At 42.2% G+C, this 120,163-nt stretch overlaps 4 protein-coding genes across 15 annotated transcripts in view; 3 read left to right on the forward strand and 1 right to left on the reverse strand.

Annotated features, from left to right (window-relative positions):
• The first annotated feature begins 781 nt into the window (after nt 1-781).
• samd11 (sterile alpha motif domain containing 11) lies at nt 782-54,687 on the forward strand. 5 transcript variants are annotated; one of them, XM_036008442.1, is made up of 13 exons: nt 782-1,978; nt 3,100-3,191; nt 13,038-13,213; nt 23,591-23,700; nt 31,430-31,519; nt 35,222-35,413; nt 40,984-41,137; nt 47,111-47,226; nt 48,659-48,737; nt 48,937-49,727; nt 50,523-50,656; nt 52,338-52,463; nt 52,697-54,687. In XM_036008442.1, the coding sequence occupies exons 1-13, from the start codon at nt 1,279-1,281 to the stop codon at nt 52,979-52,981; spliced, it is 3,045 nt and encodes a 1,014-aa protein (XP_035864335.1). In that variant the 5' UTR covers nt 782-1,278; the 3' UTR covers nt 52,982-54,687. The 5 variants fall into 5 exon arrangements, with proteins under 5 accessions (XP_035864335.1, XP_035864336.1, XP_031142721.2 ...); XM_036008443.1 differs by having other exon boundaries at nt 783-1,978; nt 35,222-35,386; XM_031286859.2 differs by having other exon boundaries at nt 784-1,978; nt 52,353-52,463.
• Nucleotides 54,688-55,404: 717 nt separating this feature from the next.
• Nucleotides 55,405-82,648, reverse strand: noc2l (NOC2-like nucleolar associated transcriptional repressor). The gene is made up of 18 exons (XM_031286864.2): nt 82,458-82,648; nt 81,393-81,539; nt 81,116-81,299; nt 80,783-81,032; nt 79,878-79,968; nt 79,686-79,764; nt 79,309-79,419; nt 79,085-79,198; nt 78,678-78,866; nt 76,746-76,885; nt 74,872-74,983; nt 70,161-70,274; nt 68,176-68,277; nt 67,679-67,822; nt 60,452-60,565; nt 60,073-60,208; nt 58,193-58,306; nt 55,405-55,756 (listed from the first exon to the last, which is right to left on the reverse strand). Exons 1-18 carry the CDS (start codon nt 82,475-82,477, stop codon nt 55,632-55,634), a joined length of 2,286 nt encoding a protein of 761 aa, XP_031142724.1. The 5' UTR covers nt 82,478-82,648; the 3' UTR covers nt 55,405-55,631.
• Nucleotides 82,649-82,752: 104 nt separating this feature from the next.
• klhl17 (kelch-like family member 17) lies at nt 82,753-96,105 on the forward strand. Of its 7 annotated transcripts, none has more exons than XM_031286867.2 (13): nt 82,775-82,981; nt 85,194-85,289; nt 85,368-85,632; nt 86,073-86,218; nt 86,340-86,561; nt 89,333-89,449; nt 90,327-90,558; nt 91,195-91,339; nt 91,672-91,839; nt 91,962-92,050; nt 92,216-92,289; nt 92,429-92,610; nt 94,108-96,087. In XM_031286867.2, exons 3-13 carry the CDS (start codon nt 85,419-85,421, stop codon nt 94,334-94,336), a joined length of 1,818 nt encoding a protein of 605 aa, XP_031142727.1. In that variant the 5' UTR covers nt 82,775-82,981; nt 85,194-85,289; nt 85,368-85,418; the 3' UTR covers nt 94,337-96,087. The 7 variants fall into 7 exon arrangements, with proteins under 7 accessions (XP_031142729.1, XP_031142727.1, XP_031142726.1 ...); XM_031286866.2 differs by lacking the exon at nt 82,775-82,981 and adding an exon at nt 83,013-83,747 and having other exon boundaries at nt 94,108-96,105; XM_031286869.2 differs by lacking the exon at nt 85,194-85,289 and having other exon boundaries at nt 82,753-82,981.
• A 9,503-nt stretch (nt 96,106-105,608) lies between these two features.
• plekhn1 (pleckstrin homology domain containing, family N member 1) overlaps nt 105,609-120,163 on the forward strand; it is a 14,793-nt gene continuing 238 nt past the window's right edge. Inside the window, exons 1-16 of one of the 2 annotated variants that reach the window (XM_036008350.1) lie at nt 105,609-105,805; nt 107,534-107,624; nt 107,828-107,989; nt 109,032-109,112; nt 109,638-109,728; nt 112,939-113,072; nt 113,602-113,751; nt 114,950-115,030; nt 115,144-115,219; nt 115,484-115,629; nt 115,879-116,031; nt 116,700-116,942; nt 117,529-117,684; nt 118,124-118,378; nt 118,605-118,665; nt 119,573-120,163. The exon at nt 119,573-120,163 is cut by the window's right edge and continues 238 nt beyond it. In XM_036008350.1, the coding sequence (XP_035864243.1) occupies nt 105,732-105,805; nt 107,534-107,624; nt 107,828-107,989; nt 109,032-109,112; nt 109,638-109,728; nt 112,939-113,072; nt 113,602-113,751; nt 114,950-115,030; nt 115,144-115,219; nt 115,484-115,629; nt 115,879-116,031; nt 116,700-116,942; nt 117,529-117,684; nt 118,124-118,378; nt 118,605-118,665; nt 119,573-119,757 (2,139 nt within the window). In that variant the 5' untranslated portion in view covers nt 105,609-105,731 and the 3' untranslated portion in view covers nt 119,758-120,163. The remainder of the gene's footprint in view (nt 105,806-107,533; nt 107,625-107,827; nt 107,990-109,031; nt 109,113-109,637; nt 109,729-112,938; nt 113,073-113,601; nt 113,752-114,949; nt 115,031-115,143; nt 115,220-115,483; nt 115,630-115,878; nt 116,032-116,699; nt 116,943-117,528; nt 117,685-118,123; nt 118,379-118,604; nt 118,666-119,572) is intronic. The other variant, XM_036008351.1, reaches the window with a different exon arrangement.

The following is a 120,163-nucleotide window of genomic DNA, read 5'->3' on the forward strand; positions in this document are numbered from 1 at the left end:
ATTAGAAACATGAAAAGTTTAACACCTATTGCACAGTTTCACAGTGCCTGTCATACTTCTAAAAATAGGTTTAAAAAAATCCCAAATATAACCCCTTTCTTTAAGTTTTGTGATGTTTAAGTACAGTATGTTTATGTAAAACATTTTAACACAGACAGCTCTGCACACACTGTTGGACAGTTTTAGGCTTGCTGAACTGGCCGCAGCAGGTTAGTGGGCAAGGTGGTGCCACTATAAGTGGAGTATAACAAAGAGGGGGTTGAATTTAGACACACAAGGAGAACATAAAACACTGTGTGTGGACCTGCGGCTGATGTCATGGGTAGATTTGGTGACCTCTGTGATCCTGACCACCTCTTTGTGTATGTTCAAAGGTGAAGGTCTGGTTTAAGGCTGCTATTGTTAGTGTTTGGCTTTTAAATTATTATAAAAGACCAAGTTATTGTTTTGGTGGAATTGTACACATGTTGAAACGTTTTGCCTGTAAGCTGGAAGCCTGGTTTAAGTCTGGTATTAGTGGGCTTTAAAATAATCATAAATGTGTTGTCATATTGGGGGGTAAAATGTATAGTCTTTATAAATTGTAGATATTAAGACACAGCTGTTAAACCGAGTTTTAAATTCAGTTGCATCGGTGGAAATGACAGTTTACTTCCTTATGCTCAATGATGGTTCCTCCATTTTACGCACTGAAGCGCCGTCCCTCGCAGTCCCCCCTTCTTCCTGTGGCTCTCGCCGAGCCTCCGCTGTTTAAATGGGCCAAGTTGAGAAGCGGCGGAGAGTGCAAATCTTGTTTGGTCTGGGTCTGTGAACTTCAGCGTGACTTCAACGACATACAAAGGGGCTAAAAACAACTCTTTCCAAACTTCCAAGTGTATAATGCTGCGCAAATACTTAGGAATAGCAAGCTTGATATGTTTGGCTTGTGGTTCTAAATAAATGCCATATGCCACATTGGTTTAAGTAACAGGAAAAATGTGCCATTATCAGTTTCTTTTTTATTGTCTTCATTCGCTGTGAAATTGTATCTTGGCCACAGTTGGTAAACTCCCCATAGCTGAATCGATGTGCGCTGTTTGTTTTTTAAAGCAGCGATTCGCTTTAAAATGTTTGCCTCTAGTCAGTGGATATAAAGCCTATAAAAAAACTAATTTCCCCAGAGGCAAAGAAATAAGAGACACGACGCGTAACTGCGACTGGTAATGATCACCGTAGGTAACATAATGTCCGGGGCTCAGGGCTAACCATGTCAGGTATTAACAGAGTGAGTGTGATTAAATGTGGGAGGTAGGAGCTGCGAGGCTGGCGGAGAGCGCTGCTGCCACTGCGAGCTGGAAACTATTGAATGGGAATCTATCCGGCAACTTCACCAGACGGCTGTCTCACGGCGACACGGGGGCTCTGCGTAAAACCAAGCGGCGCGTCTCCAAGTCTGGGTCAGCCCAACTCACAGACGGAGAGGACGCTGAAGTTGGATCGGGCGAGCAGATTTTTACTTGTTTCCGGCGCTCGGCTCCCACTAACATGCCTGCCATCAAAAAGGAGAGGCTGGATGGAGACGACATGGCATTGACTGCGTTCAACCAGTCCGAATACCTGGCCCCTTTAAATGCCACCGCTATCCCCGTGGTGACCCCGCATCCGCCGCCCTACGACCACATTTTCGCCCATCACCGCGCGTACTTGGGGCTCCACGACTCGGCGCTGCATCACCAGCACCTCCACCATCACACGGACGACTTAATGCTGGAGAGGTTCTCCTCCATCCCCGACTTTCAGCCCTTCTTCGACAACGGGGAGCCGTGCATCGAGGTGGAGTGCGGGGAAAACAAGGCTTTGCTTTATATCAATAAATTGTGTCAAGGTAGTAAGGGACCCTCAATTAAATACAGGGGCGAGTGGCTTACCCCCAACGAGTTCCAGTTCGTCAGTGGACGAGAGACTGCCAAAGATTGGAAACGGAGTATTAGACACAAAGGTAAGAACAACCTTCACTGTCCTCACGGTTCATTGGCAGAGAGGGACATCTCGCCGTCAATTAAACACTTTTTAGACGCCGCTTATTCTGGGTACAAACTTGGGTCTCGTGGTTCGGTGCTTAGTTTTGGAGTGAAAGGGTTACAGCAGCCAGAGCATAAGGAGACAGATGAGAAAAGGCGCATATCCTCCACATACCTTCCGAGGCTTTTGACACAGAGTTTGGGCTGCGAACCGGGGCATTTGGAGTTGGCTGCACGGGGACTGAGGTGAAAAGTTTGACATATATAATTCAATGTGTGACAGTTGAAATATATTTTTTCCCTTGTTATGGATGAGTCGTTCCGTTGACTGCAGCTGCACGTGTGCATGGGTGTTGACACTTTAACGCATCGCATGTTAGGTTTGAGATATATTTTTGAAAATTAGCGTTTTGTTTGTCCAGTTAACGTCACAGTTTGTGGTAAATGTGATGATTTTACAACCAATTGCAGTTTTCAACTAAATATTAATTGAAGCTGCCTTTATCCATATATGAATTTGGTAGGTGTTTGTTAGATTTTCCGGTACAATAACCTTGGCAGGATCACAGTGATACTGCTCCGGTATTTTATATATGGACATTTATAGCATAGTATTTAATCCAATAATTAGCATGGTGCGCGCACACACACACACACACACACACACACACACACACACACACACACACGGTTACTCAGGCAGAACTGACATGCGTTAAGATGTGTAGTGGCAGGGTGTCGCCCTCAGGTCAAAGATGGTAGCCTAATAGTTTAATATACCGATTCTTACAGACAGATGACAGTAGGCTGCTGTCTCTCTGGCTCACCACACTTGACCTATCGGTAGAATTAAACTTTGGTGCAAAAATGTAGAGAGATGACTCCTTCGATACATACTGTGTTGATTGGATGATTTTTGACTAGATTTGTCTTGAAAACTTTGAGTCCTGAGATGCTGATGCTGAAGAAAAGGGCCATTCTTAAGCAAGTTGATAATACCTTATCACATGCTGTGTCATGGAGGAGATGAGTTCACTGGTTGGGGAATATGGTTGGTAGTATTCACTAAAAGTGTTTCTCTTGGTTTTTTCTTTTCCAGGGAAAAGTCTCAAGACTCTTATGTCCAAAGGAATCTTACAGGTACACCCTCCGATCTGTGATTGTCCTGGTTGTCGAATTTCATCTCCAGTGGTAAGAATATTTCATTTTCTGTCAATGTTTTTGCTTTTTTTTTGCTCAGCTAAATTGTATTTGCTTGGCTGTTATATCAAGCCAAGTCAAATCTGTACCCTCGTCATGAATGTTTTTATTTATTTCCCAAATAGACCATGTATCCTGTTATTTAAATTTAGTTGAGCTTGTTTGAAAGCAGGACTAGGCATACTAATATTTCATTGCCATATTTGTGTTGTCACCCAGCTTTAAATATGTGAAACAATGGGTGAGAGCTTATTGAAGCATTGTCTTTCTCTGTAACCTTGATGGTGAAGACCCTACAGGCACACATGTCAACTTTGATGGTAATTTTTCTCAGCATGAATATCAAATCCACTTTCAGCCTTTCACTGATGCAGAGTATCAGTGCCTTTTATTCAGAGGCATTGAGCTGTCCAGTGTGGCTGTTTGACGTTAGGTGTCGTTGGTCGGGATCTTCTGTCCCATTGAATCAGTTTCCTCACCTGGCTGCTAAACTTTTGTTTGCCTAGTGCTTCCCTTAGGGCTAGGCCAGGGGCACGAGGCCAAACCTTGAGGCTTTGCAGGTGTGTCATGATTACAGCATCACTACTCTGTGTGTGTGTGTGTGTGTGTGTGTGTGTGTGTGTGTGTGTGTGTGTGTGTGTGTCAGCTTTGAGTAAGCACACTGCCGGCTCACCGTCGCCAAATCTGTTCACACAGGTGCGGTGGGTTGTGAGTGTGTATGTAGCTTTGCGTGTTTGTGTGTGTGTTTTTATCACCACGGCGCGCATCTGTCGTCGCTTCCAAGCACTAATCTTGAGGGAAGGGTGTAAGAGGCTTAGCGAGCTACTGAGCGTGGCTACTGCTGATTATTGTGTGCGAGGCACGCAAGGCAAAGGCGGTTTAGATAAGCCAGAGGTGTTTGAGTGATACAGGTGAACTGGTGACATTTTTCACAGCCAAGAATGAAGACCTGTACACTAACACTAGGGTTCAGCCTAACAAATTACCTGAGGGAGGTAGGGGGCAGGGAAAACAGATATGCTCGAAATGTTCATGTCTTATTTTTTATAGAAGGATTTGAGAATCTAACCGTGGTTGTGTATGTTTAGGCTCATCACAGATATCAGAGTGATTGGCTTTTGGCTTGCTACGGCTTGTACGGTTCCACTTAAATTACAGCTGTGACAGAGTAAAACTTTGTTTTTGACGTAAGCAGGGATATAAGAGCTTTAAGGTTGTTGTAGCCTTCGCTCCCTCTCTTCCTTTCCTTGTCTGTCTGGTGGTGAAGCCTGAAGTCTAACCCACCAAGTGAATACCACCGTGACACTTTCGCGCACGCACGCACGCACGCACGCACGCACACACAGAGGCTAAGTATGTTGGCGGTGAGGGTTAGGCAGTGGAGGGAGGGCACTGGGATGTATTGGCGTCTCCCTCTCTCCCCACTGACTCCCCCTCAGGGCATGGCAGCCAGCACTCCCTCACTGATGAGCTCTCTCTCTCTCTCACTCACACACACACACACACACACACACACACACACACACACACACACACACACACACACACACACACACACACACACACACACACTATATGCCTGCCTACTGACACAAATTACCTCATTCAGTCATTTATTTTGTAAGTTTGACAGCTGAACTTTGAGTGATCTTGTTTTGCTATAGGCATGAGGCAAGTGATCATAAAATAGTGCAGCAGCTGGTGGGAAGACTTTTCACCTGCCTGCTCAGAACTCGTGGAAGTTAACTTGCAGTGTCGGCCCTGGCACAAGCAGTAACGACACAACGCACAAACTGAACTGTTACACTCAACAGTATAACATTTAAATGTGCTGATAATGTTGTTTATCCACACTCTGATATGCTATTGATAACTAGCTGTCAAGGTGTGTTAGCTTTCTATTAATCCTGTTATTATGTGATTATCAGGTACTTAAATGAGTTCTCAGCTTTAAATTGTTTTTAAAGGCGCCCCTTGAAGTTGTTAGATGCTGCTTATTTTGTGTGTTTGGTACCGCATGTCATTCTTTTGCACGTATACAATATACTCAAGATTGTGAATGCATGTTGAAGATTATTCTTGGCCCTGTATCTTTGTGTTTTTGTCTGTATATTCTTATGCGTTACTTTGTAGCTGTGACTCTATTCGTGCATGCCTGTGATTATTTGTACGGCTGCGATGACTGGCGGACTTGCCTGCTTGCTGTGTGTGCATGTGTGTGTTTGTGCATGTGTGTGTCTCTTCCCGGGAGAGCTGGGCTTCCTCTGCTCTGTTATTTCAGCGGAACTGGCGGAGGCCGGGAGGAAATTACACTCCCCTCCTCCGGCTCGTAAAGACCTCCTCCAATCAAGGGCTCCTCTTGCAAAGAGAAATTAAACACACAAGCAGGCACACACACATCCACGCACGAACACAGACATAGACAATTTTGGCTATAACTTATAGTCTATCTTATTACATTTTCATAATGCCACTTCCAATAGTGGTGAAGAGGAGAAGATAATAAAAAAGGCACCATATTGAGTGGAATAATAGAAGTTGAGCTGTTATGTGATGTGGAGTTGTCTTAGATCAACTACCTACTGTACACTGCTTCTGTTTTGTGTTGTGTTTGTGCTTGTCTGTGTGTTGCCGAGGCTATGTTGCTATGGTAACACCGGAATCAGTCATTGGCCCCGAAGTGTGCACTGTGGTCGTGTCGAGTGTATTTGTGCACTTTTGTGTGCCTCTCTCTCTGAGTATCGGACAAATTAGAGATTAAGTGAGACTCTAATGATCTCTGTATTGTGGGTCTTAATCTCGCTTATAGAGATCAATACAAATTGGAATGTGTGTCACACACATAGACCGTATACAGTATACACACACACATTCAAAAACTCTTTCGTGCCTCTTGTTGTCTTTCCGTCTATAAATTATTCAGTTAAAATAAACTGTTTAATTGACCAAATTAGCTTTAGCTTCTACTAGTTGCATTTCAGCAAGATGCCAGAGATTGATAGAGAGCTTAATGTGTGTGTGTGTTTGCATGTACGTGTGTACATGCTGTGTGTAAGCTTCTTAAAATATTGCTCACTATATGACTGGATGCATGTGTGTATGGGTGCGGACCCTTTTAACAGGCAGCTAAAATAAGTTGGAACAACTGTCCATCAGCCAAATGCAGTTTATCACAACAAAGCCAACAGCCGCGATATTTCCCTCCTCCCAACATCTTTGTGTGCGTGCATGCGTGTGTGTGTGTGTTTGTGTGTGTGTGTGTGTGTGTGTGTGTGTGTGTGTGTGTGTGTGTGTGTGTGCACAAAAGTGTGTTTGTGTTTGTTATTCGCTATGTAACTTCCTCTGATAGTTGCAGGCTCGCTCTGTCACATCAGGCCTTTGCAGACAGTAATGTCCTGTCATAGTTTTACTTTCATACATCCATTCGTACACTCAAACAAGCACATGTATATAAACACAGGATTACTAGGTAGTAAGTAAAATGTATCAGTGTTATACAGTTAGAGTATATGTACAGTTTTTGATTAGTATTAGTTTGTCAGCGATGTAGGTATAAGAAAGTAGTTAAGTTCTGAATTAGTTAATTATCATAATCTGTATACCTTACAATTTACTAATAATGTGCAAAAAAGTCAGTATGACAAAGATTTAAGACAGGTAAAGCCTACATTTAGTTTTGCCAGCATAAATGAGGGTCATCTGAGTTTATCTTGGTTTTCCTCCACAACAAAACTGATATGTATCATTCAAATTACATATACCATTATTTCATAAATGAAGTGTAGCTGTGTGTTGTGTATTTAATGAAACTATTTAAAGTGTGTTGATTTTAATAGTTAAGATCCAATTTGACTTGTGTTGGGACCAACACAGGAGAAAACATTAGTTGAATTTATCAACCACAACTTCATGCTTGCCTCCGTTTCCTCTGTGTTTGTCTGGGGAGAGAAAGGCCCAGTCGTTACCTGTCCATAAAGCTCCCCTGCAGCGGCCTCGGTGGGCCTATCCAAACACACAGAGGGAGAGAAAAAGGGAGGAGGAAGGAGAGAAAGAAACAAGAGGGAAACGGTAGAGCGAGAGGCGCGCTGGCACGCTTGACTGCACCGTCACTGACCTCACAGCGCCGCCCCAGCAGCACCCCCCCCCCACCCCCCTTCGCCGCCTCTCACCCTCTGTGCACCCCTCCCCCCACTGCTCACCCATCCCTCCCCTCTTGCCCTGTGCCGCTTCACTGGGCTGCAACTGCCCGCTCGGCTCAGCGTGTGGGGGCCGAGGGCGCAGGAGAGCATGAGTGTGTGTGTGGGGGTGGAGATGGGGGACTTGGTCGCATGCCTGTCTGCCCTACAGTGCTTTCTCACTTTTTTCTCTTTCTCTCACATGGCCTTGAACAACCAAGTGTTGCCTGAAGTCTGTACATAAACCACACCCACACACACACACACACACACACACACACACACACACAATTTTATTTTACCAAGTACGAAGTACATTTGCACTTATAAGGAGTTTTACTTGATAAGTTTGGTGCTTGATCTCTTGGCAAATTTATAGTTGCATTTCTGATGTCATGCATGTTCTTTGTACAATATGTATTGAATAATGCACATAATGCAGCATGTGGAGCCGCTCAGGCAGTATTTTAACATCAAAACAGAATCTTAACTTTAAAAGAAACATCTACCATTAGCTCTAAATGACATCCTCTAACCAAAATATATCCAAAACTTCAAAAGAAAATGACGAAAATGAAAATAATATAAAGCCAAGATGTACCCATCTTCATGGTGGAGTGTGTGTTAACATGTACTGTGGTTGGAGATGCTCACTATGCAAAATGACAAATAAGATTTATCGAGTTTCAAAATTATAATTTGTGTGATATTTTTTAATTGCACACCAAGAACAACAAGACAAAACCCTGTCACATTTTTTTATGCTTGTGTACTCTGCCATCGCAGATATGACATTATTATTGATAGGATGTGCTATAAATAAGTTTTCCTATTACATACAATTTCACAATAATGGTAAAAGAAATGTGATATACTGCATTAATGACTGTACCACCAGTACTAGTGTGTTTGTGTGCTTTTGGCATGTGTTTTTGGTGGAATGTGTTATCATGTTATCATCATATAGTATATGGCTTGTCATTTTTCTGTGGCCTGCACAGCATAGTGTGCATGTATTACTTTAAGTGTTTTGATTCTGAACATGCATCAGAAAGGTCATAGAGTGCAGCAGATGCAAATGGGTGTTTCTAAAAACAAACATGGCTAGTGAAGAAAAAGAAAACACCAAAATTATTTTTGGGATGACAGCAAAACAGCTTTCATATCATAGCGAACACAAAGTCAAAGAGATTTCATTAAGGTGCGCTGTGAATTAATCAAAGCAAAAACAATGCACACCAACTCAGTCTCTTCGTTTTCTTATTGTTCTGTGCCACTAATAATAAGAGATTTTTCTACTGGAGACTACAAATCCTTATTCTTTATTAAACACATCATATTACCTTTATTATTGTGTTACTGGGAAATTTTGGTTACTGCGAATCATGTAAACACTTTAATCAACCTATACTTTAATATGATTATTCACAGTAATCAGGTTTGCATACTGAGCCATCTCAATTTGACAAAGCTGACAAAAGTTGTAGCTAATCACCTTTCATGGTTGCACCTGTAAAAATGTCAAGACAGGTGAGTCGGAGATAAGGAGGTGAGACGAAACAAAGTAAGAATTTTTATTTTGTGAAGAACTGGATCTCAGGCTCACACAAACATACAACAGACAAATTGTTTGTTTTGGCCTTGTTTCAGAGCTCTTATGTGAGCATGGTAATGACCGCTTCATCCCCTCCCCATCTCCCCTCCTCCTCACGCTCATTTCTTTCCTCTCCTTCTCTGTCGTCTCCTCATTCCCCCTCCCTCTTCCCCCTAGTGCTCGCGCCAAGTCGGCCCGCCATCCCGCCTACACACACACACACACACACACACACGCTGCGAGGTAACGGCAGACAGGCGCGTGACTCATTAGGCATTCGTCCCCCAGGGAGATCGCTGGGGGGGCGCGTGCGAGGGAGAGAGAGCGCCGCAGCTGCAGGAATGTCACGGGCGGCTACCGCTGTGTGTGCATGTGTGTGAGTGTGTTTGTGTGTGTGTGTGTGGGTGTGTGTGTGTGTGTGTGTGTGTGTGTGAGTGAGTGAGTGTGTTTATGTGTGGGTGTGTGCTCGCTAATGCTGGTTGGAGCCAGCGGCAGGGCACTGCACCTTTCAGGAAATAACGCATGGAGAAAGAAAGAAAACACACTTATTAGTCCTCTTTTTCCACCAAGAGCTCATTTAAAAATTGAAAATAAACTTGTTGTTGTTGAAACTAAAATAAATTTAGTGAGAAAACAGTAGATTGTGATATTAGCCTGCATTGTTTTTCAATACAAGAACATTTAGCTATTTTGTTGCATTTAAACCAAACCCTTGCTATAAATGTATGAAATCAGGACGCCATCAAAATGAGTTACTGCAACTTATATGGCTGTGCCAGTGCCATTTAGTGTGGTAGGCTGTTTTTTCAAGTGGTATTATACTGTAGTTGTTGTAGTGTTATTCTCAGAGCATAGGCCATCTATTGGAGAATTTGTGTATTATATGAATATATTTATGCATTTATGGGAAGTGTTTCTGAATGTTTGTCATGTACTTACATGACTATTTCATTTGTCTGTTTAGATTGTGTAATAAGTTGGTCAGTGTATCCCTATGCCTGTGATCTGTATGTATGTGTATCTTTTTTTTGCCTGTAAATGTGAAGCCCAGATATATTTCTTGGCTGCCTGACTGACAGAAAGCGTGGGAGGTGATATTCATAGAGGTGCCTTTAGTGGGACTTTTATGAGAGACTTTTTTCCATGGCTGAAAGGAGGTTGACCACACACAGTAAGGTTGCCTCAGCTATGTGCACACACGTGCATGTTTGTGCGTGCATGTACGTGCCTAGGCGTTCAGGCGCCCTTCCTTTGAGCGCTCCTACGTTGGCTGCCAGGGGTGTGCTTTGCTTCGTGTTTTGTTTCGGAGAGCCCTCCCCCGTGCTGCGGAAGTGTTGCCGGAAGCAGTGGGAGCTCACCCCCAGTTCTGCGTCAGTGCCACTAAAGAAAGAATTGGGGCTTTCCGGGAGTAGAGAAGAGGGAGGGAGGGGGGGCTGTCAGCCTGGGTATGTCACGGCCATGTGGGTGGTTGTCTACACGCTCACACACACTCACATAGCCTCAGTCACGACTGGTCTTAGACAAACTATTCTTGTATACACTATTTTGCTGGCATGCTCCAAGTGAAATCCCCTGCTTTGGAGGGGAATTCTAAGGAACAGGTGTGTGTGTGTGAGACTGTGCATGCGTTTGTGTGTGTACTGTAAGTGGTTAGGGAAGTGCGCATGTGCAATTTTTTGTGTTTTCCCTGACAGTGTGAAGACAGCAGTAAAGAGACTTGGAGGTGGAGAGCTTGTATTTAACAGATGTGTGTGTCTGACAGATGTAACTGTGGTTGCATCCATGGAAAAATGTTGTTCTGACGTGGTGTTGCGCTCCTGTTTCCCCCCGCTAACCTCTAATGCACCCTGTTGGAGCTCCAGCACTAACTTCCTACAGTGAGGCCTTGTGTGGAAGTAGCAGAAGTATCAGAAACTGATCCACTGTCCTCAAACGCTGGAGCAGAACTTGTAGAAAGCTCCAACAGGAAAGAAGAAAGGAAGAAAAACCTCTTTTCTGGCAAGGCACGATAAAAAAGAGAAAGGAGAGAAATGTGCAGAACTCTGGCCTGCTCATCCTGGGGGATGTTTTCATCTTTCTCTGTCTTCCACCCCCCCAACTCTTTTTAATGTCTGCCATTTGAGAGACTCCAGAGGGGCTGCACCTGTTTGCCTCTTGGCTAGGAGCCCCCAAATCCCTCCTCCTGCCCCCGCCTGCCACTCATGCTGCCGCACATCCTGGAATGGAAGGAGCGAGGGAAGGAGGGAGCGGGGAGGAGTGGTGGAGAGTGGGGTTGTGTGTAGTGGAAGGGATAGCTGGAGGGCTTAAAGGCGTCCGGGAGTAAGAGCAGAGATCTAGGCACAGACAGAAAAAGAGAGGGGAATATAGTTTCAAATCCAAGTCCACTCCATACCGGACAGACTTACTTCTGTGGAGCTTTCTCTCTCATGTTTTGACTCACCATATTCTCTTTCATTTCTGTATTATTTCTCTCACCTTTTTTCTTCTCTCTTCTGCACAAACCCACAACTGCTCTCCCTCTCTTCCCTGTTAACTTTCTCCTCAGCCTATCCTTCTCTTGCTTTTCTCCAATTTCTTCCCCTGGTTCAATCTCTCCATCTCCAATCTCTACTCTACGCCTCTCTCCCCTCTTTCTCCCCCTCCTCCCTTCTCTCTGTGATAGGACCATGTTAATCTGCAGTGACCTCCTCAGGTCACATTAAAGGTCGCCCAGCTTCACTTCCTAACGCCCCTAGGGCCATTCTCTCCTCTTTATCCCTTCTTTTCTCTGCTTACTCCTGGCAACTTTAGAGCAAAATAAACACTCAATTCATCAACCAACTTTTCTCCCAATCCTTTCGGTTTTAGAGTAGAAAAGTATGGCAAATGTGACTTCTGTGTTTGGTTTTGGTTAAAGAAGTTACTCTGTTTCGCTGATCTGAGTATTGGAGGATTTTTTCAGTTTTACTACATTATTTATTAACTCAGAGTACACATGGCTTTATGATGGCTAACTGGAGGCTTTATGTTACAGATCATGTTGTTTTGGTTTCAGTGTGTAGCTCATGGGTCCTAGCTCATGTACCCTGACCATTTTTTGCTGGAAGCTTGTAAATTTTAGGTTCTGATGAAGATATTCTAAAACAATATTTTGTGTTAAATGAATTAATGCTGTGGAACCAAAACTCTGATGTACTCACACGTGTGTCAGATGATCAATTACCTCTTTATTGAGACCGCCTGTCATGTTACAAATGTCTTTCCAATTTAAAATTGGATGTTATTTAACACTATTACCGGTAATTATTTGAAGTAGATGTTGTTAAAACAGGGGCACTTCCCCCTGGACACTGCCAAGGTGCCCTTGACCAAGCCCCCTCACTCTGACATTTCTCCATTTGTGCATGTATATGTCCTGAGCATGTGTGCATGTGTGTGTTTCAGGCCTGTGTGTAACTAACAACAGAGTGAAACAATTGTAATTTCCCTTGTGGGATTGATAAAGTATGTCAAATTCAAATAAATTCTAATTCAAAATAGTTTTTCCTCATACAATTGAACCGACCTAACTGTTTGCATCCTTATATTATCACTTGGAGTAGCAGACAATTTCAACTGTTTATCCATCACTTTGTAGCTCACTATTTAAACCTCTCTGCACGCTTTCTAACTAGTTTTCATGTATGTTTAACGTTAGGTGTTCAAATCGATCAAATCGCAATCTCTAGAGCTACTCCACAATCTTTCCACGCACCCCCTGGCAGCTGCAGAAGGTACCTCCTGGGGTACACATACTCCTGGTTGATAATTACTGATTTAATATTCATTTACGAGGTGTTTAATAAGCAGGATAATGGTACACAAAATAGCCGGTCAATACTACAAAATGAAACTAAGTTCCCTTTATGTTAGAGTCTTGATTCGTCCTGTATGTACTTTTGCAAAGAGAACTCAACGTGCTGCAACTTACAAAAATGACCAAAACAAGAAAAAAACGAAAATATGCTTCAGATAGATTAAACATAAGCAAAGCTATATATGAATCCTGTTACTAAAGTGTCTCCTTTTTCTTTGTGCCTTGTTGTGCAGAACCGAGGGCGCTTGGCTGAGAAACGCACCATCCCCCTCCCCCCTAACCGAGTGCCCAAGAAGGAGCTGGCCTCCATCTTCAGCAGTGACGACAGTGAAGGCAGCGAGCGGGCCAGTGGGGAACATGCCCACATCAAACAGGAGGACGAGTTGCATTACAGTATCATGAGAAAGAGGTAAGGCCCCTTTGACTTTTATGGCCATGGCTTCAATATAGTTTGAAGCACAAGCATGTTTTGATATTTGGGTCCCATGTCATTCTTATACCAGTTAACAGGTAATATGCCAGACTTTTTAAACCTTTTTAACTTCTTACATTTCTCTTTCCCGTTTAGTAGACACTGACACACATTGTCATTAATTGCATAGGCTTTTATCATGGCTAAAAATGCACAAGTTGTAGTAAAATCATAAAGAAATCAAAGAAAATATAATGCTGGCCTCTGAGGTGTCACGTTTGTTAGAAGTAATTCATAGTAAAAAGTCCTTCTGTTTTGTCAGATTCTGGCTAAAAGCAGAAGAAGGGAACATTTTTTCAAATGACACCTCAGACGTGTGTGTATTATTTCCATCAAAAGTGATTTTAGGATAATTTTAAGGTGTTAAAAGCTCATTTTGAGATGAACAGAACCATGTTTTAAAAATAAACGTACAGCTTTTGCCTTGGGATGTCTAATGGAAGGATGTGTGCTGAGCTTTGAAAGTGTTAATTGGTTTGTTGGTTTGCGTTTTGTTGCTTCTGCCAAGTCTCAGTGTATTTGTCTTAACTTGATTGAAAGAGTCACCTGAGTCATCACTGTATGCTTCATCCCGTGCTGTGCTTGGGAGCGGTTTGATCACAGTGTTTGAGACAAAACATTCATTCATCATTCACATTCAAGTCGTTGCATCTTCATGTCATGTCACTTTTGCAGCTTGAGTATAAAGAATGTTTTGAAATGTTTATGAAATAACTAGCTTTAGAATCCATAGTTCTTGTAATATGCATCTGTTTTTACAGCACAATTAACAATTTTAAAATGTTTTAGAGCTGAGGAAATAAAATGAGTGGAAAACACAAATAGAGACTGATACAGACTAAGATTAATAAGACGGTAATAAGTAGTACATACACAAAAACATTTAAAAAATACACAGTTCGGCATCTATCTATAAACAGTCAGTCTCTGGATCCTCATCCGTCACACTATTGTCTTGTTATTTTAATCAAATCAGGAGGAAAGCAAAATACTTGACAGGAATGTCTGTTTTGTTTCAGTATTGCCATTGTTACTGTAATTTTGAGAACTAGTTGGCATCAAACCATAATAAGAACTTGAAGGACACTCGGAGAGTACAGACCTCCGCCAAGGCCATGCCCTATCTTGCAATGTTAACAAAAGTAAAAAATGATTAGTTTATCCACCCCATGATTTGGATCTGCGCCAATATTTAATAGGTTCTTCCAACTTTCATGAAAATCAGACCAGTAGTTTTTCCGTAATCCTGTTGACAAACAAACATGTATGTATTAAGAATGCAGTTCAAATGTTTTTAGAAATGTCAGTGGTTTATTTGTGAAATCAATCTTCTCATTTTAGTGTGAATCAGTAAATGACTGTTTGACTGTCAAAATTACAAAACGATAATGGACAGAGGAGAGTGCTCAGGAGTTGTATGCACATTTGATTCGGTTTGTCATAAAAATGTGGACTGCATTTACTAAAAGTTATTCAAGTTAATAATCATGTTCACATCTTCGTATGCAGGGTTACAGTGAGGTCACCACATTAAGAAGAATCAAATAGGCTCGGAGGACTGCGCTCCCTCTCTCTGATGGCGTACAGGATCTGCTTTGTTAGGAACATGAACTAAAAAAAGATGGGACTATAATTTTTTTGAATTAGCTACTTTTACAATCAGTACTTTGATCTGTTTGAAGTGACAGAAATTAAGACATTTCCAATCTGGAATAAACATCACATGGATTTGTGATTACTTGGTATGTACATGACAGGCTATAGGCAGATATAATACAGAAGCTGTTCATTGATTAACCTCAGAAAGTCCCCAGCTGCATTATAAGCAGCTTGTACAACCTCATTACAGGAGGGGAGTTTTTCATGTCTTGAAACTTGGGTGTGACACAGCGGACAGCACAGCAACTGTGAAGCTTTAAATGGATCCACTAACCTCATTTAAGAGGGCTTCCCCTCCCCCTGACACTTGTGCCGCTGGCGTGTTAAGATGATAATGAATTTAAAGAACACTTATGACTAATATGTCAAGCTTTTACCCTTTGAAAGGCGACGGACTCGCTGGAGCCGCAGCTCCGGTCTGTCCTGGGCATCCGTCTCAGCCCTGCTTTATCCCCCAGTGCGGGTCTGGACGAATGGGATAATGGGATGTCCAATCACGGAAATGTGATTTCCATTGACCGCAGCTTCGTAAGTGAGTAGTAGAAGGGTCTTAACAAATTGAATTTGGCCAATGGATGTGAAAAATACAGGGCCTCTGTATACATGTGTGAGCATATCTGTGCTGTCTCATCCACACATTATCAAGGCTGGCGGCAGCAACGTGTCTCACCCACTTGGTGGCTGCAACCTACCAACTCTAACTGCACTTTAATCTACATGGGCAGATCGAAGTGGCATGTGTCAATTATTTATCAAAATTTGTTAATCCTAACATAATGCTAATGCAGCAAATTAACTTTAGGTGGCATTACATTTTCAGTGCATAGTTAAATATATATAATGTGACGTTGTGTAACATTAAAGAGAGGATTGGTTGGTTGGTTCAGGTAGCTGGTTTTGCATTAAGAGGATTTGTCTGTCAGTGTCAGCAAGTGCTGCTTTCATAGTTCATCACTCTCATCCAGATGTCCTCTCAAGTTCAGTATAAACAGGCCCACCTTCTTTTAACCAGATTAATGTTAAAGGAGACCTAATATATACCGTTTTCAGGTTCATATTTGTATTTTGTTTTTCTACTAGAACATGTTTACATGCTTTAATGTTCAAAAAACTTTTTTTTTCTCAAACTGCCCATGGCTGCTGCACCTGTATTTACCCCAGTCTGCTCTGATTGGTCAGTGTTTCCGTATCTCATGAGTCTCTGCATTTGTGCTCTGCCGTCGCTGCCTCTGTACAGTCTGTTGCAGCAGGAGACTGACCTCAACTGAGTATATAGCGACACTTTATATTGTGAAAAATCAACAATAAAGGCTTCTAAACCAAATACTACACAACTGACACAACACAATGTTCCAGCAGGAATGTGACCTGAAATTTGGGAGAAATTTACAACATCTGCAACTAAGATTACAGCTATCCCTGACTTAGCATGTAGCTACATGTGGCAGGGTATGCCACATAAACACTGCAGTAGCGTGCCTGCCTGGAGCAGATGACCATATATGGCAAACTGGCTCGGTATGACATCATTTGGAGCCAAGAGTAGAAAAAACTGTTGAAACCGGAGCGTTCAGAACAGTGGGAAATCTGAGGTTTTGCTCAAAGGGATTTCTTTTAAATACGTTAACCTCATTATTTGAAGCTTTGGCCACGTTTAACATGAACATCCGACATTGTAACATTATATATATGACAGAAAAGCATAAAAGGTCTTCTTTAATATTCGCCAGCTTTACAGACAATAAGTTTACTTGGTGCTCCACAGATCTGCGGTCGTCCGTATACGTACAGAAGCTCCTTGGGGTGTCAGAACGAAAGTCTAGTGTGGCTCCAGTGAAACACACAGGAACTCAAAGGTAGAAACAAATGTAGTTTTGTTATCACCTTAGTGTATTCCCTTGGTATCAGTGCTGCAGATTGTTTGTGTCTGACTTTTGTTAACACTGATTTATAGATTTCATCTCAGGGACTAAATATTTGATAGCGTTAACATCTGATTTTAATGTCTTACTCAAGGGCAAAACAAAGCCTAGCTTAGTGTTTGTTTCAGTTGGCCGTAGATAACAAGGCTTTGATTGAAAAGTGCTGACTGAGAGTCTGGGTAATTACCCGGCAACTACCGTGGATTTTATAAGTTACACCCGCTCACGTCTGCCGTTCAGCCTTCACCTTGTTGTAGAAGAAATAGAAAAATCCACCCTACCCATTATTAACGTTCACCATAACAAACAAAGGCAATTTCACTGTTTTTCAATCATGCATGAGGCCATTTGCTACTTGATCACTTACATATGCAAATGCTTCCTTCTACAAAAGCATAAAACATACCAAGCTGTTTGGTTCAACATAGTCTGACTGTCAGAGGCTACCACTGGGTCTCCTCATATAAGGGCCATCTTGTCTTGTGCTTATCCACTCAGCAGGGAGTAAAGCTGATTGAAACAAGCAACATACTGAATTCAACATAACCTACTAACATCCCATCTAATTGGTTTTGGACCGGCATCTTTGTCTTCAGCAGCAAGGTTAAAGTTGGAGTCATTGTGGGCGTAATTTTGATAGACCTGGTTATAGCCTTGAACTGTTGTCCGCTTGATTGTACAGATGCCAGTGAAATGTTGAGGCAGTGTTGGTACTCATTGAGAGAAAACTATGGTGTGATTGCTGCAGGTTCATGCTGATAGGAGGCTTATTAGTGAATTTAGAAGCAAGCAGAAGCTTAAGTTGATAAATATTTAGAAGAATCTCATATTACTTACTATCATTGTTTTTTTCATTTTCCAGCTAACCTCTCTATATGAAAACAGATCTTTTCATGGAGCAGCGTTGTCTCATATTTGTTATATGAGAGACAGAGCTGCTGTTGGATGGACAGTTTCATTTGTAAGTGCGTCTGGAGAGACGTTCGAGAAACAGCAGCTTAACTTCATTAGGATTATTTCAGAAGCTAAAGGTCTAGTTCTGTTTCCTCTGTCAAGTTTATAACTACAGTTAGTTTTGCTGCTTAAATGTCCGACGATATCAGCTGTAGTGACATTACTGCATCATTACAGTAAATCATTATAGAAAAAACGTATACATTAATACAATACATAATTTAAAGGCTCTGACACACCAACCCGACGACCGACTGTCGGCAGAAAAGGCAGTCGGACTGACTGCCTCCCCGAGTTCGTCAAAAAAGTGCCTCGGAACACCCCGAAGCGACGCCAACTTGAGCGTACTTTCTGTGCGTGCGCAAGACGTAATATGTCTCCTTAACAGCAGGCGGCGCTAATCTGTATTGTTGCCCAAAAACTGAAAACCGGCAGCTGATTGGATGAACGCGTCACGTGCGTCTGGCTTCTCCCGAATTTCAAAGCCAGACCATAATGGCGGCGAGAAATAGGCCATGCAGTTGCTGAATCTGTCTTCATTTCAGATTGACAAAGGTCAGTTTAAAAGATTTTCGTCAGATTTTGAGAGGCGTTCGTCACGCTCATCCTGCTCGTCATTTCCTGTAATTGGTCATTGAGTCCAACTGTTCACTGGCCGATTCAACAAGTCAAATCGGCCCAAATGAACACTGACGGCTCCTCCGACTGACGACAGCACGGAACACACTAAACAAACTCGACTCACCAACCTTGCCAGACTGTCCGACAGCCGATAATCGGGTTGGTGTGTCAGCGCCTTAAAAAGCAGTGTAGCCTGCAGGGACTGCCGAGGGGTAGTGAAATGTCCATGCGGGTCTCTAAATCAAAAATAATTAATTCAGGTGGGTGGAAGGTGGAAGATATAAAGCTTACAGGTGGATTCGGATGAAGAGCTGATCTACACTTTAATAATAGATGCGTTTGTGTGTAGGCTATATAATATATAGGCTATTATAAATATATGTGTATGTGTGTGTGTGTGTGTGTGTGTGTGTTAAATACAACAAATTAAAATGTACGACCCCTGTACATTCTTATCACATTTTGCCACTTTGTGAATTGAATTCAAAGTAACTACAGAAGTTGAGAAGAGGAATCAGGGATGCACAAACTGGGAATTGGGAAAGGGCTACTGATGCTGAGTTAGCTACTGTATGCCTATTGCATTTGACATTTTGTCCTCTGGCTTTATTGAACAATTGTGTCATTGCCTTATGCCAGTGAGAGGTCACGGACAGTGTGAAATTACTAGAAATGGCTCTCCCCTAAAGCACTAATTAGTGAGCTTGGAGGTTTTATAGCTTTCTAGAGGAGCTTTCCGCTTCAAGAATTGTTGGCCTTGTTTACACGCATTTACCATGGCAACAGAGTTACAGCAATTTAATAGTTGATTGGGTGTTGGCTAGCAGCGAGACTTTCGTTGTTTCCACATAGAGATGTGTTTTGTCTGTTTACTCCCTATCAAAACACAGGATCAACAAAAAGATGGTCAGCAGTGTTCCAGCAATTTAGTCTCAGATTTGGCTTGGGCTTGAAGCAGGAGGCTCATCATTTCTACATGTAAAGAACACAATGTTTACTATTCATGTTCTGTCATATAGTATGTTGTAATCAGCTGACGATATTAAGTGCTTTGGTCTTTCATACAGTATCTACAGTACAACAGTGTGCTCTTTGAAAGCTTAAAAGATCACACATCACATACTGTAAAGACAACAGATCATTTTCTTTTTTCATCCTAATGCTCCTTAAAAATGTAGATTTTTCTTTTCTAAATCAGAAAAAAGGAGAAAGATAATAGCTCATACTGTAAAGCCAGAGAAGAAATTAAAAGTAAAACCAGCAGCATGTGCATGGCTCAGAGCAGGGGAACTTAAATGCAACATGGTGAACTTACCATATTCTATTTCCATTGTACTTTTCCTCCCTTGGCTGCTTTATCGACCTCATGTCAGTCTGTACAGCAGAGGAACAACAAGGAGAAGTGAAGCCCAAGTGAAGCCAGGCTACTCTTACTTATTTATGTATCTATTTCTGTATTTATTCATTACCCCCTCTGCTTGCAGAGTTCCCAGTTGCGGGTTGCCTTTCGATCCAACTGTGAGCAGCATGACAATTGTATTTCCATTGCTCATAGAAATCAGACAAAACATAAAATGTATACGGAACAGATCCATATTCCTGCTTTAAGCTTAACATGCCTAAAGCAAGGGTATTTCCTAAATAAAAGACTTGCATTATATTGTTTTTCCTGCAGAACATCAGAGAAACTTTACTCATTCCTTTTTTTCTCAGCATGTTGCCCAAGTCCATATCTTACCATGCTGTGGTTGTTGAATATTACATTGCCTGTTAGTATTTGAATGTTGCTGTGGGCCACCTCCGCAGGTGGAGTGTGTGTTCTTTGGGCTTTTGTCTTGAGAGCAAAGGAGGTTACACAGTAAACCTGCAAGCACCAGATGTTACACAGCACTTGTGACCTGTCTCTTTCTCTTTCTCTTGCTCTCGGTCTCTCCTCCTCCACCTTCACATCCCTGCTGTCTGTCTGTCAGCACTTTCCCAGTGGTGGTGTGAGACATGGCGTCAGAGTGCCTGGGCTGCCAGCTTCTGCCAGCTCACGCTGTGACCTCCAGCCCTGCCACCTCAGCTCTGCGTGCCAATGCCACAGCAGGCCACTACTGGGCATTTATACTGAGTCGACAGCCTTTGCCAGGAGAAGAGTTTTTTCATGTTGTTTGGACCATTTTGAATAGTATGCCTATTGTAATGGTAGAAGGGACAATAACATTTTCTTAACAGAAGAAAGACTCCTAACAATTGATCTGGCAGACATAATTTTTTTACTGGAATACTGGCCATTTTTATGATTCAGCAATACATACTTTATTTGACATTACTGTAAAAATATTGAAAAATTATTCACAACATATTGTGAGACTAAGTAGCGGGGACTATGATAAGTGTATTTTAAATGCATAGACTAGAAGCACTGAAAGAAAACGGCAGTAGAAATTAGGGCTAAAATGTGTCTGAAATGCATTGAGTATCAAAAAGTTACAAGAATCAAATGCTTCATCAGATTATTGGGCGTTTCCCTTCCCTATTCTTTGAGCTGATATGTCCTTACCTAAAGGCAAACTTTATTTACCACAGATTAAAAAAAGGGGTTAAAACATGTTTATTTTCCCCAAACTCAGGTAATGAAAAAAGTATTGTTTTGGTATCAGCACCTCAGCTCTAGTACCAATATCTAAAATTCTAAATTGATAGCCAGCCCTAGTAGAAATTTGATTAGTTACACAGAGTTTGTGGCATCATCTCAGTAATGTTGGATACCAGTAGTATCCATGACAGACATTGAGTATTACCGCATATTAGTCATCCCAGTGTCTGGGTCAGTGTGTCTGTCCTGTGGCTGGAGATGAGAAGTGTGTATTGACTACTTTAGGGATGAGCTGAGGATGAGATGATTGTCTCCGCCGTGCACCTGGGTGATAAGAAGGCAGCTCATGTCCTTCTTTGCTATCAGGCCCAACAGCCACAATATAACTTCCCTCCATCGTCTTCAAGGCCCCCGTCCTTCCCAGCTAACCCTGGCCTTAGGAGCTCCTTAGGGAGCGCTGACTCAGGTGACTGGGTTTTAAACACCCATCCATCTCCCCCCCTTCATCTTCTACGGCTTGAGTATGACCTTGCCTCCACCCAGAGAAAGAATGGGGGAGGGGTTAAGGGAGGGCAGAGGTGGGTGGGGATAGGGCTAGGCCCTCATTAGCCCAAGCTGAGGCGGGACAGCTCAGGAAAAGTGCGCTAATTACCCCACTAACAATGTCCTTGCCTTAATGGCTTAAAGCGGCCACTTCGCCACGAGATAATAACCCCATCACCTCTCTGAGAAGTTCAGGATGGCATTATCATGATCACTTTAAATGATGGGCAGAGGGTGGTGTTATAACGCAGCTAGCTGGTTGATGGATTTGGCTGCAGTTTCTCACCGTGGGGCGTGTAACTGCAGTGTGTGTGATGTGTGTTTTGTTGGAGTCACTGGGTGACGCAGATACATTATTACAGTATATGACTTTAAGCACTATTTAAAAAAAAAAAAATGCATTTCTTTTCTTTTTGAAGAAAACCATTGGGCTCTCAGACACAAATAGCTACTCATTTTAGCAAGTTACACTCTAAAAAAAACAAGTCTATCATTAGTCTAAAAAGTTTGCAGTCACAGTCCAATCAAGCATCTCCTTGCTTAGCAACCAGTGGTGATTGTTTTGTCTGAGACTGTTTTCTGAGTCATTGGTTATCTGTGACTGAAAGGTGACTGGTGAAGCCAGCATGGCCAGTATTAGGCCCTCCACACTTTCCTTCATCTTTTCTGTTAGCGTGTGGAAAACAGCTTGGCGACCGACAGCCTGACATTACAGCAGGAGCCTGTAATCATGGGACTGTAAAAACCCAAATCCAGCAGCCGCAAACAGTGTGGCCTCGTCATAGTGGTGGCAGCTAAGAACCATTCACCGCTTCTGTCCCATAAACTGTGCTTGCTGTGTCATACCAGACCCCCTTCATAGAGGATTCTGCTTTCAATAAAGTTGCCAGTTAAGCTCAAAAAACGAGATTCCCGCTGACACGAGAGGATGCTGATGCCATCAAACTGACATGTTTAAATACTGCATGTTTTTAGGCTTATTTTGTGGACAAAATGATAGAGAACATGAAGTTTCCTATTATTTTGGGCTTTGGAACTCTCTTACATGTAGCACATATGTCACAGTCATTCAACAATAAATGATATTTAGAATGTAACCTAACAAATATTCAGCCCTTTACCTCTCCCACCCCACAAGCTGTTTGCCATTACACTGTGACTATATTGCACGGCAGCTATACTCCCCTCAAACTCCAAGCGCCAATTTCCCATCATTATGGCATTTAATGTGATCAGGATGGTAATCAGATTGTAAATGAAATAGTTGTTTGGGTCTACTGGTGTGGGGAGGTTAGAGAGGCGGCTGGTGGAGCCTTTAGAAGGCCAGAGTGGCTCCAACCAGATAGGCCTAATCTGTAAACCCTCCCCCTGCTTCTCCTTTGGGTGCTGAAGGGAAGGACAGTTTGAGAGACTCCTGTGGACAGTTGACTGTTGTGAAGGACCTCCTGTTGAAGTGTAGGCATGACAATAGAAAAGAAGACCTAAAGCCCAGTGTCATATAACAGATTCATTATGCTGTCTTTCAGCCTGTTAAGGTGTCTAAGACCTGTTTAAGGCTTGATGGATATTTTGTTTTTCATAATCTGTCTTCTCAAATGATTCAATTGCCATATTTCTCTAAAACAACAGTTAGTGGCCCTGTTTAAAAAGAGCCATAATCAGGTTTTGAGCTTCTAAACTACTTATGAGTTGTGAATATGTTCGTTAATACATCTTAGCGTGTGGAAGATGAGTAGGGATGAGACCCAAAAGTGCTGGATGCGGTAGTCTGTCAGAGTGTATTACACACCTCAGAGCTAAGAGCCGGTTGACAGCCACTTGTAGCTGCTGACTCTGTGTGGAGCTATGCATGTTAGAGAGATGTCTGGATGGCGGACTTCTGTGGTAAGTAGTGTGTGAAATAGTAAGAATTTATCAGCTGCTCTATCACGCACCTGTTTGGATTGCGTTGTGGAATTAAGCTTGTTTGGGGCTGCTTTTTAAATGTGTTCATCCTTTCTTTCCTCTGTGTGTGTGTTTGTGTGTGTGTTACAGTCGTGACAGTGACCTCTCTACAATCATCTCCAACCTGCACCACACCAGACAGCACGGCATGCCCGAGGGTCAGTCAGCCTCTGACCACAACACCAGTACTGGACACACAGGTAGGAGATGCTGTGTCTGTTTTTGTGTGTGTGTGTGTGTGTGTGTGTGTGTGTGTGTGTGTGTTTAAAGTTTTGTCAGGATGTCTTCTTTCTTTTTCGTTCCTTTTTTATTCTTTCCCCCTTTCTTACTTTGCATCCAGGCTAATGAAATATCCCCCTTTACATCTCCTGCAACATATGTACACATTCCATTACTCATTTAATTTACCCTAATTTATGTGATTTGGGGGAATTTAACATAAGCTTATTACTAATTCCTGAAGGTCGCTCTCAAGTTGATTACTTAATGTTCTTCCCACATTCTCTGCCGCACTCCAGGATTTTTTGTTAAACCCCCTGTTTTAAATTACTTCTGAATAAATAGCTTTGTTTGCTTTTAATCCAGTTTCATGTGAGCAGAGGAACCATGGTGTGCATGGGCTAAGAGCTTTTCTTACAGCTTACAGACAGAACACAGACAGCATTTAATCACAGCTATTTGTCAAGTAGGTTGTTTGAGGATATTGTGCCGGCATCAAAGACATATGTTTGTAAAACAGCCTCTGTGGATATCACTATTCAGCGATCAACCTGTACTGGATGTTTCTGCCACAATGGGTTAGTTGTACCTATTTTCATGACATACTGTATGTTTGTGCCGTGTGCTGTATCCCAACATGGTATGATTGAAGTCGAAAATGATTTATAAGCAACCCAAACATATTCATATTATTGCATATTTAAAATTTTATATTTTCTTTTGTTTTGAAGTGGTATATAAGTCACATTTAGGTCCTGAGTTTTGTGGAGGAGTATGAAATTTGTCTCAACTCTGATGTTGGCACGGATTTTACAATATATTCCAATGTTGTTGTAGGCTCTTGTATTATTTTTTCCACATTAAAATGTCTGCCAGGAGGTCTTTTCTCAATGCTCTCCTATATGTAAGTCAATTTCATATGAATTATAGTAATTTTTATCAACGTAAACAATAATAGTTAGAATTTGTTATAATATCAGCTGACTTTTGACTTTTTATGAAAAGAGAATCAGCTTAATTGAATACATTCCATCAGAATGTACAAAACATATATATTCTCCCCCTAATTAAATAATGAGTTGTCTTTTTATCAGTGAGGACCATACCTTTGCTCCCTTTTTGCCCTGGGTTTGACCCTGTCTATTTTTATACTATTCGCCAGAAGCACAGCTAGTGCCATTATCAGTCCAGACCCAACACCTCCATACCCTCTCTCTGTGTGCTCATTTCCTCTGTCTGCCAGATTAATTGTCCATACGGTGCCTGTGATATCAGGCAGTGTGGATGGAAGGTGGAGGGTATTAGACTGCTCAACAGCCCGCCCCCAGCCAGTGTCTTAAATCCCAGTTTGGGACAGATTTCCACCCAAATACCGGCCTAATCAGCCGCTAAACTTAATGGAGAAATCAGAGCCCTGAGTATTTATCTTAATGGAGGAAGACACAAGGGGAAAGAAGTGGGTGGGTGGGGGTTGAAGGAGGAAAGGGTGAGCACAGAGTGGCCTACACCAAGGGGGGTCCAAGACCCTAAAATCTGTCGGTTTGAGCATTTAAGGGAGATTTAACAGGCTGTCTAAGCCGCTCGCTCCGTGTCTGTAAACAAGTCCAATCCGATCAGCCACTGGCTCTAATTCTGTCTGCCAGTGAAATTAGACGCACAGACGTTCACAAACACACAATTACACACAAATAACACATAGTTATACAGATGCATGCCAACGCAAAATCAACACAGGTTCAAATTTGCTTCCAAATACATAGGTTGGTGTAATGTGTACGAAGTTTTAGAGCAGTGGATTATGTGACTGAGCCTGTAAACGCAGCTCTCTGTCTATGATATTGAGTTTACTCTGTTCTGTCAGTCAACTATCCTATTTGACTTATCCTTGAAAAGTGTTTAATGTAATTCAATGATCTGTGGAGAAAGAGAATCTGAGAGACAGAGATGCAGTGATGGAAGAAACATTTTGGCAATAGAGAGACAGAGGAAAGAGAGATGAATGAGTGCTGTGGTGGTATCAGGGGAGGACAGGCGGCAGCTATGGCGGCGGACAGCTCTCTCTCCTGTGTGTGTGTGTGTGTGTGTGTGTGTGTGTGTGTGTGTGTGTGTGTGTGTGTGTGTGGGTCAGGAGGAAAGGGAAGCACGTTTGCCGGGTCGTCTCTGTGCCGGAGTGGGCCCTAATTAAATCTGAGGGACAGACAGGAGGGCTGCCTCCCTCCTTCTCTTCTCCTCTTCATCCCTCCCTCCCCCATTCGCTCTCTCACTCCCCAGCCGCTGGCTATGGAAGGGAGGGAGGAGGGAGAGCAGGGGCGCCAACACTGAGAGTCTGGCTGCCTGTGGAGACTGTAAACCGTTGCTCTGCGGTCAGACCAGAGACTCAAACAGGCAGATAAGGTGTTTTTGGACCGCCACTCTCTCTCTCTCCTCTTCTCCCTGCACTCAGACTTCCAGAGGCAGTTATAGCCTGTCGGTGTGTGTGTGTGGTTGGGGGTTGTAGCAGTGGTTTTGGGCTTGAGCACATTTTTGTGTGTGTGCACCTTTCCGTGTGTGGCTTTAAATGCCTGGTTTTTGATGTTTGCTTGCGTGTGAGTCTGCAGCCCAGCGTGTTTGTGCAAGACCTTTTTTTTCAAACTGATTGTGAGTGAGCATTGTTTTCAAAGTATTACCAGCTAGTTTACACAATTAGCAAAGAAACAAAAGTAAACACTTCAGGATTTCTGATAGCTGATTAGCTTTGTCATACAGATGCAAAAAAGGGAAATGTGGGTCGTAAATATTTTAAAACATCCCACTGCTTAACAGGAATGTAATTGTACTGCCATAACAAAATAGCTTTCCATGGTTATTGTTCATGAAGCAATGCTAATGCTTCTGTCAAGGTGCCAAAACAAGTTTCTAAGTAAATAGTGAAAATACATACTTTTTTCTACCAGAAAGTCCTGTTTCTTTCGTTTATCATGTCACCACCATCCTCAGTGCTCAACATTCAGTGGTGTTTTTGCATTTCATTTTACATATTTTTATTTTGGTCAAACTACTTTTTTCTGCTCATCCTGACTTTTAGAGTAATGCATTGCTAAGTAACACTTAACATGGCATTGTTACATTTTCAGTACTGACATCAGTTAGTGAACTTGTGAAACGTGTTACTTTGGTTTTAGATAGAAATTCAACAGATGAGAGACAAATGAACACTGGGATAACATACACAGAACGATTAGACAAAGAAAGCAGTCATTTAAAAATGGCAGAAAACACCAAGTGATTAAAAACGTATATTACCTTAACTTTTTTTATAATGCGAGAGGTTGATTTTTTTGGTCCATCAATGTTTTTTCCATTTAGATTGACTTGACTAACTAAAAAGTGACTTGTACTGTCTAGTTCTAGCTTTTATCAGATAATAATTTAATCACATTATGATTAAGACAAAGTAATTAGTAATTTACAACTTCATAACTATGGTTGCAATAACTAATAATATAAGTTTATTCAATATAGAGCCTTTTATAAAACAAAGTGCTTCACAAGAGTAAAATTGTTCAAATTAATTAATAATTGTCTCAGCCCAGGACTTATTGTAAACAAACCACTGTTACTGCTGCTGGAACCATCTTGTGCATCACAACCTGTACATACCTGACAGAGGGCCTTTAGAGCGACAAAAATAAAAGCTTGCATAAATAGCCTGTAGGTTTAGTTTTTTTTTTTTTGTATTACATATATACTGCGTTGTAAAGGGGGCATTTTTTTATGTGACAGTGTGACAGATTTTTACTTAAAGGTCAGCCATATTTTAGTCAGTAGACTACCTGTACCAATCTTCTCTTCCCATGATTTTCTCTTCTTCTTCTTTAGTTGCGTTCTTCGTTCTCCACCTCTCTTAGGCCCTGTTTACTCGATGACGCTCGCGGGTGAAAATGAAAAAATATTTTATCGGATGTGCCTTTCGTTCATACGGTGACGGCGTTTTTGGGGCTTAAAAACGCGAAAAAGTGAAACCGCCCTCCAGAGTGGAAATCTTAAAAACGCTCTACCGTCGCGTTACCGTAGGGTAAAAATGCAAAAGTCTGAAGACAGCGGTGTGGAGAGAGACGAGAAAAAGGCATCCAGGTAGTCTGTTGTTATGGAGTAGGCTACAGAAATTATAGGCTCCTGTTATCTAAAAGATTTTCAATGTAATGGCTCAATATTTAAATGATTTCGACAATGTGGATAAGGTTGTTATAGTTCGATGACCATATGTAGGCTATTCATTTGAGCCAGAGTAGGCTACAACGTTGCAGATGAAGAGAGAGAGCGAGTGGCAGCGGCCAGCGGGCAGAGGAGGGTCTGCTTCAGCCTCCTCTGCCCGCTGCCTCTCGCGCTCAAGCAGCGGCTGAAGGGCTGCGAGGCTCAGGATATTGGTAGTGCTCCCATGGGTGCTGTGCTGTGGCTTATCACGGTCGACTGCCCCTCCTCGTCTTTCCAGACAAGCTTTTGTTGTTTGCTTCGAAATGTTTTGGTTTCGCGAAGGTTCTACGTAGGCGCGCGGCCTTGGTGGTGTTGTGTGGCAGTGCCACCTAGCCGCCTGGCATGCATACTACATCGAATTTCACACACTTTTGCGTCACCATATGCATGCAGATTTCCCCCCCACAACTCTTGTCTAAACGCAGAATAAAAAGTGAGAATGCAACGCCACTTTTGCGTTTTCTCTTCAGATCGTTTCCGTCTAAACATAGCCTTAGTTTCTCTCTTCCTGCTAAAAAAGACAGAAAATGACAAACAGTGGAACAATGTTACTGTGTGTGCAGTCACACACGTTAGAGGTGGCGCATCCTCTCCTCGGCGTGAATAGAAGTGCCTCTCTCCCCATCTCCATCACCCACCCCCATTCCTCCTCCATCCTCCCCTCCCTCTTTCAGCTGCATCGGCCTGTAAGCCAATCAATGGCAGGGCTTTCAGGGCCGGCGGAGGCCCCGGCGCACGGAGGGGGGATCAATAAGTTATTAGCACCATTCTGTCAGCTGTAATGTGGAGATTGATCGGGGGGCTGCGGCTGGCGGCCCACCCCACGTCCCCGCCTGTCACTCCCCCCCTTCTCTCCACACAGCCCCCCCTCCCCGGCCTGATAAAGATGACAGATTAACGGAGTAAGAGAGGAATTAAGGAGTCTGGCTGTCTGAGCTGTCACCACGCTCCATGGGCTGGAGAGTGGAAAGGAAGAGGACTAAAGTTTGAGGGAGGAGAGGAAATCAGAGAGTAAGAAAGAAAGAGGAACGCCTGACGGTTGGTTTGCCCTGGTGGTGTCACATGAAGAGAAGTGGTTTACGTCCTGCTGTTTCCTCTTTTTCTATCTGTCCCTCTGTTTTCATCCCTCTTTTCTCTCAGTGGGAGGAACAGCAGACAAGGAGGAGGTTTACTAGCAAGGAGGAGCTGAGGCAGAGGCTACAATATTGGGTGGTCGGAAAAAAAAGTTTGTTGACCAGGAATGGAATAAACAGAGCTATAGCAGAGCAACTAATGCTATTTGCACCTTATTATTGCACTCTTTTGACAGGTAAATCACAGTCAACTCCTGACTCCATAACCACTGAACCACTGAAGTTAACCACTTCAGGAATATTAAGGTGGTAGGGAAATGCTCGGGGTAGCAACCTTGACTGTAAGCAGTGTTAGTGGGAGTAAAAGGGTTAGCATAGACGCTAGCAGAGCTCAGGGTTTGGCATTAAAAGGGAGCGCCGGTGCTCTAAGAAGCCCCATTTAATTGGCTTTAAAAGCTTTCCGCCCTCAAATCTCTGGCCCTCGGGCACTCGCTCAGTAGACGCAGTGTCTTGAGTGAGGTTGGCTCAAGACACGACTCGTGTGTGTTTGATCATGAGAGGCTCTTGGTGTGTGTGTGTGTGTGTGTGTTTTGATAGAAGAGGGGGTTTAACTAATGGGGGTGCTCTCTGTCTTTGTTAATATTCCACTAATAGGATAGATGGAAACCTTTTTGTGTGTTTCTTCTTTTTTTTAAAGAACCAGTGAAAGAAATATACTGAACATGCTATGAAAATGAAAAGAATAACAGAATGACATATCACAAAGGAAATGACAAAAAAAGTAGAAATTGTGAAAGAGATTGCGTGTGTGTGTGCATGCACTTGTCCATTAAGGCCCCCCCCCACACACACACACACACACACACACACACACACACACACACACACACACACACACACACACACACACACCCACACCGTCTTCTAAAGATGGTATAGTGGATCTCCTCAGGACCTGAGAGGCAACATCAAACACTGGATCATTAGTGAACCTCCCCCCTCACCCTCTTTCGTTTGCTCGCTCGCCCTCTCATCAACATCAGGGCTCCTTCAGGAGCCCAACAAAATCCTCTGAGTCCTGTCTTAATGTTTTTCTGTCTCTTTCCCCTCCTTGTCTGTGTCTCGTTAAAGAGAAGAAAGAACATAAGTTTGGTTGATAGGTTAAGGGTTAAAGGTCAGCCTCCACTACAGCTTCGCTCCTCTATTGATGGCTGTCTGCCCGTTGCTAAGGTAACAATAATATCAGAGGTGGACACATGACAGAAATCGCTAAATGTTGTTTGTGAGAAAGAGAAAGGAGGAAAGCAGTTGCTTTTGTGGCTTGGCTGTCTGTGTAGAGGAAGAAACAGAGTCAGAGAAAAGGAGCAGTGCATGAGATAGAAGTAGAAAGAGAGAGAGAGATAGAGCTATGACAAACAGCTTTTTCCTTCCTGCCGGCACTGCATGCGATGTGCTCTGCATCCCCTCTCTCTCTGATTAGGCCCGTATTGATTTGAGGTGTGTTTGAGGGGGGTGGGGGTGAGGCGATTGGGCGGGAAGGAACACAGGGATGAGAGGGGAGGAGAGGAGGAGGAGGCAGTAGGGGGTGCTGTAATTGTACACTAGATGCTCCTCTTTGGTGGCAGGGGAGGAGGTAGGGGGGGAGAACAGGGAGGAAGAGACGAGGGAGGGTGTTAATAGGAGGAGGTTTCAAACACACCTAGAGGAGAAAGAGAAGGAAGCAGATGGAGAAATTAGACAAGAAGATCAGAAGTGCGATATATGAGGGGAGGACAACAACCAGAGAGAAGGGAGTAAAACTAAAAGTAAAGACATGATAAAGACATAATGTAAGCTGAGTCGGATTTCCCAAGCAGCTGAGAGGCTCTCATGCACTTTAGTTCAGTCAGAGGCTTTTGTGCCAACATCTGGAAAAAGAGAAGAAAGAAAAGAAAAGAGAGAGGAAGAACAGTGAAAACACTTGAGAACAGACAGTTGGAAAGAGACGTTGGAGGAGACACAGAAAGACAGAACCCTCCTCCCTCCTCTTTCAAATAGACACACACACACACACACACACACACACACACACACACACACACACACACACACACACACACACACACACACACACACACGAATGAGCCGGGCAGATCTGTCAGTCACGGCGTTGCAGGCCACCTCTCATATCTGACAGAACAGGCACATCTCCAGACGCCCGTGGCTCGCTTCACTCGCTCTGTTTCTCTCTTTTTCTCCACCTATCACTTTGTTTTTCTCTTTGGCTCCTTTTCACACTCTCTTCTAACTCTGCATTTCCGAAGCAGCCGCCATGTATACAGGTAGGCATAGAGCAGAGCTGCAATATCAAGCTTTTACTTCGTTCTTTTTACTGATGGCTCTTTCTCTTATTGTGTGTTTACAGATGACCTTCTAGGCAAGAGAAGAAGCTTCTCTCCCAACAGCAGCAGCGAGTGTCCCTCTGACAAGAAGCCTCGTAGCGTATCCCCCAAAGGTAAGACCACGTAGAGTATTTGTGTGTTGTGATGTTACAGATGTGCTTGGACGTGCATTTTCTATAAGGAAACAAGTGAAAATTGTAGGAAGAAGACAGGATGGCTGAGTGTTAAAGTGATTGAGAAAGGATGGAAGCTGCAGAGTGAAGAAGAGGGAGACACGGGACGCATGTACACTGCCTTGCACGCACACACACACACACACACACACACACACACACACACACCACACACACACACACACACACACACACACACACACACACACACACACACACACACACACACACACACACACAGAGTGTCTCAGTATGTCACATACTTAAAGACACATTTCCATTCCTCTCTCTTACACACTTACAGTTGCATACACACGCACGCACACACGTCAGGGAAAGTAAAATTTCCAAAACAGTATTTTCTCACATACATTTAATGGTATGGAATAGGGGTGTTATGATTCTCCACGATTCAATTTGACTTTCGATTTTGAGGTCACGATTCGACTTTCGATTCAAACATTTCTTTTCAGCAGTGATGGCAATGCCACAATAGGAGCCACAGATGGCAGAAGGGTTCTTTATATCAACAGTTTGAGTTTTTCAAAATGAACAAGGTGCAAGGGAAAGCACTATTAGTTTACCGAGTTGCAATTGAATGCACCATGAAGTACCATCGGAGCCCACATGCTTTCGTTCGTTCGTTGTTTGTTTACATAACTCACTCATGAGGAAGGCAAAATGTTGCCACACCGGTGACTTCAGGGAAGCAGGAGGATTTTCCAGTTCTATTTCTCCGATATCTCCGACTCCGGCAGTGGCCATGGTGTCTGGAAAAGAGCAGCTGCAGGATACTGGTAAGCTTAAGTTACCCTGTGTCTTTAGCTGCATGCTACAAGCCGGTAAACTACGCTGTGACGTGCGCAAGTAGGTGGGGGTGGAGGGAAAAAAAGCGCGACTGGGGGAAATCGTCGATCCTGCTTCTTTTGATAGTCAAAATCGAAAGCTTATTTTGATAAATTTTTTATTTAAAATCAAAATCATGACACATCTAGTAAGGAACCATGAAGACAGTTTTAGTTTTACCTGTTGATGTTTGTCTCTGAGATTCTGCTGCTACCCCAATAAAATGGATGTTTTGAGCACCATAAAAGGAGAATTTGTGGTGCTCAAAACATTGAGAAATGACATTTAAAAAACTTGATTTGAACAGTTTTCAGTGGGACTACATCTGCCGTAGAAAGTAGTCCCAAAGCAAACTGACCCTTAACAGGAAGACAGAACATTGGTGGTTATTTCTGATTTCCTCCAAAAGCAGCACATACAGTAATATAATATGTAAATGATATAATAGCTTAAATAATAGCCCCTGTATATTGAATCATATGGTTTTTGCAGCTGATTCCTAATATACACACTTTGTTACCTTTTCATCTGCTCTCTATATGACATGAAAACAACATAAATAATGGATCTTAAGAAGGCAAACGTTGGCAATACAATGCCCTTCTGTAATGCTGCAATCCGGTCGGCGTCCTCTATTATTCATATCTCCCTCATGTGGCGTGAAACCAGGCGCCCGGCATGGAGGCAGCACAGCCACCGGGCCTGTCCCTCTGGGCTCCTGATGAAGACTTCCTGACTGATGCATTATACAGCAGGCCAAACCGCAAAACCAAGGGCAGCTCACCACACATCCAGCCTCATCTCTTGGAGACACCTGAACAACATGCATATACTGTACACACACGCCAGGAGCACGTGTAAGCCAAACAACATCATCAGCACACATATAGTGGCACAAATAGCTCTGATTATTTGACAACACCAGGCTGAGCGTTGACCTTTGCCCTCTGGGTGACCTTTCACTTACAGCAGCCCTGCCTGGAGCCTCTTCCTCTGTGTAGAGAGGCAATCATTCCTGGCCATTATAGTCTTACTTAGACACAACCGTGTGTGTGTGTGTGCACGTCTTGCATATATTCTTTCCTTGCTGTATATTTGCATAAGGGAGACAGTTATAGAAGAAGTGCATTTAAGCCATTTCAAAACTGAATCTGATCCTGTGTCTTAACCTTAAGCTCTGTACACACTCAAACCCTGACTCTGCACCTGTATGTGTGTTTCTATGCATATCTTCTTGCCTCCTAGTTTGGCGACAGACATTATCCTTTAATGACTAATGCAGGTGGAGAAATAGCTTGAGTGAGAGAGACAAAGAGGGTAGCGTAGGGATGGAGCTGGAGAGATTGGATGCCGCTGTGTAAATGATGTCTGTTTTTCTTTCTGTTACAAAGTCGGCACCCCCTACTGTGTTTAGAGTGCGAGAAAACTTCAGACAGTTGCGCGTGCACGCATACACACAAACACACAAACACATACACTTGAGGTGGATTAGCTGGAGCTTGGCAGTGGAGACAGAGATGCTTGCTTGCATGCTTGCTCCCCCACCACCCGCACCTCCAACCCACCTCAGCGCCACTCCTGCTCGCCTGCCCGGGGCCAGGCTCAGGTTTCAATAAGAAGGAGGGTGGTAAAAATAACCCCTGCTTTCCTCTGCTTCTCCCTCCTCATCATCCTCTTTCTCCCTCCTCTATCTAACTCCCAAACCAACTCCCCATATCCCCCACCACCCTTACCTTAGATCATGTTACTATTGACAGAGAGAGGGAGGAGGGAGGTCAGAGAGAGAGATTAAGTGTGGGGACTGACAGCTGGATAGATATCATACACCATAGCATCTTCACAACACCTTAAACACAGCACAGCAGTTCTACATGCACATACACACATAATGGAAGAAGCTGAGCCCTTTTTTGTAGTCTGCATTAAAAAAGTGAAAATACAGTACAATAAACCGCCCCATATTTAACCGTATCACCCTACAGTATGCAAACGTCACTGCATGGTTACTGCTGTTCTTTCTGTCAGAGAAATAGTGAGTTGGTGCTAGTGTCGGACTCAGACCATTAACAATGCATGGCTGTATGTGAGGTTTCCAGTCCTTCAGTACTGTCATCCTAATGAATAATCTGTGTACAAGCATGTTTTCTGGCTAATATTTAAGGAAGCATTCCCTTTAGAGAGTGCCATAATCATCAAAAAAATGCAAGATAGAAAGTGCATGAATTATATCTGGGTAATCTTTTGCTCTGTGTTTTTTACAATGGCAATGTGTCAGGATTGCATTTTGTGATATTTTTTATTTTTTTTAAATGCACAAGAATTAGTTTTTATCCTAAAACTACACCTATATTATAATCCAAAATTAAAAAAAAAAAAAAAATACATTCCTTCCCTCCAAATTGTCAAATACCTCCGAGTGCTCAGAATTACTCAAATGAAATGTTGGTGTTTAAGCATAGACACTGTTCAGAAAGTATTGTGTATTGGGTATTCAACTACAAACTTTCCAAATGTGTGACCTCTGGCTGCTGTTTGAATCTGCGTAGTAAATTTGATGCATTGAGTATGAGCTTGAGGCAAATTCCTCACAATCATGACTGACATGGAGATAAATGTAGACGTGGATGAACACATAATTATTTAATCATATGCTGAGAAGATAGTTCAATGTACAACATTGAGGTAATAGCTTCATAGAGGTTCAGAGCCTGCTGTTTCAAGTTAGTATTTATCCCCTGATGAGTTTGATATTGACAGTCATTGATTGGTCATAATATAAGTGTCTCCTCTCTTCAGAGAACTCCCAGAGCCCGGTGGTGGAGGCAGGTGGCAGCCACGGCCACATGAGCCCTGAGGAGCACTACAGGCGCATGATGTCAGCGCTCAGCGAGCAAGGGTCCTATGAGGATCAGCAGCAACGGCTCTACCAGCTGGCGAGCAGCATGGGTCTGCCCGGCCACGGTCAGTCCACAGGCTCTGTATTTGTAGGTGTGTGTACGGTTATCATTCTCACACTAAAGTTATCTTGTTATTACTGTACATCCCTCAGTGCACGGTTGATTTTTAAATTCAGAATATAATTGACTTTTTCTTTTAGTTTTTTTTTTTTTAGTTCAGTAGTTTGAAGTTACTTGAGATTTACTTCAAACTAAAAGAGTTTCGTTTGGAAGCACTTCACCAGCTTCTATAAAAAACACCTCTTCCGTCACCTGTGACCAAGTCACTGCGATCCAGTGCTACTTTGTAACCCCTGAGTGTAGCACTGTGTTCAAGGTACCATGTTAAGGTGTGCCACACTCCTGCCATTGTTAAACCCCAGCCATGGAGACGACTGACATTTCTATTTGCGATGCTTGCCCACCCCGTGTCAAAGTGTCACTCAGGGTGATTTCTGACCACCATGGCTCTCCGTTAACAACACCCACAAGGCTTTGCATGCATCAACACTGCGATTGATCCAGGAGCTCTTATTGGCTGCCTGCCAACCCTGTAAATCTCCCAACACCCTGGAAACCACCAGTGTGTCCCAGTTTTTCTCAGTTTCTACAGTCACATAAAAGTTACTGGTTTCAACTTGAGAGAAATGTAGTTTGATAGAGGGGAAAATGAAAAAAGTTGCCTCCTTTGGATTTTATAAGTTGGCTTTATATTCATTTCACTGTTTTACCCTTTTCTCACATTTTTGTAAAGAATGTAACATTAGGTCCTACCAGTCATTATAAGCTCTTTCACAGTAGCATAAATCCAATCGATGCCCTGGTAGTTTGAGTTACTTTTATTTTTATTTGATTAGTAATGATTTTTAATTGCTGGCTGCAAATGTAGGGGGTGAAGCCTATAAACACTTTAATTGCCTTTTCCCCGTGTCTTAGAGGAGTTAGAGGCAAGATGCAGTGCATTGTGGGGGTTTTATGGCCCAGGGTGCAGTCTGATCGCTGGCTTCCTTTCCCAGAAACCTTGCTGGTATGAAACAGACGCTCTGGCGCAATACAGACACACTCGCTCCCTTTCTTCACTTCCACATTCCAAACTGTTTGATAGTTTCCACACTGTCCTTTATTCTGCACACATGCATTCCTCCTCCAAGCTACACTTAAAAGTTTTCTATGTGCATAAGAAGAAGAGAAAGAGGTAAGGAGAAACCAGGAATACAGTACAAAAAAAAACTAAAGAGAAAAATGTTCAAAGGAAATGAGGGAGGGACAGAGGCGAGGGAAGAGTGATTAAATAACTTCCCCCAGAGCAAGAAGGGAAAAAAACCCATACATACAAGTTTATGGTTTATTAATGATGATCAGGTCACACACTTAAATACAACTACCATTTAAAACACAACTTCATGGTAAGATTTCCTCTTAGCGACGTATGTGTTTACATTCCCTGTTGTGTTTGTGTGTGTAAGATCCTCTAAGCGGCAGCCTTGCCAATGCTTGCCAATGCTCCCCGACAGCCAAGCCTTTGGTGTTACTAATATTCCTTTTCTTCCACACCTGGCAACTTCCTCCGTCTATCCACCGACTGCCTACAAGTTTATGTAGAAAACTTATTAAAACACTACCTTCACATCCTCTCTTTCTCCAATTAACAGTCAGAGCTTGAAACTGACACTCTCAGACACAAACCGTATAGGAGGTGGGACAGAGGGACGGCTGTTTTGTCTCTTGAGAGGCTGACGTGAATCACTTCAGCGAGAGCCCCTTGACATTGACCTGGTCTTTGATGGGGCCCCTGTGACCCCCTCTTCCATCCCCCTCGGGCCCCCCACCACCACCACCACCACCATCTCTCCTACACATCTCCATCTCAAGCACTGCTTTTATACTCTCTCCCCTCCTCCTCCTTTTCCATACCCCCACCTCCAACTTTCCCTTTAGCCTTGGTCCCCGCAGAGGATCCTTTCATGTGTTTGAAGTGCTGGGCACAGAAAATTAAAGTGTGTACGTGAAAGAGGCAGGGGTGAGGAGGAACTCTGTGTGAATGTGTGTATGAATGTGTAGGTGCAAGGTGTTGTTTGAGAGGTCCTCTCTGGACCTGATGGGCAAAAGAAGAGTAGGGAAGGGGAGTGGGGGGCTAAAATAGGGGTGGAGGGGTGGCAGTGTTGTAGAAATAGCCAGGAGTACTTTCCCTCCCTCTTCATATGATGAAAGGTGAGGGAGAGAGAAAAGGAAAAAAAAGAAGTGGGGGTAGATATCCAGATGAAAGTGAAGGGAGGGGTGGGATGGAAGAGGCGTGCTTCTGTTTTGTCCACTGCAGTTTAATCTGATTTGAAACATGAAACTGCACACATCATCTCTTCATCATCATCATCATCATCATCATCATCATCATCATCATCATCCCAAAGAGACTGAAAACTCCAGCATGTGATTGGTCAAAGTACAGACGGTTCAAGACAGTCAGTGCGACAAAATTGCCTCATATATACTGCTTGCTAAGCCTATGATACAGGCTAAATACCTCTTTCTGAAAAGATGCTTAATTTTCTGGGGTATGGTGCGCTTTAGCGGATGGATGTCAGCTTTTGTGTACCTGCCAGTCCGCCAAATCCATCACGAGGCCGGCCAAGCTGCATCAGTGCAGCGCTCCTCTGCATTCTCACACCAAGAAAACCCTGGCTTAACTGAGGGGATTTAGGCCCAACACCAGGAATGATGGTGGGGAGAAAAATGGGATGGCACAAAAGAGGGATAAGCGGGATGGGTCCGAGTGGTAAACTGGGACCTCCTGAAATAACTCCTGCAGAGAAGGTGTGTGTGTGTGTGTGTGTGTGTGTGTGTGTGTGTGTGTGTGTGTGTGTGTGTGCGCGCGCGTGTGCATGCGTGTGTCCTTAATTAGGACTCTTAATTTGCAGATGATGGGACTCTCCCCTTGTGTTCCAGTAGCTGCAACACCAAGATTTTTAGAGGGGGAAATTGTGAATCTGAGTACCTACTCTGCACGCACGCACGCACACACACACACACACACACACACACACACACACACACACACACACACACACACACACACACACACACACACACACACACACACACAGAAGGGTAGAGCCCCAGGTGACCCTGGTCTTCTCAGTTCACATGAAAGAGAATTAGAGAGATCGGGGGAGAGAGAGAGAAAGAGCAAAATATGGACCCAGGGTTTGAGTGAAGCTTTACAAACATGCACGGGATAAAAAGAGAATGGTATAAGAAGAGAAATGGAGAATTTGAATTTCCACTGTTTTATATAGCTTGTATTGTTTGGGTTTAAAGGGGCACCCGACTGACTGTACATCAAAGTCAGGGCCCTAGCTACCATTGAAGACTTGCATCAAATCTACACTAAATATCTTTGACTGAAATAAAATAAACATAGTTTAGTATGCTTTACCACAATTACATACCTAGCAGTGTAAAAAAGTAATTGTGATAGAATTTAATATTTTAAAATGAAAGAAAATATAATTGAATGGTGAAATAAATTCATAAAGTGTAAGATTTTAAAAAAATCCCTCACAGTTTGGTTTGTGGCTTAGGTCAGTGGGGTTCAGCTGGTGGAATTTGGACTCATAACCTCAGTATTTTTCTGGCTTTGAGCCTGGTTAAAGTCAATTTAATAATCACAGTATTACTCAGTCTGTGGTTGTAGAAAGTACAAAGCTTGCGTTATAAACTGGGCAGGTAGAGTTAAAAAGACATTGGTGTTTACAAGGCAGGGAGAGTAGCGAAAGACGCTGTTCAGTTGCATTATGGGAATTGTAGGTTACAGTGTTTTAAGAGCTCAACTAATTAAGGTCTGCTGCCCAAAGTTAGGGTTTCTTACATTTTGGCTGCAATATAGTCAGTATATCTTGGGCTCTGCAGCATTGATCTCCCATTCTTTTTTTAAATCTCTCCCTCGGAAGTCCCCAAACTTTATGGAAGTGAAATACTAAATCGCTACAACTGACCCAGTCATACAAAATAATTGGTGAGGTGGGATTGTGACCACAGAAAACTCATAGAGGTCAACTCTTCCACCCTGTCATCCCTGAACTACTGTATGTACTGCACAACAGACTGTGTGTGTGTGTGTGTGTGTGTGTGTGTGTGTGTGTGTGTGTGTGTGTGTTTGTGCGTGCGCTCTGGGGCTCCAGTTCCCTCTGATCCCTCCCTTATCTCTCACAACCCCCCCCCCCACCCCCCTTATCCACACACACACACACCCCCTTGTCTGCCGCCAGCCGAGTCCCCTGCGGCCTGGCGCAGCAAACAGATCGATACACCGGAGCTAGGCCGCATTAATATCTGTCGCTTCGACCCCCCCGCCCGGCGCCCGCTCAACTGCTTCAGCACACACACACACACACACACACACAGTCAGGCACGCACATGCAAGCACCTAAATCACACAGACACACACAAACACACGTCACACCCGTACCGGCGGCGGAAATGGCCCCTAGCTCCCGAGGGATCTGTCTAATTAAAAAAGAGGGGGAGGAGGGGAGGCGGAGAAGAGCGGAGAGAGAGAGAGAGATAGATTGAGGCAGAGAGAGGGGGAAGAGTGAGAGCAGCATGGATTTTTCTCTCATTAGAAGCCATGTCTCCTGGTGTGGCCTGGCCTGGCTGATAATGATGAGGCCTTTTCTCCTATGAGAGCGAGAGAGAACCGTTGCTGGGAGAGGGATAGAGGGAATGAGCGAAGAAAAAGATGGAATGAGGCGAGTGGTAGAGGGCGGAAGGTGGAGAGAGGGGGCAAGCAGAGATAGAGGGAGAAGGCGTGATGTTGGCGGAGGTGGGGAGGGGTAAATAAAGTATCGTATCTATCGTACAAAAAAGACTGGTCATTATTTGTTTTGAAAACATCACACCATCATTTCTCATCCTGTCTTTCTAGCCTTTCTATTTTTTCCACTTCCACCTCTTTATTTCCTCACATTTGCTTGAAACTGGTCAGCTCAATTCCAAAGCGTGACAGATGGACTTAGCACTATGTGCTAATTTCATACACCCCTGCCAAAATGTTGTTTTTGTTTATCCTTGTTCAGTGTGTGTACGTTTATGTGCTCATAAGTGTCTGAATGTGTATATGGATGTAAAATGGGGATTAAACAAGGCATAACAATCATTTCCAGTATTAATGAAAAAAAAATACTTATTGGATGTTTTTATGAGCTACCTGTATACTTAGCCCTTACATCCTTCACGACAGGACAACAAACAACTTTTTAAACTATGCTTCACTTCTGCTATTTTGCCTGAAAACTTGTAATGTTCACGCTTACAGCTAATAAGCAACACTTAATATAAGCCATCAACTACAAGCTGGTGAAATGTAAAGTCAGTAGGATTTTCTGTTTAAAAATACAAAGTGCAAAGCTGAGTTTCCATTAATATCTTACTGTGAGCAGCTCAATACTAAATTTGTTTTTATCCTCCCCTCTCTGTCTCCCCTTCAATTCTTGCCTCTCCTCTGCTTTTTTCTTCTCTTCTTTCCTCAACTTAATCCTTCATCATCTTTATCATGTCAACTTGCATCTTCCCATCTCTCTCTCTCTGCTGTGCTTTCTCTGTTTTGTCTCTTCTCTCCTTATTCAGACTTGCTGCGTGCTCGCCAGGAGGCGTTGGCTGCAGCGGTTAGGAATCCAGCGGCCTTAGAAGCTCACCTGCCTTCTGCGGGCAGCTCCTCTTCATCCAGCCAGAGACGCAAGCAGGGTCTGCCGCAGCACCGGGACGCACATTACACTGACAGGTTAGAAACGGATGCAAACACACACTCACTTGCAACCAAAATCTCTACGTCAGACCGGCCACAGCTAGCTATAGAAATGGCAACCCTGCCCTGGCTTGAAATACCAGCATTATTAATCATTCATCATTAATGAAGCCCAACACCCACATCCTATACACACATACGGCATAAGAGGCCCCAGTTGATGTGAGCACATGTAAATGTGGAAATTACAATGCAACAATGTTCAGATTTAAAAAAAAAAAAAAAAAAAAAGCTTGTCAGTGGGAGAAACTGTAGGAGTTAATAACCTGCCAGTTTGCATCACCAGACCACTGCACTTTTCTTCCCATTCTTCCACCCATTCCTATCTTCCTCAGCAGGATTTGATCTCATATTTAGCTTTTTCAGTGTGCTGTAGTACACGCCTGTGTGTGTGTGTGTGTGTGTGTGTGTGTGTGTGTGTGTGTGTGTGTAAGATACATGGTTAAACTAAGGATCCAATAACCTCTTGGCTACCACTGTGGAGCTGCACGCCTGCATCCCCGGCTCTTCCTCCCTCCTCTCCCCCCAGCGCTGGCCCCTGCGCCTCCCAAACAAAGCCGGGGGCAGCGGGAGTGGGCGGGTAATTGCTTGTCGATTATTTATGTGGCACAGGGAGAGGCGGGGGATCGATAATGGGCCGGCGGTGCGGCAGCAGGGGAGGGGAGGGTGTGTGTTTGTGTCTGTGTGTGTGTGTGTGTTTGTGTGTGTGAGAGAGACAGAGAAGGGGGTGGAATGGGGTTGTGGTGGGGATATAAGCAGGAAGCAGAGCGGCCAGGCGCTGTGTGGTGCAGCTCTGGGAGGCTGTGGGGGTGTATATATAGTGTGTGTGTGTGTGTGTGTGTGTGTGTGTGTGTGTTCTTGTTTAACTATATTCGTGGGGTCCAAAAACCGGGAATACAGTATACTTGTGTGGTCCGGACAGCTTTGTGGGGCCAAAATGCTGGACCCCACAACTTTAAAGGGCTGTTTGAGGGTTAAGACTTGGTTTTAGGATTAGGGTTAGAATTAGCAGTCCCTCCAGAAAAACGTGATTATGTGATCGCATAATTCAATGCATAATCAGCCAAAGTCCGCATATTTATGCGGGGGCTGCATTCTTTCAAATACGCTGCACTTTCGCCGCATAAATTGCCGATTTCCGTGCAAAATATGCGGGGCTTGCATTATTTCATAATCCCTGCATTTTCGTTGCAAAAAAGTCACATATATCTTAGCAGAAAGTTGAAAAATGTTTACTTCACACAAAAGCATCCATTTTCCCCTGTTGCCATGGGAACATTATGAAGTGACGTAATTACGCGACGTGAACATCATTGAAAAGCTGCAAACCCCGCGATGAAGCCATGATGAAACTGCAATTTTTGCAAGTTCCCGCAATTTCATCGCATAAAATTGCATAAATATCCCGCATATTCCATCACATTTTTAAGAAAACGTGCCGCATAATCAAGGATTTTTTTTCACAAAAAAACTCATTTTTCTGGAAGGACTGAATTAGGTTATGGTTAGGGTTAGGGTAAGGGTTAAGTTTAGGCATTTAGTTAGGGTAAGGGGCTAGGGAATGCATTATGTCAATGACGGGTCCCCACAAAGATAGTGCCATGCACTATGTTTGTGTGTGTGTGTGTGTGTGTGTGTGTGTGTGTGTGTGTTCAGGCGAAGAGGGGGGGCTGATTGTTTGTGTGTGTTTGTTCCATTTTTCAAGCTGGCGGTCTGCATGCGCGCTCATCTATGCGGATTGAATTCGGGTTTGTTTGTGTGAATGTCTGCTAATTTGTGTGTGTGTGTGTGTGTGAGAGGCCAGTAATGCAGTGTGAATATAGTCAGTGAGCCGCGGCTGTTCTCTGACAGCCCATAGAGTAATTAGCCACACAGGACCGGGGACAGTCACCCTCCCTCTCTCCCTCCCTCCCTTTTCCATCCATCCATCCATCTCTACTCACTCCGTCCCCCTCTACCTCCCACTGCCTCCTCTTTAACCCCTTAACTCTCAGTATGTTTTTGAGTGAATAAAAAAGAGGGTTTAATAAGGAAAATGTGTTGAAGTGCCCTTTCCAACTTGTACGATTATCCAAATGAGAGAATGTAAGAATTGAAACGGACAAGGAGTGATGCAAAACCTGTATGATGTTTTACCTGTACATACTGTTCTCATGTGCACATTCACTATAGGGCCAAAAGTATGTGGATACATAACTTTGTGTACTTTTGGCATTGGGATGTTTTATATTTTGGGCTACGCCCCCTACTTCCTATTAATGGAAATCGTAATGCATCATCATTAAACGTATATTCTTTAGACAATAGTGTGCTTTGTGGCAACAGTTGGGGAAGACCCCCCCCCCACGTTTCAACATGACAATGCCCCATAAAGAAATGTATTTCTCAGTTTGGTGTGTTAGAACTTAAATGGCCTGTATATGTAGGTGTATATCTGTCCAACACCTTTGGGATGAACTGAATTGCAGAATTTATGCCAGGCTTTATCACCCAACATCAGAGCCTGACCTCACTAATGCTCTTGTGGCTGAATGGGAGCAAAACCTTGCAGCCAGGTTCCAAAATCTTGTGGAAAACCTTCCCATATAGCAGCATATTAATGCGCATATGTGTGGAATGAGATGTTCAACAATCTCATGTGGGTGTAATGTCCACATACTTTTGGCTATGTAGTGTACATGTGTGTCTAAAGGCCAGACTGTACCCACCCCCCATAAAACATACAGAACCTGCTAAAAAAGAGAGTGAGAAAATTAAAATCGAGATAATTGTCTAGTTAAAGAAAATAAAACTGAGATAGAATGAAAAGCCGAGGCTGAGAATGTAATTGATGGAAGCTCTCCCCCTCGCTAACTCTATTCGTGGCTCACCTTTCCATCGACCCCTCATCATTGATTATCTGGGGCCCATTAGGGTCCATTGTTAAAAACAAATCATTAGGGCTGCTCGATGGGCTTAGAGCCTGGCGCTCCATTTGTCTGGCCTTAAATGGCACTAAGCTCACCAAGCATCTGCAAGGCAAATACGGGAGGTATGGAGAAAAGTAAAGAGAAGGGGGGGGGGAAGAGAGAGAGAGAGAGAGAGGAAGTGGAAAACATTGGAGCTTAAAATGGGGATGAAGAGAGGGGAGCGAAACAGAAGAGAGGAGATGGCGAGAGGACGAAGTGACGGAGAGAGGGAGAGAGTGAGATAAGGGGAAGGAGGGAGGGAGGGAGGGAGAGAGAGAGCGAGAGAGAACGAGCGTGAAGGGAGCCTCATCCATTTTAATGAGCTTCCTGTGTAAATGTGTTCCTGCGGAGAAGGAGCCGAAGGCGGCCGCGCAGCGCTCCTAATCCCCCCACGCTCCCGTCATTAAGGGCAGCCCTGTCACACACACACACCCCTACACGCACACCCGGACACACATACACACTGCCTGGGCTGCTGCGGGACAGGACCGCTGTCGCCACTCTGACAGGTCGTCACACACCAGTGAATTCCCCAGGAGCCCCTGGCCTCACTGCAGGCAGAGAGAGAGAAAGAAAGGGGGGGAGGCAGGGATATAGTTTTGCGTATAGGTTTTGATTATGAGCCCACCTTGCATTTGTGAATCTGCCTAGTTTCAGTCTCATGCAACAACTAGTGTGTTTGAGTTTTTGTCTTGTCTTTTTACAGCATGTTAGTGGTTTGCCAACAAAATGCACAGATAGGGCAAAAAGAAAACCACTCACACAGACAGACATGTACACACACACACACACACACACACACACACACACACACACACACACACACACACACACACACACACACACGGAGCCCAAGAGCAAAACGACTAATGTTTGCCACTCCTCCCTTAAAATTGCCTCCTATAAAAGGAGGAAGAGAGGGAGAGATGGAGGAAGGGAGTAGAGGGGAGTGTCAGACACACTCTTTCTCCCCTTCTCTCTCTCTCTCTCTCCGTCTCTCTCACTCCCCGTGATTAGACCTAATTATGGTGGCGCAGACGCCTGGCAGCCCCAGTCATGCAGCTTTAATTGACCGTTATTCATCTGCGGGCTAACGCTAGGCAAGGGTAGGCGGTGCAAGGAAAGAGAAGAAAGGGAGGGAGTATCAGAAAGGGGGGTGGGGGGTGATGGGAGTTTGGCATGCGGGAGCCATAGCGGGGGTGGATGGGAGTTTTGCGGGCGCCTTAGCCTAGTGGAACTGTGCGTCGCAAGGCTAATTGCTAGCCCCGAGGGATTAGGCCAGGTGATTACACACTGGGCGGTGTAATTACATAAGCAGCGGCTAGCGGGGCCCCGGCTCACGGCTCTAGGGTCACGCGCCGTAGCCCTCAACCAAGATTAATTGGAGCTGCCACTGGAGTGCGAGGCACCGCCGGAGAGAGCGGTTATACGATTAGCATTAACATTTCAGCGGCGGAGGCGATCGATGAATGATTTCCCCCCTCCCTCCCCCCAACACACCACCATCCTCTCAGTACCGGCTCCAACCCCCCATCTCATCTCCCCACTTTTGTATGCGTGCCCTCCCTTCTTGCAGTTCCTCCCTCCCTCTCCTTTTCCCTCACCATTTAGTGAGGCGGGAGACATGCAGGCGCTAGCGAATTTGAACACAGTTGCAAAACAATATTTGCGGTTGCATGCGTCCCAGTGTTGGTTTTGATTTTGTTTTTTTCCTTAACTTGTTTCCCATGTATGCTTTTGTGCGGCGGCAGTCACACACAGCTGAGCTCTGATTGGTGTGATAGCAGCAGCTCAGGAAGAGAGAAACGAGGCACAGGAGAGGAAAGAGGAGAGGTGTGGGTAGCTAGGGACTGAGCTCAGGAAAGGCCTTGGAAACAGCTGTGGTTTGAGACACCGAGCGGGCATAGAGCATCATAATCCATACTTTGACACTTTCAGAGGGTCAAGGTGCAGATGCCTCACTCCTCTGACAGCTTTTTATCTGCTTCCTCAAAACCATGCCCCTGTACTTGTGTGCACAGATGTACAGATGTGCCTGAAACTGAGAGAAAAACGGAGAAAAAGATAGAATGAGAGCAAGGAGTACAGTGAAAAACGAAGTGGGAGAGAAACTGTAAGAAATACAAAGAGGCAAGACAAGGCTGCGGTGAAGAGACAGGATGAGATGGAGTGATGAAGAGGGGGAGAGAAAAATACATAGTGAGAGGCGAAAGGAATAAAGGTGGAAGACAAGAAAGGAGTTAACAAGACAGATTTTCAGAGGTCATAAAGAAGTAGAGAGAACAGAAAAAATATGGTTAAGACAGAACAAGAGACAGAGAGAGAGGGAGAAAGGTGAGAGGCGCCTCAAGGAGGACAAAAGACGAAGCCAATAATGGAGAGGCCTTTTCAGAAGCAGAGGTTGCAGGACGATCCATCTTTTCACTGGTTTGAATGCAGCCTAGAGAGTGAGAGGGAGAGAGGGAGGGAAATGGAGAGGAGGGCGTAAAAAAGGGAGAGAAGAGAGGAGGGATGAGTGTTAATTAGAAGGTCCTTCAGCCCATGGCCCCGGTCAAGATGCAGGGGCCGCCCCAGCTGTCGGAGCATGACACACTGGTATTGTGCATTCAGCCCTCATTATGTGTGTGGGTCTAGAGTTGTGTGTACGTGTTTCTGTGTATGTATCATGTGTGTATGTGTGAGGCGGCAGAGGAAGGGAAGGCTGCAGTCCAGGGTACAGCAATGGCCAGCGGCGCTTGCTGCGGCGTGACAAGACTGATGAGGCACTGGGGTGACACAGGGGCCTCTGGAGCTCCACTGATAAAAATACACCGCATACATTGGTGTGGCAGCATGCACACACGCACAAAGAAAAGAGTTGAGACATACTTAAAAATATTCTTTTAACGTAGAGAAACATACAGTATACATCTCTCCATACTGAATACTTTGGTCATTTTAAAGCATCCAGTGTGAAATCCGAACTGAATTTGAGTTGTCATTTTCACATTTGTGTCCACAGAGAACTGTCCCACCCTCCACCCCTACTGTCCCCTCCAACTGCCCCTCACATCGCCTTAGGACATCACCTGCGGCCTCCTTTCCTGGGCATGCCCTCTGCTCTTTGCCAGGCCCCTGGTGAGTCATAAATCATGCTAAGGCTAAATAGATACTAATGCACAGTACCAATGCAGATGCATAGCATGTATACTTGTAAACAAATACATATTTTTTTATATTTGCACCGATATGAAGGTAATACGCCCATTTGCTGTGATATAATCACAACATACCACGGCCTGTCGTGAGCTATTGCTTAAACAATAAATTCAAAAAAATAGTCCCTCCTGTGCTGGCCGCCGAGGCGGTTGCTATGGAACATAGCCGCTAGCATATTTATTTTTTCATCACAGGCAAGCGTTATATTAATTACATATTTAACAGTTTTTTACATTCATTTATATGTTGATGTTTATTGTGCAACCACTGAAAAACTGTCCAGCATCAGTGGGATGACTTTGAAAACTGCTTGTAGGCTTGCATTTCTTGTTAGGCATAGGTTGCTTGAAGTGGTAAGGATGTTGCTCCACTTTCTCCAGTCACCGAGTTTTGGTCGCCAATAGCTCTGGAGAGAGGTTTCGCACTTGTGGCCACTTATGGCCATAATCTGTCTTGTTTTAAGACCCGCATTAGATGGTGAAATATCATGGTGCCGCGGAGGCAGTGATTAGTGTATTTCTGGGTTCTTGCTTGCTTGCAAATTCTGGGCAACATTCTTGCAAGATGATTGACGCCCATTGGCTATATAGACTATAGATGTTTTAATAACTATAGTATCCTAATCTTAGCCACAAAGTATGCACTAGGTCACTTACCAAACATCGTCGGCATAGCGGTTCACTTTTTCACGTGTTCAAGGGTAGGTGGGAGAGATATTTCTCTTATGACACTGTCTTAAGGTCTAAAACTAAACCTTTTTCTGCACACCAGTCTTCAAAGCACTTGACAGTCCATTTTATTTGCTTAACGGTGTTCAGTTCATTTTGGTTTTTCTCCAGTTGGTGAACCTCCTCTTTACATAGCTTTGCATGTCATTTAGCAGGTGAATTTTTTTCTAGAGATGGGCAGTCCTCAATCCACTCTTCCATTGTCAGGCCACCCAGGAGATTGAAGTTCACCTTAAATATTTCCATTTTGTAGCATCCTTTAGGCCTACTAGCTAACTTTGTTAGGCTACTTTGTATCAGTTTTTTTCCCGACACGCAGTAATACTTGTTGTGCAAAGGAATTCGAATTATAGCCGTTATGTGGTTGTCATGGCTATGAACCAATCAGATTACTTGATTTGAGCTACCCGTTTTATAATTTCAAATTTTATAACAGCACAATAATTGCAGGATATAAAGTAACTTGCAGTGAACAGTCAAGTAAAATATTTTTTTTGCAGAGTACCTTTTGGTAACCTTTTAACATCTTTTCTCATCGATTTGCATTTTGGGAGCTTGCATGTCACTTTGACTTTATACATTTTTGCTTATATGTATGCATTTTCTTGCGGTTTTTATCACAGGTTATGGTTTCCTCCAACCAGCTCAAGCAGAGCTCTTTGCTCGACAACAGGAGATGCTAAGGAAGCAGAATCTGGCCAGGTGTGTGTGTTGTAATGTTACAGTATGTAACAGTGTAATCATGGCAGCCATGTGTAATAGTAAATAATGACAGCTAAAAAAAAGTTTTGTTGTGTGGGTTTATTGTAACATCAATAAAGTAGAAGTAGTAGTATTTTTTTGAAGACATGTTAAACATTTGGCCTGCACATTGAAGTCCCTGTATGTTTCACTGCCTTAGACTTGAGATGTCAGCAGAGCTGCTGAGACAGAAGGAGTTGGAAAGTCTCCACCAGCGACAACAGCAGCAGCGTCTTCTGGGCTCCGACACTTTGGGAGCTCTGCCTTCCGGCCTGCCCCCCGACCATCCAGCCCTGCGGAGCCTCCACGACATCCCAGAGGGCCATCCGCTCCGTGAGGAACTGGCCCGCCGCTCAAATGCAATGCTAGTGCTTCGCCATGGGGCTGCCACACCCCTCTTAACCCTCAACCACCACCAGCATCAACAACCAGGGCCACCGTCCACACCCAAAGAAACCCAGGCACAGAGATCCACCGCTGGGCCAGATGCTGAATCCAGGAAGGCCCCCCGCAGGGCCCCCCAGACACCGCTCCATGCTGGGGATCCCACAGGAGGAAGAGAGGACAGAGGAAGGGAGGGAGACAGAGAGGTGCAGGATGAGGAGATGAAGGACTCTGACAGTGAGACAGAGATGTGTGAGGAGAGGCAGGACAGTGTCGGGGTCAAATCCAGCAGTAAACCCAGGGACAGGGAGAGCGATGGGGGTAAAGAGACTGGCAGCAAGAGAGTGTGTAACAGTGCCAAGGAGACTGGAGAGAGCTCCGGCAGGCTGAGCGCTGCTTGTAGTTCAGCAGGTACAGAGTCACCCAGTCGCCACCTGTTCACCCCTGGACTGGGCAAGGCTGATGTCAAGTACCACCTCCCACCTGGGTTCATGCCACCATTGCCTGCTCTTCACACCCAGTCACTGCCCATTGGATTCCCCTACGCCAACCCCTACTTTCACACGGGTAAGAGACTCAGTCACACACACACAAACGCACATACATAATACACACAGCCGACATGTGAAACCTATTAGCGTCACTCTTTGTGTGCGTGTCTCCAGTGTGGAGACCTCTCCCCGTTAGGGGCCCTTCCTCTGACCCCAGTGTGACCCTTGTGCACACCACCAGCAGCACAGCCACGTGGGCAGAAAGGAGGGAGTGGTTTGTTCACATAAATAAGAAAACTACCAAAAACTAACTAATCCTATCATTGTACAAATTCCCACCATGAGCAGCTTAACTACTGTATAGCAGATTGAAATCCAGTCAGTAGAGCTGAACTATTTGTTGATTTATCCATAAATCTCAACAGTTATTCCACAAGAACTGATTATCAATTAATAGTTATTGATGGTTTATGAAACAAAAGTACCAAACATTCACTGGTACCACCTTCTCAATGTGAGGATTTACAGCTTCTTTTTTTTTTTTTTTTTTTTTAAATATCACAAAAATTCGCTAAAAATTGATTGAAGAAATTCTGATTGCCATTTTTCACTGTTTTCTAACATTTTATACACTAAACTCCTGACTGTCATTTATTTCTTAAATTAAAGGTTTTCTTCTCAAACTCATGATGACTAAATGTCACAGAACAAAAAAATTGGTTTACCTGCATTCTGGAAAAATGTTGACAGCACATTTTTAAGCTTGCAGTTTTCACATTTTGCATCACAAAAAAAAAATCCTCAGTCTTAATAGCAACTTTGTACCCAGTGTTTATATTGACACAATTTTCACCCACTGCTGCACTTTCAGGCTCCGTGGGAGGTCTCTTCATGGATGGGGAGGACTCAGCCACAGCAAACCCTGTGGAGGACATCAGCAAGTGGAGTGTGGAGGACGTGTGTGGCTTCATAAGCAGCCTGGCCGGATGTGCTGAATACACACAGGTGAGGACATAGAGAGAGGGAAGAGAGAGAGAGGAGGGGATGGAGGCCAGGGGCAGGCTGACTACTAACCATAGAAGAACGCTGACCAAGATATAATATATACTGCAACACTACCGTAGTACTTTCAATGGCATCATATGTTTAGGTGGAACCACTAAACCTACACACACCTGTTTCAAGTTTAGTGTGAATGTGTGGATGCATGAATGGTCATGTTCACAATTGCAGCCATATCTGTGGGCTTTGTATGAATGAGGGAAAGTTAGCAGTGCATGTACACCTATAGCCTGTGTGTGAATGAGTGTGGATGTGTGTGTGTGTATAGCCATACATTGTTCCAAAATGAAATATCCAGAATTTGAGAAAAGTGAACCAATCTTACCTTTATTTATATCCATCTTTAACTAAATACTGTAATTTGAAATAAAGTGTTTTCAAATAATACTCACATGACGATATGTATGTTTAAAGAGTTATTAGCTGTGGTGGGAAGTGACTCCAATGTAACAGATGACAAAAAAATCCACAATCCTTTCTCCATACAAAAGTTATTTGTAAAGTTCAGCTAAAGCTAATATGAGGCTTCAACTGTCTGAGTCAACCTAATCGATTGGGCATCTAACTTTGAATCGAGGGACCTCTCTGTGTGTGTGTGTGTGTGCGTGCGTCTTCCAACCAATCCTGCATGTGCAAAAGTTGTCACAGCGAGCCTAAGGGTGCGAGCACGCTGACTGAGGAGCAGCAGCAAGCCTACGGGCGCATCATGTAGTGGGGCCAGCGTCTTGCATGGTGCATTCACACACACCATTAGTGTATGTGAATGAGAGGCTAATTTTAAGCGCGTTGTCCGGTAAGGTAGAAAGAGGCTATATAACTGCAGTACATTTACCATCGGATGAGTTGTTCTCGAGAATGCTTCGAATGGCCACGCCACCCGACAACGCTGCAAGCAGCATGTTAGGAGTAGCATCAGTGAGAATGGCAGGTGTGTTGAGTGAGTGACGTCCGTGCGTGTTTGAGCAAGGAGAGAGAGAGCGGTGCCATATTGAGAGTAGCGTACAAGTGCGGAGGTGAGGAAAGTGAGAGGAAATAATAGCAATGACGATGTAAAGTGAGTTAACTGAACAATAAAACAAGCTTCTCAAGACACGGTGGCTTCATCTTTTGTCAATACTGCCAGTAAAGGGTGTTACCAAGTTGTGAAAAAAAAATGTAATATTGGGAACCAAGCAATCGGCCCGTTCTGAACAGGCATGCGCTCCAAACGGGCACTGCACTAGTCTCCTTTAAAATACAATCTTAGTATGACATTCCCTCTTATTAGTTTCAGATGAACTTTAGAAATGCATCCCTCTCATGTCTTACACTATAGTCACACTAGTAATAGATTTCTTCATGGCCAGTATTGAGGAGGAAAGATTCCAGTGACCAATAACACTCTCAATGTACAATGGGCATGTGAATATTGTATTAGGAGACAGTTGAAAATCTGAACCTTTTTAAGAGTCATTTTCTCCACAACTGCATCCCCTATATTGTAAAAATGTTTTACCTCTCAAAATGGGTACGTAACATTTTGGAATAGAGTCACTTTTTTGTAGGTTGTGTGAATGAATGTGTAGGTTTGGGTGTCGAGTGTGTTTCTGTGTGCGTCTATATGTCGGGGCTGTGGCTGAAGCAGCTGTGTCTCCGCCAGGTGTTTCGGGAGCAGGCCATTGATGGAGAGACATTACCGCTGCTCACTGAGGAGCACCTGCTCAACACCATGGGACTAAAGCTGGGGCCTGCGCTCAAGATCCGCTCACAGGTACACACACCACAGACCTGCGTGTGTGTTCGAGTGGACTTGTGTTTGAATGTGTGTTTCTGTCCATAGGCCCAATACAAACTGCTAGCGTAGCATAGATTATTCCCTTAAACTAGCCAGCCCCAGACTGCAGCCTCTCTTCTACTCTCTCTGTTTAAAATACAGTATTAGTTCATTATACAACACTCAACAGGCTGTACTGACAGTCAAATGGTCTCCTCTCGTCTCCTCAGGTGGCACGGCGTGTGGGCAGACTTTTCTACATGACTGGGTTTCCACTGGCGTTCCCGTTTCCACCTTCGGCCACACTGCGCCCCCCAGAACGTGATCGGGACCCCCTGACCACACCATCTGACACCCCCCTTCCTCTCTCCCTGTCCCTGCCCCACAGACCCACCTCAACCAGCAGCAGCTCCTCGCCGTACAGCGGCCCCACCCCAGGGTGCTCCTCCCCCAAGCAAGAAAACGGTAACGTCTCCACAGTAGTGGGAAGATACGAGGCTAAAACTCCTTCGTAGGAGAGGACAAGCAGGTGTGAGGAGGGTAGACCTGCATAAAACTAACCTGACCTAGAGGTTGCTTATTTACCAGACTCTCCCCACCTTGGGACCTTCACGCTGAAATTTAGTGGAAAATATTGGACTGGAATAAAAGACAACTGAACCGTATCTGACAAACCAATCAGCTTCTGAGTTCCTCTGCAGTTGCTGTAGCTGAGCAGGAGGGAGACACGTGAAGCAACAGGAACAGAGAATGAGAAAAAAAAGAAGAAAGGAGACAGCTGGTCGCAGACAGCCTGCCAAAAAAAAAAAAAAAAAAAGGAGCGAAGTCCTGCCACAAATACGAAATTCTTGCAAGTCAGACAGTCAGACGCTAGCGGAAACTCTTCCTTCCTTCCTGGGCTGGAGGAAGCTCTGCTCACTTACTTTCTCTCTCTTGTCTCTCGGACTGCTCTCACCACAAGCCCTGCACAACCCAAAAAAGAGACGCCACTCCCCTTTTTTTCCCTCTCCCCTCGCCTGTTTCCCCGAGGCCAAACAGCAGTGTGGAGCAGCCTTTGTAGAGGCTGGAGTTGAAGCATATGCTGAGCAGCACCAGATCTGTCCCTCTTATCACTGCAACTATGCATTCCACTGTCCCGATACCAAAGATGACCGGATGTGTGGAATTGAAATCATGTTTCATAACGTGTCTGCTTCTTTTTGCATTAATGGTCTCAGAGAAAGACTGGTCCAACAGGGAAATGCTAGGCTAGTGCCTCACATTATGGACTGTATTTGCGTGACACAGGTAGAGCTGTCATTTACAGATATACAAATGCTATAAAAATGTTGAAGTGGAAAAGCTTTAATGGCGGCTATGGTGTGGCTTACGTCATTGAATGCTTGTGTTGACTACTGTGGGAGGTAGGAAAAACATGCAAAATTTGTACAGAATCATACTTAAGATGAAAATATCCTGAAGGTTAACAAACGTGGTACTTTTACTTTTTGTTAAATGTAGTTGCACGAATAAGATTTTCTTTACTGACAAAATGTGATTTTCTGAACTTTGGTGGTACTTTTGTTCATACTCTTTTGTTCAGCCATTTTTTTAATGTGTAATATTAAGACGCTCCAATCTTGAATGCTACTTCAGCATATAAATATGAGGAAAAAAAATATTTATAGGACTTTTGATGTAGTAGATAAAGCAGATTGATATGTATTATAATTAGCCCTTAAGACAGATTCCAAAGATACTTTTACTTTGTTTTATCTTGGTTGCAGGGAAAAGAAAGGCACAAAGCTCTTAATGCAAATGTTTTAAATTTGTTATGGATTCTTTTTTTCTTAAACTACGCAAGCAATTAAATGGTCTCTAGATTTCCCTTCAAAAGTTTTGTCTTCATCCTATTTTTCTATTCACCACACAGGTGAAATAAATCCTAAAGAAATGCCTCTGCTTTCTCTTTTCTCTCCTGTTTGTGTGCCTGCCTCATTCTTCTGTAAAAACGTGCAGGAGGGAGTATGCGGTCTCTTGATGTGTGTGTGTGTGTGTGTGTGTGTGTGTGTGTGTGTGTGTGTGTGTGTAAAAGGGAGGTGGCCCATGGGGGGCGCGGCACAGTTCAGGTCAACACCAGCTGTCAGAGTGTGAGGTTCAGCCACAGGCCAAGACCTCCCTTGCCTGTGGGGATAAACCTGACCCTCCTCATCCACCCACACACATACAGGACCAGAACCAGGAAAAAACCCCACTCACCTTCCTCCTTCAAAGAGTTTACACTGAAGCAGTATGTGCTACACACTCTACTGGGACTTCCCCTCGCTTTAGGCTGGGCCTCTGCACCACACAGTTCTGTATTCACTGAAAACGACTACAAAAAAAAAGTGACGACACAAAAATGTTTCTTAAATTTCCATTGAGGCGTTTAAGTCCTTGTCAAACAACTCCTCTGCCATTATTTTACCACCAGTGTATGCATGCAATAATTGTTCAGCCAACAAAGGCCAACACCACCTTTAGTGGTGAATGCTGGGGAAGGGTGCAGCGAAGTCGAGAAAGAAAAGGGGATAAGTTGAAGTAGGAAAGCCGTGTCTGAGCATGCGAATACACAGAAAGAGAAGATAGTGGTCTGGGCAGGGGGTGGGTAAGGAGTTGGCACAGAAACAGACCAGCCTGTGTTGCTGCTCTACCACCTGGGCAGAGAGTCTTGGCACACCATCAGACGCCACCCTGCCAGCCTGGCACAGCATTGCTGCCTCAGGGCTCAACACCCGCCTCTCTGTACCCCTCCTCTTGGCCGGCCCATCCTGGCTCATAGCTCTCTACAAATAGCGCGTCCTCACAAAGCCTGAGGCTGCCTACAGGTGTGCACATGAAGGACACAAATTACTCGTTTCAGATGCACTTGTGCATCAACATGCATGTACACGCTTCAATTAATTAGCATAAAAAAATGGAGAAAACAATCTGGGCTCTTTAACTTTTTTTTTTTTTTTTTTTTACAATTTCAATGCTTAATAAAATTACATCATAAACATGTTTGTACTGTACAAGTGAAGTAATACAACATTCAAAAGTAAAGAAAACAGCAAAAAGGCCAATATTATTCTAAACATAGATGGTTAATAAGGTGGAGAGCATAAAAGTCTCTCAGGTAAGCTCGAGTGTGTGCCTCCATGAACCTCAGTCATCATCGGACAGCTCCAGGTCCTCCACCAGATCCTCATCTCCCTCTGCCAGCTTTATCAGGGCAGAGGAGGACAGCGGCTGAGGAGCCTTGGAGGCCTTTTCATCCCCATTTTCATCATCTAGAATACAGAAGACAGGAAGATCTTTTACTTCACATTCAGCCACATGGGAATGTATGATGCCTGGCAGGTACCAAGAGGTAAACATTTGTTTGAATAATATGTGCACATAAATTAAGTTGTTTGATATAAGGACATTTTTAAGTGTTTATTAATGTACAGTATTTAACAAGTCTAGCTTCTTATGAAGGCATATTTGATAATTAATTAAACTGTTTTACTATATTGCCATTCATTATTTGTTTATATATTAGCCTCTACTTAAGGGTGTCCACAGGACGAGTTATAGCGGTTGACAAATACATTAACACATATCTCCTTACTACATTATAGTGTTATAAACCATTTATTAAATGATTATATATTGATTATAAATAGGGAGTGGTTAAAGTAAAATTTTATTGAATTACTGAATTTATTTCCTTAAATAAAAATTGTTGGGTTACCAAGTTAATTCTACGTTACTTTATACCTTGCGCTCCTGTTCATATAGCTACATTAGACAGTTTTTTGGTTTATTACACTTTAATTTAGACTTTTGGACTGATCTATGTAGATATAGTTCATATTTTGGTTGTTAAACACTGTTTTATTTGACATCCCTCACAGTTTTTTACAGGATAGCAGATGGTTTCTGTTCTGTTAACTTGTATACTAGTTTATTAATTCAAGGAATTAGGTCATTAGAGGCCTTCCGCTGACCTTTTAAAGCGCAACCAATAAGATCGTAGCTGGACCGAGCTGGACGTAGCCAGAACATGCAAGCAGGGGAGGTAGAGTGTAATGGAAGAAAAACTCATTTTCTGTGTTTAGTTCCCCATCACAACATTAAAAGTATACCATGATCTCGCCTGGAAAGTGATGCATGGCGAAATGTCAGCAGTCAGATGGGGCTTCTATGTTTGTGAATAGGTATATAGTTTACAACACAGCTAAATGCAATGCTCAAGTTAGCTTGTCTATGACAGCGCTTTGCCTCCGTAAGTGCTCTGCGCCCATTTTTTCCCCCATTTGCTTATTAAAATAGTTGCTTTTTTGTTAATCATCTAATCTTTGCAGCTCTCCAAAAATGATCCTTAAGGTCCAATATGTAATATATTTACTGTAATAAATCCAAAAATGACCCCAATGCGTCATCAGATATTAAGGAAACATGCTAAGTTGAAACACTATCTTGTCTGACAATGCTAATGCCAGTATTTTCTCCTTTTAGAATTTCTGTTCCGTGACGGAATTTCTGTTTGTGTTTTGGCCTGTGTGTTGTTATCAACTCCCCAGTTTGACAGCCAGGCTGGGTTGCCAGATATACCTGTAAAAACGTAAACCCAGCGCGCTACAGCTGTAACGTAAGTACAGCATTGAAAGCAGCAAATAAACAAACGGGATCAACAGAGATAAATTCTACCCAACATAAAAAAACAGCAAGTTTCTAACAGTTGCGTGATGTATTTGAAAGATGGAGACAGCTTAGAGCCCAAAAGGACGCAGAGTTGGCTGATTTCCTCCTGAACAGGTAGCTAAGCATTAGCTTCAGGCTAATTTATCACGACTACAAGGGACGGGCATTTTATGTCATTTCAACATTCGTGTACATTAAATTATATGGCCAGTAGTAAAAACAAATTGGGACACAGCCAGTAAAGTGATCCCGACTGGTCCTGGCTAACGCCGCCATGCTAACCCTGCTAACTGCCAACGTTACTGGAGGACCAGGCAAGCGGGCAACAGCTGTTTACAACGTGTAGGCTGTAACGGTTAGTTATTTTAAGCCAAGAGAGGGGGGGCTGTAAATAGCGAAGAGATGATCGTGAGTTTGCAGTGTGTTGTTAGCGATTGTTGCCGTAATTCTAAGCCAATAAAATGTTTTCAGTCGGGTGGAGAGGACGGCAAGGTAGTGTTATTTTTAGCAGTTCCTACCGTAATTCTAAGCCAAGGAAGTGTGTGTGTCTGTCCGTCGGGTGGAGAGGGCGGCGAGGTTGTTGCGTTTTTAGCGGTTCCTACCGTAATTCTAAGCCGAAAAAGTGTGCCCGTCAGTTGGGTACAGAGCTCTGTGTGAGCACGGGCTTCTATGACTGTCAATATAGCCAGCATCTAACGTTAGCTACTCTGCTGTGCTGTGAAGTAATGTCTGGCCATGTGATACAAGTGTCTAACAACATTGTTGTGGATGCTCCTTCAGCGCGCTTTCGAGGAGGGTCTGGCAAAGCGAGACTGGATGCTGCGGTCTCAGCCTGGCAACCAACGTGAACTTCGAGTCTGGGGAGGAGGGGGCGGGGGACACGACTCTCTCCAGTATTTTGAATTTGTACTGCAGTAACTATTTTAAACACTAGCTGTCAGTATTACATATTGCACCTTTAAGTTTTATCGTTTAAAACCTACAAATTTGTTAGTGCTACCAGTATGGTTCTTTTTGGACATTGATATTGTACCAACCTGAATCTTCGCACTCCATCCCCTCGTCATCACTCATGTCAGACAGATCTTCAAGATGATCATCATCATCATCATCATCCTTGTCATCATCTGACCCAAGGCGGCCCTTTTTCCCTGAGGGGAGACAGTGAAAAACATTACATTGAATTTGGTCTCCTGTTTCTTTCTTCAGACATTCCTGAGTTTGCATTGGTGCATCACTGACGTCTGAGGACTTTGGAGACTCCTATATGTGGGACAGGCATCAGAGGCAGCTGGAAGCATCTATTTCCTCCTGAGATGGAACAGAGTCGATTACAGACGCTGCTGCTGCTCCACAAACACCCATGACAGTTTACTACCGGCAATTTCAGACAGCTTACGCTCACGGCCTAAATATAGCAAATGGAGATAGCAGGCAGGTTCCACGGCTACGAGGATGATGGTAGAGTCGGTGTGTGTGCTAGTGTGCACCGGAGAGAAGTTGGGAGTTTGTCTGAATTTGTGGTGGGGTATACTCAGTGTGTAGTATGTGTGTGTGTGTGTGTTTGTGTTGTCTAGCCAAAGGGACAACTGGGGTCCACAGGCTTTGAAGTTGAGGTGTGATGAGAGGCTGGGGGTGAGGAAGAGAGAGAACCAAAACAGAGCTACTTCCTCTGTCTGCTACACTGCGAACACACACATAGATAAACAATGTCAATTAAAACTTCAGGTACTTCCCTTTCTATCTAAATTTAAGATGACAAACATACTGTCACGCTCTCCCACTCTTTCTTGCTCACATGGTGCTTGGACTTTAGTAGTACCTTAGAGGTTGGCCAAAATCATCAGCCCCCTCCTCTCAAACTCCCCATATTTCCAGGAGTATGTGACACCACAAAGAGCTTTGGTTAGCTGCCCAATAGCTTTTGGCTCTTCAAGACTGGACAACAAGGTGGTGGGTGTGCATTTATGTGCTATCATCAAGATGTGTGGGTCTTTGTGTGTGCACGTGTTGCAAGGACATGCGGGAGCAGCTGGTTGAAACCCACAGAGCCAGAAAGAGAGAGTGAGGGGGGCTAGAATGAAATAGGGAACGAGGGAGAGAGGAGTGGGAGCGGCCACCTCTGGCTGTTCCACTGGGCTGGTTTGAATTAGAAACCCCCGCTGGGATCCAAGCCTGTACTTCCTGTCGGGGAGTTTCAGCTTGTGCGAGTGTGTGGGGGGCGGGAGGGATGGAGGAAGATGAACGAAAGACAGGGAGGGCTGGACAGAGAGTGAGAGGCGGAGGCCCGCTGCTTGCCGGAAGCTGTCCATCCGTTTGTGGGGACTCTCCCTACAATGAAGTCCAGATGCATTAAAAAAAAAAATTCCCCCGGCCGCCTACTCCTTTCCTCTGTGACCTTGCGGAGGGCTTTATTCAGCTTGGAGCGTGTCCGAGTGTAAAGCTGTAAAAGCGAGGTTTCAGCTGCCTGTGACCCGTGGACGACCCCGAGAGGACGAGACACACTGGGTCTAAAGAAAGATCAGGCTGACGGTTTCTCTCTGCAGAGAAAGAGCCAAACTATCTGATAAGCAGAGATTTTCTCCTGAGTGTGATTTTAAATTTAATTTTCAGTTCCCCAGAAACTTCCTCTGTGGAGTTTTTAATAACTCAGAGCCTTGTGGTAACTGCTTTGCATGTGATCTGCTTCATGTAGCAAACTCTTTAAGATAGTGGCTGTTGCAGAAACAGAGATAACAGAAATGAGACTGAACTGTCATCACCTCTTTAACGTTGCTTTTGCACCGCGAACACTAGGCTGTAACAAAACACAGCCCCCTAGAGGCCAAGACATCAGTCTACAGTACTGTTCCACAAGTAAAACTCCTAGGCATGCCAATTTCAATGTGTGAGTGAGCATATGTGAGTCTCAGCTTGCCTTTGATTTTGAGTTCTCCGTCGTCGCTGTCTGATTCGCTGTCGGACTCAAACAGATCCTTGAACTCCTTCTTGTCCTCCACCTTCTTCTCCTGAATCTTCCTACGTTTGATCTCAGGGAGCTCCAGATCCTCCATCTTTACAGAACACAAAAACAGCAAGGTAAATACACAAACCTGCTTTCATTGCATTAATGACGATCATAAAATAATTGATCTACCAGTAAAATGTTCTACAACATAGCATGACGGTTTCATGATTTATGTAACAGAGCAACTCTTGTGGGTTACAGTGACATTCATAAAGAAATAGCCAGAAGTGATTCATGATTACTGAGTGGGATGAGGCAAATGTTGGTGGTTTCTTGGTTGAATAGTTACCCTGTCTTTGCCAGAGATTTCCAGCTGGATCTCCTTTTCCCTCAGCTTTTTCCACTGGCTGTAGTACCTGCTGAGGGGAGTCCCCTCCTCCTTGATCTGCTTCTCCCAAGCCGCCTAACAGAGAACATGGTAATTAAAATGTAGTTGAAGAACGTATATATACACATGTGTGGGTGGGTTTATTAAACTGTGCCTGAGCTTCTTGATAAACATGGATATCCATGCTGGTAGTTATATTTGCAGCCCGGTAAGAGGAGCCTTTCTGCAGTTTCATTCAGGTTCTAAAATGATTGACCAGGAGAAAGAGATGGACAGACGAGACAGTGATAAGAGTCAGAAGATGTGGAAAAGACGGATTGAAGGTGCCTGAAAAAGGGAGACCAGTAAATCTTCTCCAACCCCTAAAGGTCTTTGTGGATGATATTGATTAGGCCCAATCACATTATCTGACCAACAAATCCAATAGAGTGAATAGACCGCGGCCTGCTGCGCCCGTTAGCGTAACATTTACCACAATTTGCCATGTGGCTATTAAGATGGCGGACATGCGCACACAGAAAAAAAAGACAGGCTAAGAAAATAAAACTAGAAAACCTACTTCTGAATTCAGCCTTGACTCAGACAAAACATTTCCACATAGAGGAGAAAGACAAGAGACATCAGAGTGCGACCTGGATGGAGGCTGGGCATCATTAATTAGGCTAGCTCTCAGTTTGGGTGGCATGTCAGCGGGGGGCTGGTGGCCAGAGGGGGGCCATGGCCTTTTCCACAGCAGCAGCAAGGCTGTCCCCTCTCCTTTGCCTGCGGTGACACCTACCGCTGCTACAATGCCAGGGAGTGGATGCCATGGCGACAGCCTCTGCTGAGCAGAGAGCCGTGGCGACAGGAGCTGGCGCTGCCGCGGTGCCAAGCTGTCTGTTGTACTTTAACACACACCTCCATGTGTGTACGCACACACATTTTTTCATCAACTAAATTACACAAAGACCATCCTCTTTAATTTCATCCTTAAATGCTTTTAAATATTAATCAGGAGTATATGTCAAGACTCTTAGCAGCAGCAAAGCCACATAAAAGCATGTTTGTGTGGACAGGTAGCATAAAGAGAGAGCAAGTCAACACAGAAAACACACTAATGGCTGCTCATTAAGGCAGAGGCGCCTCTGAGCTTTCAATAACCACAGGGTCATTCTTAACCAGGCTTAGAGTTTACACAGGGAAGTGGCCTCCATTATCAGTCACTGACTTTAGGGTTTGACAGTCACGTTCGATGGCCTGCAGCCTCTGGTTCAACTAGACAAGAGCCCAAAAGAGAAGTTTTTAGTGAAAAAGTTATCTTTGCCATGCAACTAGCATACACACACTGCTCACTTTTTGATGCTTCTTAAAAACATTCCCATAAGTAAGAAACCACCTACGAGTTAGTTCTGAGTGAAGTGAAGCAGAGAACTGAAGTAGTGTGACGCTGACATGACTAATCTAAAATGATAGAAAATAAACAAATTGAAATCATGTATTGTTGTGGAAACTACTGTTATATTTAGACAAACATTGAGTCAAACTTGCACTGATTATTAAAGAATTCAAGTGGATTGAGCGTTGTCAACTATTGGAAATATCAATCATACCCCTTACAGCACCTGACAACATGTCAACAAAAGCTGGCAAACAGTCAACTCCTCATTAGGTCTGATTTATGGATTAGCAAGAGGGATATAACAGACGGACTTCCCGGCCTAATTAACTTCCAATCTTAGTTTTGTTGATTGTCTTATAATTCTGTTACTGTGAAAACATTTATGTTACATTTACTAACATATTTTAGGTCTCAGCTGTATATAAAATAAGTGAATCAATACTTTTTAGAGTAGAGGCTGATTCCAGAGAGGACTTAAATTCCAAAAGTAAATGGTTCAAAGCAGAGTATTTAAATTAGAAAGTAATAACCATTTCTGGGTTTTTTCTGACCTCTAACTAAACTGCAATAGGAAAAGAAAAGAAAGTGACACTACTAAATGAGTGGTGCTCACCTGATGAATAGCATGTGTAACTGCTGCAATATTTCAACATAGGCTGGGCATTTTATTTTTTTTATCCGTGCTTAGTTTGAACAGCACGCAGCTGATATAAATTGATAGATCACTTTTGAGGCGACGCATGCTGAAACATACCAGGTAGTCTGAAGCCCTTCAAATGCAAGAAGTAAGTAGAATGCATGTGGCACGAGGGCTACTAAGGTGAACTAATAAAACAGCTTGTAGCAAATATCAACTTACGTGTCCCAGTATGATAAAACTGGAAAAATATAACCTCTCAATAAGTAGAAAAAGCAATAAATCATGACATACATGACAATGCAAATCATACATCATATTGTTGCATGTCCCAATATTACTCACCAGGGATGTCATTTATTGACTGGTATTATAATTTTACTGCACTTGATATTAAATCTTGAGCTAACAATACACAATTGACTTCCATAATCGCAAAACCGATAAATACATATAGGTTTTATAGTAGGTTTCATTTGTACTCAGAAGTTGGATTTTCCGAGGTCAAAGTCGGAAACACGCCCCCTGACCTTGGATTTCCGAGCTCGGAACTCCACTGAGTACCCTGAGCTAAAAATCCAACATGGCTGCCCCATGCATCAACAGTTGTTAAAGCCATAGTAATATACAGTTATAAGGACTTCTGTGTTATTTGTGTCTCACTAAATCAGCCATACACACAGTCCATCTGTGGACATATGCACAAAAAACAGTGTAATGCGTTATCGACTGGTATGCCAACAATGGCTAACCTGGCTAGAGCTAATGAAAACAATGAAAATAGGACTTGTAAATGGAACGCATTCAACTTAGGTGTGACGTCATTCCCAGCTTCGGCTTCAGTGTTCCGAGGTAAGTAGCGTAACGTAAGTAAAGCACTAATAGAACTCACACATCAGCGCTGGAAGTGGGAAGGGCATGCATGTAACATAATATAATAACATTAAATAATAAGTTGACCAGATTTCTAAAATGAAAACCGGGAACAATTCGAGTTTAGCGCCAAATATATCATTAAAATAATGAAATCTGATGTTCTTAACTATTAAAGAAAAAAGGGGTACAATTTCAGTTTAATGTAATTTGACCATTGCAACTGTGTAAATGTGTAGACATACTGATAAAATTGGGTACTAGCCTAACTATTTTTTTCAGATTAAATGATTAAACTAAGGCCTAAAAACTTACATTTTATAAGAACGGGACTAATGTATAATCATATGTAGCCAAATATTGGATACAGTACTACACAAAATGGAAAGACAAAGATCATGTTTATAAAAGCTGCTCTAAAGTAGGCCTACAATTTAACCAACGCCTGCAGAGCAGCACATAGCAGAATTCCTACAATTAAGCGGGACAGTAAAGTGTTCTCACGTATGTGTGTGGGGCGATCGTAGATGTATGAAAAAGGGTGATCAAGAAAAGACAGCGAGCAGCAAAGAAGCACAATGCGATTGAGACTTCACTCTGTTACCCAGTTTTTCCTGACAACACTTTACTCAAAACAGCAATGTTTGCTATGTGTTTTTAACGCACATTTAAAAACAGGGACAGGCCACCAAAAACGGGGACGTCTGATCACAATGGACCTATTATAAGCTGGTCACATTAGCAGGGCAGCCCCCGCTGGTCAAAATACGTTCCCGCGCGGCTGGTTTTAAAAGTTGGGTTAAAAAAAAAAAAAAAAAATTCTTCAACCTTTAATTATATTACCTAATTTCTGTCTTTGTTTATGTATAAATTACTGTGCAGTGTCTGTACGGATACCTTTTTGTTTAAATTTCTTAACAAAAAGTAAATAGTAATAGTCACCAGGTGATGTGACAGTTATTAATTTCAACAACTTCTACATTTTGAAAACTACTTTTGTATTTCATTACATTATTTATTATATATATATATATATATATATATATATATATATATTATATTATATTATATATATATATATATATATATATATATATTATATAAACAATACAGTAACAGCTTTGAATGTGTTGAAAATGATCAATCATCAACCTTTTTATTTAAATTCATCTGAAACTAGAGATGAATCAGTCATACCAAAAACAAAGGCCAAGTTGGCAACAACAGTGATGTCCTTTTGGCCTTCAAAAAGCTAAAAACGGCCCTGCTAGCTGGTGTTTTTAAAAGTTGGAGGAGCTGCTAGACAATATGCACCTGTCACAAGGAATACATGCAATGGAGAGATCTCTTTGCAGCCTTATGTCCCACAGGGGATGAAGAGAAATAAGTAAGCAACGTTAAGTGATGACGTCAGTGACATGTTTGAGCTGTTGCAGAGTTTTGCATCTTAACGTAACAGTATCATCAGTGCGCTCACTGTAAATGCAAACGTCGGCTGGTGCTGACTCGTTAGCTGTTAACTGTAACGTTACAGTTAACATTAAACAGGCCAACGTTGGCTAAGTGGTAACGTTAACAAGCTAACAAACACTTAAAAACAACGTTAATAAACAAAGTCGCTAGCAAGCTTACCAACTTGGGTTGAATTCCCCGTTGCAGCTGCAGCTGTTCTGAGGTCAGGGGCTGGCTCGGCTCTGTGTTTTGCTGGTGTTTGCTAACTTTATGCAACGTTAAAAAATTGCAGTAGTATCGCACCACGGGGAGCCATTGTACATCACTCTGACAGTCAATACTTGTGGTGACCGGACCGGCGTCTAATGTAGGAGTGCGCAAACGCGAACGTTTATGTTGTCAAGGAGGTTTAATAAGAACTGCTACAAATAACGTGCAGTCAGTTAACACTCGGTGTAGCGGAGCCTTTACGATTAATTAACCGTGACGTTTTAAAGCGCGGTTAATAGTGAAAAATCGGTTAACCGCTGCATCTCTAGTCAGTACTACTGAGGACCAATTCACTGTAAATCAATCGGTGCCAGATTTCGGTACCTGAGAGCACGTAAATGCAAGCTTCTCTGTCCTCTCTGCTTGTTTTACAGAGAACGGGGCTCAGCGCCGACACACACACACACACACACACACACACACACACACACACACACACACACACACACACAGGAGGTGCGGTGCAGACGGAGCAAAGGTTACATTGCCTCTGCAGTTTGTTCAAGTCACAGTGAGACACGGCAATGCCAGTAAAGCGGACACAGTGTGGTTGCAGTATTCAAAACTTCACGCAGACAGCATTTGCTGCAATATAATATAATGGCAAGATCGCCGTGCAGTTAATGTTACACTTCCGAGACAGACCGGCACCACAGTGTTGTCTATGCCCTGGTGGGTGACTGACAGGCACAAGACAAAAGCTTTCAAATGCCCTGGTGACAGACTGAGGTTGTAAGGCAAGGCAACTTTATTTCTATAGCACCATACAGGAACAAGGCAATTTAAAGTGCTTTACATAAAACATTAAAGAGCAATTAAAAACGGTATAAAAATAAAACGGGTATAAAATAGAATAAGATACAAATACAAGAATAAAAGTTAGAGTGCAGTGTAAGAAATTAATACTTTTTTGATTAATAGGTTGTAGACACGGGTTTGGGTGGAGAGAGGGAGGTGAAGAGGTTAGTTATACAGGAGAGAAGCCATTTGAGTTTGTGGCAAAATCTTTCACAGTGCTTATTTTTCATTTTGTGACTTTCGATTGCATAAAAGACAGTTTGCTAAAAAAAAATTTTTTAAATGAGCTTGCTAATGCTAATAATAATAATAATAATAATAATAATAATAATAGCCTTGCATGTTATGGATTCCCAGTGTATAGAAAATGTACATATATAATACAGGCATAATGGCCTACTTAAGCGACTGTCTTCTTGTACTTATTCGCTAACTACCACGCTATTTGGCACACAATTAGTGTGAAGAACATTGTTTTATCGTTGAGCATTAGTCAACGACCAGTTCATTCTCATGGAATGACTAGATGGTAGATGATTGGCTGTCATCAGTAGGGATCGACCGATACGGATTTTTTAGTGCCAATGCCGATTCTTTTTCATCAGCCTTAGCCGATGACAGATACGGGCTACCGATTTTCTTGAGCCGACATTTGGAGCCAATACTGCTTTTGCTCCCTCAATTTACATCATAAAAATGTAAACACTGCCACACTGGATTTGTTTTCGGAATTTGCTCTGCCATTTCTTTAAAAATAATAAACAAAAACACAGATCAGTGTAATTTCTGCAATCATCTTACATTCATATCACCCAATTTATGGTGCAAGGGTAAAAGGCTTTCATCAACATCTACAACACAGCCTTGATGATGCATTGCTTGCTGACATATTATAAGACAGATATAATCAGGTCATCACAAAATGTCCTTTGTCAACACATTTAAATCATTTAAGAATACAATAAACCTGAAAAGTAGCCATTGAAATAAAGTGCTTGATTTGTAATTTAAGACTGCCATGGTGCTAGTGGTGGCGGGACAGTGCATGGTCTGCACGTGAACTGCAGCGTCTCCAGCAACAAAGAGCTGCCCGTGGACGCCTGTCTGTAAATAATGCAGGGAAAAAACTATCGGCGAACGCAGCAGCGTAAAAACGCAAATATCGGCCCGATATATCGGCCGGCCGATAAAATCGGTCTATCACTAGTCATCAGCAATATTATGTACTGCTTTTGCATCAAATTACAGCACCCTCTTTCTCCCCTTTTTTTTTATAAAGACAATGCCAGAAAAGAGAAGGCATGGAGTTTAACTGTAGGAGTGCCTGGAGTGGAAGGTAGATACTAGCATAATAAACACGTGATCGTTCTGTAAAGTACAAAGTAGAGACAATATAATCTGCGAGTTGGGCAGGCACGACGCTCCGCTTCTGAGATGCTCCCGGTGTGGTATGCCGCGTGGCGGAGGACGGAACAAAACCGGATCGCAGCACAGACGTGCCCAGTGGAAAATCGGGGTTATAATTTTGTTTTGATGGAAGAGCACCTGCATTTACAACTCTTTTTTTTTTTAAAAGCTCAAAAGCCATATAAGCCAAAAAAACCATTTTAATGGATGGAAGAGGTAAAATGAGGACTCTGGAAACACAGCCTGTAAAATCAGGACAAGACAGTCTTCCCCTGCCCTCCCACCCTCTTTGCGTGCGTGCGCACACACACACACACACACACACACACACACACACACACACACACGCACACACACACACACACACACTCACCACAGCGGTGGCATCGGCCACTCCGAAGGCGGCCTTCTGTCTCCGTCCTGTGATGTGGCTGCTGTTCTCCTGTACCTTTTCCAGCAGCTGGCGCACCGGCTTGCAGTAATTGGCCACTTTGCATTCCTTCAGGAACGCTTTCAGCTGCAGGGCCATGGAGGGGGAGTATGAAAAAGGAGGAACCTGTGTTAAAAAAAATCATCCAGTCCGCCCATACGGCACAGCAGAGTAGGGTTTGTGGTTGTTTACCCAGAGGGGAGCCGATTCAGCCTGACAGATTCTGAATCATCTGTTCAGAGAGGTTTTAAACTCTGGGACTGCTGTTCAGTGTCACAGCATCCTTATTACAGTAGTTTAGACTGAATCAATGTCATTCTGTAACACCTGTGTGCGTGTGTGTGTGTGTGTGTGTGTGTGTGTGTGTGTGTGTGTGGTGTACAACCTTGTAGATATGGGGAGATAAAGACATTCCAGGATCAGTTGAAAGTTTGTGTTACCTGAATGACGGTGGGCAAGGAAAGCTCTGGGAAGCCGATGGAGCTGGCCTGAGTGTGAAAGTATTCCAGTATCAGGTCATACAGCTGGTCAATCAAACCGTCCTAAAATGCAACAGAACAGCAAGATTGACAAGTAATTAGGTAAATAAAATTTATTTTATGGAGCGCTTTTCAGATAAATTCACAAAGTGCTTTACATAAAAACATACAAGATACATATTAAAAACACAATACACTATCTGATTTTTCACAGAAACAGCAGACGGTAAGGGTGGAGGGAGAGCATTCCAAAGTCTAGGTGCTACAGACTCAAAAGATCTGGGTTTGTGGAACAGACAGTAAATTTAACATATCAGACCTTAAGAGAGCGAGCTGACGAGTATGGGTGAAGTAGTTCAGCCACACATGCAGGTGCCTGATTGCGCAATGCTCTGTATGCAGGCTTTTTCCTGCATAGAGGATTTATTTTGGCACCCCCTAAAGAGGTTTTAGCCAGCGACATAGGAAAATCAGCGCCAAAACATTTTTGACTTCCAGCAGTAAACTCCCCTCTCATCCACAGCCGCTATATTTTACACATGCAAATGGCGCTTATAAGTCAACTAAGCTGCAATGTTTTGACTGGACCTGAACCTGACCTTTGTAATAATTCATAATTAAAATGAACAGACACATTTACTTTCATTATCTTTTAGTTTAGTTCGACACAACTTGCATTAGGGGTGTAAATGCAGAAAAAAATTGTCATCGGTAAATTTCCAATTGTTTAATTTTCTGCATCACGACATTCTTCCAGGGAAAATCACAATGCATCTAAGAATCATTTCCCCCCCCCCCCCCACACACACACCTTTTGAGCTTAGTTGGTGTGATTAAAAATGGGAACGCATCTTCCTGGAAAGATAGTTAGCTACCTAGCTATATTTATGAAAAACAGTGAGAGAAAATGGTTATAAGCATGAATGAGATCAATGCAGCCGTACAAGCTGTTGTAAGTCCACGTACAGAAATAACATTTAAATCAACAGATTTAAGTTAAGTGCTCCTAGCCATCGCTACCGCAGGGTAGGGCTGTACAATTAATTTAATTTTAATCGCAATCACAATTTTGGCCTCCTATAACTAAATAAACATGATCGTCTGCGATACTGATGTTCATAGAAAAGTCTGCTGCATATCAAATCAAGCGCTTCCTAAACTAACAGCCAGCCACCAGGGGGCTATCAAGATGTTTTGGCTTCACTTTTGTGGAGTGGGAAAAACAAAATAACTCCCTCCCAAACAGAAATCAGCTAACGTGAGGTCAGAGTGAATAAAGTGAAATGAAATTGCAATTCAGTCTGATTAGCAGGCTAAGTTTAGCCTAGCGGTCATGCAATCTATCACCTGAATACGGTCACCTCAGGCTTATAAACAGAAGGGATTCACGGATTACTCTGCAGATCATGCACTAGGAAATAACATGCCTAGTCAACAAATACATTGTGTGAATACAAATGAAACATTTTCTAGCCTATGTGGACTAATAAGTATTCAGGTTTGGACAGATCAGTGCGCGTTTAGCCAGGTCGGCTGTGAGTCGACGAGACAGGGGTTCGTGGCAGCTGCCCAGGTGACAGCAGTGAAAACAGCCCTAGCGAGCGGAGTGCAGGGGATAATCCCAGAGGGCTGTGCTGCAATCCTCTTGGCTGCAGGACTGAGCATGGTTACAGAGGGCGTAGAGTTTTAGAGCCCTGACAAGGGGCTTTCAGCATTGCCCTCAATCCCCTTATGTACACACGCAGGCTAACACGTAGTGTAAGGGAGCAATGTGAAAATAACATTAAGACTTAAACCACACATCTGATCAGCTGCTGCACCCTCTCAGTGCAAGAAAGATCAGAAGCACAGGCAAACAGGAGCACACACCGTGCAGTGTCACACCAAATACAAACTGTATAGAAAATAATCTGCCCTCACAAGTGGTGGATCCTAGTAAAACTTACCTTGTATGCTTTCTCCATTAGGTTGACCTTGCTAAGCTTCAGGATGACTGCAAAGTTGATGGGTTTCTTGCTCATTCGCCCTGGTTTCTTGTTGAAGTCCACCTGTTGGAGGATCTATGAAGGAAAGGCATAAACTGACAATGTTGAACTCGGACCCAACTGATCAGAAATGCTCAATATTATTAGTTGGTACTATAGTGCAATATATACAACTTCACAGAACAGAATAGTACATGAACCCAGAACCCAAAGCAAGTGCAACACATGTGGGCAAGATGTGATCTGATAACCTTTGTTTTCTTTTGTGCTTACTGTCCTTCATTATGATTGTTTCCTATCATTCTTTTGGTTTGTTACTCTCATCGACCTGTTGTCCCAATTATCCAGTCAAGACACACCCCATACTAGGGCTAAACGATTTGGGGGGAAAAAAATCTAAGTGCGATTTTTCTGCCTGATATTGCAATTACGCTTTGATTTACGATTTCTTTTTTTTTTTTAAGTATAGCTAAAGTTCAATATTCACTGTGTAACAGATAAAACATGTCAGGATGAGAACAGAATTGCCAGCAATAATAATAAGCATGGAACATTGAACAGTCAAACGCAGAACATTGATCACAAAAGCTAAAGTTATAATAATAATAATAATAAAAAAAAAACAATTCCAATAAAAAAATCTCAGTACTTCCTGTAAACCGAAATTTCTGATATGCCTCAGTTCAATATCACCATCTACATATTGCACCTTCTACGATCATGTTAATTAAGGTAATAAAAAATAAATAAAAAAAACACTGAAACTAGGGACAGTTATGTAAAGGATCTGTGATATGTAACATTATTCCAGCATTTATCTTGTGAAAAAACAGTAAATATAATAATAAAAAGAGGAATCAAAAATGTTACACCAAACGTTCAACTAAATATTCACATTTTATTAATGGCACCCACTTCACGAGCTAACGGCATTCTTTCAAATCCCGATTTTGATTTGAAAACGATTAATCCCCATACTCCATACTGAAGGATTCCATAAAAATAAAATTATTACTTTAGTCTTGCATTGCCAGACCCATCTCCACAGCGCTGCGGAGGAAGGTCTGGCTAGTCCACACAACATTCCAGGATAGGAGAAAAACATGCTCAGGTTTATTAGCATTTCTTTAAACCAATCACAATTAGGGCTGGGTAATATGGACCAAAAATTATTTAGGTATTTTTTGGCTGAATGGCGATACACGATATATATATATATATATATATATATATATAGATATATAGATATAGATATAGATATATAGATATATATATAGATATATATAGATATATCTATAGATATATATATAGATATATCTATATATATATATAGATATATATATCTATATATATAGATATCTATATATATCTATATATCTATATCTATATATATATATATATATATATATCGGTATTTTTTTAGTAAGTGGGCTAAAGCCACAAGCACTTTTATTAAAATAGACTATGATAAAAAAAAAAAAAAAAAAAAATACAAAGACAGGGTTTCCTTTCCTGTTTGTAAATATACAGCTGCATTACATGTAAATGAAAAATTATCAAAAATAAATAGCCTATATTAAATAAAGAGAGAGAGAGAGAGAGAGAGAGAGAGAGAGAGAGAGAGAGAGAGAGAGAGAGAGAGAGAGAGAGAGAGAGGTGTATGATACAAAAACTTTCTTTGACCATAATGCCGATTGTTACTGTACAGTTCTCAGGTTTATCAGTGAAGTGTCTGAACAACATTGTAGGCTGGATTCTCTACTCTCAGAGTGACGGCTGACTCATTATGAACGGCTCCAGTGCAGGTTGAATGCGCTTTGGCGGGTCAGCGGCGTTACAAACGTCTTGTGTAATAATAATAATAATAATAATAATAATAATAATAATAATAATAATAATAATAATAATAATAATAATAATAATAATAATAATAATAAGGCCATGGGTCACAACTCTCGCCCGGGTCCAGCAGGCGCCGTCTCACACGCTGTTACTCATAGCACTGAAGTTAGTTGCATCCAGTAATAGGCTACTGTTCTTCCGTGTTTATCACCGTTGCGGCCACCACAACAGAACGTTACCAGCAGAAACACTGGTAAAAATACAGGTTTTCCTCTCAGGCTCAACAAAATATATACTTGTGTTAATAAAAATTAAAACTAAAGACAAATGTCAGCAGTATGAACCGGCGCTGCTGCACTAGAGCCTGTGTGTGTGTGTGTGTGTGTGTGTGTGTGTGTGTGTGTGTGATATGAGCGGTACTGTCTAATCTCATATCTCTTGTTTGAAAACATATTGATATAAGGCAAGATAGATATATTGTCCAGCCCTAATCACAATCATGTTGGACGCATGGCCAGACGCAGGTACGGTGCCTCTGCAAAATAGCCTGGAGAAGGAAACTGTTTTGGTGGAACATGTGCACGTAGGGAGGCGAGCTCTGGAATTAAAATGGCAGTTGAGTGTGTGATGAGAATTTTACTCCAAAAAAAAAAAAAAAAAGATAAATATAATTTGGTCGACCAGAATTTAGAATGCCAACACAAAGAAAGCCGAAGGTGAGGGACATCGGACCGAAAATGATGGACATCCGGAGGCACTTCAACAATCCCGTAAATAAAACGTTGTCTATATAGACTATAAAATTGTCTTCTTCCCTGGAAACCTCACTTTTAACAAGTTCAACATAAGTAACCCAAGTGAACAACCACAGGTACAGTATACAGTATGTTAATATACAAATATAACATATAAAGTAATTAGTGCTGTCAGTTCAACGCGTTATTAACGGCGTTAACGCAAACCCATTTTAACGGCGTCAATTTTTTATCGCGAGATTAACGTTCTTTTTGGCCTAGCAAACTTTGTAGTTTTTTTTCCACATGCTGTTGCAACAACTAGTAACGTTAGAAAAACTACAACACCACACCGGATCTAGCTAGACCGAAAACAAAACAACAGGAACGCCGCAGACACTTGTTTGGGCTTGCGAGCCGGCCAAAGAGTAGTAGGCTAACGTTACGTTTTGAGTGGATAGTGAGCGTGAGACGCCGAAATGGATGCCAATAAGATTCTGAATGGAAAGTTTACTTTTAAAAAGTTGCCAAATTGTTCCATTGACAAGACCAAAGTGATATGTGTGTTTTGTCGTTGTGAACTGAGCTATCATCGCAGCACGTCCAGTCTGAAATACCACTTGATGACCAAGCACACAGCGGATGCGAATTCTCCGCCCCCTCGTCAAAGCCAGGCGACAGCACTAAAAGTAATATAACATCAGCTATATGTTGATAGTTTCCTTCAATTATGACAGTTATTCTACACAGTTAATTTTACATATTGCAATGTTACTGAGATGACCCATTTCTATCTTAGTCTGTGAAAGTACATTCTAGTGTACATGTGGGCTATTTGTCTACAAACTTCAGCTTTCACATCTGCCCACAATGCACAAGTGAATTTCTGTCTTGTATTTGTGTCAAGCTATTTCTGAATCCCAGTATCTTTGTGCATTTGTGTGTGTGTGTGTGTGTGTGTGTGTGTGTGTGTGCGGTCGTTACTGTGCTCAGTGTGCGAAGCTACGCTCCTGGCCGGTGCCGTCTGTACAAACATAGGATGTGGTGGCGGTCTGCGGGGAAGCCAGGGAAGTGGGAAGGCATGGGCCAACCCTGAAGCATGCACATACAAACACACATACGTACACACGCACACACATATGCAACGCACAGCCGGTGAAGCAGGAAGCTCCAAATCATACACCCCCCTCGGAGATGCGAGAACACACACAGGCACAGACACACAGGAGGAAGGGGCTGCTTCTGCTGCTCTAATTAAAACAGTAGCAGCCTACCTCAGCCTGCCTTTACCAGTGCTTTTAACAAGGGGAACAGTAAAGGAAAAAAAACACAGGAAATATTGTGCGTCACAAATAAACACGGTTTGCTGCTGGGGGGTTAGGGGAGGGGGCTCTGAGTGTGTGTACGGGGAAAAAGAGGTGGAGAGTGGGCCATAAGCAGAGGATGTGGTCTGCACAGCGTGTTAGGACCAGAGTGTAAACCACAACCAAGCCCTTTATCGCTTTGGTCAAACTGCTGCGCACACATACACTTACAAACAAACAAACATACAACAGGCATGCATTGACCAATCCCAGCGGGTCAACCTAGTTGCTGTTGCCAGCACACCACTCCCCTCCGGCACACCACAACACTACCCCACAGCATGCATAAACACTTGCACACATTCGCACACAAACCGCACAATCATGTGCTTAACACCTGACCCAGAGAAAATGTTGTCAGTTGGTGACTTGTGATTTGTCTGATAACAAAGGTGACACACAACACACACCCCGATGTGTTTCCTCCTGAGCTCCTTCAGTTGTGGCCGTTGAGACCAAAATGCATTTCATACGCCACTGATGTTTTCCACAGCAAACCACCGACGGAACATTTCATCACATCTACCTTTTCATTGTTTCCATTTGTGACAAAGAAAACCAACAGACTGTTGTTTATTCTGCATATTTTTAAATCTAAGGTCCTTCGGTTCAGTTTACTGGTGAGAGAAACAATTTAAACTGCTGGAAACATGACACAAGCTGCATTGAACCCATCAGAGCCACATTTATGCACAGTGACTGCTTGTTATTGGAGATGACGTGAAGTCTTACCTCCAAGAGGAAAGGCATCACCGGTACAAATGTGTTTGTGCTGCTGGACAGCAGGGTGAGCGCTCTGCAACAGTGCATCCTCAGAGGGTAGTATCTTGATGTGGGCACTAGTCTATAAAGAGAGAGAAAAGAGTGGTCAATGTCTCCACCTGCTGTTGGCAAAATGTACAGCAACATTTTAGTTTCACAAATTAAGTGATATAAGGTTATATGGCATATAAAGTTAATTTAATGACAGAGCTGAAGTTTATCCGCTACAATTTAAGGAGGTAACATATTAGAGAAGATATTAGACTTTTGGGGATGACACGGTTATCGTTATGTTAATTAAAAAAAATCTGGTAACTACATAAAGCTTCATCCAATATTATTATTATTTTTAAATACGCATAAACTCACACTTTTAGCAATTAAGTTATCAAGAGTAGTGACACAGATATGTACTGGAGCAGGGTATTTCAAAGTTTAACAATACACTTAAAAATGATTCCTTTACAAATAAAAACATGATTACTCTGTTTTTATATTACGTTGAGGCCTTTTTACAGCTTTATACTATTTATCTCAATACTGACATATCAGTCAGTGTTTGACATTTTTCACTTCCGCCCTCCATGCCTGAATTTTCAGCACCACTGCAGTTCTCTGTGCATAATCTTGCCTTATTTATCACCTTTTGCCAGCAGTCATTCTGTCACTCAAACAGTATTGTCACAGCAGGAGATCCTTTATTCTCAGTTCTGCTCTGTTCATTTGCTGCTGTAAGTTTTATGTTGATGTGTGAAGTGTTGATATTAAGTGGATGTTCAGAACAAAAGAAGCCCAGCGATAACAAAAGCGCAGGTGATGTGGACCTTCAGGAAGGCCAGTTTGATTAATAGATCCATGAGTTTAAAAGGTTTATCAGACAGCAAAACACTGCACAGATTTTGAAATATATTTTGTCACATAAAAATTCCTGAATTAGTTATGAATAAAAATTGCTTTTCTAATTTTGAAAATGCTGAGATTTTGTTTTGAGCTGAAAGAGTGGCTGATTGGAGTAGATGACTGACATAAAATTAGTCTGCAACTATTTTCATAATGAATTGTCATTTTATTTTTTAAGCAGAAATGCCCAAAATGTGATTGTTCCAGCTTTTCAAATGTGAAGATTTACTATCCTTGTCTTACATAATAGTGAACCAAATATCTTTGGATTATTTGATTAGGAAATAACTAAAGATTCATCGATGATGAAAATAATATTTTTTGTTTTTTAAAAACGTAAAGTCAACAGAAATCAAAAGCTATAAATGCATTGCAAACCAACAAACATATATACAAATAATGGCTCTGAAATTATTAGGGCTGGACCTGAATGTCTGGATATTCGTTCATTGGGTATTTGGTTTTCAATTGTGGGATTCGGATATCCGTTGTTGTTTTTTTGTTTTTTTAATACTGTATACTGTAATATCTTTAAATAAACAAATTTTTAAAAAATAGACACATGTTGCACCACAGTGTTTCCATTGCAGCTAAATGTGAAAGTCTTTACTAGTGTTTCTCCTATCAAGGACAAGGCTTTGCGGACACACGGTGCGGAGCAGAAAGAACGGTGCAGTGATGACCCGGCAGTCCGCAAACAATATTAGCTGCTCTGTTTCAACAATGTTAAGGTTAAAAAAACGTGCATGCAGGCTGTAATTCTACCGCATTTTTTTGCTTGGATTAAGCTATGAGCAGAGGAAAAATCTGCTAGCCGCTAGGCTAATTTACTGGCAAATTCTTGCTGAAAAACTGCAGCGCTTTGCCGCCATCTATAATGGATTATTTACTCAAGAGTAATAAAAGTACCTTTAAATAATAAAAATGCATATAAATATACTCACTTCATGGTGCCAATTATGACTTGGCAGAGTGGATAGATGAGAGGCTGGAGTACATCACTGGGGTGCAGGGAGCTGAGAACCCGACACCAGAGATACAGACAGTGGATATACTGCCAGTTATACACCGACTGGTACGTTTCCTACAGAACACACAAAAGGACCGTCAGTGTCACATTATTGGTGCTTAAAAAGGCTGTGAACCTCCATAAGAACTGAACTCTGAGTGTTCATTCAATTATGTGCTCTTTTTTGCAATGCGCTGGAGAATAACAAGCAAAAAAAATCTAAAAACATCAGGCTGGCATGCTGAAGATGAATATACCAGAAAGAAGCTTTGTGCTGCTTTTATTTGTAGTGACCAAGTCAATACATTATATGTTAAAATCAATTTTAATTTTAAGAATGATATGGCAATAATCCTCAAATCACTCATAAAATGACAAAACATGTTTCCCTGTCATTTAGGGAAGCATTTCAAATATGTCTTTGTATCACTAGCGGCGCCAGGATTTTGATTGTAGGTGGGCCTCCAGAAAACTGGATGGGTCAGTTAAAATAAGCCCAAAAAAACCCGGGTTCCCCTTCATCTCCGTTTCAGCGCTTTTCTGCGGCACTGAGGACAGCGACTCAGTAGCCTACCTGTGTGGCTCTTGTGTCGCTGTCCTCAGCTCTGTGCTGAAGCAGACAAAGATACACCTTGGCAGTAAGCCTAACTTCATTTATCTCTTTTGAACGTTCAATACACAAAAAGACTGAAACGGAATTATATCTTTGGAGGGTCTGTTTCTCTCTCCATTTATTTACCCAGCACGGCGGACAGGGAACTGTCCAAAATTATTTAACTGTTTCTTATAAATTCAGAATGACAGAAGAATTGTATCAACATGAAATAACAGCCTAACTGTTAGCCTACTTGCCTTGCTGGTGTGAAGGGGTTGATGGGGAGAGGGCGGCCGAGCAGGATGGTAACTCGTCACTTGTAACCGCGTTACTTAAAATGGCAGGAGTTTCCTCCTCCTGCTCCTCGGAGCGTTTCTTGCTCAATTTAAATGAAAACAAGCTGCTTTGCTTTGCGTTTCATATTAGCTAATAGCTACCGTCTGTGTCTGTCTCATTGAGCTAGCTTGAAAAGCTTGCGCGCCAACGTCATTCATTTCATTGGATCACTTGCTGGTGACGATGCAGCCTGTGAGTCCACACGTGGGGTAGAAGCCGCTGATTGGCTGAGAAGCTTTCACTCAAAGCTTTCCTCGGGCTGCTTATTGGATGAACTGCTAGAATGAAAATCACTCACTACTCACTCTATGCCTGGGTCAAAATGGGTGGGCCCAGACCTAAAATGGGTGGGCCCAGGCCCACCCGGGCCCAACGGTAGCGCCGCGGGTGCTTTGTATGTCTAAGTACGTCTCTTTAAAGCTTTTACAAAAGCAGACCATCTCCCTGAGCATATATGCCACTTTTCCACTGCATGGTACGGGTTCCCATTATCAAAAGTTGTGGGTGGTACCTGGTTTGTTTTTTGGTGCCACCTCGGTCGAGGTTCCAAGCGAGCTGAGCCGATACTACAAGGTGGAGCTAAAACACTGCAGCGTTTCCCATACATTGATTTATTTGTAGTGGTAGGCCACAGTATCAACGTTGCCCGCCACATATTGATTTTCTAAATCACGCTCTCCTTGCCCCCTCCCCTCAAACCCCTCAACAGTGAGAGAAATTAAATCTGAAACTGAAAAAACGTATGAAAAAAACATATGGAAATAAAACTGACACTGAAAAAAGAGTGACATGAAAAAAAAAAATCATTGAAAACATCACAATACCAAAATTATTTACTTTATTTACTTCAACTTTTATAACTAAAAAAGTGAGAAAAGTCTATCAGAGCCGTTCCATACAGTGGAAACACGGCAATACACACAGTTGAAAACCAACCTTTTTCTTCATAGTCATGGCATTCCTGAGGTGGATGGCCAGCTGTCGGATGTAGATGAAGGCGTGCTGGTAAGTAGCCTGTGTATCCAGGGAGTACATCTCTGTCAGAGTTCGCTGCATGAAGTTGATCATGGGCAGCACATTGGGAGATGTGAACTTACAGTTCTGCACGTAGGAAATGTACATTTGCTGCAATGAGAAAGACAGACATTAGCAGGACGGATTAAAATACCAACTGGTTATACAAGCTAGGTGTGGTTTTAAGCATTTGGAATGAACATCAGATTAAAAATAAATGTAACTCTTTTTTGTCTTTTAAGAAACTATTCTCAGCAAATCCTAGTCCACATTGCATCCAGGTTTGCTGTGTACCCTTCTATTCCTGTATTACTCTGCATTTAGCTCACCTTGAGAATAGGGTTAAGATATGTTTCCTGCTTGTGTCTGCAGATTTTGTTGAGTGCCAGGAAGGCGAGAACCCGACTAGTCTCCTCCCCTGTGCTCCACTGCTTCATCAGTTGCTGCACGCAAAGACATGAGATTGCTTATAAGCACAACAAAATTAAAACTATTTTGCAGGGTTCAATTAAGGATGCCATTCCATGCCATCCTATGGTAACTTACGCCTTACCTTAACCAGGTGACGACACTGTTTGGGTAGACAAAGGTAATAAGGTGCGAGCTGGTTGGCGTGCCGCAGGACAGCGCTGATGACTGTAGACTCTGTCAGACAGGATAACAGCTACAGGAAGAGAGTGAGACAAAGATAACAGAGGTTAATACAGGAATGTTTTTTTAGGATGCAGAAGGACAAGAAAAAGAAAATATGGCATGTAGAGCTCTGTTATAAAATATTTTTCTGTGTCAAAGAAAAAACACGTTTCTCTGCACTTTATCTACTGTATCTCATTCTGTCAACCTCACCAGAATACAAGAGGCAGAACTCAAAGGGAGAAAAGAGCACACAGACACAGAAGAGGGACACTTGAAGCGAACAGCAAAACAAACCTGAACTACTCCACTGAGATACATCTTGACGTCGAGCTGATTCTTCTGCCACTTTGGACTAGACGATGGGAGCACTAGCCTGAGAACAAAACAGAGGAAACAAGAGTGAGGAGGAGTGAACCATCTTTCCACAGTATACATTAAGACTATCAACAGGAGGTGATTTCAGAAGATGTGACATCCACTTCATACTTTTTCTGGTCTTTATCTGGCTTCAGGTTGAGCATCCTCTGCAGGGCCACATAAATATCTCTGATACAGAACAGGACCAAGGCGTTGAACACTGCAGACAGTACAGGCAAAGAGATATTTATGCATATTTGTGGAATGTAAAATGTTGAATTGTATTATTCAGTACAAGTCTCTCCACTCAATACATTCAGATTAATCAAATATTTCACATTGTATTTTGTTAAAAATCTTTGACTTTGTTATGACTGCAAACCACTGCTGTTTTGTATTATATTCAACTAAGGTATTTTTCTATTATGCTTTTATAAAAGTGAATGGTACAGTAAACATATAAGTAGTGCCTTTTACTTTGATTATTATTAATAATATGCAAGCACTTTTTTATTTAATTAAAATAAATAAAATGAAACTGTGACACCTCCCCCACAATGCCAATTTCAAACTGCATCCCAATAAAAACAATAATATTTAAGGCAAACGTTTTAGAAAAATCACAGCTATGAACTACATTTTAACAGCAACATAAACAGCATTTCAGTCGGCTAAACGCTGAATGTGGGACATACAAAATTAAACTAGGGCTGAGTGTCAAATAATATTTTATATGCACTTCTCTCGTTATCTGTAATACTTATTTCTGTCTTTGCGCTGCTGCAACACCTGAATTTCCACTCTGGGGATCAATAAAGGTTTATCCTATCGGAATGACCAAATTGTGTCAATTGCACCGTGATTGATATCTGGCCAGTACCGAAAGCTGGCATCAAATATCTGGTCAGATTTATTTATTTGTTTCAAAAGGTTTCCTAAATTACATTTTTCCAAGTCTTGACTCCATTTAATTTCCATTGAAATGCAATAGAAATAGAAATGAATGAATCGAAATATCAAGCATGCTATTCTACCTGAACTGTCAGCCACTTTGTATCGACACTGAGCCCCTCCTTCGCCCTTGGTTGTTGCCACAGCAGCCTTAAAGGCCTGGGTGACTTCTCTGAAGAGACGAGGTGTTGGTTCTTTCTTCATAGCAGCTTTCCAGTCTTCAATCATTTTGTCTGTGACTTTGATAGTCTCCACTGCCTTCTTGGATTTCTTTGAAGCTTTCTGACCCATGTCATCATCTTCATCATCATCATCATCACCAGAGCCGGCCTCCTACATGCAAAACACCACAGTATGAAGATCTTTGTTTTCACAAGAGAACTCATCATGAACTCACACACCAGCAGCCAGTCTACCTCCAGTGCGGATGGCAATCTGTGATACTTTTTCTCATCCTCATCCTCAGAGGTGTCTGTGTCGTCAAAGTTTAGGAGCGTTTGGTCATTTGCTTGCAGAAACTTGTAGAATTCTGGATCTTTGTTCTTTAACCTGGACAGCTGCTCCTTGTGCTCTGTGGCCTTACCTTTCTTCCCATCATCTCTATGGAGAAAAAAAAAGCCACACAACAACAATAATATTACCACCACAACAATAATACAGTATGTGTATATTAACTCATAGCAAAGCACTCACGTTGTAAAGGCTGCAGATTTCAGATCTTTCTTCTTGTTCTTTTTTTGGAGTCCATTCTGTTTTTGAACCTCTTCATCAGAGTCACCTTCGCCTGCAGAGTCAAAGCCTGACAGCAGGAACTCATCCACACTGAGGTCTTCTAATTTCCTACAAAAAAGACAAGACAACAGTTGAAATGAGTTGGCCAACATGTAAGGGGGGGATTTGATAACGTTGTTACATGGTCTACAGCAGTTGTGCCCAACCTCTTTGGTCAAAGGTACTATCTTGTCAGATGATCTTATATTCCCCTCTTATCAATTCGCAATGTATGTTATCAACGTATAACACTATTCATTATATAAAAGTGGATATTGCTAATTATTTCAAACAACTAACCTGTCAATGTTAAGGTTGGTTTAGTCAGCAATTGAACTACTGCTAGTTGGGAGTGAAGCTGAATGTTTCAACCGTTTATCCATTACTTTTAGCTAACTAGCTATTTCAACTGTTTAGTCATTACTTTTATCTATGTATTTCTACCATTTATGTAGCTACCTGTTTAAACTCCTGTTTTCATGTGTTACAGCTGATATATTCCTTTAATCAAATCATAATTTCTATTTGTTCAAATTAGTTGAGCTGGTCCACAATCTTTTCACGTACCCCCTGGCACTAGCATACCGGTTAAGTAACGTTACAAGTCCCCGTGGTTAGGAATCACTGGTCTACAGTTTTCTGCGTCAATTCAAACGATTTGTTGTTTAGCTGTCAGCTTGTCAGTTAACTAGCCAGTTCTCCATTCATATTCGTAAATGGTCTATTTTTAACAAAGAGACAGGATTAAACATGTTGCTGGCGTTTTATTGAAGCTAACTGTTCCCTAGAACCCACTAACTAATTAAGCTAGCGTTAACAGCATGGATAGCTAAAGACACTTTCGCAAACAGTGTTAGCTAAAACGAGTCTTTGAAACCCCACAAATATACCGACTGGATAGACAACACTTTAACTTTTAAAACAAAATGAATTTGCCAATAAAACAAGGAATATAAAGCACATAGTATAAAGAAAGAATGCACATGCCTTTTCTGTTTCGCTGCCATGCTGGATCCAAAACGTGACGCCCTCAAACCTCAATACCCACAATCCCCTGCTGCAAAACCAAAGGGTTGGTTTTACGTTTCACGGGTGCTAAACCGTAAACTAGTTTACAAATGTAATAAGAAAAGAAGAAGCATAATTCCCTGGATCCAACACTGTAGGGGGCTTGTTTGATTTGTTTTTTGGTATGCATTATTAACACGTATCACACGAACCTTAAAAAAATAATAATAATAACAGGCGGCGAGCACGGCAACCTCGATATTTCACTGTCAAAGCTGTGCATACAAGACCAAGCAGTGTTTTGGTCCTGCACGTGAGTTTGAATCATAGGGTTTGAATTAATTGATCAGCTGCATTCACGAGATACAAGCAGCTGAAGACCAGCAGAGGAAGGGGTTTCCTTTTTATTGTATAGTCCGTTGCGTTACACAGCCACAAAGCTGGGCAAGCTTACAAACAGGAAGAAATCATTGCTGTCATATCGACACCGAGGACGACTGGTGGTGAGCGTCCTGCTTTCTTCCGTCAGGCAGAGCTAACGTTAGCCAGGCTGGTTAGCCCATTCATAGGCAATACATTGTGACTTAAACAGCCGAGACTTTTATTTTATTGTAATAGTAGAATGATACATGCAAAGTCTCCACGTATGTTTTATCTTCAGAACTGGATAAGAATATTGGAATCTGTTAATTTTTTAACACTGAGTTTTCGCTGTGTGTTTGATTTGGTGACCGGGCTAACCGAGGTGGGGGGGTGGTTCAGGTTCTGACCAATCATGGCGCTTCTAAGTAAAAACCCCGCCTTTCGCGCTTGCTTGGATTAATTTATCGAACGCACTTCCGGACTCTTACCAGACAAAAGGGGGCGCTTAAGGTCGTGTGTGCTACGTCAAATAATAAACAAACATCCATTCAAAACGTTTGACACTTGCGCTTAAAGAAATAACTTCCTGTGCATTTCCCACGTGCAACCTCCGTCCCACGGCATCACATTTCATCAGCATTGCTGTTTTCACCTCCGGCAGTTCCAGCTCCACCTTAAACAAACCGATGTCAGCTTTTATGCAGGTTTTTTTTTTTGCATTGACGTCAACCGCATACAGCACGAAACAGAGGCTTTCTTCATATTTCGTATGCTGGAGTCAGAATATGGACAGATAGCCAGACACTGGTATCAATTTAAACCAATCTGATTGCGACAGCTGCTGATTTATCTCCCATTACTTTGAGGAAGACTCTGCGTCCAAGGATTACCGCAACACAATCACCGGTAAAGAAATGACACATTCATTCTCTCTATTGTTGCTGCAGCTGTTATTCAAAATAGATGGAGTGGGGGTTGGGGTTTCTTAAAAGCACATAAGGAAGCTGATATGAATATATGAATAGAAACATTTTGTGCAAAAGAGATGACAACATTTCTTTATCCAACAAGATTGTGCATGTTTGTCAAGGGGCCACAGAGTCTTTGTGTGGATGTCAGCCAAGGTTTTGAGCCAGAGAGGGAGAGACGATTTTAAGAAACAAACCTGGGATGAACAGGACAAGTGCTTTACTCTGTTAGTTTAAACTGTGACAATTGTGCTTACACGTATGCCTCAACCTCCTGTGTATCCATGTCTCAATTTGCAGCATTGTCTATGTTTATTCCCTTGGGCATGAGAGCAGATTGTTCCCTCATAGAGGAACATGGTTGGTGTGTTTTTTGTAGTCCATTGTGTTTTGGAAAATGGGACCCGAAGCTATTCGCCAGGCAGCTGTGGTGACATTTGAGATGGTCCTCAGTGGGACAGTACAGAGTAGCCTATTTAGTTGAACGAGTGCTTCTGAACAGATGACAACATAATTATGATGCATTTATACTCAGAGAATTGGGTATTTGGCTGGAGAGACATCTGAAACTCAACTTTAACAGAATTGATATGTTGTTCTGTTTCAGCCTTGAGATTTGCATTTCTTGGACTTCAAACTTATAAATATTCTTAATTGATGAGGTTGTGATGGCTACCTATTTGTTCTAATAATAAATGTGTGCTATTGTCAAACATGACAAATGAAAAATGAAAAGTAAAGCATCACTAGCAGGAACTTAAGGCTATTTTTTAACAACACGTGTGGAAGCGCTCCATCAGAGGTATCGCAGCATTACATTCAGTATATTTGAGTGAAAAAAATATCTTGCTGAACTGTGCTTTAGGCCTGTGATGTTTCTAATTTAGTTCTAGTCCGATTTACCTCATCCAGTGGTTTGCCTTAGTGCATCCTAAATATTCATCAGACAACAACTTCTAAGATGCTGCGTGACGATGGTTATGCAACATTTTGAAGTGTGTTCTCCATCTGAGAGCAGGGCGGATGAGTGTACAAAGGAAAAGGCTAACTCGGGCTACATCCTCCTCTCCTCCCACCCTGCCTACCCGAGGCTGCAGCTGGGATGAGGTGTGTGTGTGTGTGTGTGTGTGTGTGGGGGGGGTTCACAGCTTATTCTGGTGCAATTAAACTCGCGAGTCAGGAGTCATTGCAATTAGTTAAACCAAGACTGTCCAATAGATGAGAAGCCTGCATTGATTTGATACCAGTTTAAGTATAATGTCCAGCTCTTGACTCTATTGTCATAATGCGATTTTAATCAGTCTTGACACTAAATTTCAAATAATCAGGCCAGCCAACCTACTACACTTTGTAATTGTACTGAGATTTCTGTCATAGCTGTCAGGATGCATACTATAACAGAAGCAATAGGTACAAAGATTGCTCAGGACACCTGTCATAACACCTGCCTCTCAGCAGATCAACTGAACTCCTCTCGCAGGTGAAAATGTTTCTGATGACAAAAGACATTTTTATAAGTTAATGACATTGGTCAAAAATGATTTTCTGCATGTTTCAGTTGCCCAGAGTGCGGCCCAGGCAAGAGCCCGCGACCGCCACATCAGGCACCATGATGGAGGGGGGCATGCAGCTGCTCAACCGCGATGGCCACAGCATCTCGCACAACTCGAAGCGCCACTACCACGACTCCTTCGTGTCCATGAACCGGATGCGACAGCGCGGCCTGCTGTGTGACATTGTGCTCCATGTCTCCAACAAAGAAATCAAGGCGCATAAAGTGGTGCTGGCATCCTGCAGCCCCTACTTCCACGCTATGTTTACGAGTAAGTTCAGTCCACTTGTGCCTTAGTGCTTTTATCCCTAAAATCCATAAAGCCCAGGATGTTGCATGCCTCAGAGACTTTAGGGCTCTGACATCAAACTGTGCATCATTTTGCTCTGTTGCTCAGAGTTTGATAACACAACAACCTGCATGTGCAGTGAATGTCACCTCTTCCTGTCTGGGGCACAGGTGGTCAGATGAGGTGTGTGTGAGTCTGACATTTCCTCCCGTCACTAGGCCTTTGTGAGGGTACAATTTGTCTCCAGACAGTCAGTTGTCAACTTTGTTAAAACAACAAAATAAACGGATAGCAACAGATGAACTTTTGAAATTTGATAGCTTGCATAACATTAGGAACTGCCATCTGTCAGCATGATTGAACAGGGAGGCAATATATCAGCCGGAGTTTTACTGGTTATAACTCATTGGAAAATGTAATAGCTCTCGTTCTGTGTGACAATGCAGATGAGATGTCGGAGAGTCGGCAGACCCATGTCACCCTTCATGACATCGACTGTCAGGCTTTGGAGCAGCTGGTCCAGTATGCCTACACAGCAGAGATTGTGGTCGGGGAAGGCAATGTGCAGGTAGGGTAGATGATTTCAGATTTATAGACAAGATTGTTAAATTAGACTTTTAATTTGACCCCATTCATCAAAGCGCAAACAGACTCAATGTATTTTTCACCTGTAATTGCACTCTTTTTAGACGTTGCTCCCAGCAGCCAGTCTGCTGCAGCTCAACGGGGTGCGGGACGCCTGTTGCAAGTTCCTCCTCAGCCAGCTGGACCCCTCCAACTGTCTAGGCATCCGAGGTTTCGCTGACACGCACTCCTGCAGCGACCTGCTCAAGTCAGCCCACAAGTATGTCCTGCAGCACTTTGTGGAGGTGTCCAAGACAGAGGAGTTCATGTTGCTGCCACTGAAACAAGTAAGATTGATGCGTTTTTGTCTCCTGCTGTGTCTTCTGCCAACTGGTGCTTTTAAAGGATGCAGATTTAAAGGTGGCATATTCATAGTGGGAACCGGTTCTTGGTAGATGTGTCTACTGGTAGTTGCTTCCTCAGTTTGACAGTCACCATGGGGAACATGGGTATACAAGTAAAATACTTTAATGTAAAAGCCACTGCCCTCTAGACTAAAACATTTCCTGATCAGGCTTAGTCTCAGTTTAATTTGTGACAACTGGTGGGAGTCATATTTCTTTAGAATGTCATTCATCCATCCAATCCACCCAATTGCTTAAAAAATGCCAAAGAAATCATCAAAGATAAACCTACAGTAATATTAATTATTATTAATTAAGTGTCTGCATGTTGTTTATCACCTTTTCCCCACTAATATGAGCATAGCTGCCTGCCTGTATGCGTTTTTCACATTAGAGGCTCCCCAAGGGAAGTGGCCACAAGCATGCCGTTATTTTTCCTCAGCTAGCTGCATCAATCACTGTCTCTTGTGGTTTTATCATTCCACTGTGCTGTCATAGAGCTAACAGCATTGCATACTTCTCTGAGGTATCAAGGAGAGTTTCGTATTTGGTTTGAACACAGACCATTTCCAGCCAGGGTTTTTGGAAATGTAGGTATGATTTAGGCTTGCTAATTCAGTATTAGCCATCAAGCGGGGCTGCTGTGGCCAGAAGGTTGCTAGTTTGATTCCCAGACAAGAGAGCTAAATGGCTGAAGTGCCCTTTAGCGAGGCACATAACACCAACTGCTTCATTAGAACCGCTCAGCAGCCAACAGGTCAGACTGTGGTTGTACTGACTCTTAGTGTGACTGCACGTTGAGCAGGATGTTCCTAAAAAAAAAGAAACTACGGCGGTCAAATTTAAGGTTAAACAAACAATGTAGGCATAGTCTCCGATCCAAACTTAAAAGGGAGGTCCCACTGCCCAAAGTAAACACACAACATTGGGACCTGCTGTCATTGCTAAATTGATTTCCAAGTCTGATGATAAGAGAGTTATTATAGGAGTTAAACATGCCTATGATTTAAAGTAAGAGTATCAAAACACCATTGTGCTAATTGTTTATATGAATATTCCCGAATAGTCAAAAAGTACTGACATTTCTCATAAACATCTAAAATGTTTTTTTTTTCTAAATAAACCTCACAATATTATACTCTAATCTAAAAGCCCAGCAGGTGTAGGAAGGGTTTGTGTTGATGTCTCAATAAAGGAAAGAAACGCATTATCTCTTCTATGAATTGGCGTCTGTTTCAAACAAACGCCTGTTGAGCTTAGCCAGGTGACAATGATTGAATGTTGCAGTGAAAAGAAGTACCAAACAGCTGCCAGCATCACTTTCCCATTATCTTCTCAAATCTCTAAGGAACAATCCCTGAGAGTAAAACAATAAGCTTCACTCTCTCGGTCTGTGGCCTTCAAAGCCTTGAGACTGAATCTGCAATAGGAGTGTGTGGGCACTGTCCATTGAAACAGTGAAAATTAAGCTGCATAAAGGCAGATTAATAATAGACAATTTTCTTTGTTTCTCTTTTACTGTCTCTCTATTTTCTTTGGCTCACCGTCCCATTCTGTCTGCAGCTGTTCTGTGTCTGTCATAAATCTGCATCAGATCTGGATTTATGTACTGGCTGCTCTAAAGGACTGTGCGCTCACAGAGCTGTGAAATATGCCCCATATTTCTTTTCATGTTCTGTGAAGGAAGTGGCAAGGCATGACAGGGTTGTGACTAGTCTGCTTTGGTGATGCTTCACTGATGTAGATTCACATGCATGCCATTATAAAGACAACAAAGGGTGTGTGTGTATGTGTGTGTGTGTGTGTGTGTGTGTGTGTGTGTGTGTGTGTGTTTCTTTTCATTTATACATTCCTGCTGCCATAATACAAGGACAGTTGATACACTCCTAAACCCAATCTCCTCCACACACCTTTTATGTAATGTGATGAAGCATCTATATGCAGAGGTAAGGGAGACTGCAAGGCGGGGCAGTGGCAGCAGTAGTGGCAGTATTTCTCTGTGTGACTGTGGATTAGTGCAGGCTGTTCCTGGGAGGTTGCTAACTGTTGCCCTGATCTGGCCAGGCAAGACAGCTGCAGCAGCTGGCCGCTCTGGCCCCACCCAGCCCTGCCAGCTTTGGGTTGATATGGGAACAGTGCCAGCCAGCCACTACGAGACTGCAGCAATCGTTATGTCACACACACACACACACACACACACACACACACACACACACACACACACACACACACACAATATAACACACATGCATTGATGTGTTAATGTTAAACTGGTACCTGAAATTATTTAGTTTCGCTTTATTTTGAATTGAGTGATGCTATTTGTTGAGTGTCATTTTGATACAACGTAGACAAAACAGAGCGCTGCCCATCCCTTTCAAATATCAGTCTGGATAAAGTACAACAAATCAAAGGAGCGAAAGAGAGGAGGACGAAAGAGAGGCAACAGTTCAGCAGTCAAAGTCAGGTACAATATACACGAACTAATACTGTCTGAGGCCAGTGCAATTTACCTCCTGTGTGTTGACATGTTTGGTCAAGAAGCTTTTGTTGTCCGTTATTTTATTTTTTTTCGAAAAGCAAATGCTTCTACAAGTGCTTTTCTGATAGTCACCGTTGAATTAAAGGCACTGTGAGTTTGAATTTGAGGAAGTTGCTCTTGTAAATGAGTATATAAAATGTCTCTTCACATCTGCTTTGTCTCGTCCATCCAGGTCCTGGATTTGATCTCCAGTGACAATCTCAACGTGCCATCTGAAGAGGAAGTGTACCGGGCTGTGTTGAGCTGGGTGAAACATGATGTAGATGGACGCAGGCAACATGTACCTTGGGTAAGACTTTCTTACTTATCTTATTTCTCAACACACAATGTTTTCTAGTTTGACTATACTCTGTATAAAAAAACACCTCCATCACATTTCCTCTATTCCCCTTCTCCTGACTAGGGTTGCATGATATTGACAAAATGTGATTTCGCGATATCGATTATGAATATTGCGATATCGATATTAATTTTGATATTTTTAAATATATGTAAACTTACAAAAGTTATGGGAAAACGCATCAAAATAGATTCATAACAAATTAAACAAGTTTTCTTACAACAAAAGGTTTATTTCAACTGACAGTCATATTGGACTGGTACAACATGAATAAATAAATAACGACCATGTCTACAGAACAGTACATGTTTTACTGGTTGGACAGTATAAAATAAATAAATAAAGAGAACAGGACACAACTTGTCTTTCGCTTCTCAGATTCGTTCCGTTTTGTTGTCTATCTATTTATTCACTTACACTGTCACTCTGTCCAAATATGCACACATGTGGTACGCAACATGAGGGTTTGTCACGTAGTGGACCCGTGCACTGACGTGCAATAACGTGCAAGTGGCACGTAACTGGCCAATGAAATGATGATCATTATAGCGTTTCAAACTCTAAATCGAACACAACTAAGCCACACAGCCAACGGACGGGACGCAGCGCTCCACAATATAAACAAAATATTGCATACATATTGCGACACTTTCGATATAATATTGCGCAACGTGATATTGCGATAACGATATTGAGTCGATATAGCTTGCACCTCTAGATATAATATTGCGCAACGTGATATTGCAATACCGATATTGAGTCGATATATCTTTCTCCCCTACTCCTGACCCTAACTCAACACCCACCATCTCTCTGCCCCCGTTAGCTGATGAAGTGTGTGCGGCTGCCACTGCTGAGGCGAGACTTTCTGATGAGCAACGTGGATACAGAGCTGCTGGTGCGACACCACTCGGAGTGCAAGGACCTTCTGATCGAGGCTCTCAAGTACCACCTGATGCCTGAGCAGAGGGGAGTCCTCAGCAACAGCCGGACGCGCCCGCGACGCTGTGAGGGCGCCAGCCCTGTGCTCTTCGCCGTTGGTCAGTGTGCCCCTGAAGGTACCCATTAGGGTACACTTAGGCCACACTTCAATTAACTTTAGCTTCTGAAGTCACTGCAAAAATCAGCATGTTTACAACTGAGAGAAAACGAATACTGATATTATCATATGAGAAGATATTGTCTGGAATTAATATAGCACTGTCATATAATAGTTTAGATGTTTTCTAAGTGGGTGCATTTCAGTGAAACATTTGTTTGAACTCCTTTGACTGTTAAAGCTGAATGAAATGACCAATTAATGCCACTTCCTGAAATTCTATTTTATCCAAATCAGATTTGGTTCATTTATCTTATTATGTACCTAAGTTAACAGTGTTTTGTTGCCATAGCCTTGCACAGCTTCCCTGTATTGTTTGGTCTTAAAAAAATATACCTCTTTATACAGTATATCAAAATATAAATCTCCAAAATGAAAAAGTCAATAGTAAAGCGCAATAAAGACTGTAACTTGATCCTGTATTGAGCCCAGGAGTGAACCTGGGTCTCAGCCAAATTCATCCCAAAAATTCCTCTGAAATTATGGCATACATTGACCAAAATCACTATGATCCTTTATATTATTAGATCTTCTTATTTACTTTACTGCCTGACTGCATTTTTTTTCACTATATTGTGTTTGTGTCTGTCTGCAGGTGGTGGCAGCCTGTTTGCCATCCATGGAGACTGTGAGGCCTATGACACCAGGACTGATCGCTGGCACATGGTGGCGTCCATGTCCACTCGGCGGGCACGGGTGGGCGTGGCAGCCATTGGGAACAGACTTTATGCCGTTGGAGGGTGAGTGAGAACTATATTGTTGACCTTTGTCCCAAAACTAGTTAACCTACCATCTCATCCCTTTCCTCAAACACTAACTAAACCTTTTATAAAGATGAAGATTTGGCAGGCGGAACGTGGATGATTTATAGAATAATCCTGAGTGGTTATGCAAAAAGCGTTGGCTTTAGCGTTGTGCTCCTAATAAGATGTTACAAGCTTTCCTGTAATATAAATGTAATGCCTCTTTAACTTGACAATTTTTTCCATCTCAAAGATCATTTTAGGCAACATGCTTTTGTGTCAATCATCAAAAACCCTTTTCTGATTAATTTATATCCATATCTCCTCAGGTATGATGGAACCTCAGACCTCGCCACCGTGGAATCCTACGACCCCATCACCAACGCCTGGCAACCTGAGGTTTCCATGGGCACAAGGCGGAGCTGTTTGGGTGTAGCAGTCCTGCATGGCCTTCTGTACGCTGCTGGAGGTTATGATGGAGCTTCCTGCCTTAATAGGTACTCACAGACTAAGCTTTTGGCAATGAATGCTAAACATCAAGAACAAAGACAGTTTATCTAAATAGGGCAGCCTTTCGGTGTCATATTAAATACAAGTAAGTATTTTTCTCCTCTTTCAGTGCAGAGCGTTACGACCCTCTGACCAGTACGTGGACCTCCATTGCTGCCATGAGCACCCGTAGGAGATATGTCCGAGTAGCAACTCTGGGTAGGAACTTGCCAGAATCATAACATCATGATGAACATCCTGTTCTACTGTATGTTTATGTTTCACTGTCTGCATTTTAATGTCTTAAATCAAGAGGGAGTTGCTACCTTGGTATTCGACTGCTAATATTCACATTCTCAGTGTTTACTCCCTTTTCCCCTCCAGATAGCAGCTTGTATGCAGTGGGAGGTTATGATAGCTCCTCACATCTTGCAACAGTGGAGAAATATGACCCCCAGGTAAATTGTATGCTGTTAAATTTATCATCAAAGTAACTTGTCTGTTGCCAGGATCAACTGAATTTGGAGACTTAAGCGCACAATACTGATGTATCTATGAACATGTGACCAATTCTCTGTCTGTTGATGTAATGAACAGAGCAACACGTGGATAGCCATTGCCAACATGCTGAGTCGGCGCAGCAGTGCCGGGGTGGCCGTGTTGGACGGCATGCTATATGTCGCAGGAGGCAACGACGGCACCAGCTGCCTGAACTCTGTGGAGCGGTTCAACCCCAAGGCCAACACCTGGGAGGGAGTGGCCCCCATGAACATACGCAGGTGAGCCTGCACCCACAGTTCATATTAGTACAAACAGAATGGTCCAGTGACAACAGAATTATGTCTTTCAAAACAGTTTTAGTATGATTACGAAATAAGTGAAATCTAATTTGTAAGAACTCAAACATGAGAGAATAAAACTGCATAGGAAAAATTTGCTCTGCAAAGATACATTTTTATGAGAACATATGACAGAGAACCTGGGCTGAGTCCAGGGAATGTAGATTCAGCCATAGCCAACTGAGCCATCACGATGACCCGGTTCTACTATTCTAACTACACAGGTTCACCTTACAGTAATGAAATGCTGAAATGCATTGGCCTCAAATGCACTCAACATTTTTGTTAAGGCTTGTCCAGCTATTATCCTTCTTTTCAGGTACCCCCAGTTTACCTTTAAACAAAAGTAAAAACTAGAAGGTAAAAGCTAAATTATAAATAAATACATTGACAATAACAAAATTGTCTGTATGGAGCTTGTCAAAAGAGTACCCCTGCTGTGATTATATAGGCGTAGGATTTAGGGAATTTGGATGACTTCTTTACTGCCTAAACCTTCTTAAGGTATAAACATCAAATTACCTATTTTCCACAACAGTCGGCTCTTTCTTCAATCTTAGAAGATGAAACATGTCCTGTGGGTGATTATCAAAGGATGCACACACTCACAGCATTGTATTGATACAAGATTAGCATCAGGGTGGGAGATTTAGAGATGTAGCTGTAGATATAGTCTTGGATTTGAGGACACATCAGCAGATTCACTTGTTCCCCCAGGCCCCTAGACACAGACCCCAACACACACACACACTGGGACACACTTGTGTGGGAGTCAGTATACTAGAAGGCAGGAAACCTAACAACAGTTGACTTTGCAGCCCCATGAATAACCCATGTGTTAATCAGCTGTGTGAGCTTTGAGTGCTTTTCTTGCCCAGTTGCTGAGAGGCTCCATTTACACAGTCCAAAACATCACACTGTATTGACCACTAATCTATCACCCCTCTAAACAATTTTACACATGAAAATACTGTAGAATAATTGTCTTGGCCAAAATAATCTCACTACATCGTATGTAATCAACACTCATTCTCATCACATTTTTTGGACTGAATCCTCTTTGATGGCAGAAAAAGATCTGTTGTTTGTTTTTATTGTCCCAACAAACCATTAACCTTTCCACTGGTCCACTCATTATTAGTTACTATTATTAGTGCAATGTTTAAATTAAAATATATCAGTTATTGTCCCATCTGTACTTCTCCCAATCTCTTTTGTCATATTTTACTTTTTCTACGCAATCCTTTATCATGTTCATGCAGTGGGCTTGCATTTTGTAAATGTAATGCAAAGCCCACACTGCATCCACTGTAAACTGTAAACCATTGGCATTTTTTAATAAATCTAGTTAGCTAGATTAAACAGAATGCATTGAAATTATTATTCATTCTTGTGTGGAAACAAATATGCTGAATTAGATTTTTTTACCCGCGCTAGGAGCACCCATGACCTGGTGGCGATGGATGGCTGGTTATACGCAGTAGGAGGTAACGATGGCAGCTCCAGCCTCAACTCCATCGAGAAGTACAACCCGCGCAGTAACAAATGGGTCGCGGCCTCCTGCATGTTTACACGGCGAAGCAGTGTGGGTGTCGCTGTGTTGGAGCTGCTGAACTTCCCACCACCCTCCTCACCCACACTCTCGGTTTCCTCCACCAGCCTTTGACACGGGGTCACCGCATGGCTGACCTCGGCCTCTGCTGCAACAGCCCAGACTGGCTCTGGGAAGAGACGCAATTGCTCGGTTTGAGACGGGGAGGAGGAGTATGCGAGTGGACAGGTAAATGGATGGAGGGGGGAGAAAGAGGGAAGGTGTGGATAGGGCTCCTGGCTTGGTTATTATACAGTACCCTCCAGAATTAGTGGCACTCATGCAATGGGTAAAGGTTAGCCAAACATGGTTTAAAAAATGTACAACATAAGTAATTAACTTTAATTTAAAAATCAAGGCAATTTAAAAGTTGTTAATGTGCAGTACCCTTTAATCTCAAAAGACATGTTCCACACGTAACACGTATTAATTTTTCATGAACAGTTAAGGGATGCCAGATGAATTCTGATCCACCAAGAGGTTTTTTGATTTCATGGTCAAACCAATCTTGCTGCTCTTTACCAAATTTTCCATTCATTCTGGACTGAACTGTATCTGGTCTGGATGCCTGAAACTCCACTGTATAGCTCCACCATACAGATACCAGCTCCCACTCTCTTCAAGAGTACGAAGATGTTTCCTGATGTGTTAACATTGACCGATCTTTCCTCAAGCTCCACTTTTTTCACCCCACCACTCCAGTGTTTGACACACTCATAGTGAAATGTGGTGGACACTTTAATTCTGTCATGTGTGACGTAAATGTTTTTGGTTTGATGTTGTTGTCCTCTGCATCTTTTAATGTCAGATTTTTTTGCAATAATGTACAAAAAAAATTTAAACTGAATGATTTAACTTTTTGAATGTAGCTTTTGACTGGGTATACCATGCATGTGTTTACTTATTGGCATTGACTCCCAACAGGAGGATAAAATGTTGTAGTGCTGCTATGCCACAGTAGGTGGCAGTAACAGGCAATGTTATAAACCCTTCCCACACTGCAAGACCGCATGGACACAACCAACAAAGGAGAAGTTAGGCCCTCAGAACTGTATGAGTTTGAATCTTTTTTTTTTTTTTTATAAACAGAAGAATTATGTTAAACTATATGTATTTATAAAAATGTATAAATTCTAATATATTCTGTTTTTAAAGATGCTTAAAGAAGGAAACAGATTGTTTTTAATATTTATTTAGGTGTGATATCCTCAATGAAAATGACAAAGAGAATGTAGGTGTGAGAGAGGTAGGCTCGTTGTTCAGATTGTGTGCATTTGGAGTTTCTCCTGGTTAAGAGGACCGATTGTTGCACTTTGATATGCAGCATTTTATTTACATTTCTTAATGTTCCTTCACTGCCACAAGCTTGATCTCACATGAAACTGTCCACTATATTTGTGCAAAAGGCTTTAACTGCTTGCAAACCTATAGACCAGTCAATGAAAGGACTCTATATTGTCTTTAATCCTACTTAACAATTAGTTTAAGTGGACATGAAGGTGGATATAATCCTTGGACACAATGACAGTCTAAAATTACATTAAAGCAGAAAGTACTAGTTTACCTACTGTGTACCAACACTTGACACTAATGATAAATGCTGTTGACACTTGGTGCTGTCATATTTCCTTCCATACATAATCAAGTGTGGTGTCTTGTTATATTACATACCTCATTGTTGAAATGGATCCAACTCTATTGCAACAAAGTTGAGCTACAAAAAACTGTATAATTACCTACAAATATACTGGCTTTAGAGCATGTGGTGGGTGACTTGGGAATGTCACCACTGAACGTGCATTGTCTAAAATAAATGGATTACTTTGTCTTCTTGACTCCGTTAATTCCCGGGTTCATTTCATGTGAAGCGCAGTGATACTATTCCAAACTTCTGAGAAGTTGCTTTTTGAAGGATTTTGTTGATCCGGTTCTGTTTATCTATAACTACCTTACTTTTCATTTGTTAGAGTGGACCCAGTAGAATAGGGGCTGTGAGGGTCTAGTGAAGATGCTGTTATTCTGTAAAGTCACTGTGAGTCAGGGCCAGACTTTAAGAGAAAGGCACACAAAACCACAAGACTTTGGCCTCCATTCTGCAGATTGATCTGTAAATACAAAAATGACTCATCTTAAATCCAATTTCAATGTGATTGAAGCTTTGTTTTAGTTTGTGTTCAATGTGGTGATATTTTTTTATTTATAATGTTTATTTATGAGTAACTTTAAAATATTGAATTTTGCACTATTGCGAAATGGAGCAATACACTGTAAAAATGAAATAAAGATGTTTTCAGATGTGATAACTGCCTTGACGAGTTTAAACACATGGACATTCTGGTTGAGACAAAATGTAAAACACGTCCTACAGGTTCTATCCATGCATATGCAAAAGTGTCTCACTCTATGTCACTCTGGATCAGAGAAGCAGCTAAATGCCAAATGAAAACACAACCATACACACAAACAAACAACCACACACACTGAAGGTTGTGTTTTTTGTTGCTAGGCTCACTATAAACTGTTGCTTGGTACCTTACCAACATACTCCTCTTTCATAGTGATCTCAGCAGACAGCTGAACACTCTCACTTTACCCTTCTTGACCTCAGTCACATGGCATTCACACCTGTGGCTGCCTCTGCACACACACAAACCTACTAACTCCCACTCTCCCAAAACACACAGAAACACATGCCAAATATACACAATGCAAAACACCTACAGCTTTGAATGGGAGAAAAAAAGCAACAACTGCACGTAGAGCTGGTTTAACAGTATTTTTAAGGACAACATGGGAAGACGTCTGTGCATGTGTGTTTTGGGCTTTGCTATACTTGTGGTATTTGATTGCAAAAACATGTACCATGGTCACAGATAGTGAAAAAGTTAAGGTGACAAACTAAAAAATGTACTTAGTGTCAGATGTTTAACTTTACGTATATGGCAAAAGAGAACACTTTCAGATTTTCAGAACACTAAAGGATGAATTTGATATTTTGGGAAATAATATGCTTGTTTGTTTTCTTTCTAAGAGTTCAATGAAGAGATTGACACCGCTCTCATGTCTGTAGTATAAATATGATGCTACAGCCAGCAGCCGATTAGCTTAAAAACACTAGAAACAGGGAACCGCTAAAGCTCACCAATGTTGCTGGTCGTAACCTTTTATTTAACAGACAAATATGATGTTGCTTGATCTTCTCATCTAATTCTCAGCAAGAAAGCAAATAAGTGTATTTCCCGGAATTTTAAACTTCACTTTTTACTTTTCCTCTGGTATGAGAGATATGAGAATACTGTATATTGGCGAGTTCAGTTGATGCTCTGAATTTTGTTATTTATTAGTTTTTAGGAGACAACGTGGAACTTTAAAGCAATGCACGTTAAAGGTATTTTCCACCCAAATCAAACACTTAGGCTTAAAAGGTGGCTTTAAAAAAATGTATTGTTCCCGTCCCGACAAATCATATTGATTACAATAGGGGCTTTCCGACCGGAGGGATTTTTGCAGTTCTTAGAACTAAACGTTCCTAGAACACTTTTTTTCGTCATGTTCCGACAGGAAAAATTTGGGGATTTTTAAGTTCCTCTGGCCCAGTAGCGTACTTTTTTAGCTCCTACTTCAGAGCAGGGTCTTTTCCCTTTTCCCTTTTCCTAGCTGTACTTGATTGGTCGAAATTATAAGTCACGCCCACTGCCAACTCAGAACTTGCAGAATAACCAACAACGGGACATTTTTAACAATTTTCACCACCTTATTCATCATTAAATTCACTTCCGACAACGTTTTAGGCGAGAAATTAACTGTTTAGATTTCGAATATAGTTAGTCTTGCGAAAATTGATGCCGAATTGACAATTTGCTTCAAAGTTTTCGGAGCTCCATGAAGTGAGGCGACAGCCAGCAAGCGCCTGCCCCGGCCTCTAGCTCGTCGCTCGGCCATGACTGGCTCAGAGACCTTGCTGTGAGCTGGAGGTCTCTCAGACCTCTCTCGTAAATAATAGGCTTTTATTTCGCCGTTGACGGATCGTTTGTTTAAATATCACAACACATGTCCATCATAACATTAACGGGAACCTGTGGTTAACTTTTTCGGAATTCAACTCCACAAGCGTGCCCTGCGGGCTTGACAACCTCGCTGACCGGGCAGTCACACACACACACACACACACACACACGTCCACAGTGCAGCAGGCAGAGGCGGGGGGAGAGAGAGATACCCTTTTCTCTTCGGGAGACTTGTTTAAATTATGACAAATATGCTATATACATTAGATTTAGTATGTAGTTCATACTTTTTTTGGTGTATTTGTTTTCTGATTTTAACGCTATAAAGAGCGTTGCCGTGCTTGCATCACTCCCTTACCCCTCCTACCAGTCCCTATGGCCACTTGACCAGTGGGAATGCAAACGGAAAAAAAGATTTTGGGGGAGAGTAGTTCTTAGAACTGCTTAGAAGTGTACTTTTCCTCTAAAAAATACAAGTACTATTCGGTCAGAAAGCCCCTCATAGGTTCTAATGGTGACAAGTTTTTACAGCAGACAAAAACAATCCCCAGTGGTCGAAGAAAATTCTCCATGATCCACTTCTACATTGTCCATTTATATGCTCTGTTATTAACATTTATGGGATCAGTAAAATATAACTGAAAAGATAGATTGTGCATGGATTATAACTTAAATGCAAATATGTGTAAGCATTTAAAAGGTGTACTTGCGCTATTGTGTTAACGTGTCTCTGAATGCTGTAGCTGTGAGCCACATCCGACACTATGAAGATGCTAATGAGTTTACAACCTGTTTGGATAAATGTGCTCCTTCTGAAAGAGCTTCTGATCCAGGGGGCTGGTCATTTCTTTCTCTCTGTCCTCCCATCTTCCCTGCCACTTCCAGGCCATGCTCTCACCATCTCTGGAAGGACTTAAGTGTCAGTTGGACCACTACACCTTCTGTGAGAGGCCATAGACTTTGTGACCGACCACTTAAGATAAGACCGGACCTGAAATGAAAAATCTCTCAACCCCATCAAAACTATTTATGACTGTTCAGCTTATGGGAGTGTGTTCAGAGTAGAAATAATGTGGAGGCCTTAATGCTCAAACAGACAAGAACAAGAGGTGTGCCCGATAGCAGACCGACAGAGGGTAGACAAAAAAACTTACAAAAAAATCAACTTTACAGCACAATAGCCCTGCAGTCAAGTACCAACTACTGTAGATCACAATTCAAAAGGAAGCTACAAAAGTTATTTTAATTAGCATGTCAATATTGTGTCAGCTTTGAAAAGAACCTTTTTGAGAAGATGTTCAAGGTAATGTAAAGCAACTTACAGAAGGACAAATATGCCAGATAGTAAATGATTAAATGTGTGCAAAGACCAAACGTGGCACAGTAAAAGTCTAAAAAAGATCATCACAACATGCTGAAAAGTGGGCAGCCATAGTCCAGCACCCACCTTCAGTTGCAAGGCCAGTACCTTCATCAAAGGCAATGGCAGGAGTTTCCTAGCATGCATGTCTTTTATGGTGTGAGGAAAACCGGAGCACCTGGAGGAAACCCACGCAAACATGGAAAGAACATGCAAATTCCACACAGAAAGGCCTCCCACTGGTGTTTGAATGCAGAGTGTGATGACATCAGTGTTAGTGTTTCCCCATTGGCCATTGCCCTTCAAACTGTATTGGCGCTACACAGGCTTTACCAATCACCTATCAATCAGCTGATTAACTTCCTCAATACAGTGGATGTTGTTGTTGCAGCTGCCACCCATTTCAACCGTTTTGCATGGGCAGAGTAGGCTACATGCAGATGATTGGCACACCACCACGTGTGCGTGTGTGTGTGTGTGTGTGTGTGTGTGTGTCTGTGTGTCTGTGTGTCTGTGTGTCTACCTGCTCCTCTCTGTACCTCACTCCTCAGACAAATAGATAGATAGATAGATAGATAGATAGATAGATAGATAGATAGATAGATACTTTATTGATCCCCAAGGGGAAATTCAAGGTCCCAGTAGCTTATGAATGTGAAATGAATGTGTGGAACAAAATAGACCTATTGTATGTAATAAAAATAAAAAATAAAACAATCACAAACAGCAGTGACACAAAGCTATTTCTAAATAAATAAAGTGGATGGGTTTTGATTTGTTCATCGCGCAATTAGGACCTTAACAGAGTTCCAGGGAAATCATGAACCTTGTCCAACATACTGTCACAACACCTCCCTTTCTTATTGCTGACTCAGACAAACTTCCATGAAACTGAGTGAAAAGAAAATGAAAATTGAAAAAAAAAGAGCCGTGCGTCAACTCTGCTCGTTGGTAAATCGGGCTCGCCGGCAGGATATTGCGTCATTTTGACGTCACGATGGCGCGCGCCACCTTGGATGCATCTAGTGTAAAAGAGCCTTAAATCGGCAAAGGAGTGGTCAACGCAGTGGCTGGGAAACGGTTTCATTTCCTTTTAAGTTCTTCACAATAAAAGTCCCCTGTTTTTTTGGTATTTAAATGGTTTTATTATGAAGCGGCAAAATCAGGAAATGTTGGGTCTTCATCAGCAGTAACGTAACACATGTTGCTGCTGTGCTCCTGACGACTCCTATAAGTGAACATGAAACGTAAAATAAAGCAGTTATAACATAAACTAAACTTCAAACCACAGAGATTCAGTTAGAAGCTACAAACGTACTGAGAGCTGAACTTTTAAAAACATCTTTTTTCTCCTGCACAGGTCCAGCCGCCCGTCAGTAGACATCCTTATGTCGGCACCATACAGTTTATGGTCACAGACAAACTGTGGGCAGCGCTTTTTCATTTTTCACTTGATTTATGTGAGAGTAATACCTAACATTATAAACACACACAACCAGCCTATATGCAAACGGAAATGATGTACATGTTTATTTGCATATATAATGGGGAAGACAATCACAAGTGGTCACTCAGGATGCATTTGGAGACGCATTCTACTGACAGGTGAAAACACACGTACCAGAGTGATCTACTGTGATCGGATAACTTAGGACAGATGTTAATGCCAGTTGGAAACTGGGTCATAATTAATGTGACTTTGACTGATCTTGCCTTCAAAGGAGGGCCAGAGTCTAATTAAGATTCCTTTATGGTCATCCTGTGTGAGAACTTTGGCACGTCAGATTCTCTGTTGGACACCTGATGTTGGGGGCCTCATATCCAGACTCCGTTTTAGTGGCCTGAGGTGTGACTTTAGCACCGCTGCTCTCACCCGCTGAGTCTGGATAAACACAAGCGAGTGACTTCTTGGGGAGAGCCAAAGTTCAACCCACCACACATGGAGGGAATGACATTATGAAAATTACATTTAGGTCTCTTCTTTTGAACAATGTGATACATCTAATAAAATTAAACTGGCAGTTCAAACTTTAAGGAAAACCTAGAGATGTATAATTTACATACAGTACAATTAAATATGATTGGTCTGATTTAAGCAGAAAAGGGCCTCAATTACATCTATTGTTGTGGTGAGCACAGACTGAAAAACAAAGGAGATTTTTTTTTTTAAATAAGAAACTATGTGCGCTATTGTAAGGAAATTGCTCATTCAGGAAGTGGAGTGGGAAAAAATGAATGGGCTGTTTGCCTTTCTAGATTATAGTGTTGCTTTTGGCAAGGCACCCGGTATTTCCCCTTCCCGTTAGGCAATGTTACACAAACTGTAGCAGTGAGATCTACTGTAGTAATCTAAACTTCTAAAAAAACAGGCACATTTGCTGCTATTCAGACTAAATGGCCCTATGGCCACACTAGAGTCCTGTTAAGGTTGCTTGAAACAAGCTAGTTCATACAATCTCACGTAAGTTGTCCAACCACAACTAACAAAAGTGTTTAAAGTCGTTCCAAACAGCCTCACCTGAAAGCTGGGCCAAAAAGCCTGTCATACAGAGGGGTGAGACAAGATAAACATTAAAATGGGAAAAGTGGTGCAAAATTCAGTCTATCCTCAAAGGTATTCATGATTTTGCACTCAGTTGTACACATGAAAGTTATGGAAGTTGTATGAAGAATAAGACAATTGAGAGCTTTGAAAAGAAGTTCCAATCAACTTTCTCAACCCTGCACACTAAACGCTGCATGACAAAGGTATGTTTGTCAGATTATTAGTTTAAGAAATAAAAGAATGGTCAGAAGCAGACCCCCAAATTCTATCATTGAAAAAGTTTAGGGGTAGGGGTTTGAAGCATGCTGACCCCATGAGACTCATTTCATACCAGAACTAAAGTTGTTGGATGGTTGACAAAGGGAAAGACAAATTTGCTTTACCAGTAGTTGGGCAAAAAGTTTGGCCTCAGGCTATATCCACACTACTACGTTATTATTTTCAAAACGAAAACGCTCTCTGTTCTCACAAGTGTTTTAAAACCGTTTCAGAAATAATCTGTGCTTGCCGGTAAGGCTGGACATGGAAATTGTCGCAAATTGTTTGTATAATAGCTTGCCTCCTGCGCATGTAGGCAGTAGTAGCATTATAAAATGCAGAATTTAAGATGCTGCCTTCAAACTGAATGAGGTTGTATTTTCAACATGTCAACGTCAAGTACAAAATATGCTTGTTGTTCATTCTGTTTACACTGTGAGAACACTTTTGCTACATTAGTGAAAATAAAAATGGACATTTACTTTTTACGGTTTTTAAAGCTTGTTCATTGTTCTGTCTTTCGGTGTCATGGTAGGAAAAGACAGGGAAGACAACAAAAGAAAATGTTTGATTAACTATTTTAATTATTTAAAAAATGAGAAAGCTCGAAACCTCTGTTTTAGTCACAGCTTTCCAGTTACTTAACAGTTATTGCTTTTAAAATGTGTTGTTAACATAGGTTTAGATGGTAACATGTATATGTCAACATCCTAGACTGTATAAAATAGGTCAACATTTAGCATGTTAATATGTTTATCATCCCTCAAACTAGTTTGGGCAAACTGGAATTCAGTCATTATTTTGTCAAGGTTTCTTGAACTAAGTGTTGTGGAGTGACAATGTTAGGATATGAGTCATGCTCTGGGAACCTTGAATACCTGGACCAAAACCTATTTGTGTCTAAAGTTTAAGGTAGTAGCCTACTTCATATTTTATTGTATTTGGGGGCAGATTTATAGGCTACCTGTCGACCCACTCTGGGTTTTGTACCTAATATACTGTAGCTTCCTTGTGCAATGAAATGGTGGAATTATTGGGAAAGAGTTAATCTTGGTAAAGACTGGATGATGCACCTTACCTGAAACATCTAACTGAAACTGGACTGATCTCACAGTAATTAAAATCCCTGGTTGTTTTTTCTAGTTGGCCGTTTCCCTTAAAGGAATACTGCGACAGACAGGTGAGTCACCATGCTGGCTGCATGTATTATCAAGTTCATCTTTCTTTCTTTTCCATGATGATCCACAACCAGACTGGAAAGGTGCTTTCACATAAATATAAATGATTACATCATTTAACACCAATACCAATGTATTCATCTGGATTACTCAGTACAATAATCAGATTACTTTCAACTGATCCAAATCAAAGTAAATTAATAGAAAAACCATCAGGGCCATCAAACAACTAACAGGACAATAGGGATTCAGAGGATCCATTTTAGTAAGGAGTCATAGATGCAATCCAAAACATTTAAAAATATGTTTTTTAATGTTCACCTAGAGCTGTGAAGTGGGTATTTGTTTTGTTTTTCCCATTCTCTATTCCTATATACATTTATTCTTACAATATCCTCAGTGTTACCTAACATGGAAACACAGGACTCTCCCAGATGATGTAACGATCCTTTAGGTTTATGCTATGTCCACCAGTTTTAATTATTTCAACTTTGTTTCTGAGAAATCATGTGTTGCCATCACACATATGATGTGATAAAAGACATTTCCTTTGGTCACCTTTAAATCTTGTCAGTCACTTAACAAGATGTTTTATATTCAGTTACACCACATGCAGTTCAATCAGTATTCTTCATTGATTGAATTACTTGGCCTTGTCATGAGCTCTGTGGCCCATCAAACAGGGTGTTAGGGAACAATAATACAGTATCTGAAAGACCGGAAGGTGACAACAACTCTACAGTTGGTTTAAACAAGCTGATAACTGTTGCTGCCTCAGGCGCATCTGTTTTAACAATCCGGCTGAACAGGTTAGCATCACCTGACAGCGAGCAGCACACATTTCATTTTACGACTACAGCAACTCACCACAGACGATGACCTAATTAATGAGCTAACACAAGATAGTTACAGTTGTTTGACTCGTCCGTCTGATTGATAAGCCCACTTGTCAATGGAAAATGTTGTTAAAGTTTGAGTCATGAGTGTTTCAACCTAAAACATATTATTATTACCTTAATTCCTAAATGGTCTAAAAGGCAAAGTAAAAAAGCTAATTTAATTCTGTTAGAGGATAAACTTCCCAATTAACTTTATTCGATGTTGGCTGCATTATCAAAATGAATGTCTTGTTCCATTATACTGTACATCCCTTGAGAAGAAAATTTAAAAACAGAGGAAGAAAAGTTTATTTTAGGCTTGCTTGTTTGAGTGAGTTTCATTTTATAGGTGGTGGGTATCTCATTTAGGAACAAACTCTTACAAGGCAAGAGTTTGTATGCACACAAGATATGTTTGCATACACCTCTTGCCTTATGAAAATTAGAGCCATTGAATACACAAACGTCCTGTTTAAACTATCCTCCCTTCCTATCCCGACAACTGCTTTAAAAGTGATGAAAGGAAAATATTCCATAAGACAGAATCAAGAAATTCAGTGTTTGAAAAACAATGTGATACCAGATGCATTTCAGATGTTTTTGTTTATTTTTAACATCTACAGTGCGTTTTCTTTTTAAATTAGCTGAACAAAAACCACAACCATAATACAACACTTCCCAGATACTTAAGTTTCAAAATGATACTGATGTGTTTAAAGTATGTGGGCCAATAATACATAGACTACTTAAGTGTGCAGGCATTTTTCATGTCTGGGCATGCCAGTGGAAGCACCCATCTTCCCCTTTGATTGACACTCACCATCTAGTGTGTTAAGTGACCAGTGGAGACCCAACAATATAGCTCCATTTGGCTCCTGGAAGGTGTGAAATGGCACACTTCTCCCTGAACCCCTTGTCTTTGTTGTTGGGATTGAATTAACAGACAACAGAGGCAGCTCACAGAAGGTGTGAGTCCAACTGGTTATTCACCACACACACACACACACACACACACACACACACGCACACGCACACGCACACGCACACAGTCTGTGACACAGCCCCAAACTCCACCCCTCTTAGCAGACACACTCTCACCGGCCTGATTATACAGCCCTCACCCTGCCCACTTCTCTCAGTACAAGTCTAACTGCAGCAAGAAGCGCACTCTTGGATTACACTCATCTATCACAGGAGTACAGTTTGTCTTCAGAGCAGCTCCAAGCCCCACAGAGCACGGCAGCATGGGGAGCAGCATGTCATGTGTCCCCCAGCACAACTTCAGATTCTCCAGCAAGAGTTTCATACGCAGAAACAGGTAAGAACAAACCAACTTGTCCAGGTATTCTTACTGTACTTGTGTCAGTGGGTCATGCCATTGGCTGCCGTTTGTTATTTTAGACTCTGCATTTCAGCTGGAAGGAATTCTTGGTTTTTCTCAGGGTTTGAGCACTGGGGTTAAACAGAGGTTGTTAAATTTGTGAGTCCAGGGTCAGGATCGTATGGTAATACAGGATAGTCCCGGAGTCGTGCCTGAGTGGTGCCCGTCTGGCCAACAGTGTAAATGATCCAGTTACCATTTGCCTCCTCTTTGCATCTAATCTGCCAGCTGTTAGTGAATCTGGTTTCCCTCCAAAATCAGGACCTGACCCCATTCATTATCATGATCACATGTGAGCAATTATAGTTAATAGCTGATAATATCTGGTGTATGACATCTGATATATAAGCTAATAGCTTGTAATGATCTGACCTGAAGGCTTTGAACATAAATACAGGGGCTGACTGACATTGGTTATACGTATATCATATGCCTGGGCATGTCACCCTTGGTACAGCCCACTCTGCTGGACCACCACATCTGATTCTAATCACCCTCTGCTCCAGTCTTCTTCCTTGTGCTATGATGATTCAGGGTCTGGTTTTGTCAAATGTGCCATGTAGCTCTTGGTTTTCAAATAAAAACAGAGGCATGGCAACCCTAAAAAAAGGGTTTCTGAAACCCAACGGCTTATGTTTGAACACTGATACACCTTCCAAGTTGGGTTGATCACATGGACAATACGTTCAGTGTTCCAGTTTCCTGTGTACCCAATTTACTCTTTGTGTTGGTGAATAAGGCCAGGCTCAGGTATTCCCCACAGAGAAGAGGAATGAGTAGTGGTTGAATACTGCAGCAGTGACTTGTTGCTTGTTGGGTATGCAAATCCGCTACCTGTCTTATCATCTACATTCCTCTTTACTTTGCAACTGTGGATTGCATCAGTGTGCATGGTTTTCATATTTTTCTTTGTGCATGAATACCTTGTTAAACATGAATGTAGTGGAATAGCATCACTCACAACAACACTAATCAATGATTGTTGTTTGACATGGACTTCCTGATTAGACAGACCTTGAGTCCCACCATGGAAACAAAAGCCTGCGTTGTTGCTCTGAGGACACTGGCACATACAGTATATGTGCAGATAAGAAGATTAACTACAGGCTTAGATTGTAAAAGCAGTACCCCAGCCTTATCGTTGCAGTTAGGGAGCTTCCTCATAAAGATGTGACACTAATGGTAACAGATGAGGGTCATGCAAAACAAAGAAGGACATTGAATGCTGATTTTCCTATGCATATCCTCGCTATCAGAAACACAAGACCTGATTGTTCTTATCATTTAAATGGCTGGCATTGATGGAGCGAAGACAAAGGGGCTCCGGTCAATTTATATGACATGAGACACAAATCATGATTCAAAGTCATTAATCTGCTGTGAATTTTTTTTTAAATCTTTGTCAGTGATTCAATATTTAGTGTGGAACCTGATTACTATGGGAAAAAAGTGAAAACAGAGAAATAAGTCACAGACCCTGAATTTAAAATGTAACTGTTGTATTTATGTCAACTCTCCATCTGACAAAAGTAGATGACAGTGAACTCCCATAAACAGGAAATATTCCTTGTTGACACTGCTTTAAGTGAACTGAATAGCAAACATAGAATAGATGCTGAACATTGGAGAGTGAGTGGTAACACATGGTTTTCCTCTCTTTGGCAGCAGTCGCCTGTTTCGCAAGAATTACCCCCAAGAGGGACAGGAGAAGTCCAACAGCATCATCAATATCCTGTGCACTGTCACCCCCAGAAAGGTAAGAAAATCAATCAGCTGGCAGATGGTGAAAGCATAAAATTTAAACATCTGCATACCAAACAAAACTGCTATATCTGCCTATAAATGTCAACCTGTGTGTGATTTGATTTTTAGTGGTGTCTCTGACTGATTTTTAACAGCAGGTCTAACTGGCTTATTCATGTCATGTCTAAACTTCACTAACATTATGACCGGTTGCAGGAAATGTCCCATAAAGATCTGCAGAAGATCGACAACATAAAATGGGATCCCCCGTTCCCTTATGACCCGGCCAGTGGCTGGAAGAAGAGCAGCATCAATGTGAAGAATTACGGACGAATGATTCACAGCTCCAAAGTTCGTTTTCGCTTCCTCCACTGCCAGGTGAGTGGAACAAAATTACTTTTTAATGACTATATGTTGAAATATCAGGAAAGCAACTACAGAAGAAAACAAAACTAATGCTGCACAATCATTATTGTGGTTAATGAGGTCAATGACCAAGCCTACAATGACACATCATGACAGTCATCTGTGTGAAGCCTATGAGTGTCAAAACAAAACCGGTGGAGAGTATTACAGGATGTTGCTCTGCGGCCACCAAACAAACTGAAACGCGCTGCTGGCATAGAAGTGGTGGCTGGCTGTGAATAATCCAATCCGTTCTCCACAAAGCGGACCGCAGTCTGTGTTTGGACATGCTCGCTTTTGCTGCAGTTGTGAAACATCTCTGAGATAAAACCTCAGGGTAGAGAGAGTTCCTCTGATCCCAGAGACTGATAGAGGATGCACCGGCTCCTCACTATGGGAACTGCAATTTGTCAGAGCTGTGACACAACAGCTGTCTAAAATAAAAAAGATTGATTGAATAAATGCCGTCATGATGGCAAAAGAACACATTGTATTATAACAGAATATACTACCAGACAGGAAGGAAATTACTAATGAAACCATACATGAGTCATTAAAGAAAGAGAGGATTACTGTAAAAAAAAGACTTTTAATCACATTTTGTGGTGAGAACATTCCCTGTTGATGCTTGAATCACAAGACCAAGATGTTCCAATATAAAACAAATAATCAGGCATTACCCCCTTGCAGGGATTTAAAGAATAATGAATCTCATATCTCATTCTTCATGAGACAAACATCAGAACAGACAATAGAGTACAATATGGGCTTTCAGACATGTGCCTATGTGCATGCAGTTTCATTTAATCAACACCAAACCAGCTGATTTTACCAATTAGTTTTCTAATTAAAAGTCAATCTGTAAAAATCAGCTGCTGAACTGTACGTTAGTATTTATAATACTGTAAAACAGGGATTGTAGTTTTCTTGCAAGACATTCATTCTCACAAACACGACTCATTTTATCATCTGTATCTCTAACTGTTTCAACTTTTAACTTCAATTATCTCTGCAGGATGTACATGACTGCTACCTGGATCTCTTCCAGACACACCTTCATTTTGTCTCCAACAACACAACCGGACTGACATACCAGGTGAGATTTTTAAAATGTTTTTAACACAGGTAATATTATTACAATCCTACCTTCAAATCCAAGGTTCAGCAGTATCAGCTAATATCTCAGGGTTGATTGTTATAGTTTTAATATTCCTATAGGGCAGAGTTTTACATTATGTGATCATACCTTTTGATACGTACCCTGACAACCAGCTTTGTGTTGGTAAACAGAAAGTATGATGATGCTTCTTCACCTGTCTCATAAAGCATGATGTCTGTTGAGGGTTAAACCCCATGTCAAAAAGGGACAGCTAAGCACCTGCATACAGTATTAGTCAGAATATAGATGACGGCAAATGTCAGGCAGACATGAATACGTCATCAACTTACAAGGCTGACCTCAGCGTTAAGGTGATTAAATTCTTTGTTACAATTTAGAGCTGAACAGTTGTCTCAAATAGAGCAAGGGAGAAGTTGTAGAAACTGCTTTTGGTATGTGAATGAGAACATGTTTCTTCTGTCCAAAGAATGGTGATCAAGCTTTTTGTTGTTTTGTGTGCAGGGAACTCTTCCATTGAAAGAACTCACCATCTGCAACCTGCAACAGAACTGCAACCACAGCCAGCCCCAGGAATTCGCCTTTCAAATAAACGGTAAGTTCGACTTTACTGAAAAGGACACAAGTGGGTGTTGGCACCAAGCCCTGTAAAGTTGTAATTATCAGTTTTTTAGTTTTATTGGTTGTGTTGAATTTAGCAAATTAATCACTCAGACTGGATCCAGCTAATCCAGCAGTGGCTGACTTCAAAATTCAATAAAGGAAGACGGAGGATAAAATAGAGTTGGAGCAAAAGTCCTGGTCTTTTTGCTCATATTTCTTTCAATTTAATGCTTCTAATCTGTCACTATGTTTAACCCCTGCTGGTGGTTGGCTATGTTTGTCCCTCTGATCAGTTATGGATCAAAGTAAAAATTCTCCTCACTTATAAAACCAGAAAGAAACCACACACTATTTTCAAGCTGCAGCATTTCCTATGTTGTCACATTCCAGTGATTCAAAGGTGCCGCAACCCGCTTCACCTCCATTCAACCCCTAGACTAACTAGAGCTAGGCCCCCTTCACCCTTGGTCAGGAGGCCAAACCGGCCTTAAAAGCCCCGCTTGTTAGACAACAGGTGCACTTCAGTCAGCCCAGCTGTCGCGCAGAAAAGCCAAGCTACCGCTCTTAGCCTTGTCACTGCATATAATCTATGGCACATTCCTAAAACTGCTCAGGTTAATACCATGTGCAAATGCCACTTAGCTTTTAAACTCTGAATGAACAAAACCAATCTGAAATGTGACTTCTTTCATTAAGTAAAAATAAGCTGCTGTAGTGACTAGAGGGCTTTGGTCCTTGCCTGGGAAACAACAAAATTAGTGAAGTCGGGGATTGAGGTAGAATTACTCATAAAAATCCCAGTCATGAAGCGTGTACGGTTTCTGTGTTTATATTTCTTCACCCTTAATAACTTACTGAAATCTGAACACATCTCTGCTGTCATAATATTGACACACTTTGGTGTTGCTTTCTCATATTTGACTTTGCAATTTCCCGGATCAAGCTTGTTATTTTGTGGTATTGTATTACAGATGTTTTCATTGCTCAGTGTGAAGCTTATTATTTAGCTTATAGGATGCATCAATGACAGGAAACATGCAAAGGAAGCATGACCAAATTCTGAGTCAAGTGAAGGGTCTCATGTAGAGATTTCCTCCTGCATCTTCCTCTCACTGAGCTGAGAATATGAATCAGCTTTAGCATAAGGTTGTGTTAGTGAGTTAGAGAGTGACGAAGTAAGCGCAGCATGAGAAAGTCTGTAAAAATTCCCAGAAGCCTTCACATGGTTTGAGTTAATGTGGCTGTGAAAGTATAATGATAGTTAATTACTTTTAACAATAGTTAATGACTTCTGTAAACTGACTGAAAGTTTGAATGAGAGAGTCTCATTATGAGATCTCAGTCCCAAGACTTTTCACATAACTTAATTGCTTGAAATGTGGAAAAGCATAACTTTTCAAGGGAGTGCTATCGTCGAGGTCTACAAGAGCTGGGATCAAGAGAAAGTCAACAGATGAGTCCAGAGTGGCTGCTTATTAAGGAGCGGTCAGCACTCTATGGTTCCAGACAATTACAGTACAAAGCAGTAGGGCTGGAATGAAACAATCTTTGCTGGTTATCTCTGGTATGTGTGGGACTGATAGATAGAGAAGAATTCCAGCTCTTTTCATCCCAGGTCCTGTTCATTCCTCCTGTGTAAGCAGTTTGTGGGAGGGAGCGTGTGCTCTGATTTTTTAATGCCAAACGAAGCAGGTCAAGGGGGATCTTCCGCGAGAGGTCTTACATGTGGTTTTCCGTATTAAACATGTGTTAACATTTATTCAACAGCATTCACTGTATTGTTATCCGGTTCTTTATTGTGTGAATGTTGTTTCAAATCCTTCAAATCCTCTTCCACTTCAAAATGTTTCACCTCCTTCATACTTTCACCAGATGCCAAACAAACCTTAAACCATTCACAAAAACTTCAGCTATTAGGCTATATCTCAGCAGTTTGATATCTTTTACAGTTTTTGTGTAGTGTTCATTTCAGGATTTTTCTGCATTTATAATGGGTGTGTATTGCATGATTTACAGTGGGTGATGTCATCGCTAGAGCATGGAGCCTTAAAAAATTATCTTTGTCCCTTCTCTATAAATTGCTCTCACACCCACCCACCCACCCACCCACCCACACACACACACACACAGCACTAACCCTAAATAAAAGTTATTATAGATCAACTCTTCGTGCTTTAGACCTCATCTGATATTTTATCCTTATTCCAACAAAGACATTTTAAGGAAACCTTGACTCCTTGCTGTAAAACTCCCATTTGAACTTCTTTAATTCCTTAGTATATATTGGAATTCTTCTTACATATTTAAAGGGTATCTACTTTTTTTCAACCTGGATCCCATTCCCCCATGCATTTGCTTGTAATAGACAGATGTGATCAAAAATCTTTGAATTTGGTCCAGTATTGAGCGGGAATGCAGGGACGGGCCGGCGCGAACCGAGCTTCAATGTAACCTAATGGGGCAATTGTGCAGTCTTGCTTTTTATGCACTCGTTGTTGCCCATAACACGCTAGCATTCTGCTAATGAATGCTGATTGGTCACTGAAGGACTGATTACGATCAGAGATCCCGCTTGACGGCATCTGAAGCAGAACCAGAATGTCAGAGTGAATATTTCAGCGTGGTCTTTAAAACATTAGCAAACCTCTTTCTAGCACGTGTATTGACGGGAGAGCCTTACCTGTCAGCTGTGTTGTCGATGCCAAGGAAGTGACTCAGAGCTTGCCGTAAAGCAGTATCTCCGGCCATACGATGTGTATGACGTCATTGACATTTTAAAAGGCTTTTTAGAACAAAAAAGCGACTTTAAAAAATCTAACACCCAGCAGTGTGTATTTTCTTTGCATCCCCTTTCAAATGCAACATTCAAATTACTAGAGAAAAAATTATATCCTGAGAAAAGTGACTTTTGAGGGGTATATATATATTTATATTCTGCACTGGCCTGTGATCGCCCCCTATATGGAACCAGAGTGGAACTGCCAACAGTTCAGAAGCCGGAAGTATTGAGAGAGTGGAACTTCTTCCCTTATTAGCAATACTTTGAGGAAATGCATTTTCTAGTTGTACTTAGCCAGGCAAGCACATTGTGAACACCAATAATGAGTCACCACCATGGCAGGCTTTCTGAAAAAAAGGGCTCAGAAAGAGAAGCCTGGGTGACACGTTCCCTTTTTGAACTTGTGACCTTTGCACCCCCCAGGTGTCAGCCTTAACCCCATCATTGTCTACTGTGCCAAACAAGAAGAAATGGACCTATGGTTTGGCCTGTTGAAAGAAAACATTGAGGCCAATGGGGGCACACCAATTGCACCTGAAAACTTCACCAGAGTGAAAGTAAGTTAACAACACTTTTTTGATGGTACCTTGCTCCAAATAGCCTTTGTTACATTGTATCAGGGTGCATTACAGAAAACTGGCTCTTTCATTTTTTTTCAAATTCAAACAAGCACTTGAGTGTGGTCATCTTTTAATCCACCTGGTGGATTAGCCAGGAAAACGCTTTGGCTTTAACCACTTCTGATAAAAACAGGGAGTGTGTGAGTGTGTAGATTTCATGAGTCAAGTAGGTCACTGCTGGCTCTCCCTGAGGCCTGGATACTAGGGAGCGGCATTGACCACATCACAGCCTATATTCAACGAACCCTCACATCTGCAAAGGGCTAAAGTGCTGACTCCACACCCACAGGTGGGGAAACGGCTGATGAAACACATGACCCTAGATGTGTCAAGACAGAAGAAAACTGAACTGATGATGCTTTTATAAGCCAATAGCTTAGGAGCTTTAACAATGTTTAAATTTGCTGAAGGGCAGAGCACTGTTCATATTTACCTTGCTGATGATTCTCCTGTGCACCTATCATAGCTAAACCAGAAAGAGACTCCTGAGGGCAGAGAGGAGCTGAGGAACTCCATAAACAGAGAACCCATCTACGAGTGGGAGGGCTCTCAGCGGGACAGCCTTGGCACCATCACCTATGTCACTAAAGTCCGACTGCAGCACCTGCCATGTCAGGTAAGACATCACTACTGCTTATCAAGAGTGAATCACTATGACCAGTCACACGGAAGTAAAACAAGCTATCTTTGCTGTTGTCTGGAAATATACATCAATATATACTCTGGGAATTTTTCACATGATGAATAAAAGCAGGATAACATCAGTTCTAAATCCAGGTGACTCACATAGTTTTTAAATTGTGCCACACACACATTACGTCAATACAATGAAAGGAGTCAGTGGAAAGGGTGTAGTCCATATTTTGGCAAATGGTACATCTCCTGCTGATTTAACACTATTTTCTTTATTTTCCCGTCAAGGTGTAAGACCGTGTCAGACCTGCAACCAGCTGTTGATATGACTCGATATGACTGAACCAAATCACAATAATGCTGATAGCAGCCAATAAAAACAGTAGTCATGACATGGCTTGCATGGATATCAGTAATTAATTCACTGTGGGAAACAGCGGCAGCCCTATTGAAGTGTGTGAGATTTAGGGCCTGGGTGTGTGAGAGGCATTTGCCCAGCTTACGCAGTGACTCGACTCACCTCACAGCTGGAATGTCAGCTGTCTGTCCAGACACACCCTCCCAAAGGGAGAGGAAACATAAACTCTCAGTCTGCCGCACCTTTAAATGCCCCACTAACTGGTTCGACTGAAGATCTTACTGGGATTTAAACTGTGCCTCTAAATTAAAGGATAATAGTTTTTTTTTTTTTTAACGTTTGCACCAGGTCTCACGGTTGCCTCTCAGCTTTGTGTTATTCATAGTCTTATCTTTACACAGTCAGAATAACTAGAGTTATCAGGGCTTGTTTTCTTAACTTCAGAAGAAAGAATTTGGTGCCATTCCTTCTTGAACAATATCAAAACGTGAAAACATTCCAGAGATTGATAAATTACTTATAAATTTGGTTTGCTTTAGGTTTCACTTTTACTTTATTGTGCCAGACTTGATAATTTTCCTTTCACTTTGCACACAAATGAGAAATTGACTTCTCCACAAGGAAATAAACCCTCTTGTTGCCTTAAAAATGTTAACATGTATTGTTGTCTACCTATTGTCGTAGGTTGACTTTTGACACCATAAAGTCATGAATGATTTAATGGTGAAAAAAGTATGTAGGGAAAACACAAAAAATGACTGTATTGAAACAACTACATGCACACACACAAAGATAATGAGTGGCTGTAATCTTGTGTCCACAGGAACAAAGTGACAGACTGCTGGTAATGTACCCATCTACGCTTATCATCCTATCAGAGGAGAATGATAGGCTCTTCTACAAGGTACTATTTACCTCACTGACCTTTTACTAACTTAATCATATCCTGGGTGTGTGCATACAGTATATTAAGTGTTTGCATGAAAAATTTGTGTTAAAGAGTCATTATGATTACAGGGAAAACTTCCACTCAACATGTTTACTGTGACCACACCCTGCCAAGACGTAAAGCCCAACACCTTTATGATCGAAGGTAAATATACTGAATCAGTGAGCTGCTCTACTGCAGTGTCTTTAGCACACTGGCATTTGAAAAGACATGTTAAGGGGATTTAACTGAGTTTACATTCTTATGCATGTTGTACGCTAAGTGGCCTTTTCCATATATCTGCTTGCGTCACAGTGTAACCATGAATGAGCTGGTTTTATCCCCAGTGAATGACAATCTGACTATAGCACATTCCAATGAGAGAACAGATCGAATGACAGGCTTTGTCCCCGCCAACTCTCTTCCTAGGGAAGCTGATCAACCCCATAGTGGTGTCGTGTCTAGATAGGGCCGAGTTCTGCGACTGGATCCAGCATTTCAAAAGTGCTGACGTGCCCGTTCTCAGCCCCCCACCCCCTGTGTATGACATCATCTACACCCCGACGAACAGAGAGGTAAGGCCCGCCCTCCTTCCTTTCAACAATTACACTACTCAAGTATGAAGACAAGTGATAAAGACAGATATCATGGCCCTGCCTCTTTTGTAAATGTACATTCAACATGAATATGATTTATGATTTAGAAATATTACTGATACTAAGTCAACAGTCCAATAGAAGTTAAATAAAAGAAAAAAGTTGGTTCTTTGTCAAATATTGTATATACATTGTTTTATACAATTTTTTTTGTCCCAATATCTCTAGGCTCCACAGTTTGATAGGTGGAGTGGAAACAGCCATGGACGCACTGATTCTCTTAAGTTCAGCCAGTCACCGAGTGAATGTGGGTCCCACAACCTTCACTTGCCCATTCATAATGACAATCCTCTCTCCCCAGGATACTCCGAACCCCTCTGTGTAAGTCAGCTGTGTGCTACTTCTTAAGTTTAAGTGTTCTTGAACTAATAAACTGAAGCAAGCACACCAACACTACAATATTTGCACAGATATAAATGTGGTTAGTAATTAGTTGTACTTTGCCTAAGAAAACCTTGTGTTTGTTCTGGTGGAGCTGAGCAGCAACACCTTTCTTTTAAAAAGTTAATTATTAAGGGAGGTCTGGAGACCAGACCACTCCTCCTGTTACAAAGGATCAGGTGATGATCCTCAGGCCTTCCATTGAAAACAATCAAAACAGCCAGTAATATTTCCCATAAACGGCAACTTTTGGATGTAGGGAAATAACTTGTTGATTCAGCAGTGAAAAGTTTGTTTGTAAACTTCAGTCTCTTTAAGAAGTACTGAAGGACTTTTGACCAAACTTCCCCGGGAAAGGGGCTATGTAGGCTGACCGCCCAGTGGAGAGGGCTCAGTGCCCAGAAGATTGTTGTTCAGCTCCTGACCTGAACCACTGCTCTCCCAAATAAATTCACACTCAGGCGACTATGTTTACTAAAAACACAAAATGATGAATAAAACTAATGCTGTAGAGAGGGGAAACAGTTTATAATACCTGATGCCATCAGTGTTGAAAAGTCACAAGTCTAGGCTGACTTGTGCCCTGGGTGTGTTTGTTGTCCCTACAGTACAGCTCCAGTCGTCCCTCCTCGATGGAGACGGCCCGCCTGGGCAGCAGGACCAACAGCGTGTCTTCCCACACCAGGCCCGAGCGCGACCTACGACCTTTGTCACTGCGCTACTCTTCCCCCCAGCGCAGCTCCTACCTCCAGCCTGTTGAGAGCTCAGTGAGGTCTCAGGTCTACAGCACACCTTACTCTGCCCTGCATCGTGCCAGCCCACAGCGACTGGAGAAAGCCCCGCTTGTCAAGGTAATTCAGTCTGGCATCTAACTTGATAACTAAATATTTGCCTGGAGGCTGTTGACTTATTTTACATGTCATGAGATCAGTAACTAAAATAGACACACTAAGCAGTCAGCTTAGAGGGGTCATGTATATGGTGTTAACAAATAGGGTAATAGAAGCATTAGTGCAGAATTGAGGTTGAAAGATCAATCTTTTTGATGGTGCTTGGGGGAAAAAGAGAAAGCTCTACTACAGCTCATAAACAAAACTTAAGCCACCAAACAGAAAACATTTACTATACTTGATGGGTACCCCTACATTACTATGGCAGTTAGGAGTTCAGTTTTTATACACAACACTGACAGCTGAAAGCAGATTTATGAGACAACAGATTTCTGTCACACCAGCACTGCTGCAGATCATGACTAGCATTGGTCCAAAATCTATATTTGGTAATCTGATCCTACAGTGTGGCTTATTGTGATGTGACTCATGATTGCATTCTGTGAGAGAGAAAGACAGATAGCAACAGAAAGACGGAGGGAAAATTGGCAATTGATTTTCCTGTCATTGTTTGGTATTTTAAACTGTTTGAATCTTTTGTGATCAGTCCAACAGCTGGAGCACCCCTCAGACAACCCTGAACTACTCCCTAAACGCCCCCCAGCGCCACTCCGACATGTGCGCCTCCAGACAGCCCTTGTCGCCTCTGTACGATGAGCCCTGCAGCCCTGAAATCTACTCCCTGAATGAGGCCAGGCCAGTGGTAAGTGGGTCAACGATACTGGATCCATAGGCTCAATTTACCCCTGTGCAGCCTGTCTGATATCAAGCAGTGCGCACACACACACACACACACACGTTAAGTAAAAAATACTTTATTTTTTTACTTAACTTAAGCCGTTAATGCAGAGACTTGGACCAAGTGTGAGGGGGCTTATTCACATGCATGTAAGATTTAATCATTGCTAAATTTAAATCTATTAATCACTTGTTTTACTATTCTTGGTTAAATCTCCTCAAACCAGCTCAGTTACCTTTGATTATATGGAAAAACAGGACGTATCCAAAATGTATTCATTGCAGTTTTACCCTTTTTAAAAATATATTTGCCAGGTGAAATTATCCTTAATGTTGACCATCTAAACTCCTGTTTTACATGTTTATAGCTTCCCTACTTTGACACATGCCCCTTTGTTCTTTAGCAGCAGAGCTGGCAAGAGCCAATTGAGCACCACCACCACCCCCATCAGGAGCAGGGGCCCCAGCTCCTACCCTCCTCCTTCCAGCTCCGCACCCCTCCCATGGGCAGGCGCTGCAGGAGAAGCCTGGTCCTGACCAACTCCCAGGGTCAGGCCCTGGGCCTGGAGGTAGAGACTCCTCAAAGCCAAGCAGAGCAGAGAGCCGAGGCTGTGTCGAGGCTAAAGCTGCTGCCTGCACCAGGCCAAGTGCAAGAGCAGGTGAGAAACACAGAGATACTCATCTCCCAGGACACTCTGGTTTCTGGAATGCTGTGGTACAAAGTGCAACAGTAATGCACTGTATGATAGCAGTGTGTGTCTTGTTCTGCAGGGGATATTTGAACAGGTGCCACAGATGAAACCGATATTTTTGGGAACATGAGAAAATGTTTGTTACAGCTGATTATGGGAAGTAACTTTCTTTTGTTTTCACATCTTTTTATAGATTGTCCTCCCGTCGAGCTCTGTGAGGAACACCTCTCAGATGCCTTATGAATACTCACCAGGTAAGAACTCAAGGCATGCAATCATAAACCTGACAAACATTCCTCTGTTTATGTATAGTGTGCCTGTGTGTGTAGTATGTTCAACAGTTTATAATAAGTGGTTATATGCTTCCAATCATTCCAATAAAGATTTTTTATCTTGTCAAAAAAAAATTGATTTCTATTGAAAAACAATGGGCACTGTTGCAAGACGCAGCTATAAAACTGCGGCATCATATTTCCTCACAAGTGTGAGTTATGAAAGTCCTCACTAGCAGCCGCCTTCCTAAATACTACCAAGGACAAAGAACATTGCTCACACTCCATTAAACCTTAAATTGAACACTGCATGCACTTTGGATTGATTGAACTCTTGGGTCTTTCAGCAGGTAGACAGAAGGCTAAAGGCTTCTTCATTGAAAGTGCAGGAAATGCGCAAATGTGCCAATGAAATGGAGCTTAGTGCAGCTCTAAATGCCATTTATGCAGATGTCCAATGTGGGGGAAAGCCCAGTGTAAGAGAACACTGTTTCACAGACAGGCTTTACTCCTGCACTGTGATTGACAGCACACAACTGTGCAGGGTCACACATGTATCTACAGGCTCTTTTATCACAACTGAAAATGCAACTAGAATTGACCTGGTAATTGCATTTCACTGTGATTCACAGCTTAAATCTAACGTGCAAATTATTTAATCTGACAGGTTGCATGTTTCTACACAATTAGAAAGAGTACATGAATAACAAATGAAGGTGGTGTAGTAGTGGCATGTTACACTACCAGCTTTACAGTAAGACTATATGTTGGTACAAGGCCAATCACACCATACTTTGTTAGGATTGTGTCCAAGTTTATTCAGTCAGGGCGAAGTTTGTCTTTCATTGTTTGAAACTAAAAGCCTGGGAATCTTCTCTCGCTCCTATAGATCACCACTCGTACCTTGAACCCACAGAACCAGATGACCAGGAAATGGACTATGACAACATTTGGGAATATGACTGTGATACTGGAATGATTCAGCCAACGTCTGGAATTTCGACACACTGGACAGGATTAGAATTTGGGGCCAGAGGCCTTGGTGCCATGGCAACCCAGCAGAGATGGTCATAAAACAAAACAATAGCCCGACACTTGTCTGGACGTGTGCAAACACCAGATCTCTATCAGTGGGATAATAAAAAGCCAACTAGCACAGCCTGTGTTGCTCCTGCTGCATACAGTATTCACTATCAAATCCCATGAACTGCATTGTTAGAGGTTGGGTAGTCAACCAGAGGAATAATGAGTGCAGGAATGAAGACGAACGGGCTAACAAACTGTCTGATATGTAGCAGTCAAGAGAGAATACAGCAGAGAGGATATACTGTGTAGCTTTAATGTTATTTTTTATGTATTATATAATTGCACTACAGGTTTCAAATGTAGTGCAAGAACCTCCAATTTTTTTAATATTTAAAGTATTTTCTAACATGCTGTCCAGTTTACTTATTGTTCTATATTTCTTTTTACTTTATTT

Source organism: Sander lucioperca, chromosome 12 (assembly GCF_008315115.2).
Source record: "Sander lucioperca isolate FBNREF2018 chromosome 12, SLUC_FBN_1.2, whole genome shotgun sequence".
In the NCBI taxonomy this organism is placed as follows: domain Eukaryota; kingdom Metazoa; phylum Chordata; class Actinopteri; order Perciformes; family Percidae; genus Sander; species Sander lucioperca.

Coding starts and splice junctions, on each gene's coding strand:
- samd11 (XM_036008442.1), top strand. CDS start 1,279: ATGTGGGAGGTAGGAGCTGCGAGGCTGGCGGAGAGCGCTGCTGCCACT. Junction 31,520..35,221: donor TCGTAGCGTATCCCCCAAAG/GTAAGACCACGT, acceptor TCCTCTCTTCAG/AGAACTCCCAGAGCCCGGTG. Junction 48,738..48,936: donor AGGAAGCAGAATCTGGCCAG/GTGTGTGTGTTG, acceptor TCACTGCCTTAG/ACTTGAGATGTCAGCAGAGC.
- noc2l (XM_031286864.2), bottom strand. CDS start 82,477: ATGGCAGCGAAACAGAAAAG. Junction 79,765..79,877: donor CCAGATAAAGACCAGAAAAA/GTATGAAGTGGA, acceptor TTTTGTTCTCAG/GCTAGTGCTCCCATCGTCTA. Junction 55,757..58,192: donor GATGGAGTGCGAAGATTCAG/GTTGGTACAATA, acceptor TCTGTATTCTAG/ATGATGAAAATGGGGATGAA.
- klhl17 (XM_031286869.2), top strand. CDS start 85,419: ATGATGGAGGGGGGCATGCAGCTGCTCAACCGCGATGGCCACAGCATC. Junction 86,562..89,332: donor TGTTGCTGCCACTGAAACAA/GTAAGATTGATG, acceptor TCGTCCATCCAG/GTCCTGGATTTGATCTCCAG. Junction 91,340..91,671: donor AGACTTTATGCCGTTGGAGG/GTGAGTGAGAAC, acceptor ATATCTCCTCAG/GTATGATGGAACCTCAGACC.